A 144,179-nucleotide genomic window follows, 5' to 3' on the forward strand; every position below is an offset into this window, starting at 1 on the left:
CCTACATCTGCTAGTCTACCACTGTAAGAGGTCGCACAACTTTGTCAACTATGCTAGAGCCCATAGTAGCTTGTGGCTGCACACAGAAGTTTCTAGCATGAAAAATCTCATGATCCCTTTGAGCCTGGGTGGCGGTCCAAAAGAAAACAGGCAATCGTTGGAATACCCAGGTGCCTCAATCCACCTAGATGTGTATTTAAGTTGCCACCTTAGATAAACCATTAATTTAACAATCTCACATCTGTCATGGATTTCACTCACCCAATCCACGTCTACTAGCATAGCAGGGCATAATAAGCAAACGTAGAAGTAACTCCCAAAGGTTTGAAAATAACAGGTAATAGGTACTACCTCAACTACTTCCCAAACCCACAATTTAATTAGATCCTAATCATGCAATGTGTGAGGATTGATCTAATACAATAAAACTGGGTAGTTGGAAGTATGATCAAAGTGTTACTTGCCTTGCTCATGATCCGCGAAACCTAGCGATTCGAAGTAGCAAGCGGCGCACTCCGGGTACTCTATCGCAAACAAACAAGTATACAATAAGTACTCAACTAATGCACAGGTAAAACTCAAATAAGAGATCTAACCAGAAAGTTCAACTTAAGAACTCCAGCTGGCAAAAAGAATCAAATCGAACAAAGCAACGAAAGACAAACGGCAAAAGAAACAAGCTTCGTTTACTATTCTGGATCTAGGGCAATTTTTACAATGGCAAAAACTTGTTTGAGTTGGTTAAACGGAAAGAGGGTTTCGAGACGAAACTCCAGGCGCTTGAATCGCTTGATTCCAATAAACGAGCGAAAAGTTATACTAGAACGAAAAACGGATCAGGAATCGCGATCAGAAAAATCGCGGATTTAATCCGAGAAAAAGAAAACGACGAACATATTAACAAACGGACGTTCGTTAACTGGATCTAAACGATGAACGCGTTCGTTAAAACAAACGAACGAGCGAACGTTCGCTAATTAAATAAATCGGAAAAACTGATCTATTTAAAAAGAACGAAACTGAAAAAACCAAACAAAACCGACGGAAAACCGATCGGTCTTTCGAGAAAAACCGGTGGCGGCGAGGTCTACCTCCGGCGACTCTAGCGAACGGCGGCGGCGGCGGCGGGCGGCGGGGCGGCGGCGGCGCGACGGCGGGGCTAGGGTTAGGGTTTGGGGCGGGGCGCGGCTTGGGCTGTTCGGGCCTCGGGCGGTGCTACTTAAAGCCCCGGCTAGGCAGAGTCCTGGCCGGTTACGGCCCAGAGTCGGTTCGGACTTTTTTTAAATAATTATGCTCAGAAAAAAACACAAAAGGAATACTAAACGGACTCCAAAAATCCCGAAATAAATTTTCCCCGGCTTCTAAAATCAAGTCGCACAGTATGAACATTTACTTGGGGCCTAAATGCAATTTTGAAAAACGCGCATTTTTCCTAAATTCAAATAAAATAGCAAATAAAACCAAAATAAAATCTTATTTGATTTTATTATGAAATCCTCAATATTTCTGTATTTTGGGGAAGTCATTTTATTCCCTCTCTCATATTTTGATAATTGAAATAATTGAAGATAAAATAAATAAAACCAAATGATCCTATTTTCAAAATTTGAGAAACTCAAATATGAAAATAACGAAATCCCCCAACTCTCTCCGAGGGTCCTTGAGTTGCGTGAAATTTCTAGGATCAACCAAAATGCAATTAAAATATGATATGCAATGATGAATCTAATGTATAACATTCCAAATTGAAAATTTGGGATGTTACACAAAAAGGTTTGTCGTAAAAGGTTACGTCGATGAAATTTTTGACACTGATCGAGACGACTCTAAGTCTCAATCTGGATACATATTGAAAGTGGGAGCAATTAGCTAGAGTAGCTCCGTGCAGAGCATTGTTGACATAGAAATTTGCAAAATACATACGGATCTGAATGTTGCAGACCCGTTGACTAAACTTCTCTCACAAGCAAAGCATGATCACACCTTAGTACTCTTTGGGTGTTAATCACATAGCGATGTGAATTAGATTATTGACTCTAGTAAACCCTTTGGGTGTTGGTCACATGATGATGTGAACTATGGGTGTTAATCACATGGTGATGTGAACTATTGATGTTAAATCACATGGCGATGTGATCTAGATTATTGACTCTAGTGCAAGTGGGAGACTGAAGGAAATATGCCCTAGAGGCAATAATAAAGTTATTATTTATTTCCTTATTTCATGATAAATGTTTATTATTCATGCTAGAATTGTATTCACCGGAAACATAATACATGTGTGAATACATAAACAAACAGAGTGTCACTAGTATGCCTCTACTTGACTAGCTCGTTGATCAAAGATGGTTAAGTTTCCTAACCATAGACATGAGTTGTCTATTAACGGGATCACATCATTAGGAGAATGATGTGATTGACTTGACCCATTCCGTTAGCTTAACACTTTATCGTTTAGTTTGTTGCTTTTGCTTTCTTCATGACTTATACATGCTCCTATGACTATGAGATTTTGCAACTCCCGTTTACCGGAGGAACACTTTGTGTGCCACCAAACGTCACAACGTAACTAGCTAATTATAAAGGTGCTCTACAGGTGTCTCCGAAGGTACTTGTTGGGTTGGCGTATTTTGAGATTAGGATTTGTCACTCTGATTGTTGGAGAGGTATCTTTGGGCCCACTCGGTAATGCACATCACTATAAGCCTTGCAAGCATTGCAACTAATGAGTTAGTTGCGGGATGATGTATTACGGAACAAGTAAGGAGACTTGCCGGTAACGAGATTGAACTAGGTATTGAGATACCGACGATTGAATCTCAAGCAAGTAACATACCGATGACAAAGGGAATAACGTATGTTGTTATGCGGTCTGACTGATAAAGATCTTCATAGAATATGTAGGAGCCAATGTGGGCATCCAGGTCCCGCTATTGGTTATTGACCAGAGAGGTGTCTCGGTCATGTCTACATAGTTCTTGAACCCATAGGGTCCGCACGCTTAACGTTCATTGACGATATAGTACTATGAGTTATGTATGTTGGTGACCGAATGTCGTTCGGAGTTTCGGATGAGATCACGGATATGACAAGGAACTCCGGAATGGTCCGGAAGTAAAGATTGATATGTGGATAGTAGTGTTCGATCTCCGTAAAGGGTTCCGGAATTCAACGGAAGGGGTTCCGGATGTTTCCTGAAATGTTTGGGCATGAGAACACTTTATCTGGGCCAAAGGGGAAAGCCCACGAGGTTTTTGGAAAGCGCAAAAGGAAGTTTTGCGGAGTCCAGGGGCCAGACGCCAGGGTCCCTGGCGTCTGGGTCCAGACGCCGGGAACCCTGGCGTCTGGCCCTGGAGTCCGAGAAGGACTCTTGCCTTTCGGGTGAAACTGACTTTGTGGAGGCTTTTACTCCAAGTTTTGACCCCAAGGCTCAACATATAAATAGAGGGGCAGGGCTAGCACCCAAGACACATCAAGAAACACCAAGCCGTGTGTAGGCAACCCTGTCCCCTCTAGTTTATCCTCCGTCATAGTTTTCGTAGTGCTTAGGCGAAGCCCTGCGGAGATTGTTCTTCACCAACACTGTCACCACGCCGTCGTGCTGCTGGAACTCATCTACTACTTCGCCCCTCTTGCTGGACCGAGAAGGCGAGGACGTCACCGAGCCAAACGTGTGCAGAACTCGGAGGTGTCGTGCTTTCGTTACTTGGATCGGTCGGATCGTGAAGACGTACGACTACATCAACCGCGTTGATATAATGCTTCCGTTTTCGGTCTACGAGGGTACATAGACAATACTCTCCCCTCTCGTTGCTATGCATCACCATGATCCTGTGTGTGCGTTGGAAATTTTTGAAATTACTACGTTCCCCAACAATAACACCCAACCGCGTAAGGAACGCAAAATCAAAGGCGGCAAGAGTGGAACAAAACACCAGGCATAAGGCCGAGCCTTCCACCCTTTACCAAGTATATAGATGCATTAAAGTAAATAAGATATAATAATGATATCCAACAAATCCATATTCCAACATGGAACAAAACTTCATCTTCACCTGCAACTAGCAACGCTATAAGAGGGGATGAGCAAAAGGGGTAACATAGCCAAACAACGGTTTGCTAGGAAAGGTGGGTTAGAGGCTTGACATGGCAATATGGGAGGCATGATAAGCAAGTGGTAGGTAGCGCGACATAGCAATAGAGCGAACAACTAGCAAGCAAAGATAGAAGTGATTTCGAGGGTATGGTCATCTTTCCTGCAATGTTCTCAAAGTTGTCAAAAACTTGATCCTCGAAAGCGTACTCAATAGGTTCCTCGGTCATGTACTCGTCTCCCGACTCTACCCAAAGCAAGAACACAAGCAAAGGACCAACAATCAATCATGGTGCAATGCACAAGCAACATGCAAAACATGGCATGATATGCAAGATATGATATGCAATGCATATGCGTGCTCTGGAAGGGAAAGAAAGATCAATGCATCAACTTGGCAAACCAAGTGTGCCACTGGAAAGATGAGATGATTTCGGTCGAAAACGATATAGAGATCACCGAAAACTGATGCACGGTTTGCAAATGGCAAGCAAAACAGGAATGACACAAAACTGCGATTAACAGCACGATGCCACCTAGAATGCAACAAGAAACTAAGCTAGTACACTCCAACATAACAAAAAATCACAGGGAAGTGATTTACAAGAGATGCTTGACAAAACATGAACACTGAGCTACGGCTAAATCACACTAGAACAGGTTCAAACAAGCATGGCAAAAGTGCAAAAGATATCAGCTTCACAGACTTGGTGAAAATACTAACATGTCAAAAACAACACCAGGAAGCAATGTTTAGAGCAAGCGAACAACATGCTACAGGACCATATCATAGCAAACAAAGGCATGGTATGATTCTAATAGAAGCATAGATCAAAAGTCCCTTACTGATCATAAGCCAAAAAGGCACATAAGATATGATGGCACCCATGTAAACATAGAAAGTTTTATTAACAGATTCAGACTTAGCAGAAAAAGAGAGCATGGCATAAACAGATTTATGAAGGCAACTTTGTGACCTCAAACCACTCACCACAAGGCATTGCATGACAATATAAGCATACCAGTAGCAATATAACATGTTCATGAAGCTAACCATGGCAAGAGAAAGTTCATAGGATGTATAGATCACTAGCAACAACCATGGCAAAAATTGATTAACATGTTAACGTTCTGCCAGGAACATTTTATAGCAAAAGTAGAGCAAGAACAAGACATGCTAGAGCACTCCATAATTGCAAACAGGGGCATGGATGGATAGATCATAACCACATGTTCAAAACATCCTTACTAATGTATCTCAAAATAAGCATGTATCTCACTGTAGCATCAAGTTTACATGACATCAAAATAACAGCAGGAAAAGGACTTAGCAAAATCCTAAGTCCCTGAAAACAACAACATTGTGGAGGCTACTTTGCATGCTTGTGCTAGTCACCACATAGATCACAAAAATAGAATACAAGCACCCCTGTAAAGATGGCATGTCGTAGATCAAAACACATGTAGACCTCAAGCTCATACGATGCACACATCAAATGTGAGAAAAATGAAAAATCACCATGATATGTTAGGTAACAACAGTTAACATTTTATAGCACTCTTGCATCAATGAAGAAGGCATCATAAAGGGAAGTATCATGCATGGAAATGCTACTGGCATGAAGGGCTCGACGAGACGAACAATTTGACATATATAAGCATGATTTGGAGCACCGAGCACCAAGATGTGGCATGATGAAGTAGGCATGGAAGTTTACAGGGGAAAAGGACTTAGCCAAAATCAACCTCGTGGAAAAGCTGGACGGAGAGGTCCCGGGGACAAATCAATGCAGCGGGGTCATTTGGTTGGAGGACTCGGGCCGTCCGGGGATGGCAGCGTGCAGATCTAGGAAGATGGCAGGCGACGTGGCTCCGGCGAGGTCCGGTCACCGGAGAAGGCGAAGGAGGCCCGGGGCGGACGGATCTGGGCGAGGTGGGGTTGCCGGGGCCGGATCCCGACCGGATCGGGTGGAGACCCGAGCGCGGCGGGGAGCTGTCCACGGCGGCGGCGGCGAGGAAGTATGGCGGGGCAGCGCGCTAGGACGGCGGCGGTGGTGCGCGAGGCGGCGGCGATGGGGCGACACGCCAGAGCGGCGGCGAGGTCCGATGGCAGGATTACGGCGGCGGACGGCAGGGCCGAGGTTCTTCGGCGAGCTCCCGAGTGGCGGAGGAAGCGGCGAGTGGGCGCGGCCCGGCTCGGCCTGACGGCGGGCCGACGATGGGCCTCGGGCGGGCCCGGCAGGGATGTGGGCGTGGGGACACGTGTCAACGCACGGTTGGCTCGCGGCTGCGGGCGGACATGTCCGTCGGTGGGGAGAAGTGTCCGGCGGCGGGGAAGAATTCTAGGGTTTGGACTGCGAGATTTTTGGAGGGGTGCACATATTTATAGGTAGAGGGAGTTTGGAGTGTCCAAATGAGGTGTAGTTTTCGCCCACACGATCGTGATCCGATGATGGAGGACATGGAGATGGTTTAGATGGGTTATTGGGACGTTTTGGAGGGGTGTTGGGCCGCAACACACAAGGGGCTTTTGCGGTTACCCGATTAACCGTTGGGGTATCAAACGGGCCCCAAATGGAACAAAATTTTACAGGCGGTCTACCGGTGGTGTACCAAGGCCACTTGGCAAATCTTGGTCCATTCCGAGAATGTTTAACACCCGCTCACGAAAAGAGACAAGACGGGTGCGCCGGTGCATGTGGGAGTGCCGGATTGCGAAACGGACAACGGGGAAAAAGCTCGGGTGCATGAGACGAACACGAATGCAAAGCGATGCACATGATGACATGATATGAAATGCATGACATGAACAAAGTGCAAAACGAAGACAAAAACCCAACCATGAAGGGAATCTCATAACTTAAAGCTGAAAATGGCAAGAATCGGAGTTGCAAATATGGCAAGTTACATCCGGGGTGTTACATTTTATCCCGTCTACTTGCCAATTTCTGGCGCCGTTACCCGAAAGGGATTGACAACCCCTTTAATACGTTGGGTTGCGAGTATTTGTTATTTGTGTGTAGGTGTTGTTCACATAGTGTTGTGTGGTTCTCCTACTAGTTTGATAACCTTGGTCTCATCACTGAGGGAAATACCTACCGTCACTGTGCTGCATCATCCCTTCCTCTTTGGGGAAATACCGACATAGTTCAAGCCGACATGAAGGGGGTGAATGGGAGATTCAAATTTACTTTCGAAACTTTGAATCAAAATCAAACACAACAACAGAATAGACTAACCAAGCAAATTACTGGTGATAGATAGCCAGGGCACATACGAAGGATAAGCCATATCAAGATCTAAGCTAGACTTCCGATGAAAGAAACAATTATCTCCTTTGTATAGTAACACAAAGCTTTCGCAATGACTATGGTACCACAGAATGATGTCATGATAAATGACATGGCGATGCAACCATAAAATGAGAACGGGACGACATAAGCTAGCAATGATAGATAGTACATAGTGAAAGATAACACGCTAAACTTAGATGAACACAAGAAAAAGTACTACAGATACATGATCAAGGATAACATTCGAAGTATAGAGCACTAAAGTTAAACTACAAAATTAATTGTAGTAGAAATAGAATGAACCAGTGGTGCTCGATGGCGACAGATGATTTTGTAGACCACTTCACTCTTCTGCAAGAGAGCTACGTCTCCTTGGAGGGACTTGTGATTGAGCACAGAAGTAAACCTCTCTCCGTCATATTCTCCTTCAACCAAAATATGGTCATACTTTGGTTGAAATCACTCGTGATAGATACTTGTCGGCGATCTCCAAATCTTCGACGGACTTCTTCGCGAACCACAATTACTCTTGGTTGCTGAAGACTTTGCTTGGTGAACACAATTACTCTTCGACACTCAAGCCGGTGCAGCTCTCAAGAGTAATAGGTACAATAACTCAAACTCAGATCTGTTGTGATGCTCAACCACTATCTAAGTTTCGGCTCTTGATTTTCCCTAGTGGATTTTAAAATCAAATCTCTTGAGACGGTTGCTCAATCAATCTTCTCACAATTATTAAGCGGAGCAACCAACAGACAATGTTAGTGCGGGGTGGTTATTTATAGCCGTAGCCTTCCCAAAACGGAAATGACCAAACTAGACACAAAGCCCAACCAACAGCCAAACGACACGTTTCTTATGGTTGGATTTTTTAGCACAACGATAACTTTCCTGCAGAACAAGTAAAGCTAACTCCTCGGTCCTAAAGATATCTCTTGCAGCGAAGAAGAACTATGTCTCTTGCTAGCAAGTAATCATTTGAAAGATATTTCTCTCGGTCTTTCATAGGTTCTGGCTAAGCATCACAACGGACCTAAGCTTTGAGAACAATACCCTCTTAATAGTACGATGGTCCAATGACTCAAATAAGAGAAATAAGAATAACGAAACAAATGTTACATCTTCGCTTCGTTGTCATGCGTCTCAGTTGTAGTCATTCTTCTTTGAAAACACCGAATGAAAGTCACTTTGCATCATCAATATTTCAAGGGGTCGATATCATCACACATTCTTCTCGGTGTCTTTTCTTCTTGAGACAGGCCTTCTGCTTCTCTACAACGCAAATGGTCTTCAATGAAGTTGTGTGATACGTCCATTTTGCATCATGCTTTTATATTGATATTTATCGCATTATAGGCTGTTATTACACATTATATCACAATACTCATGCCTTTTCTCTCTTATTTTATAAGGTTTACATGAAGAGGGAGAATGTCGGCAGCTGGAATTCTGGACTGGAAAAGGAGCAAATGTTAGAGACCTATTCTGCACAACTCCAAAAGTCCTGAAACTTCCCAGATAATATTTGTTGAATATATAAAAAATATTGGGCGAAGAAAGCACCAGAGGGGGCACCGACTAGCCACAAAGGTGGAGGGCGCGCCCCCCGTCCTTGTGGGCCCCTTGGTAGGCCTCAGACGCCCATCTTCTGCTATATGGTGTGTTTTGACCTGGAATAAATCATAAGGGAGCTTTCGGGATGAAGCGCCGCCTTCTCGAGGTGGAACCTGGGCAAAACCAATCTAGGGCTCCGCAGAGCTGTTCTGCCGGGGAAACATCCCCCCGGGAGGGGGAAATCATCGCCATCGTCATCACCAACGATCCTCTCATCAAGAGTGTTGGGGAACGTAGTAATTTCAAAAAAATTCCTACGCACACACAAGATCATGGTGATGCATAGCAACGAGAGGGGAGAGTGTGTCCACGTACCCTTGTAGACCGAGAGCGGAAGCGTTAGCACAACGCGGTTGATGTAGTCGTACGTCTTCACGATCCGACCGATCAAGTACCGAACGCACGGCACCTCCGAGTTCTGCACACGTTCAACTCGATGACGTCCCTCGAACTCCGATCCAGCCGAGTGTTGAGGGTGAGTTTTGTTAGCACGATGGCGTGGTGACGATGATGATGTTCTACCAACGCAGGGCTTCGCCTAAGCACCGCTATGATATGATCGGGGTGGATTATGGTGGAGGGGGGCACCGCACATGGCTAAGAGATCAAGAGATCATTTGTTGTGTCTATGGGATGCTCCCCTCCTTCGTATATAAAGGGGGGGAGGAGGAGAGGGCCGGCCAAGGGGGTGGTGCGCCCTAGGAGGGGGAAACCTACTCCAAGTAGGTTTGCCCCTCCCTTTCCTAATCCAAGAAGGAGGGGGAAGGAAGGAGTGGGAGAGGGGAAAGGCAAGGGGGGCGCCGCCCCCCTTTCCTTGTCCTATTCGGACTCAAGGGGAGGGGCGCGCCTCTTGCCCTAGCCGGCCCCTCTCTCTCTCCACTAAGGCCCAACAAGGCCCATTAGTTCCCGGGGGAGGGGGGTTCCGGTAACCCCCGGTACTCCGATAAATGTCCGAAACCTTTCCGGTGTCCAAACATAGTCGTCCAATATATCGATCTTTACGTCTCGACCATTTTGAGACTCCTCGTCATGTCCGTGATCACATTCGGGACTCCGAACTACCTTCGGTACATCAAAACATATAAACTCATAGTATAACCGTCATCTAACTTTAAGCATGCGGACCCTACGGGTTCGAGAACTATGTAGACATGACCGAGACACATCTCCGGTCAATAACCAATAGCGGAACCTGGATGCTCATATTGGCTCCTACATATTCTATGAATATCTTTATCGGTCAAACCGCATAACAACATACGTTGTTCCCTTTGTCATCGGTATGTTACTTGCCCGAGATTTGATCGTCGGTATCTCAATACCTAGTTCAATCTCGTTACTGGCAAGTCTCTTTACTCGTTCCGTAATATATCATCCCGCAACTAACTCATTAGTTGCATTGCTTGCAAGGCTTATAGTGATGTGCATTACTGAGTGGTCCCAGAGATACCTCTCCGACGATCGGAGTGACAAATCCTAATCTCGAAATACGCCAACCCAACAAGTACCTTTGGAGACACCTGTAGAGCACCTATATAATCACCCAGTTTCATTGTGAAATTTGGTGGCACACAAAGTGTTCCTCCGGTAAACGGGAGTTGCATAATCTCATAGTCATAGGAACATGTATAAGTCATGAAGAAAGCAATAGCAACAAACTAAACGATCAAGTGCTAAGCTAATGGAATGTGTTGGGGATATTACTATTGGATGTAAACCGGCCTTGTGTAGCCGGGTTAACTCCTTGAAGCTTAGAAGCCCATGAAGATGCAAGGATGATGGCGCTTCATGAAGGACCAAGGCCCAAAGGCGGGTTAAAGCCTGTAAATGTAAACCGACCTAGTCATGTAACTTGTATTATAAGATATGAAGGATAGAGAACGAACCAGATACGTTTATGATCCGGCTTCGGGACTTTGTAGCCCGGCGGGCGTCAGCCTATCTATATAAAGGGACGACCCGGCCGCGGTTTAGGGACAGATAACAACTCGAGAGCCAGACAAAGCGGATTCGCTCCCTGGCCTTCGAAACCCTAGCAATACCAATCACAACTAGACGTAGGCTTTTACCTTCCTTGAAGGGGCCGAACTAGTATAAAATCCCCGTGTCCCCTTGTCCGGTTTAACCCCTTTGAGCTAAACCGTAGCGATGGCTCCACGACTAAGTCCTTTCACAAGGACATCTGCCGTGACAAACCCACGACAGTTGGCGCCCACCGTGGGGCTATCGCACGATGGTTTTGAGTTCTTGAAGGGCAGCTTTGATGGACTTAAGGGATACTCTATGGGCCGGATGACGAAGAGTCGTCGCGTCAAGCTCTACATCGACAATGCAGGATGGGGTCTCGAGGCTGATTCAATCGAGTACGGGTACCGGGTCCCCTTCGGTGGGATTCACGTCTTCATCGGCAAGATCGGCGAACCGGCCCCTGAGCCGGACATCTGCACCGACATCATCGAAACGGCTCGGCGTGCAAGTTCTTCGCCGGTTCAGCCTGAGGCAAGGCATGTTTTCGTAGGTGTCATCCATGGATCGAGATACGAGGACGGGCCGGTGTCCGATGGAGAGACCGTGGTCTGTTCTGACGACGAGTCTTCTGGAGATACCGAATCGCTTTATCAGTTGCAAGACGGTCGGATTGATGGAGGATCCGAGGGAAACAGTATTCTGGATACCCCTGATCTGCCAAACCGGGCCGCCATCTTCATGGCCGACACACAATCAGTGCCTCATTCATCGACCGCCGCAGCAATACTCTCCGGTTCAACAACGGCTACACCGACAGGGGCAGGAAGCTCTACGCCACCTCCAGCCCAAGTCATGTCTGATTTGTTCGACGCTTTGGCAACGTTGATGGCCGCAGAGGTGGATGCAGCAGCCATGGATCAGCACAATGCGGAGATTGCAAAAGTGAAAGATCAGATAGCTCAGGGTAAAGCGGACCTGGCGACAGAGAACGCTAGGATGGCTACAGAGCGGGCTGAATTGGAAGCACAGGCCTACCGGATTAGGCTGGATCAGAATGCTTCAGAGGAAGTCATGAGAAGAAGGTACCGATCGCATCTCCCATCGGTTTATGAGCCGCAGAATCTCTTCAGCACACCAGGAGCAGGAGCTGGTAACCAAGCCATACTAAACCGGGCGGAGGCACCAGGAACAGGAGCGCCGGTTCAACCGCGCACAAGGGACTCGCCTCTCCAGAACAATGTTGTGCCACAGTATGTACCAACACCTCCCGGGCATTATTCCAACCCGTTGGACAATATTGTGGCCGCCGCTTCACGCCTGGCAGCCCTCCCAACCGACGACGAATCACCAGTTATGGTGGAAGCAAGTCGGGCCATGGATCTCCTTCAAACATCGCTTAATCAATAGCAGGCATATTCACATAGTCGTGAGAGGATTCATTCCACTCCCCGTCCAAGCCGGAGCTATAGCAGACACGTGGAGGACGAGCCGGCTGTGTCCAGCAGTGCACGTCGCCGAAATTCACTACGAGGAAACAACCCGGCAGGGGGAGGCGCTAATGCGCAGGATGTTGTGGACCACGACCGCGCTCGTCGAGAGGCTGAGTTGGCAGATCGACACGGAGCACGACAACATACTCCGGTTCACCCTACGGCTTCAGTAGAGCCAGGGGTGGTGTTCAGTTCCTTAGGGGTGCCATGTCTCACCCCCGCTTTGCGTAATGTGAGACTGCCCAAGGACTTCAAGGGACCTCGTAAGGTACCAAATTACACCGCTGATTTGCAACCAGAGGCGTGGGTGGAGAGCTATGAGATGGCAATGGAGATGTTAGATGTGGATGAGGCAGTGTGTGCTAAATATTTCACCATGATGTTGGAAGGAACAACTTGTACTTGGTTGAAGAGCTTGCCAACTAACTCTGTCGAATCATGGGCCGAATTGAAGCACCGGTTTATCCAGAATTTCAAAGATACTTGTAAGCAACCAATGTCAATCATGGATCTGGCCGCTTGTGTCCAAGAGGAAGGGGAGTCCATGACCCATTGGGTTAAATGGGTCTCAGCGATTTTGCACTCATCAGATCGTATCAATGCAGACACCGCAGTGTTAACATTAGAGGGCAATTGCCGTTTCAAGCCGCTCAAACAGAAATTAGGAAGGCTCAAATCTCACTGCAACGATATGTCAACGCTCATGGCCGCTTTGGTTAAATACGCCGATTCAGATAATACCAAGGACCCGGATTCAGAGGAGGACAAACCGGAGAAAGGGAAAAAGAGCGGCAACGCCAAGGGTCAGCAGCCTAATCCGGCAGGCCATGGGAACAACGGTAAGCGCAAGGCCGACAGCAGCTTGGACTTTGTTGCTAACACCAATGCTCAGGAGAATGGCCAGCGTCGTAAGGGCAAGCAGCCCCAGAGGGGAGGAGGTTCAGGCCCCAATTTGGAGCGCCTGTTAAATCAGCCCTGTCCAAAGCATGGATCAAAGGAGAAGCCAACATCGCATCTTTGGAAGGACTGTTATATCATGCGGGATTTCAAGAATTCCAATATGTTCCAGTATGATAATGGCCCGCCCGACGGTTCAGGAGGTGGTTTCCACAGGCTGGGTTACGGAGGTGGTGGTTCCGGTTCAGGGTTTCAAGGCAACCAAACCGGACACATCAATCAAGGGCACCAAAGCAACCAGGGAGGCTACAACCATCAGGGGAATCAGCAGCAACAGCAGCAGTCGGGTTACCAGAGCAATCCCAAGCAGCTAAATAGCGGGCAATATCACGTTTTCACCACTAGTTTGTGTAAGCGTGATCAGAAACTTCACAAAATGGCAGTAAACTCTGTTGAACCGGCAGTGCCTCAGTACTTATGCTGGTCTGAGCAACCCATTTTGTGGAGTAGGGAGGATCACCCACCTCGGGTTGATAATCTGGGTCACTTGGCCCTGGTGGTAGCCCCGCAAGTCGGGGGATACAAGTTCACTAAAGTGCTCATGGATGGCGGAAGTAGTATCAACATTCTGTATTATGACACATTCCGTCGTATGGGGTTGACAGATAAGAATCTTAAACCGTCAAATACCATTTTTCATGGCGTGGTGCCTGGTAAGTCTGCATATCCTGTTGGCAAGATAGCCTTAGAGGTGGCTTTTGGAGATGATTATGATTCAAGGTCAGAAACATTGATGTTTGAGGTGGTAAAAATCAAAAGTCTGTACCACGCCTTGTTTGGGCGGCCGGCTTATGCTAAATTCATGGCAAGGCCATGTTATGTTTATTTACAGCTTAAAATGCCAGGTCATAAGGGGACTATCACAATACATGGAAGCAGAAAGATCGCTTTGGAATGTGAGGAAGGTGATGCGGCTTATGCTGAGTCGGTTTGTGCCACGAAGGAGCTGAAATTCTATAAGGAGCAAGTTGATCCGGCAGACATGACTTCTTTGAAAAAGCCAACTACGGAACACGATCCGGCATTGAAGTTTAAATCGGCCACAGATACTAAGATGGTGACTTCGTTCCTGGCAATTCATCCAAACAGTTCAGCATCAGCGCTAACCTGGAACCCAAATAGGAAGGCGCGCTCATCGAGTTCATCCGTGAGAATCGGGACATCTTTGCATGGAAACCTTCTGACATGCCAGGTGTACCGAGGGAACTCACTGAGCACACACTTAACATTGATCCTAAGTTTAGACTGGTCCGGCAGTTTCTCCGCCGCTTCAATGAAGAAAGGCGTAAGGCTATTGGTGAAGAGGTAGCCCGTCTGTTGGCCGCAGGGTTTATTGTAGAGGTCTTTCATCCAGAGTGGTTGGCTAATCCGGTGCTGGTTCTTAAGAAAATGACACTTGGCGTATGTGTGTGTGGATTACACAGATTTAAACAAAGCTTTCCCTGCAGACCCCTTTGCTCTCCCTCGCATTGATCAGATAATTGATGCAACGACAGGTTGTGACCGTTTGTGTTTTCTGGATGCATATTCTGGTTATCATCAGATCAAGATGGCAGTTAAGGACCAGGAGAAGACAACTTTCATAACTCCCTTTGGAGCCTTCTACTATGTTTCCATGCCTTTTGGACTCAAGAGTGCCCAGGCAACTTACCAGTGATGTGTTCAGAATTGCCTTCATAAGCAAATTGGGCGCAATGTTCATGCATATGTGGATGATATTGTGGTAAAGTCCAGAAAGGAGGAGACATTGATAGATGATTTGAGAGAAACATTTGACAATCCCCGGTTTTACAAGATGATGCTCAATCCGGAGAAGTGTGTCTTTGGTGTCCCGGCAGGCAAGCTCTTGGGTTTTCTGGTATCAAACAGAGGCATTGAGGCTAATCCGGAAAAGATTGCAGCAATTACATCCTTGGCTAAACCGGCGTGTATCAATGATGTTCAACGTCTGGCCGGCCGGATTACAGCCTTGAGCCGGTTTATCAGTCTCCTTGGAGATAAGGCCATCCCTTTATATCAGATGCTCAAGAAAATAGATAACTTTGTCTGGAGCGAGGCAGCTGATAAAGCATTCGAGGATCTGAAGAGGCAGCTAGCTGAACCGCCCGTGCTTGCAGCACCGATCGATAAAGAGCCGCTATTACTATATGTGGCTGCTAATTCCCGGGCTGTTAGCGTAGCCATTGTGGTAGAGCGCAAGAAGCTTGGCAAGGAATATCCGGTTCAACGGCCGGTTTATTATATCAGCGAGGTGCTCATTGAGTCAAAGCAGAGGTATCCGCATTGGCAGAAGCTAGTGTATGGAGTGTTTATGGCAGGCCGGAAGCTTAAACATTATTTTCAGGGCCATCCCATCACAGTGGTCAGTTCGGCTCCTCTGGGCGATATCATTCAAAACAGAGAAGCAACTAGTCGGATTGCCAAGTGGGCTATTGAGCTCGGACCTCATGGGCTCCAATATATACCCCGCACATCGATCAAATCCCAGGCACTCGTGGACTTCATCAATGATTGGACGGAGTTACAGGCACCTGAAGAGAAACCAGATAATACATATTGGACTATTCATTTTGATGGGTCCAGACAGTTGGAGGGATCGGGGGCTGGAGTCATACTAACTTCCCCACGAGGTGACAAGTTTTGTTATGTCCTCCGTTTATTGTTCCCTTATACTAACAATGCAGCTGAATATGAGGCTTTGCTCCACGGTCTTCGGATGGCTAAGGAGACGAATTTAAGCCGAGTTAAGTGCTTCGGCGATTCAGATCTAGTGGCTCAGCAGGTGTCTGGCACTTGGGATTCTAAGGACCCACTCATGGATGCATATCGGCGAGAGGTGGACACAGTGGCTGGTCACTTTAAGGGTTATCAGGTGGACCATATAGACCGGCGGAAGAATGAAGCGGCGGACGCTTTAAGTCGTCTTGGTTCCCAACGTAAACCGGTCCCGCCCAATGTCTTTCTTGATGTATTTCATAATCCGTCAGTCAAGGTGCCAACCGAAGAAGATTTGGCTATTCCTGATCCGGAGGCTCAGTTGGTGGCAGCTCTGCATGCCATACCGGATTGGACAATCCCCTATCTGGCTTACATGAACCAGGGCGAGTTACCAGACGATGAAACATTGGCCCGACAGATAATCTGGCGTTCTAAGTCCATGACCATACTCAAAGGGGAGTTACATCGCTATAGTGTTTCGGGAGCAATTTAGCGTTGTGTTTCTCCTCAAGAAGGTTGTGAGATTTTGAGAGAAATCCATGAAGGGGACTGCGGTCACCACGCCGGTTCAAAGTCTTTGGTTGCTAAAGCTTTTCGCCACGGTTTTTACTGGTTGACGGCACATGCTGATGCGAAAGATTTAGTCAAGAGATGTGACGGGTGTCAAAAATTTGCCCGCCGTGCACACATTCCGGCTCAAGAGTTGCGGATGATTCCAATTACATGGCCGTTTGCGACTTGGGGGCTTGATATGGTTGGACCCTTCAAGCGATCCAAGGACAAAAAGACCCATCTATTAGTAGCAGTTGATAAATTCACCAAATGGGTGGAGGCAGAGCCAGTCAGCAAGTGTGATGCAGCCACGGCGGTTCAATTCATCAAAAAGGTGATATTCCGATTTGGCTTTCCACACAGCATTATAACTGATAATGGTACTAACCTGTCAAAAGGGGAGATGGAGAATTTTGTCAATGTGAGCACATCCGGCTTGATCTAGCATCGGTGGCTCACCCCCAGTCTAATGGTCAAGCAGAGAGGGAAAATCAAGAAATTGTACGAGGTATCAAACCCAGGCTTATGGTTCCCTTAAAGCAGACGCCGGGTTGTTGGGTTGAGGAGCTACCTTCTGTGTTATGGAGCATCAACACCACACCCAATAGGTCTACGGGTTACACACCTTTCTTCATGGTCTATGGAGCGGAGGCAGTTCTTCCTAGTGACATCCGTCACGACTCGCCCCTTGTGACAGCTTATGTTGAAGCTGATAATGAGAAGGCACGTCAATATTCTCTGGACCTATTGGATGAAGATCGTGATTTAGCAGCAGCACGATCGGCGATTTATCAGCAAGATCTCTGACGTTATCACAGCCACCGGGTTAAAACCAGAACCTTTCAAGAAGGCGACTTGGTGCTCCGGCTCATCCAGGATCAGACTGATATGCACAAGTTATCCCCACCTTGGGAAGGACCCTTTGTGGTCAGCAAAAATCTGCACAACGGATCTTACTACCTTATTGATGTTCGAGAGCATCAAGACTCACGTCAATCGGAGGAGGAGACCAAGCGACCATGGAACATAGCTCTCCTTCGGCCTTACTATACTTGAAGCTATAGGCTCTTCATCTGTACATATTTATGACAGTGTATATATTATATAATAAACCGGAGCCTCCGATTAAGCAAGGTATCTGTTCTTTTTACATCCTGTGTATGTTATATGAGTTTACTGGCAAAGCAGAATTTTTTAATCCGGTCTTAGCAGTTGCACGGGTATACAGAAAATCATTAGGGGGCTTGGTCATATTTGAACTACAACTACACCTCTTGATACATCTTGAAACCACGAAGGGATATCACTAGGGGGCTTGGTTGTTATCACACCATAGCTACACCTCTTGATAGGCATTTAAGCCACAAAAGAAAAATATGTGGAGCCAAAGAGAGTGTTGCACAAAGCACAGACTCAAACATGGGCACACACTGAGCACAGCTCACAAAATTACTTGGGGGCTCTTTTTGCAAAGCAACAAAGAGTTTGAAAGGACCCTTGTAATTGGCTATCAAGCCACGGCTTGGAAGCCTGGTGTATTCACCTAAAACCCCGGGTTAACCTGCCTTCATCAAGTAAGCCACTCCTGTCCAGATAATCCTGGTATGACCCATCGAACGTTTTACATGTCAATCTTTTATAGACCCTGAACTTGTCAAAGTTAAAACGATGATTGGTTAATTGGAGGCCCATCTTAAAAGGCTTTGTTAAATGGTTTAACTCAGAGGCCTGGCAGCCCATGAAAAGCCTCGATTTGGAGCCTGGCAGCTCGTAAAAAGCCTTGCATATTTTCCTTTTTGAGTTTTATTTGTTGAAGTTCATAAGTATTTTTTGATAAACCGGTGTCTTTGACCCGGTTTGATTTTTAACTATAAGTTGTTGGCACATGATCAGTTATAAACCGGTGTTTATTGACCCAGTCTGGTTTGACTAAATCACCAGTATTATAAAGAAAACCCGGTAGTTATCCCAGTCCGGTTTAATATATAGACCGGCAGTACAGAGATGGGGTTCTCAACGTCCGGATTGGCATTAACGCCTTTGCCGTATACACTGTTGGTCAACCAATGAGGTATGTTCTGTACATTGCTTTTTGTACAAACACTTGATTATTCATCTAGGTATTATATACTTCTTGGACATCATGATCCGTCTAGCGGTAAGCCGCTAGATACTTTTAAGTTGTTGTACCCAGGAACACAATTCATCATGGGTTATGCATAAATATATCCCAAACAGTGGCACAAGATTGTCACGAAGTATTACGAAACATGCTCGATGGCATGGCAGATAACTGAGTTTTTGGCTATCATATTATAAGAAGCTTTCAAAGCGTCTCCAATGGTATCATTGTTTTTCACAATAGCCATGTAAACCGGCGATCGGATCAGGATTCTTCATTTGGACGGTTTGATGGTTGAGGGTCAGTTGGTGTGGGCACTTCTTCATCCCTCCCCAGACGCTGGAAATCCACAGTTGACCAATCGATTCCAGTTAAAGCTTGAAACACTGCTTCTTCATGAATAAGATTGGAGGGGTTAATATCGGGAGCATAAGTGTGCTTACGAATCGGAGGCACAAGTTCTTCAACTTCATGGATGTCGGCCGGCTGTCTTTTCCCCTCCGCATCATAAAACGGTTGAAAATGGGACAAATCGGTATCATCAGCCAACTTGCTGGCTGCTGGCCGCATCTGTTTGGTCAGCCGCCGGAGGTCATCATTGTCAAAGTTTGAACCGTCTTCTTTTACACCTGGGTATCCTTTAATAATATCCTCCACTTCAAGGTCTGGAATCCAGGCTTTGGCTCGAATAAGTGCACTTAAAGCTCCGGCTCTGGCAGCTGCTTTCTTCAACTCGGCGATACGGGCTGGTAACATGGCCAACTTCTCAAGAGTTTCTTTAATCAAAGTTGGGGCCGGTTTGTTATAAGCTGCCGTGCAAATAGCCCGCTGAGACCCAGAGTACAGCTGTTCAACCAATGTGTATGCCGCTTTGAGCTTCATTCGCATATCTGTACCAAGATGAGCGATCTGAGTGCCTGCCAAAGATTTTATCAACATTTTGGTCAGCTATAAGGTTCATCGACTTGCACAACACACATAAGCAGGCACTTATCAAAGATAGCAGAGGTCATATCATTGATTTGGTGTTTCAAACCGGCTAGTTCATCTACCACTGGCTTCCGGGCTGGCTCGGCGTCAACAACTCTTTTGGTTAAACCAGATTTCTCGGTTTCCCAATCAGCACGATCTTTGTTGAAAGATTCTTTCAGCTTTTCCATTACGGCCAGGGCCTGAATCAGCTCCTCTTTGGCTTTTTCAGCCTCAGCTTGTTGTGACTTCACATTCTCTTGCAAGTCAAAATTTCGGGCATCTTTGCTTCTCAGTTCAGCCTGCAACATTGAAGGTATATTAAACAAACAACATATATATGTGCTCAGTACAAAGCATATAACAAGTTATGCACTTCATACTTGGGGGCTAATGCCTATTTGCTCTAAAGTACTACATTTTATACAAGTCTCCAGAACAATGCAAGCATTGTCCTTGACACTTGGGGGCTAATGTGCATCTGTTCTAAAACGGACGTGTGGATTAAAACCCGGATTAACTTGGCAAGTTAAACCGGCCTTTGGGGGCTATTCTGCAGAAAGTTATCTAATTATTTCAAGATGAGTCTTATCTATTATTAGAGACCTTCCATTGCAAGGATCAATGATGAGAAATTTAAAGTGTTACAAAGACCCGATTTATGATTAATAATCATAAAACGGCCCTTGGGGGCTACTTGGGATAGTATTTCAGCTATACATCAATAAACAAAGGGAGAGGAATTTACCTCATATCGCTCTTTCATCAAGTTCACCAAACCGGCTTCATAACCCCGGTTTGAGTGCAAACGGTTCAAGAAGCCAGAGTGAAGCTCATCAGCGTTAAGATGAGCATAGCTTGATAAATCGCTGCTCCATTTGCCTTTTTCCCCGGCAGCTTGCTCTTCTTTGGCACTGTGTTGAGCCAAAATGATGGGATGGCCAGGAGAGCTATGGCCCATTCCAGTAATAATCACATCGTCTCCTTGGCCTTTAGTGTTTTTGGTTGGTGATATTGGAATTTCAGCATCTTGAACCGGACCAGCCCGGTTTGGTTCTGCCGGTTCAGCATCGGGCGCGGCAGGCTCAGCGTCTGTGGGCTCATCAGTATTTTGGCCTTCAAGGGGCGGGTTATTAGAAGTAGCTTCAGGATGAGGGTCTTCCGGTTCACCTCTTGGTTCTTCTTCTTCGGCGACCGGGTCTTCGGGCGGATTGGTGACCCGAGCTTTCTTGCTGGGTCTGGCTTTGGCCCTGCAAACAGAATAAAAGTGGATTAACATCTTATTCAAAGGATTTATGGCATTGAAAGGAAAGGTTTTTACAACTTACCCGACCACGGTTTTCAAAGGGGGGAGTTGAGTTGCTATCGATTCACCAGAAGATGAAGGAGGTGTCACCTGATAATTTGAATCAGACGGATTAAGAGGCTGTCTGAAATAACCTGCCTTGGGGTAAGAATGGTCAGAAGTAGGAGAGACCTCAGACCGGCGCTTCCGAACCGGGGTGTCAGGTAAACCGGCTGAAGTGACCTACTGGCCACTGTGCCGGGTTGTCCGGCGAGCTTCATGCTGTTGAGTCTTCAAAATAAATGTTGGATCCAAGTGAGCAAGAGGATGAGAAAAGCTTAGTTTCCGGACTGCTTGGCGAGTTTTTTGTGTTGGCATAGAGTCTGAACCGGAGGAAAGGGTAATTACCTCTACATCATCAGCTTGACTAGCTTCTGCGTCCTCCTGAGGAAGATCATTGTTAATGAGATGCATGAAAAGAGAGCCAAGTGAGTCAAGTTCTACCTCAACTTCTGGATCATCAATATCATCATCAAGCTCCATGTTGATCCGGTCAGCCGTTTTCCATTTTGACGTCCTTTTTACGGCTTTGGTTTTGGGGCGGGATGGCTTGACCACTTTATCCCCAGTCAGCTTTGCCGCTTTCTCTATGGTTTTCCGTTTCCAGAAGGGGTCATCACCCTACATACACAGAAGAAGGATTACATGTTGCATAAGCTGAAAATATTAGAGATGAAAAGGAAGTATAATGCTTACAATAGGCGTTTTCTTCTTGGCATAGAAGGGACTCAGACCGGTTTGACTACAGACCAGTTCCGATTCATTCAGAATCTTCTTTACACCTTCAGTAACTTCTTCCTCAGATAATTGAAGGTTGCAATGGCGTTGAGGGTCGTCAACCTCACCGTTATACTCACACATTAAACCGGAATGCCGGCTTAGTGGCAAGATACTCCAGGATATCCAACATCGCACAAAGTCCACACCTGTTAAACCATTCGCCATAAAGGCCCGGAGTTTGGCGAGTTGAGGGGCATATTTCGCTCTTTCTGAAGAGCTTAGGCGTTGTGGCATTGGATGGGTGTTGGATAGTCTGTGATCACGAAAGCCGGGGAGGGGATTTTCATCTTCAGGGGATGTATCTCTGCAGTAAAACCAAGTTTGGTTCCATTCTTTTGGATGACTATGCAATTTGGCATGAGGAAATTCAACCTCTTTCCACTTTTGAATTGAGACGCCCCCAAGTTCAGTGTTAGGTCCATTTACAGATTCTGTGCGCCGGTTTAAATGAAAGAAGTCCCGGAACAGCTCGGCGGTTGGTTCTTCTTGTAAATATACTTCAAAGAAGACCTAGAAGTTGCATAAATTGGAGATCGAGTTGGGACCAATATCTTGAGGATGAAGTTGGAAGCTGGCAAGCACATCTCGGTAAAACTTTGACCCTGGCGGTTTGAAGCCGCAGCCTATGTGGTCAACAAAGACAACTACCTCACCCTGCCTTGGGGTCGGAGGATTTTCTATTCCTGGAACTCGCCATTTGATTTCAGTTTTCTTAGCCAAAGTGCCAATGCTGACCATATCATTCAATTGTTCCTCTGTGACCCGGGAACGAGCCCAGTTGCAAGCGGTGAATTGCTTGGCCATCATGGAATAAACGAGATGGAAACAAAAGGCCAGTTTATAAATCATACAGGATAACATACAAGATGCAAGGGAGTAAAATATGCCCTGATAGGGGACATGGCATAAATCGGAGATCAATGCAATAATGCATAAAAGGTAGTACCATGACAGGGGTACTCATACACTGTTAAATCGGAGTATAACTATGAAGGTAAAAGGCTCCTCTGGTTTAGCAGAGGGCTAATGGTATAGATTGCTTATACAAGGTTAGACCGCCTATGTTGGCGTCAGGAGAAACAGATTTCACAAAGACATATGAAAATTTTGGATCTAAGGTAAGACAGAAAAGCAAAATATTTCGACCTAAAAAGGGTAAGACCCGAAACAGTTTATGAAGGACTACATCAGCTTTTGCGCATAAGGAGTTATGGTGGCAACAGAAGATTAGCCACGGCAAGGGATACGATAAGTGTGAAGCATTCATCTATGGGCCAAGGAAGAACATCAATAAAAGCTCTGATGAACCTCAAGAACAGCGAGGAAACCCTAATGGATCTAGGAAAAAAGGGGGAAAAGACTTACAGCGACCACGGAAGCAGCGGAAGGGCGTTGTGGAACTCTGGTGCGAACAGGTTGATGCAGCGGCCGACGGCGAAGCAGAGGCGAGGTTCGAAGATAACGGCGGCGCTCGAGTGCGGGGTCATCGAGAGGAAGAAGAAGAGATGAATGGGTAGCGGAAAGAAAAGAATGGGGTCCTCTGCCCCTATTTATAAGGCGAAGCGATAAAACAGCAAGTGCGGGAATTGAGGAGCCTAAAAAATGGATAAGTTAATAAAGGTGTCGCCTCGGTGACTGCATACACATTAAATGAAGATAATCTTCGACATCAACGGATGGATGACGTCAGGGCGGTTTATCATAATCTGGAAATATGACGTCACGACAGTTTACAAGATCAAAGTGAAGATGATGAAGGAAGAATTTTTCTAAGTGTAGAAGATTGACATGAACCAATATGGGGCCTAATGTTGGGGATATTACTACTGGATGTAAACCGGCCTTGTGTAGCCGGGTTAACTCCTTGAAGCTTAGAAGCCCATGAAGATGCAAGGATGATGGCGCTTCATGAAGGCCCAAGGCCCAAAGGCGGGTTAAAGCCTGTAAATGTAAGCCGACCTAGTCATGTAACTTGTATTATAAGATAGGAAGGATAGAGAACGAACCGGATACATTTATGATCCGGCTTCGGGACTCTGTAGCCTGGCGGGCGTCAACCTATGTATATAAAGGGATGACCCGGCCGCGGTTTAGGGACAAACAACAACTCGAGAGCCAGACAAAGCGGATTCGCTCCCTGGCCTTCAAAACCCTAGCAATACCTGTCACATCCCTAGTTCTGGTATGGTCCTAGGCTTGCTTTGTGCATCATGTTTAATTTTCAAATGAATTTGAAATGGGGAAAGTTGCAAACCCTAGCACCAAAGTTTTTCCAATAGGTTCAACTTTAAAATGGATTTTCAACGAACCCAAAATGCTATTAAAAAATGTTCATGCTCTTTGGATAATGTTGGGAACAACAACTAGAGGTGATGCACATTTTTGCTACACATTTTGGATTTTTGAACCAATGCATAAATATTTGATTTGGAGCTGTTTAAATTATATAAATATTTTAATGTCTCCAAAAATGTTGGGAATTGGTGAGGGCCTCTGGAATATTATATCTAGATGCCACAAATATTTGTAGCATTTATGGAAATGTTTTAACATTTCTTTTAGAGTCAAAACAAATGCCAGAAATAGAAAAAGAAAACAAAAAAAATAGAAAACACTTACCTGGCCTCCCTATAGCCTGGCCCAGCTTCTCTCGGCCCAGCCCACCAGCCCAACCGCCAGGAGCTTCTTCAAGCTCCTGCCAGTAGGAGCTGCTGCGTGCCCGCCTCATAGCCGACCGCGGCCACGTCTCCCCGCCACCTCCTGCTTCCTTCCCCGTCCCTGACCGGGCACCTGGAGACGCGCGAGCCCCCCTGGTCCTTCCCCTCTCTCGCAGCTCACTCTCCCTTTCCCCGCTCTCTCTCTGTAGCACGCCCGAACGGGTTCGTCACCGCCGTTCGCTGCCACCGTGAGCACCGTGGTCTTCTCGCCCCTTCCCCGTGTCCAAAAGCTCCGTGACGACGCACAGCTCCTCCACGCGGAAGATCCCAAACCCAGGAGCACCGTGGTGACGCCTTCGAGCTCGTCTTCCACCTCGGGTGCCGCCGATCACCGCCGACGATTTGCGGTGTCTGGCGCGCCCCCGAGCCCGCTGACCTTCTCTTCCGACCCCCAGTGAGCCCCGCCGTCTTTCCCCTCTCTTCTTGCTGCCGAACGCGTCCCCTAACCATGCTCTTCACCGGAGCCGAAAGCTTCCGCCTGTCGGCCATGTCACCGCCATCGCCGCAGCCGCCCAAGCTCAAAACCGAGCGCGTCACCGTGCTCAGCATAGTTCCACGGGCCCAGAGCAACCAACCGTTGCTCCTGCCGTGCACCATAGCAACGTTTGCATCATCGCCCGAACTCCGGCCACCGCCGCGAGCTTGCCTCCGGCGAGCTCGGGCCACCTCAGCCCCTGCCGTTTGCACAAATGGATGCGGGCGAGTCCCAGCTCCACGTAGATGCCCTCCGCCGGCCATTTGGTCACCGGAGGAGGAATCCCGAGCCCCTCCGCCGTCTCTGGCCTTGCCGCCGACGAGCGCCGGGTCAACTCTGGCGTGGGTTGACCCCCACAGCCCAGTTTGACCTCCCCCCTCTCTCTCACTGACTTGCGGGCCCCGCCCGACTAATTACTATAGTTAGCGCTAATTAACTAACTAGGTTAGCTACTACAGTCACTGACTAGTGGGCCCTGCCCAGTTAGTTAGGACTAACTAACTTAGTTAGTTGACTGGGTCACTGACCAGTGGGACCCACTGGTCAGGTTTGACCTGGTCAGCCCCGTTGACTCGTACGTCATGCTGATGTAGAGCTGACACAATAATTGATTTCTGGAATTATTTTAACTCAGGAAATTCCAGAATATTGCCTAAACTTCAAAAAAATCATAATAATTCAACCGTAGCTTAGAATGAAATAAATTATATATGAAAAATTATCAGAAAATGCAAGGAATCCATTTATGCCAGTTACATGCATGAAAAACCAACTTATACTTGTTGTATAAGTGAAAACGTAATAATGGCATGTTATATAATTAATTTGGGGTTAGCATATGAACCCTTGGTTCATATGGACTTCAACCAAATTGATGCTAGATGCATTAGGGAAAATCATAGCATCTTTGAAATGTCATCTTCATGCATCATATTGTTGCATATGGTTGTTTATTGATTGCCGGCACCGTCCCCTCTCTCGCTCCTGCTCCTTTTACTGCATTAGGACAACAACGATTCAAACTACTACTTTCTGCTGCGGTAGCTGAACCCATTCCTCTGCATGACCTGTCATCGCCACAGTAAATAGTTGAAACCCACTAGCATAAGTAGGAGTTGCTTGAGCCTTGATGTGCCTACTCATCCATGCTTGTTTTCTTTATGCTAGCTATGCTTAGAGTTGTGTCAGGTCTGATTCATCAGGAATGAATCGGAGTGGTGAACATGTCCTACCGATAAAGGCTAAGTGTGTGAACACGTTTTGGTAAAGGTAGCGATGAGAGGCCATGTAGGAGTACATGGTGGGTTGTCTCATTGGAACCGTCCTTAAGCACTGAGTTCTGTGTATGTTATCCAAGTCCAGTTACTACCACACATTGGGTTCCGGTTATCCGGCCCCTCTCGACTTATTAATCCGCTTGATCTCTGTCCAGGAGTTGCAACTAGTTTCTGGCGTTTGTAGGTAGTGCTACTTGTCGACCAGGTGGTGTCCGACGGGATGGGCTTGGGACAGACTAGGCAATGTGGCATGGTGTACCAAGTGGCACCCGGATGGTGGGCTTGGGAACCCTGCACACATCGTTTGGGGCCGTGAGCGACACCTCGGCCGGACCTCCTTGCGGATAGAATCCGAATAGGCGATAAACCTGGACGAGAGACTTGTGTGGTTAGTCAGGTCGTGGCCGACACCCTCGCCCGACTTTCGCTTGAAGGTTGCTGAGGTACATGATGTGTACAGGGCTATAAGTGGCGAGAGCGTGTGTGATGAAGTACACCCCTGCAGGGTCAACATTATCTATTCGAATAGCCGTTTTCCTCGGATATGGAAACTTGGAGGACTTATGTAGTACATAGACAACTTGAAGTGGATACTCTAAAATTCGCAAGATAAGCATGAGTGCTATGGATGGCCTTCTCGTAGGGAGGCGGGAACGGATCCATAGTGGAGTATTGATATGGTGAATATGTGACCTCGTGTGCGTCTTCTCACCTCAAAGAAGTTTCTGATACTCGTAGTATAGATTAGCCACTGAGTCAAAGCTGGCTTGCTGCTGTTAAAACTCCACCACACCCCTTTGTTGATAATGCTGCATATGTAGATAGTTCTGATGTAAGACTTGCCGAGTACCTTTGTACTCACGTTTGCCTATTTATGTTTTGCAGTTGGTTACACTAGTGGCTTCGACGAGTAGCTTCTATCCCAGCTACGATCTTGTACCCTTGGGAGGGTCGTGTTTAGTCAGGCTTCTTAGTCTTTTCCTTTGTAGTTGTCTGTACTCAGACATGTATTGCTTCCGTTGCTTGTATGCTCTGAATGATGGGTCATGAGACCCCTGTTTGTATTGAATGCTATGTGGCTCTTTTGGGCCTTTATCTATATGAGTTTCAGTTATGTTGTGATGCCATGTTGTACCGCACATACCTGCATGTCATGCGTACGTGTAACGTGTATTGCTATGTGTGGGATCCGACAACCTAGTTGTTTACCTCTGGTTGCCTCTCTTATGGGAAAATGTAGTCTTGTGCTTCCATGAGCCATAGTAGTCCGCTACAGCCCGGTTCACCGGAGTCCTGCTATCCCAGCACTACTGCTCCGGAACATTTGACTGGCCGGCATGTGATTCACTTCGTTCCTGTGTCTGTCCCTTCGGGGTAATGTCACGCGGTGACATCCAGAGTCCTGCCTAGCCTGCTACAGCCTGGGTTCCCGGAGTCCTGTTAGCCCAGTGCTACAGCCCGGATTCATACACTGTTGACCAACATGCTCGAGGTTGATTCATGTATGCCTGTCCCCATAAGTTAGTGCTACTTTGGGTTCACGGCTAGTCATGTCGGCCTGGGTTCTCTGTCATATGGATGCTAGCGACACTATCATATACGTGAGCCAAAAGGCGCAAACGGTCCCGGGCCAGGTAAGGTGGCACCCGTGGGAATACCGTGCGTGAGGCCGCAAAGTGATATGAAGTGTTACATGCTAGATTGGTGTGACTTGGGATCGGGGTCCCGACAGCGTTGGTATCAGAGCCTGACTGGCTGTAGGATTACTAAGCCAAACTGGTCAAAATTGGATCTAGTAATGCTTTAGTTAGATAAGGGAATTGATTGTGGAAGGGAACGTAAGGCTCTTTTTACTCCTTTACCTCATGTCATTCTTTCTGAGTCAGCCTCTTCTTTTCTACGAGGGTTAAGGCCTAGGTTTCTCCTCTATCTCTCAGGATGACGTGTTACTAAACCGTAAAGTCTTAGGATTGTTGGGTTGTGTCACCGTACAGTTCTACTACTTCCTTGTGTCCTCAGTTTGACCCAGAACCTTGATATTATGATGCTGATTGATTATGCTATCCCTTTGATGAATGTCTCAAAAATCCTTTTGAGCATTTACAGCTGTTATGCTGCCGAAATTGTCCTAGTATGTCAAGAATTTCCAATACTTTTGCATTACATTCCGCATCCCTATGTCGATGCTAATTCCATCCTTGTTTCCTTGGTTTCTGTGCCAGGATGTCGTCTGCTAACCGAGGTTCAGTTGCTCATAGCAAGAACCACGGAGATGGTAGGGATGAGGATCCTCCTGACCAGCCTTTGATGGCAGAGTTCTTGTTAGCATCCGAGAGGAACAAGTGTGAGACTAACCGCTTGCTGGCACAGATTGAGCAGAACACCGCACATCAGCGTAAGAAGTTGGTTTCCATCACCGACTTCATTGGTCTGAAACCACCCACCTTCCATCATTCCATTGAGCCACTCGATGCAGATGACTGGCTCCGAAGCATCACTCACAAGTTCCTTTCTGCGAACGTGGCTGAAGGTAACAAGGTCACCTATACTACCTATCACCTGGAAGGTCCTTCTAGTATTTGGTGGCAGAGCTATGAGGCTATGCTTCCAGCTGGTCAGATTCCTACCTGGAGGGATTTCACCGAGGCTTTTCGTGAGCACCACATTCCTCAGGCTCTCATTGACCGCAAGATGGAAAAGTTCTGTAGTTTTACCCAGGGTAAGTTGCCTGTTGATGCTTACAGTAGGAAGTTTGGAAACCTCGCCCGCTATGCTACAGAAGAAGTGTCCACGGACGCCAAGAAGCAGGCTAGGTTCCGGAAGGGTCTCAACCCTAAGTTGCGTCGTGATCTCCACCTGCATCATTGTGACACTTTCCAGGCTCTTGTGAACAAGGCCATTAATGCAGAGACAGCTCAACTCACTTACGAGGAGTCTCGTAAGCACAACCGTGATCTGGGTTCTTCCTCCCGCTCTGGCTCTCAGAAGCGAAGGATTTGGATTCCGAACTCGGCTCTTCCACCTGGATATGCACCAAGGCCATCTGATGTGGCGCCTCACCCAACTCAGCAACGTGCTCCACCCAGGCCTATTAGTGGACCACTTGCCAATGTAGGTCCACGTCCTACCTCAGGAACTTGCTTCACCTGCAGAGAACCAGGGCACTATGCACGCGACTGCCCTCAGTCCAGTTATACTCCACCCCAGTCTGAGAGGTCTGTTGGCCGTGAAAAGCCATCAGTCAAGATGATCAATACCAAGCCAGCCTCCATTGAACGAGCATATGTGCACCATGTCTCAGCTTCAGAAGTTCAAGATGATCCCGACGTCGTACTGGGTACGCTTCTTGTCAATGGTCACCCAGCTTCAGTTTTGTTCGATACTGGAGCATCCCACTCCTTCATATCCAAAGGTTATGCTTGGTTGCACGACATGTCATTTTGTGATATGCCAACTCCACTAATAATCCAGACTCCTGGTTCCAAATGGCAAACCTCCAAGGTAAGCCATGGTAATGAAATCCTTGTTGACAGACTGGTATTCCTTGCTTCTTTGATATCTTTCAAGTCCTCAGATATTAACATTATCTTGGGTATGGACTGGATGACAGCTCATCATGCCAAGATAGATTGTTACACCAGATCTGTTCAACTTACACATCCATCTGGCAAAATAGTCACTGTCTCCACTAGAGTTGCAAGGCGTCAACTCTATTCTCTTAATGCCAGCCCTCTTCCATACCTTGAAGATATTCCGGTAGTCCGTGACTTTTCCGGATGTCTTTCCAGAAGAACTGCCAGGTGTCCCACCTGACAGAGATGTAGAGTTTGTCATAGAACTTATCCCAGGAACTGTTCCAATCTCTAGGAGACCATACAAGATGGCACCTTTGGAGTTAGCCGAGCTTATACAACTTGATGAGTCCTTGCAAAAGGGTTTTATCCGTCCCAGTTCTTCTCCTTGGGCTTGTCCTGTCCTCTTCGTCAAGAAGAAGGATGGTATGGATCGGATGGTTGTAGATTATCGTCCCGTTAATTTGGTCACGATAAAGAACAAGTATCCGCTCCCCAGGATCAACGACCTGTATGATCAGCTCGCTGGATCCTCAGTCTTTTCCAAGATGGATTTGAGGTTAGGCTACCACCAAATCAAAATCAGAAATGGGGACATCCCCAAAACGGCCTTTGTTACTCGTTATGGTCAATACGAGTACACCGTGATGTCTTTCGGCCTAACCAATGCTCCAGCTACTTTCTCCCGCTTAATGAACTCGATCTTTATGGAGTACTTAGATAAGTTCGTCGTGGTTTACCTCGATGATATTCTTATTTACTCGAAGAACGAGGAAGAGCATGCCGAACATCTTAGGCTTGTGTTAGAAAAACTCAGAGAGCATCGTCTTTATGCCAAGTTCTCCAAGTGTGAATTTTGGTTGCCAGAAGTGACCTATCTGGGCCACGTGATCTCTGGTAAGGGCATTGCTGTCAATCCCGAGAGAGTCAAAGCCGTTCTCGATTGGACTCCACCCGAAACGGTCAAACAAGTTAGCAGTTTCCTTGGTCTATCCAGTTATTGTCGCCGCTTCGTTGAAAACTTCTCCAAAGTGGCCAAACCCCTCACGGAGCTTCTCAAGAAAGATAAAAGGTTTGAGTGGACCCCACAGTGTGAGCACAGTTTTCAGGAACTGAAAAGACGCCTGACTTCTGCGCCCATACTCATGCCACCGGATTTCACTAAAGACTTTGTTATCTATTGCGACGCTTCGCGTCAAGGACTAGGTTGCATTCTTATGCAGGATCATCATGTGATTGCCTATGCATCTCGATAGTTGCATCCACATGAGGAGAATTATCCTACACATGATCTAGAGCTTGCAGTCGTAGTCTATGCACTTAAGACTTGGCGACATTACCTTCTTGGTAACCGTTGCGAAATTTACACTGACCATCAGAGTCTCAAGTATATCTTCACCCAACCGGATCTGAATCTCAGACAGAGACGTTGGTTGGAGTTGATCTCGGATTATGACTTAGGAATCACCTACACCCCAGGCAAAGCCAATGTCATGGCTGATGCTTTAAGTCGTAAATACTATTGCAACAACCTCATGTTGCAACAATGTCAACCACCCCTCCATGAGGAATTCTGTAAGCTTAACCTTCACATAGCTCCTTGTGGTTCCCTTTCTACCTTGGTGGCGAAACCTACCCTTATGGATCAGATCATAGAGGCTCAGAAGCATGATACGGGAACCTCCCGGATCAAGAAGAATATTTCCAAGGGAGTTGCTGGCTGTTTCTCTATGGATGAATGAGGTGTTGTTTACTTTGGTAACCGTTTGGTGGCCCAAATGTCAACAGATGCAGCAACTGATCCTTAAGGAGACCCATGAATCCCCTCTCACCATTCATCCCGGTAGTACAAAGATGTATCAGGACCTACGCCAGAGGTTCTGGTGGAATAGGATGAAGAGAGAAATCGCTCAGTATATTGCCAACTGTGATGTTTGTCGTCGCGTTAAGGCAGATCATCAAAGACTTGCTGGCACCCTTCAACCTTTAGCTATTCCCGAGTGGAAATGGGACAAAGTTGGTATGGACTTCATCACCGGCTTTCCCAGGACCAAGAAAGGAAATAATGCTATCTTCGTAGTCATTGATCGTCTCTCCAAAGTGGCTCACTTCCTACCTGTTCGAGAGAGTATCACTGCTAGTCATCTCGCTGACTTATATATCTCCCGAATAGTGTCACTCCATGGTGTTCCACTAGAGATCAATTCAGACCGTGGCAGTCTTTTCACCTCTCATTTCTGGGAAAGCTTCCAGAATGCCATGGGCACCCATCTTTCTTTCAGTACCGCTTTCCACCCTCAGTCAAGTGGTCAGGTGGAAAGGGTCAACCAAATTCTCGAAGACATGCTTAGAGCTTGCGTTATCTCATTCGGTATGGATTGGGAGAAATGTCTTCCCTTTGCCGAGTTTGCTTATAACAATAGCTACCAATCCAGTCTTAAGAAAGCACCCTTCGAGGTTCTGTATGGACGAAGATGTCAAACACCTTTGAACTGGTCAGAAACCGGTGAAAGACAATTCTTTGGACCGAATATGATCCAGGAGGCAGAAGAGCAAGTTCGCATCATTCGTGAGAATTTGAAAACAGCCCAATCTCGTCAAAAGAGCCAGTATGACCGTCGTCATAAGGAAGTGGCTTATGAAGTTGGCGACAAGGCTTACCTTCGGGTTACTCCTTTGAAGGGTAACCATCGTTTCAGTATCAAGGGCAAGTTGGCTCCTCGTTACATCGGTCCTTTTCGCATTCTCGCTAAACGAGGAGAGGTTGCCTACCAGTTGGAACTACCCCCACATCTTTCACGAGTTCATGATGTCTTCCACGTCTCTCAACTCAGGCGTTGCTTCTCGGATCCCATCCGCAGAGTGGACCACGAAACGCTTGATCTCCAGGATAACCTCACTTATCGAGAGTACCCCGTTAGCATTCTGGATCAAGCAGAGCGTATCACTCGACATCATAACATCAAGTTTCTCAAGGTTCAGTGGTCTCATCATTCCGAGAGAGAAGCTACTTGGGAGCGAGAAGATCGTCTTCGACTTGAGTACCCCGCTTTCTTTCCGCCAACTCCTGAATCTCGGGACGAGATTTTTTCGAGTGGGGGCGAGTTGTCACATCCCTAGTTCTGGTATGGTCCTAGGCTTGCTTTGTGCATCATGTTTAATTTTCAAATGAATTTGAAATGGGGAAAGTTGCAAACCCTAGCACCAAAGTTTTTCCAATAGGTTCAACTTTAAAATGGATTTTCAACGAACCCAAAATGCTATTAAAAAATGTTCATGCTCTTTGGATAATGTTGGGAACAACAACTAGAGGTGATGCACATTTTTGCTACACATTTTGGATTTTTGAATCAATGCATAAATATTTGATTTGGAGCTGCTTAAATTATATAAATATTTTAATGGCTCCAAAAATGTTGGGAATTGGTGAGGGCCTCTGGAATATTATATCTAGATGCCACAAATATTTGCAGCATTTATGGAAATGTTTTAACATTTATTTTAGAGTCAAAACAAATGCCAGAAATAGAAAAAGAAAACAAAAAATAGAAAACACTTACCTGGCCTCCCTGTAGCCTGGCCCAGCTTCTCTCGGCCCAGCCCACCAGCCCAACCGCCAGGAGCTTCTTCAAGCTCCTGCCAGTAGGAGCTGCTGCGTGCCCGCCTCACAGCCGACCACGGCCACGTCTCCCCGCCACCTCCTGCTTCCTTCCTCGTCCCTGACCGGGCGCCTGGAGACGCCCGAGCCCCCTGGTCATTCCCCTCTCTCGCAGCCCACTCTCCCTTTCCCAGCTCTCTCTCTGTAGCATGCCCAAACGGGTCCGTTGCCGTCGTTGGCTGCCACCGTGAGCACCGTGGTCTTCTCGCCCCTTCCCCGTGTCCAAAAGCTCCGTGACGACGCACAGCTCCTCCACGTGGAAGATCCCGAACCCAGGAGCACCGTGGTGACGCCTTCGAGCTCGTCTTCCACCTCAGGTGCCGCCGATCACCGCCGGCGATTCACGGCGTCTGGCGCGCCCCCGAGCCCGCTGACCTTCTCTTCCGACCCCCAGTGAGCCCCGCCGTCTTTCCCCTCTCTTCTTGCTGCCGAACGCGTCCCCTAACCATGCTCTTCACCGGAGCCGAAAGCTTCCGCCCGCCGTCCATGTCACCGCCGTCGCCGTAGCCGCCCAAGCTCAAAACCGAGCGCGTCACCGTGCTCAGCATAGTTCCATGGGTCCAGAGCAACCAACCGTTGCTCCTGCCGTGCACCATAGCAACGTTTGCATCATCGCCCGAACTCTGGCCACCGCCGCGAGCTTGCCTCCGGCGAGCTCGGCCCACCTCAGCCCCTACCGTTTGCACAAATGGATGCGGGCGAGTCCCAGCTCCACGTAGATGCCCTCCGCCGGCCATTTGGTCATCGGAGGAGGAATCCCGAGCCCCTCCGCCGTCTTTGGCCTTGCCGGCGACGAGCGCCGGGTCAACTCCGGCGTGGGTTGACCCCCACAGCCCAGTTTGACCTCCCCCCTCTCTCTCACTGACTTGCGGGCCCCGCCCGACTAATTACTATAGTGAGCGCTAATTAACTAACTAGGTTAGCTACTACAGTCACTGACTAGTGGGCCCTGCCCAGTTAGTTAGGACTAACTAACTTAGTTAGTTGACTGGGTCACTGACCAGTGGGACCCACTGGTCAGGTTTGACCTGGTCAGCCCCGTTGACTCGCTTACATCATGCTGACGTAGAGCTGATGCAATAATTGATTTCTGGAATTATTTTAACTCAGGAAATTCTAGAATATTGCCTAAACTTCAAAAAAATCATAATAATTCAACCGTAGCTCAGAATGAAATAAATTATATCTGAAAAATTATCAGAAAAAAGCAAGGAATCCATTTATGCCAGTTACATGCATGAAAAACCAACTTATAATTGTTGTATAAGTGAAAACGTAATAATGGCATGTTATATAATTAATTTGGGGTTAGCATATGAACCCTTGGTTCATATGGACTTCAACCAAATTGATGCTAGATGCATTAGGGAAAATCATAGCATCTTTGAAATGTCATCTTCATGCATCATATTGTTGCATATGGTTGTTTATTGATTGCCGGCACCGTCCCCTCTTGATAGGTTCTACTCCGGAAGGTGTCCCGAGTACCTGTCTGAGGAGCAGTGCTTCTTCGTGGATCTATCAGGCAAGCAAACCCCCTTGAGCATCTCGATAAATCCCACTCTCTCGCTCCTGCTCCTTTTACTGCATTAGGACAACAACGATTCAAACTGCTACTTTCTGCTGCGGTAGCTGAACCCATTCCTCTGCATGACCTGTCATTGCCATAGTAAATAGTTGAAACCCACTAGCATAAGTAGGAGTTGCTGAGCCTTGATGTGCCTACTCATCCATGCTTGTTTTCTTTATGCCAGCTATGCTTAGAGTTGTGTCAGGTCTGATTCATCGGGAATGAATCGGAGTGGTGAACATGTCCTACCGATAAAGGCTAAGTGTGTGAACACGTTTTGGTAAAGGTAGCGATGAGAGGCCATGTAGGAGTACATGGTGGGTTGTCTCATTGGAACCGTCCTTAAGCACCGAGTTCTGTGTATGTTATCCAAGTCCAGTTACTACCACACATTGGGTTCCGGTTATCTGGCCCCTCTCGGCTTATTAATCCGCTTGATCTCTGTCCAGGAGTTGCAACTAGTTTCTGTCATTTGTAGGTAGTGCTACTTGTCTACCAGGTGGTGTCCGACGGGACGGGCTTTGGATAGACTAGGCACCGTGGCAGGGTGTACCAAGTGGCACCCGAATGGTGGGCTTGGGAACCCTGCACACATCATTTGGGGCCGTGAGCGACACCCCGGCCGGATCTCCTTGCGGATGGAACCCGAATAGGCGATAAACCTGGACGAGAGACTTGTGTGGTTAGTCAGGTCATGGCCGACACCCTCGCCCGGCTTCCTCTTGAAGGTTGCCGAGGTACATGACGTGTACAGGGCTATAAGTGGCGAGAGCGTGTGTGATGAAGTACACCCCTGCAGGGTCAACATTATCTATTCGAATAGCCATTTTCCTCGGATATGGAAACTTGGAGGACTTATGTAGTACATAGACAACTTGAAGTGGATACTCTAAAATCCGCAAGATAAGCGTGAGTGCTATGGATGGCCTTCTCATAGGGAGGCGGGAACGGATCCATAGTGGAGTATTTATATGGTGAATATGTGGAGTCGTGTGCGTCTTCTCACCTCAAAGAAGTTTCTGATACTCGTAGTATAGATTAGCCACCGAGTCAAAGCTGGCTTGCTACTGTTAAAACTCCACCACCCCCCTTTGTTGATAATGTTGCATATGTAGATAGTTCTGATGTAAGACTTGCTGAGTACCTTTGTACTCACGTTTGCCTATTTATGTTTTGCAGTTGGTTACACTAGTGGCTTCGACGAGTAGCTTGTATCCCAGCTACGATCTTGTACCCTTGGGAGGGTCGTGTTTAGTCAGGCTTCTTAGTCTTTTCCTTTGTAGTTGTCATGTATTGCTTCTGTTGCTTGTATGCTCTGAATGATGGGTCATGAGACCCCTGTTTGTATTGAATGCTATGAGGCTCTTCTGGGCCTTTATCTATATGAGTTTGAGTTATGTTGTGATGCCATGTTGTACCGCACATACCTGCATGTCATGCATGCGTGTAACGTGTATTTCTATGTGTGGGATCCGACAACCTAGTTGTTTACCTCTGGTAGCCTCTCTTATGGGGAAATGTAGTCTTGTGCTTCCATGAGCCATAGTAGTCCGCTACAGCCCGGTTCACCGGAGTCCTGCTATCCCAGCACTACTGCTCCGGAACATTTGACTGGCCGGCATGTGATTCACTTCGTTCCTGTGTCTGTCCCTTCGGGGTAATGTCACGCGGTGACATCCGGAGTCCTGTCTAGCCTGCTACAGCCCGGGTTCCCGGAGTCCTATTAGCCCAGTGCTACATCCCGGATTCATACGCTGTTGACCGACATGCTCGAGGTTGATTCATGTATGCCTGTCCCCGTAAGTTGGTGCTACTTTGGGTTCACGATTAGTCATGTGGGCCTGGGTTCTCTGTCATATGGATGCTAGCGACACTATCATATACGTGAGCCAAAAGGCGCAAACGGTCCCGGGCCAGGTAAGGTGGCACCCGTGGGAATACCGTGCGTGAGGCGGCAAAGTGATATGAAGTGTTACATGCTAGATCGGTGTGACTTAGGATCAGGGTCCCGACAATACCAATCACAACTAGACGTAGGCTTTTACCTTCCTTGAAGGGGCCGAACTAGTATAGAATCCCCGTGTCCCCTTGTCTGGTTTAACCCCTTTGAGCTAACCCGTAGCGATGGCTCCAGGACTAAGTCCTTTCACAAGGACATCTGCCGTGACAAACCCACGACAGAAGGGGTCAAGTCAATCACATCATTCTCCTAATGATGTGATCCCGTTAATCAAATGACAACTCTTTGTCTATGGATAGGAAACACAACCATCTTTGATTAACGAGCTAGTCAAGTAGAGGCATACTAGTGACACTCTACTTGTCTATGTATTCACACATGTATCATGTTTCCGGTTAATACAATTCTAGCATGAATAATAAACATTTATCATGATATAAGGAAATAAATAATAACTTTATTATTGCCTCTAGGGCATATTTCCTTCAGTCTCCCACTTGCACTAGAGTTAATATCTAGATTACACAGTAATGATTCTAACACCCATGGAGCCTTGGTGCTGATCATGTTTTGCTCGTGGAAGAGGCTTAGTCAACGGGTCTGCAACATTCAGATCCGTATGTATCTTGCAAATCTCTGTGTCTCCCACCTGGACTTGATCCCGGATGGAGTTGAAGCGTCTCTTGATGTGCTTGGTTCTCTTGTGAAATATGGATTCCTTTGCCAAAGCAATTGCACCAGTATTGTCACAAAAGATGTTCATTGGACCCGATGCACTAGGTATGACACCTAGATCGGATATGAACTCCTTCATCCAGACTCCTTCATTTGCTGCTTCCAAAGCAGCTATGTACTCCGTTTCACATGTAGATCCTGCTACGACGCTTTGTTTAGAACTGCACCAACTGACAGCCCCTTCGTTTAATAAAAGCACATATCCGGTTTGCGATTTAGAATCGTCCGGATCAGTGTCAAAGCTTGCATCGACGTAACCATTTACGACGAGTTATTTGTCACCTCCATAAATGAGAAACATATCCTTCATCCTTTTCAGGTATTTCAGGATGTTCTTGACAGCTGTCTAGTGAACCACTCCTGGATTACTTTGGTACCTCCCTGCTAAACTAATAGCAAGGCACACATCAGGTATGGTACACAACATTGCATACATGATAGAGCCTATGGCTGAAGCATAGGGCACATCTTTCATTTTATCTCTATCTTCTGTAGTTGTCGGGCATTGAGTCTTACTCAACTTCACACCTTGTAACACAGGCAAGAACCCTTTCTTTGATTGATCCATTTTGAACTTCTTCAAAACTTTGTCAAGGTATGTGCTTTGTGAAAGTCCAATTAAGCATCTCGATCTATCTCTATAGATCTTGATGCCCAATATATAAGCAGCTTCACCGAGGTCTTTCATTGAAAAACTCTTATTCTAATATCCTTTTATGCTATCCAGAAATTCTATATCATTTCCAATCAACAATATGTCATCCACATATAATATTAGAAATGCTACAGAGCTCCCACCCACTTTCTTGTAAATACAGGCTTCTCCAAAAGTCTGTATGAAACCATATGCCTTGATCACACTATCAAAACGTTTATTCCAACTCCGAGAGGCTTGCACTAGTCCATAAATGGATCGCTGGAGCTTGCACGCTTTGTTAGCTCCCTTTGGATCGAAAAAACCTTCTGGTTGCATCATATACAACTCTTCTTCTAGAAATCCATTGAGGAATGCAGTTTTGACATCCATTTGCCAAATTTCATAATCGTAAAATGCAGCAATTGCTAACATGATCCGGACGGACTTAAGCATCGCTACGGGTGAGAAAGTCTCATCGTAGTCAATCCCTTGAACTTGTCGAAAACCTTTTGCAACAAGTCGAGCTTTATAGACAGTAACATTACCGTCAGCGTCAGTCTTCTTCTTGAAGATCCATTTATTTTCAATGGCTTGCCGATCAACGGGCAAGTCAACCAAAGTCCACACTTTGTTCTCATACATGGATCATATCTCAGATTTCATGGCCTCAAGCCATTTTGCGGAATCTGGGCTCACCATCGTTTCTTCATAGTTCGTAGGTTCGTCATGGTCTAGCAACATAACCTCCAGAATAGGATTATCATACCACTCTGGTTTGGATCTTACTCTGGTTGACCTACGAGGTTCAGTAACAACTTGATCTAAAGTTTCATGATCATCATCATTAACTTCCTCACTAATTGGTGTAGGTGTCACAGGAACCGGTTTCTGTGATGAACTACTTTCCAATAAGGGAGCAGGTACAGTTACCTCATCAAGTTCTACTTTCCTCACACTCACTTCTTTCGAGAGAAACTCCTTCTCTCGAAAGATTCCAAATTTAGCAACAAAAGTCTTGCCTTCAGATCTGTGATAGAAGGTGTACCCAACAGTTTCTTTTGGGTATCCTATGAAGACACATTTCTCCGATTTGGGTTCGAGCTTATCAGGTTGAAGCTTTTTCACATAAGCATCGCAGCCCCAAACTTTAAGAAACGACAACTTTGGTTTCTTGCCAAACCACAGTTCATAAGGCGTCGTCTCAACGGATTTTGATGGTGCCCTATTTAACGTGAATGCAGCCGTCTCTAAAGCATAACCCCAAAGTGATAGCGGTAGATCAGTAAGAGACATCATAGATCGCACCATATCTAGTAAAGTACGATTACGACGTTCGGGCACACCATTACGCTGTGGTGTCCCGGGTGGCGTGAGTTGCGAAACTATTCCGCATTGTTTCAAATGAAGACCAAACTCATAACTCAAATATTCTCCTCCACGATCGGATCGTAGAAACTTTATTTTCTTGTTACGATGATTTTCAACTTCACTCTGAAATTCTTTGAACTTTTCAAATGTTTCAGACTTATGTTTCATTAAGTAGATATACCCATATCTGCTTAAATCATCTGTGAAGGTGAAAAAATAACGATACCCACCGCGAGCCTCAATATTCATCGGACCACACACATCTGTATGTATGATTTCCAACAAATCTGTTGCTCGCTCCATAGTTCCGGAGAACGGCGTTTTAGTCATCTTGCCCATGAGGCGCGGTTCGCAAGTACCAAGTGATTCATAATCAAGTGGTTCGAAAATTCCATCAGTATGGAGTTTCTTCATGCGCTTTACATCGATATGACCTAAACGGCAGTGCCACAAATAAGTTGCACTATCATTATCAACTCTGCATCTTTTGGCTTCAATATTATGAATATGTGTATCACTACTATCGAGATTTAACAAAAATAGACCACTCTTCAAGGGTGCATGACCATAAAAGATATTACTCATATAAATAGAACAACCATTATTCTCTAATTTAAATGAATAACCGTCTCACATCAAACAAGATCCAGATATAATGTTCATGCTCAGCGCTGGCACCAAATAACAATTATTCAGGTCTAAAACTAATCCCGAAGGTAGATGTAGAGGTAGCGTGCCGACCGCGATCACATCGACTTTGGAACCATTTCCCACGCGCATCGTCACCTCGTCCTTAGCCAATCTTCGCTTAATCCGTAGCCCCTGTTTCGAGTTGCAAATGTTAGCAATAGAACCAATATCAAATACCCAGGTGCTACTGCGAGCATTAGTAAGGTACACATCAATAACATGTATATCACATATACCTTTGTTCACCTTGCCATCCTTCTTATCCACCAAATACTTGGGGCAGTTCCGCTTCCAGTGACCAGTCTGCTTGCAGTAGAAGCACTCAGTCTTAGGCTTAGATCCAGACTTGGGTTTCTTCTCTTGGGCAGCAACTTGTTTGCCATTCTTCCTGAAGTTCCCCTTCTTCTTCCCTTTGCCCTTTTTCTTGAAACTGGTGGTCTTATTGACCATGAACACTTGATGCTCCTTCTTGATTTCTACCTCCACAGCCTTTAGCATCGCGAAGAGCTCGGGAATTGTCTTATTCATCCTTGCATATTATAGTTCATCATGAAGCTTTTGTAGCTTGGTGGCAGTGATTGAAGAACTCTGTCAATGACACTATAAACAGGAAGATTAACTCCCAGTTGAGTCAAGTGATTATGATACCCGGATATTTTGAGTGTATGTTCACTGACAGAACTATTCTCCTCCATCTTGTAGCTATAGAACTTATTGGAGACTTCATATCTCTCAATCCGGGCATTTTCTTGAAATATTAACTTCAATTCCTGGAACATCTCATATGCTCCATGACGTTCAAAATGTCGTTGAAGTCCCGGTTCTAAGCCGTAAAGCATGGCACACTGAACTATCGAGTAGTCATCAGCTTTACTGTGCCAAACGTTCTTAACGTTGTCAGTAGCATCTGCAGCAGGCCTGGCACCCAGCGGTGCTTCCAGGACGTAATTCTTGTGTGCAGCAATGAGGATAATCCTCAAGTTACGGACCCAGTCAGTGTAATTGCTACCATCATCTTTCAACTTTGCTTTCTCAAGGAACGCATTAAAATTCAACAAAACAACAGCACGAGCCATCTAAGGGAGTCCTGGATTAGGGGGTCTCCGGACAGCCGGACTATATCCTTTAGCCAGACTGTTGGACTATGAAGATGCAGGATTGAAGACTTCGTCCCGTGTCCGGATGGGACTCTCCTTGGCGTGGAAGGCAAGCTAGGCAATACAGATATGTAGATCTCCTCCCTTCTAACTAACCTTGTGTAACCCTAGCCCCCTCCGGTGTCTATATAAACCGGAGGGTTTAGTCCGTAGGACGAGATACAATCATACCATAGGCTAGCTTCTAGGGTTTAGCCTCTACGATCTCGTGGTAGATCAACTCTTGTAATACTCATATCATCAAGAACAATCAAGCAGGACGTAGGGTATTACCTCCATCATGGTCCTGAACCTGGGTAAACATCATGTCCCCTGCCTCCTGTTACCATCCGCCTTAGACACACAGTTTGGGACCCCCTACCCAAGATCCGCCGGTTTTGACACCGACATTGGTGCTTTCATTGAGAGTTCCACTGTGTCGTCATCATAAGGAGGGATGGCTCGTCTCATTGTCAAGGACAACATCACCTCTGGGGGAGCCCTGGTTGTAGTCCAAACTCTCCGACTAGGCGGCTTCTTCATGACCGCCCGCTCGGCCGCTGCGCCGATGATGACTTCTCGGGTCATCAAAAATAGCCTCCACATCGGCTCGTTATTCACCGAGCAAATGGATCCAATGGAGCTCTCCTCTTTGAACGAGCTCTTGGATCGCATCGCCGCTCTGGGAGTTGCTACGGACTACGATCGGATCGGGCTTAAACCCGACCAAAGGAAGATTAACTCTCCGCCGGTCACCCATCAGATAGCGGTGGTGGAGGAGCAATGCGGCGATTCTCCCTCTATCCTGAGGACGAACTATGTTCGGATTCCCGAGCTCTCTGAGCCGGATACCCGCTCACGGGAGGACATCACCCTAACCCTGAACCTAGAATCAGGCCGCATACCAAACCCGCGGGGCAACATCCCGGAGCCCGAACTCCTAAGATCGGAAACTCCCCTGCCCCGGGATCTCAGATTGGGTCAAGGTCTGGACTTAAATCCACCCACCCACCCAGATACAAACGATGTTTCCCACATTAGGCAAGCGCCCCAAGAGACAGTACATCACTATTGGGCTAGATTCCTCCTTGTGATGAACAAGGTCAAGGACTGTCGCGAGGAATACGCAATGTTGTTCTTTTGCAACAATTGCATAGACAAGGGAATCCTCAACACCATAAGTCGCCGTGACATAGCACACTTCGCCGACTTGGCGGCCATAGTACGAAAGTACTGTGCGATGGAAAGCGCCTGGAAAACCCAAACACAATTGAAAGGGTGCTGAACCCCCAGTCCGAACTAAAAGGGTGCACTCTCATAAGTCGCCCGACTCAATTACAAAGAAGCAAAAGCCCACTACAGGGCGTGGAACCGTATTGGAGGGATGGCTTAATGGGCCTTGCAAAATTCATAGTACAACGGATACCATACCAACAAATAGCCTTAGAGCATGTTGGGTACTCCGGCAGGTGGCCAAGAGCGGTGAGGATCTCCTCATCCAAAACACCCCAGAGCACCTTCTCGTGGATAACAATACAATATTGACAGTGTTTGAGACCTTCGCCTCAAATAATAGGCGTAAGCGAACACTCCGCAGCCTTGCCGAAGTCTGCCACGTGGCAGCAATAAATCCATGGAGCGACACGGCCATTACTTCCAATGCCACTGACGAACCTAAATTCCGAACAGCCCAAGCACCAGCCGCTTTGGTCCTCAGTCCAATTGTGGACGCTTTCGGCTCACTAAAGTGCTCATGGACAGCGGCAACGGATTAAACCTCATTTATGAGGAGACTCTTCAAAAAATGGAAATAGACAGCAACCGTATTGAGCAAAGCAACACGACCTTCCGAGGAATCATCCCCAGTAGGGAGGCACGTTGCACTGGGAAAATCACACTAGATGTGGTATTCGGCACTCAGGAGAATTACAGGTCCGAAGAAATCACATTCCAAGTGGCCCCGTTCAGTAGCGGATACCGCGCCCTTCTTGGGCGGGAGGCATTCACGATTTTTCAAGCCATACCCCATTACGGGTACATGAAGCTCAAAATGCCCGGACCCAATGGAATCATCACTCTAGCTAGTGATCCGGACATAGCACTCCGCGCCGAGAACAAAACAGCCGCACTAGCCCTCGAGGCATTATCCGAAGCTCTTGTGGCGGAGGAGTTAACCGCACTGCGCTCTAGAGTGGATAGGGAGGACGTGATACTAGACAAAAGATCCAAGTCCACCTCCTTTAAACCAGCGGATGAAATAGTCAAATTCCAAGTCCATCCAACAGACCCCACAAAAACAACATCCATTGGGGCACAGTTAAACCCCGCCGTAGACGCTGCACTACGGGAGTTCCTGCACGAGAATTGGGACATATTCGCCTGGCGTCCTTCAGACATGCCAGGAATCCCATGCAGGCTGGCCGAGCATAGCCTTAACATTCTAAAAGGATTCAAGCCGGTCAAGCAGACTCTTCGGCGTTTCTCCAAACCTAAGCGACAAGCCATGGGAGAAGAGCTAGCCAAATTACTGGAGGCCGGATTCATTAGAGAAATAAAGCATCTGGACTGGCTAGCAAACCTGGTGATGGTGCCAAAGAAGGACAAATCCTGGAGCCTATGTGTCGACTTCAAGGACCTTAATAAGGCTTGCCCAAAGGATCCCTTCCCCCTCCCTCGCATCGATCAAACTATCGACGCTACCGCAGGACACGACTCATTGTGCTTCCTCGACGCATACTCCGGTTACCACCAAATTAAGATGGTGGAGTCCGATCAAGCCGCAATGGCATTTATCACTCCATACGGCCCTTTCTGTTTTAACACAATACCCTTCGGGCTCAAAAACGCCGGCGCAACATATCAGCGCATGATTCAGACATGTCTGGAAAAGCAGATCGGCAAAACAGTGGAGGCATACGTCGACGATGTGGTCGTTAAAACCAGACACGCCGACTCCTTAATAGACGACTTGAGGCTCACGTTCGACAATCTCCGAACATACGACATTAAGCTCAATCCGGAAAAATGCGTTTTCGGCATACCCGCCGGAAAGCTCCTGGGCTTTATCGTCTCCAGCAGAGGAATTGAAGCAAATCCGGCTAAAATCCGGGCTCTGTCGCAGTTGGCTATCCCAACTGACCTCAAGCAAATCCAGAAATTAACTGGATGTGTGGCGGCCTTAAGCCGCTTTATCTCTTGATTAGGAGAAAAGGCACTCCCCCTTTATCGCCTTCTTCGTGGTCTAAGATGACCCCGCTCCGGTTGCCGTAGCGGCGTGAGAAGCGGCAGGAGCAGAAGCGGTGGTCCGGGAGGACCCCGCTCCAGTTGTCGCTGCAGCTTGAGGCGCTCCCGCGGCAACGGTGCTTTCCGCGGTGGAGCGTGTCACGCGGTGCGGCGACTGTTGGCTCGCCTGCCGCTCCGCTACGTCCCCAGCCTTGCGGAGACGCCTTCTTGGTGGAGATGGAGGCTCTGCTTGCGGCGTGCTGTCTGAGGAGGAAGAGGAGTTGATCTCCAACGAGCTGCTCGAATCCTCGGTGGGCTCGCTCGCCTCGGCGTCACGCCCGGCAGGCTCTCCCCTGCCGGCAAGCCCTTCCCGCTTGGTACGGCTTGCCGCCTCTGCTGCGTCTGCCTCCTCCACGGTGAACCCAAACTCGCCCGCGGCTGCGGCTGCCGCCGCCTCTTCCAGCCTGGTGGCGATGCGTTGTAGCTCTGCTTCGGTGGTGTCGCGGGTGAGGCTGTCCTTCTCATCGGCGCGGATCGCCACTTCTACCAGGCCGTCGAAGAACTCCTGCACGACGTCGTCTTCAGGCTCTTGCCAAGTTGCGTCAATTCCATGCGAATCGCACAGTGGCATCATTGCACGGATGTGGTCGAGCGAGGAATTGTTGCACAGTGGAACCACGCCCTGCGGCAACCTGAACACTTCAGGATGCTATGGGTCATACTTGAACAGCTCCTGGAGCATCGCGTTGAGCTCCAGAACAGTGAAGTTGAAGTTGAGGCCCGGGCGCAGCCTCATGATATCCGCCGCATTCTTGAAATCCCAGGCGGGTCTCCCCCGTTCCTGCAGGGGGGCGATGCGGCGGCGAAGGAAATCTGCGCCAACAGCGCCTACAGTGAGCCCGGCAAGCCTGAGGCGTTGGATCCTGGTGACGGCAATCTTCAGCCTAGCGTCTTCCGGGGCCACGTCACTCCAATCGCTGCCGCGTGCTACTGGGGCTTGGCGCCGGGCGGTAAACGGCTGCGAGTTCTCCTCGACAATCCAGCACCAGTCTGCTCTCCATTCCTCCCACTTGCCGCGGAACTCTCCCTCCAGATAAGTCTCCTTCTTGCTGACCCTCGAGATCCAGGCGATTTCGCCGGATAAAGGCTCTCCTCTCTCTACTCGGGGCATAAAGAAGTGGCGGAAAAGGGCTACATTTGGGTGGATTCTGACAAAGTTTTCGCAGAGATGTGCGAAAACTGCCATGGTCAGAACGGCATTGGGGTGAAATCAAGGAGGTGGAACCCGTAGGTGTTCATGATATCGCAGAAGAATTCAGAGAAAGGCGGGCAGAGCCCGTAGTAGAAGAACAAGGCGAAGAAGGGATATCCATTTGGAGCCGTTTTCCAGGCGGCGGCTGGAAGTACCTTTGTGCGCGGATGTGCATGCATCTCTGTCGACCAGAAGAGGTAGTAATCCTCCCTCAGCTCCCTCGCGCCGAGCCTGGGGGGGAAGATTGCCCGCTCCTTTCGCAGCGCCGCGAGCCGCTGCACCTCGGTCGTCTTCACAGCCTTCCCCTTGTCGGCTTTCGGAGCCATGGCGGAAGTGGTGGAGGAGGCCGGCGGTGTTGTTGGTGCTGGTGGCGATGGGGGGCGGAGCGCTGCTCTCTTTCGGCTTTGGGAAGGCAAGGGAGCGGCGGAGGTTTCCGAGATTGAAGCAGCAACCGGTGGATGGGCGAACTGCCCCTGTTTCCTCTGCTTATAAAGAGGGAGGGGGCGGACGTTCCGCATTTCTAAATAAAGAAACCACCCACGATCTCTCCCACGACGCCGCATTCGACGCGTGCCGTTCGGGGAGGGCGCGGTGGATACGGAGTGAGATACGGCGTAACCTAGGCTGCGCGTGCCCGTGCCCTGTTTTGGGCCTGGCCCAACAGCGCTCGGCACCGTGTATGGCCCAGGCCCGGGGGCTCCTGTCGGTGTACTAGAGTAGGGGTACCCTAGTATCCCGAACTTGTGCACGGGCAGTCGCAGCATCCCGCGGCAACGCTTGCCGGGCGACCGCCAAGGTCCTCCGTGGTTCCTTTGGAGCCATTCAAGAACAAAGTATTTAAGCTAAGGAGACAAGACCCCGGCAAGAGGAGCTTGCCGGGCAGGCCAACCAAGGCATCTCAAGACCCCGGCAAGAGGAGCTTGCCGGGAAGGCCAACCAAGGCACCTCAAGACCCCGGCAAGAGGAGCTTGCCGGGAAGGCCAACCAAGGCATCTCAAGACCCCGGCAAGAGGAGCTTGCCGGGAAGGCCAACCAAGGCATCTCAAGGAACTTGCCGCGACGCGCCACACATCCCGGCAAGGCCCGGTGAGCGACAAGCTCCCGGACGCGACAAGACAACGACCGCGGCAAGGTACTTGCCGCGGCAAGCCACCACTCTATACCCGCGCTCCAGCACATCCACCAACGTGTCGCTCTGGGACCCTTCCAGGCGTACGTGGCGGAAGGCTGTGCAGCCAGCGGTGAGCGGTGGCAAGCGGCGCTGACAAGATTGCCATCGTGGCAAGCGGTGGCATCCCTGGCGGTCCCTTTTACACTGTTTGGGCGACACAGACGGGCATTTAATGCCCTTGTCCCCTGCTGTCAGGGTTAGGTATGATACACTGTAATAGGTAGTTGTACCAACCGCAACACCTTTTACAGTTTTACCCTTGTCTATGTTGCCACCTGTCGGTGACCCCTTGAGCATATAAAAGGAGGCCCATGCGCAACGTAGAGGAGGAGGAGAACACTCACGCTCGGTCTCGCTAGCTGCTGGTGTGTACTGTAGCACTCAGCGCTCCCGAGCAAGAACTGAATACAATCCACAAAGCAGGAGTAGGGTTTTACACATCCGTGCGGCCCGAACCTGGGTAAACCTGCTCATGTGTTTCGCCTCGATCTGCTCTTCGTGCGACCTCCGCCCCCCGCCGAATCGAAAGGGGCTCGGTCCGCCGGCCCCATAGGTGTTCGTGGGTTAGTCCCCCGACAAGGACTGATATGGCAGAGATAGAATTGGCTAAGGATTTGACTTATGAGGAAAAGCCAATCAGTATATTGGATCATACAGAAAGGGTCACCCGCAGCAAAGAAAGAAGGTTTTACAAGGTTCAGTGGGAGCACCACACCGAAGAGGAAGCGACTTGGGAAAGAGAGGAATTTTTAAGGACTGCATACCCAGAATGGTTTTCCCAAGCAACCAAATCTCGAGGATGAGATTCATCTTAAGTGGGTGAGGTTTGTGACAGCCTGGATTTTGCCTTCTCTCTTTTTTCGGACTTGCTTTCTCTCTCTTTTCCGGACTTGTTTTTTATCATGGTTTTTGCCCTGATTTGATTTGGATTTTGGAATCATTTCAAATGGACTTGTCACTTGGGCATATCCTTGGCTTTCAACCAAGTGACCTATCTACTTTATTCCTCTGATAAATACTCAAAATAATCAAATGAATATTTTTCATAAAAGAAAAATATTCATTTTTCTTTCTGAAACTCACTTCAGCAACTTGTGCTCCAAAGCAAACCCAAATTTTCTTGCTCATAAAAATATGAGATAATTCCTAAATATTCTTAGAACCTTGGCATGCCTTCCCATGCAAAAATATTGCCCCACTTTTTGGAATATTTTTGCTGTAGAAAATCATTTCTAGTCAGGCCCAAAGATCCAGTTTGTAGAGCAAGTACATTTTTCCTTGAGCTTTTCGCCTTGATCTTTCTTGAGCTTAAACACCCTCCTAAGAAACCCAAAACCCCAGGAGATCAGCCCTAATGGCCTTCTAGAAGGTGGCAAAACTTGGTGACCAAGTTTTTGGATAGAAACTTGTCAGCTTAGTAGAGTCAAGTTTGGTGGGCCTAGGCATGAACCATCACCTCTCCTAGACTAAACACTGCACGGTCGAGCGCGTAGACAAGGTTTGGCCTCTCCTGGGCGTCGTTTTGACCATGCCAACTTGGTGACCGTGCGAGGACACGACGCCTAGCATCGTCTCGACGCGCTCTGGCTGGCGCTTTCCCCTCTGTTTCGCGTGTGCTCGTTATAGCGCTCGCCGCCGACTGCCGCACCACGCCACAAGCCCCGACCCATCACCCTTGACCGCCCCCTGGCGCTTGCCGATGCCGGAGCCACCGCAGTAAGCACAGGCGCATCACAGCCAAAACGCCATAGTGTGCGCGTGCACTTGTCCACTTCCCCAACCGCCTCCTGTGCTCGTCCGCGAGCGTGGGCAAGCTCCAGCGTTGACGCTGAGCCTTTGCCCCCTCGTCTTGGAGCTTCTCGTTGCCATTCGCCGCGTGTCCAGAGAGCTCCGGCGGTGACACGTGCCCCCTTGCTCTGGCTATACAAAGCGACCCCGCCTCGAATCCTGGCCAAGCACCACTCCACACCACCCACGAAGACGTAGAACGACTGCAGCTCGGTCGGGAAGGCCTCTGCCTGTCGCCCCGACCAGAGGACTCCGGCGATCCCGTAGGCCAGCCGCCGCTCTCTAGGGGCTCTCGAGCTCAAGCAGCTGCTTGGGCAGGGCCTTGGTGGTCCGTTGGTGCTGCCTGGATGCCGCCAAGCCCTCGGAGCCACCCCTAGCCATCGTCTTCAACCTCTCCGGTGAAACTCTTCCGCCACTGTAGCTTGCGAGCTCAACCCCGAGCAGCTCCGTCCACCTCTCGCCAAGCCACGGGTACGGGCAGGTGCGCCTCGAGCCCCTCTGCAATCCTATCCCTCTGGCCGAGCCTCAAACCCCCTCGTCGCCGGCTTAAGCTCCGGTGAAGCTCTGCCTCTCTCTGATCTGGCTCACCCCCTCTCTCTCCTGACGCGCGAGACCCACCTATCAGTCTCACCACTTGCGCCTGAAGCGGTATGAGTGGAGGCGTATTTCTGTTTTACGCCTTCGACGTCACCCCCAGGATTTCTGTTTAATTGAAATATTATTCAGAAATTTGACCAAACTTTGACCAGACACCATTTTCTAAACCATAAGTCCAAATGATTTGATTCTTTTTGCATTGTCTTTGTCTCAAAAAGCTCTAGCACCACACCAAAGGGTGGATTTTTCCTTGGTGTCTAGAATTTCAGGTGATTTTCAGAATGTGTTTTCACAATTATTTTTGTGGTTTTAAATTCTTTTTCAGAAGGAGAAGCTTGTCTTGAAGCAAACCAAGAGGGGTGTGATCCTCCTCTACACTAAGGCAAGCCACACCAGTATTTGGATTGTGTTATTTCAATATCTATGATTTTCTACTTGAATATGAGTGTTTATTTGCATTTAAAATTTGATAAATAAATTTAGTTAATTTCTAGTTACTTTACCATGCTTGATATGCTTGTTTTAGTTACTGGTTGAATGCATGAACTTGTTTGGCTAAGTAGAGTAAGATTTTGCACTATGCATATTGCTATGGAAATTAATGGTAGTTAATTTACTAAATGATATTTTCATTTAAATAAAGAACTAATAAAAAATCTTGCTTGGTAAATAAAATGAGTTATAACTAGAGAAGTTTTGGTTCTAAGTATTGCAAGATGCTTATGTTGTTAAGTTGGATCCATGACTTTAGTTGTTTGCATTGCATGACGAATAGTGCATGATTGTGGCCTTATATCATGTTGATCATAAAAAGTTTTTATCAAAGCTAAACTTGGTTAAGTTCAACTTGAATATGATGTTGATCACATCATGGTGCCACTGAATCGGGTTTTTAATTCGGTGCGACCACATTTACCTTGTAGGAAGGTCTTGATTCGGTCCTTTGTTGTGGCTCTCACCGGTGCCTCCCGCGAGGGAAGGTTATGGGCGTGCATACCCTGGCCCGGTAGGTAGACATAACCTTGTGTGCTCGTTTATGTTTTTATGGTACCTTGTCCCTGTTTGGGACCGTTTTGCCACGACGGTGGTCGTTGGTGTCTTTGGTAGACACGGGGCCACCCAAGACCTAGCCCTGAGAAGGAGTTGGTCGGAGTGGTCGGGGAGAGTGCATGACAAAGGGGGGGGGGTTCATCGGAATACTTTGGTCCACCCGAATGGGAATGCGAGGCCAGGTGTTCCGTAGTGTGGGTAAAGTGCGCTACCTCTGCAGAGTGTATTTAATCTATCGATAGCCGCGTCCTCGGTTATGGGCATAACTCGTGAGTAAGTCACACCATGGATCAACTTTTCTAATAAATCTTGCAAACTAATTGATTATTGTGTGATGCATTGGTTCGTGGTGGATCATGAACTCTTGAGGTGTTCATGAGTGATTGGTTTAAGGTGTGACCCCGGTATGGTCACCGTTTGGTTACGAGTTAACCGTCTAGTAAGCGAGTCCGTGAGACTCGGAGCACGTATGGTTTGCATTGCATCTGTAGTTTTTCTTCCATTGATTTAACCTGATTAATTGTCATGATATTGTTTGTCATCATGCTTATGTTTGTTGTGAGATTGCAAGTACATTCAATGTATTGACCTGTCGTGTTATGCCAGCTTTCAGGCAAGTTGGTTCGCATAGGAGCGCATCTCGCATCTAGGCCGAGTCCACGTCGGTGTCCCTGTGCTATGGAGTGCCACATCGTCGTTCTTCCGCTGCCGCATAGTTCGTGTGATCGAGGCCCCGTCATGTTCTTTAAATAATGTACATACTATCCAGCAGCACCGTGTGTGCCGCTTGGCCTTGTATCTGGATGTAATATCAGACCTATGTAGTCCACTAGCATCAATAAAGCGGTTGTTTCTGTACCATGTTGTTGTGTATTGCTAGAAGACTCGATCTCTGGCTGGCAATGTAGGGTAAACTGGTTGCTTTGAGCCGGGGTGCCACACCTCTCCTCATTGAACTGCCGAAGAAACTGTCTGACCGGCTTAAATTTTGGATCAATATTGAGAGTATGCTAAGTGAGTTCTCTCGGTACACCCGGCATGTCAGAAGGTTTCCATGCAAAGATGTCCCGGTTCTCATGGATGAACTCGATGAGCGTGCTTTCCTATTTGGGATCCAGATTTGCACTGATACTAAACTGCTTAGATGAGTCACGTGGAACAAAATCGACAATCTTGGTGTCATCAGCTGACTTAAACTTCAGCACCAGCTCATGCTCTATAGTTGGCTTTTTCAAAGATGTCATGTTCGCCGGGTCAACATTGTCCTTGTAGAACTTTAACTTCTCCGTTGCACAAACAGATTCAGCATAAGCAGCATCATCTTCTTCACATTGCAAGGCTATCTTCTGACTCCCATGAACTGTGATGGTTACCTTATGACCCGGCATTTTAAGCTGCAAATAAACATAACACGACCGTGCCATGAACTTGGCATAAGCCAGTCGTCCAAAGAGGGCGTGATACGGGATCTTGATTTTGACCACCTCAAAAGTTAACTTCTCGGCCCTAGAATCATGCTCATCCCCAAAGGCTACCTCCAGTTCAATCTTACCCACTGGGTACGCCGACTTACCAGGCACCACTCCATGGAAAATAGTGTTGGACGTCCTAAGACTTTTGTCAGTCAACCCCATGCAACAGAAAGTCTCATAATAGAGGATGTTGATGCTACTGCCTCCGTCCATGAGTACTTTAGTGAATTTATATCCACCAACCTGAGGTGCCACCACCAAGGCCAGGTGACCCAGATTGTCAACCCAGGGAGGGTGATCTTCCCTGAGCCATAAAATAGGCTGCTCAAACCACCTCAAATAACAACGGACTGCCGGCTCAACAACATTCGCAGCCCTCTTATGGAGTTTCTGGTCCCGTCTACACAAACTAGTGGTGAACACATGATACTGTCCACTATTCAACTACTTTGGATTGCTCCGGTATCCAGATTGTTGCTGCTGGTGCTGACCTCCCTGGCCAGATTGCTGATTATAGCCACCTTGATTTCCTTGAGAGCCTTGAAAATTAGAATTTGAACTGCCGCCCGGACCATGAAAACCGCCGCCACCTGAGCCGTTGCCCGGCCCATGATTGCTATTGAACATGTTAGAGTTCTTGAAAGCCTTCATGATCATACAGTCCTTCCATAGGTGAGTGGCAGGTTTTTGCTGAGTACCGTGCCTTAGACAGAGCTCATTTAACAGCTGCTCAAGAGTGGGACCTGACCCGCTGGACCGAGGAGGTGGCCTCCCCTTACGTCGCTGATTGTTGCCCTATGCATTAGTATTAGCCACAAACTCCGAGCTACCATCAGCCTTACGCTTATTATTGCCTCCTTGATTCACCAGGTTATGCTGATGACCCTTGGCATTGCCGTTCTTCTTCCCCTTTCTTGTCTTCTCATTGTCAGACTTGGGATCCTTGGTACTATCAGAGTCGGCGTACTTGACTAGAGCCGCCATCAGCTAGCCCATGTCATTACAATCGCGCTTGAGCCGCCCCAGCTTCTGTTTCAGAGGCGTAAAGCGGCAATTTTTCTCCAACATTAAGACTGTAGAGCCGGCATCCATCTTATCAGATGAGTGTATTATGGCTTTGACCTAGCGCACCCAATGGGTCGTGGCCTCACCTTCCTCTTGTTTACAATTAGTCAAATCCACAATTGACATGGGTTGCTTGCAGGTGTATTTGAAATTCTGAATAAACCGGGCTTTTAATTCTGCCCATGAACCGATGGAATTGGGTGGCAGCCCCTTCAACCAAGTGCGAGCCGTTCCATCTAACATCATGGTGAAGTACTTGGCCATTGCCACGTCACTGACCTCCAGCAGGTCCATGGCCATCTCATAGCTTTCAATCCATGCCCTTGGTTATAAATCAGCCGTGTAGTTAGGCACCTTTCAAGGCCCCTTGAAATCCTTGGGCAAATGCTCATTACGCAATGCCGGCCCCAAGCAAGGGACACCTCCAGTTCTTGTGGCCACGCCTGCCTCAATAGAGGTTGTCAGATGAACCGGAAAATACTGGTGAGCTGCCCGCTGAGCCGCCTGCTCAGCTGCCTGTTGAGCCGCCCGCTCAACCTCTTGGCGGATCCTGTCCTGGTCAACCAAGTTAAGAGCTCCATCACGTGCCGGGTCATGCCCGCACGGCTGGTCACGGCACCGGGCGTTGCTTGAAACGGCTGCTGAGTCTATGTGTCTGCTATAACTCGGGCTCCGGCTTGGGCGAGGAGTTGAACGAATCCTGTCTCGACTATAAGAATATGCCTCCTGCTGCGCCAGAGCCGTCTGAAGAAGTTCTCTGACCATTCGGGTTTTAATCGCCGTCAGAGAGTCACCCTCCGCTGCAGAAATCATGTTCTCCAAAGGGTTAGAATAGTGACTGCTACCTCTTGAGCACTGCGTTGGTTTTCCCTTGAAGAGGAAAGGGTGATGCAGCAAAGTACGTAAGTATTTCCCTCAGTTTTTGAGAACCAAGGTATCAATCCAGTAGGAGGCTATGAGCGAGTCCCTCACACCTACACAAAACTAATAAATCATCGCAACCAACGTGATAAGGGGTTGTCAATCCCTACACAGTCACTTATGAGAGTGAGATCTGATAGATATGATAGGATAATATTTTTGGTACTTTCATGATAAAGATGCAAAGTAAAATAAAAGCAAAGGAAATAACTAGGTGTTGGAAGATCAATATGATGAAGATAGACCCGGGGGCCATAGGTTTCACTAGTGGCTTCTCTCAAGAGCATAAGTATTTTACGGTGGGTGAACAAATTACTGTTGAGCAATTGACAGAATTGAGCATAGTTATGAGAATATCTAGGTATGATCATGTACATAGGCATCACGTCCGAGACAAGTAGACCGACTCCTGCCTGCATCTACTACTAGTACTCCACACATCGACCGCTATCCAGCATGCATCTAGAGTATTAAGTTCACAAGAACAGAGTAACGCCTTAAGCAAGATGACACGATGTAGAGGGATAAATTCATGCAATATGATAAAAAACCATCTTGTTATCCTCGATCACTACAAGAAATATGTCAACTTGTGACCACCACTATTGGTCACTGAATGGTCACAAATTTCCATTTGTGACCTTTTTGTGACCAAAAACATAAGGTCAAAAGATGGCCGTCGTAAACTAACTATAGCGACCTTTCTTCTGGAATGGTCGTAGACGTTTATGACCAAAATACGTCTACTGTGGCGTTTTGGTCACTAGCAACCTCCCCAGGCCACGTAGGCATCCAGCGTGGCAATCTGATGTGGCACAAGATTCAGCCCGGTCCAATTCGATTTTCTACATGGGCCTAGCCCAACAATTCAGCCTATTTGTGTTTTTTTTCATCAATTTTTTGTTGGGTTCATGGGCCAAGCCCAACATTGTAGCCTTTTTTATTTTCTAGGCCTTCGGCCTTTTGCTTCCATTTCTTATTTGGGCCTTTTTACAATCCATTTTGGACCAGGTGTGTTTTCTTTTGTTTTCTTCTGCTCATCCAATTAGGTCCCACTTGTCAGTTTTCTTTTGTTTCTTTCCACTAGTGAAATGGGACCAGGTATGTTGTTTAGGTGCCACATGTCAGAAATTTCAAAATTGCTCAGATTATATTCATAACTGGGTCCCACTGGTCAAGTTTCCATTTCACATCTTTTCAACAAACATAATCATTATTTCAAATAGGACAGAACAGATATAATTCATTAACACTACATTAGACTTCTACAATATTACAATTTACACTTGGCTTCACACTTCAGAACCAAAAACTCTTTGCTAAGTACTGCTTCACACTTGGCTTCACAGATTCACACTTGGCTTCACGGCTTCACACTCCAAAAAATAGGCCTGGAGCTCTTGTAAAAGAATGAACATAAAGGCCACCAAAATTAGAGTGTACTGCTGCTGAGGCCAGAACCAAACAACTTCAATATTACAATAAAAAGAAGTCTCGGGTTTATCAAGCACAACAAAACAACATCGTGGCCATCAGTCAGATCTGAATATAGAACAAAAGAGGTCTCAGGTTTAGACTGAGAAGGAAGAGCTAGTTATGCATGATGTCTCAGGTTTAAACAAAAGATCAAAAGACCACAATTTTAACAAGAGATATATAGTCAGTCCAATTGAATAAAACCTAGACAGTAGCATTATGAGTATTTAAGTGGAGATGTAGCAGGCATGCAAATGAATTTATTATGGAGACGATGAATAAAATTAGGCAATAAAAAACTTAAGCATCACAAGAATGAGCAGTACAAGAATGTGTTAGCAGCACAAGAATTAGCAGCACATACATGTCTGCATGATCCAACAAGAATGATTATATTCAATTTTCTTAGCAGCACAAGAATGAGCAGTAGCAGCACAAGAAGCACCACCACCAGCACAAGTGCACACCTATTCAAGCAAGCATCTAGCAGTAGAAGCATTGAAACAGCAGCAGCACTGTCACATGTCATATCTTATAAACATAGGCATGTGTTCTCAGGTTATCCATAACATCATGCACTATATTGGGTAATTAGCAGCAAACAATACATATCAGTACAAGGCTAGGCAAGATAATAAAGACTTGGGAAAATATAGCAGAGTTTAAAAATGATACATGCCCTTGAGGAGAGGGCAATGGCAAGCGCGACCATGAACATATCCATTCATGTAACGAATATAGCAATTATTTTAAAAAAGTGTTCATGTAAACAGGTGAACACTACAGTGATCTTATGAATGCAACGAATATAGCAATGCCATCATGGGGCATGGGTGATTCCATGCAACTAGTTTCATAGAACAATAGAGAATATTTTCATCATATAACAAAAAATATTTCATCCTCCAATTGCTCCCCAGATAATGAAACATGGAGAAGTGTTAAAAGGTAGGCTGAAATGATTCTAGGGCACTTCATTCATCTCCATGGTAGCAAAAGATGCCAAGGAGCCAAATTTCAGTCCCATTCTATAGTCAAATATTCTAACACAACAAAAAGTAAAAATCATTACAAAAGCACAAACCACTGGAATAAATTTGTAGAAATGAAAATTAGAGACAAACTATCTATAGATGCCCTAAATGGCAAGCAAAATCCATCTTACTACAATAGTTTTGAACTCCAGACTACCCAACAAAGATGCAATTGCCTCAGACAATGCATTCGCCTCTAAGGCACGGCAAAAGCAAGGCAATGAGGTAAACTTCAGTCCCAATTCTATGAACTAAAAGTTTCAGTGCTACAAACTTCAGCGGGTATCACTACACACGTGAAGCAAATATGTACACAGTTCAGCTTATCTCACAAATAAGTACAACAAGCAATTAACAACCACAAAACAGATATTAACCACCTCATTCTACAAAAGCTAATCACGAATCTCAGGAATTAACACGGTCCCGAGCGTATGTTATAGTACTACCCTTCGGATCCAGCAGACAAAAGAACTAGCAGATCAGCCACAACGATAAATCAATCAAAGTGACAAAAAGATCCATACCCTTGGAGCCGCGCAGCGTCTTGAGGACGGTCTTGTAGCCGAGCGTGTACTTGCCGCTCTTTATCACTAGCTGCATCTTGTTCTTGATGTTCTCCCTGCTCTTCTTCTGCAGAGGCTTCCAATATATGTTAGGTACATAACATAATGTATACGCATGAAGTAAGATAGGCCATGCATCAAACACAGAAATACTTTTCAGCCATTCACTGTCATGTACTACTACCTAACTGGCTAACTTAGTAGCTGTGACTGATGGTACACTGCACCAAATTCCATAATGAATTCCATAACGAGTAGCATCAGCAGTAGCAGTGCAAGAGTAGCAGCAGCAGTGAGTAGCTGCGGCATCTGGCGAGCAGCAACAGTGTGCGGCAGCAGGCAGTAGAAAATAGCAGAAGCAGCGGCAATAGTACGCGAGCGAGGGGGCACGCCGGCACGAGCGGGGCGCGGTCGGCGAGCAGGCGGCACGGCATACACAGGCTCAAGGTCACGGCTGCAGGCGGCAGGGGCATGCGGGCGCGCGTGGACGCGAAGCTTCGGCCATGGCGGCCTCAGCGGGCGTAGGAAACATACGACGACGGATCGAGGGGGCCAAACAGGGGGATCGGCTGAGGGGCTCACCACGGTGCGAATGATGAGCTCGGCGAGGCCGGAGACGTCGGAGCAGCAAGGGCGACGCGGATCGACGGGGGGAGGCGCGCGGCGGCCGACGGGGAAGAAGCTCGGATCCGGCGCAGCGTGGGCTTCTCGCCCAGCTGGTGTGTGAGCTTGGCGCAGATGAGCTTGGCGATCCCCAGCGCCTCGTCCTCGGATCCGACCTTGGTGACGAGGTTGCAGATGACGGTGAGGATGCACTCGAGATCTGCGGCTACACACAGCAACATGGGATAAGCAAGGAGTGATTCAGCAAGGAGTGGACGGAGAAGAGAGAGGGGAGGGGAGGCCTGACCTTTGTTGGGGGCGCTGGGGGAGAGGAGGAGGAGGTCGGCGGAGGCGAGCATGAGGGAGGCCATGTCGAGCCAGCGGCCGGCGAGGACATGCTGCTGCGCCTCGGCGCAGAGGCGGGCCACCTCCGGGTCGGCGACCTCGGCGCCCGCGTCGGCCCAGGCGAGTTGCGCGGTGGAGCGCACCACCGCCAGCATTGGCTCCTCCTCCATGGTGTTGACGATCGTCGCCATGGGCGGCTTGTGTTCGTTATGCGGCGGAAGAATGGGGTGGGTGGGCGGGCGGAGGAAGAGCGGCGTGGGGTCTGCATCCTACGGGAGGCGAGGACGAGCGGGTGGTGGCACGCGGGCGCGGGCGGCGGGATCTGGATCGGGGGCGGGAGGTAGGTGGCGGCTGCGAGGAGTGGATCTGGATCGGCGGAGAGATAGTAGAGGAGTGGAGTTAGGGTTTGGCTTGGCCTGCTGAGAGCGAGTGGGAGATGTTGGATCCGCCTCGTTTGGACGGTTCAGATCAGATAGAGTGGGGTGATCCATGAGAAGTGTTCTGATTGGTCTGAGAATCTGTGATCTAAAATAATTTGTGAAGCAGCTATCAAAAATATTTTGCAAAAGGGCATCACACAAATTTTCACTCAAGTTAGGTCACATTTTATGGATGAGCACCAATTTGTATGCATTTCTGATCTTTCTAACTATTTTAAATCATTTTTCTAGTGTCAAAAATGAGTTTTTTTGTGAAGGACCAATAACATATTTGTTGCAAAATTGGACCAAATCAATTTTATAAAATACTAGGCCATGTTTAATGCACAATTGGCCAAATGGTTGGGTGTCAAAAGTTTCGATCCACCTCTGGTGAAAAAGAAAATTTCCCATCGATTCAGTAGGAAGCAGGTCAAATTTGAACTGCAACTGCCTCATAGTTTGCTCTTTATTTTTTCCAAAAATCATTTCTAGGTATATAAGTATATATTTAATCAGAGAAACACCAAAAAATCCAAGATTCAACCACTAGCTAGGAACGGTCATGCCCGCCGTTTTGACCGCAATTTGGAAGGGGCATAAAAAATTCAAAAAATCAAAAAATTGGGAAACCTTCACATTGTGTCATTATATGTGGCCAAGTTCCTAGGAAAAATAACAAACTTGTAATACAACAATTATTTTAAAAAAGTGTTCTCAGAAACGAGCTATCACGTGTGGAGATCCATGGCTTTCAAGCTAAATGATCAATCTTATGGCCACATCCATGGAATAGTTTGTTCAAATGATCTCATATTGGGCACAAGTGTGCATATTGGAATGGCAAACAATGTTGCCTGAGGAAGTTGTCACTTTCTTTGGACGAAAAAACCATTTTCCATTTTTTGAGTGCCCAAAAGGAGGTTTTTTGTGAAGGACCTACCATATATTTGTAGCAAAATTGGACCAAATCATTTTTCTAAAATACTAGGACATATTTAATGCACAATTGACCAAATGGTTGGGTGTCAAAAGTTTTGATCCACCTCTCATGAAAAAGACAAATTTCCGCTGATTTAGTTGGAAGCGGGTCAAATTTGAACTGTAGCTACCTTGTAGTTTGCTCTTTAATTTTTTTCAAAAATCATTTCTAGGTACATAAGTATCTATCTAATCATAGAAACACCAAAAAAGTTCCAAGATTCAACCACTAGCTAGGAACGGTCATTCCCGCCGTTTTGACCGCATTTTGAAACGGGCATAAAAAATTCAAAAAAAATCAAAAAATTGGGAAACCTTCGCATTGTGTCATTGTATGTGGCCAAGTTCCTAGGAAAAATAACAAACTTGTAATACGGCAATTATTTTAAAAAGGTGTTCTCAGAAACGAGATATCACGTGTGGAGATCCATGGCTTTCAAGCTAAATGATCAATCTTATGGCCACATCCATGGCATAGTTTGTTCAAATGATCTCATATTGTGCACAAGTGTGCATATTGGAATGGCAAACAATGTTGCCTAAGGAAGTTGTCACTTTCTTTGGACGAAAAAACCATTTTCCATTTTTTGAGTGCCCAAAAGGAGGTTTTTTGTGAAGGACCTACCATATATTTGTTGCAAAATTGGACCAAATCATTTTTATAAAATACTAGGACATATTTAATGCACAATTGACCAAATGGTTGGGTGTCAAAAGTTTTGATCCACCTCTCATGAAAAAGACAAATTTCCGCCGATTTAGCTGGAAGCGGGTCAAATTTGAACTGTAGCTACCTTGTAGTTTGCTCTTTATTTTTTTCAAAAATCATTTCTAGATACATAAGTATCTATTTAATCATAGAAACACCAAAAAAGTTCCAAGATTCAACCACTAGCTAGGAACGGTCATTCCCGCCGTTTTGACCGCATTTTGAAACGGGCATAAAAAATTCAAAAAAAATCAAAAAATTGGGAAACCTTCGCATTGTGTCATTGTATGTGGCCAAGTTCCTAGGAAAAATAACAAACTTGTAATACGACAATTTTTTTTAAAAAGTGTTCTCAGAAACGAGCTATCACGTGTGGAGATCAATGGCTTTCAAGCCAAATGATCAATCTTATGGCCACATCCATGGCATAGTTTGTTCAAATGATCTCATATTGTGCACAAGGGTGCATATTGGAATGGCAAAAAATGTTTCCTAAGGAAGTTTTCATTTTCTTTGGACAAAAAAACCATTTTCCATTTTTGAGTGCCCAAAAGGTGGTTTTTTTTGTGAAGGACCTACCAAATAATTGTTGCAAAATTTGACCAAATCAATTTTCTAAAATACTAGGACATATTTAATGTACAATTGACAAGATGATTGGGTGTAAAATGTTTTTATCCACCTCTCGTGAAAAAGACAAATTTCCGCCGATTCAGCTGGAAGCGGGTCAAATTTGAACTACAACTGCCTCATAGTTTGCTATTTATTTTTTCCAAAAATCATTTCTAGTTACATAAGGACCTATTTAATCATAGAAACACCAAAAAAGTTCCAAGATTCAACCACTAGCTAGGAACGGTCATTCCCGCCGTTTTGACCGCATTTTGAAACGGGCATAAAAAATTCAAAAAAAATCAAAAAATTGGGAAACCTTCGCATTGTGTAATTGTATGTGGCCAAGTTCCTAGGAAAAATAACAAACTTGTAATACGGCAATTTTTTTAAAAAAAGTGTTCTCAGAAACGAGCTATCACATGTGGAGATCAATGGCTTTCAAGCCAAATGATCAATCTTATGGCCACATCCATGGCATAGTTTGTTCAAATGATCTCATATTGTGCACAAGGGTGCATATTGGAATGGCAAACAATGTTGCCTAAGGAAGTTTTCATTTTCTTTGGACAAAAAAACCATTTTCCATTTTTGAGTGCCCAAAAGGAGGTTTTTTTGTGAAGGACCTACCAAATAATTGTTGCAAAATTTGACCAAATCAATTTTCTAAAATACTAGGACATATTTAATGTACAATTGACAAGATGATTGGGTGTAAAATGTTTTTATCCATCTCTCGTGAAAAAGACAAATTTCCGCCGATTAAGTTGGAAGCGGGTCAAATTTGAACTGCAACTGCCTCATAGTTTGCTATTTATTTTTTCCAAAAATCGTTTCTAGTTACATAAGGACCTATTTAATCATAAATACATGGTTTGGTGGCGATACGTCGAGGTTTGGGTGGTGGCCAAGGGCCCCAACTCTAGAGCGCGTAAACTCGCATGCCCGCCGCGTGGTCACCGCGTGACCGTGGTGTTTCCATGTGTTCTGGGCGGCCTAGGCATGTCTAGTGGGTTGGGCACTCCTAGGTTGGTGCTAGGAAGAAAATTACAACATAATATTCTTACGAGGAGACCGATTGATACTCAAACATGAATTAGCAGCCAAGTGTTTGATTAGCGGTACGGGAAATGCACATGGCCAATGGGCATGAGTTTTGGCTGAGGGTGATCATCTACTAAGGAGAATGTCTTCACAAAGTTTTAGCTCAAAAGGAGGATCCTAGGTGGTACTTGCTTTGCAAAGTACCACGCTGGACAAAAATATGAATTTTGAAGGTGGGCTCAAAATAATGAATGGAGTGAGCTGAAATTTTGTGGAGGACGGTTATTTGGGCATAGGAAAGCATTGTAGAAAATTGATACCATTTGGACATGCCAAAGTAGTACTTCCTTCATAATGCTCTTCTATGGACAAAAACTTGGGAAAACTAGTGAGAGAGATTGGATGAATGAAATGAGCTCAAAATTGGTGTAGGTAAGTCACTTAGGTATGGTCATGCGCTGGTGAATTCAGATCATTTGGGTAAGCCTAGCTAGTACTTACTTCACAAAGCTTCTCTCGAGGTAGAAACTTTGGAAATTTCCCGAGAAAGATTTACTAGGAAAATTGAGCTGAATGTTATCATGTGGCAATGATTTGGGTATGGAAGAGTGCCCGAAAAATTTGAGGGTAATGGGAGGGGTCTATATAACACTTGCTTTGCAACGTGCCAATTTGGCCATAAAATATAAATTGAACCTGGGATCACATAGATGATTTGACTGAGCTGCAATTTGGAGGAGGGTGATAATTTGGGCATATGAAGGAATTGTATAAATTTCATGTCATTTAGAGATATAAAAAAGGTACTTCCTTCACAATGCTTCTAGGTGGACAAAAACTTTGGAAATTTGCCGAGGAAGATTTGCTAGGCAAATGGAGCTGAATTTTGTCATGCGGTAATGATTTGGATAGGAAAGAGTGCCCAAAAATTCCGAGGGCAATCAAGAATATATGAATAGCGCTTCCTTCATAAAGTGTTGTTGTGAACAGAATAGGAAAATGAATATTGTTGAATTAGTTTTGAACTAGGCAAGGAAGGATTTTTACATATTTGATGAAGATATGCCCCAAAGAATTTATGAGATTTTTTTGGGAATTTTTGGGAATGATAGAAATATAGGTTGCTTCACAACCTAGGGCAAAAACTGCCACATGGACAATGACACATAGGCAAAACTGATGAGATGGCGCCTAGTCATCACAACCCACCACAATCTACAAGGCTATGACCATCTATATTGGTCATTAACAACTAGAAATAAGGCAGCGGACTAGCACTGTTTGCTTTGTGACCATTTCGTGTAAGGAAATTACGACCTTTCTGACCAAAATGGTCGCAATGGTTTAGGGTTTGGAGCCCCTGAACAGCTTTTGACCAATTGGTCTAAAATGGTCATAAATTTATGACCAATTCTTCGAGGGTCACTGACAGAAGGTCATAAGTTGACATATTTCTTGTAGTGGATGGCAACAATACAATACATGCCTTGCTGCCCCTACTGTCACTTGGAAAGGACACCGCAAGATTGAACCCAAAGCTAAGCACCTCTCCCATTGCAAGAAAGATCAATCTAGTAGTCCAAACCAAACTGATAATTCGAAGAGTCTTGCAAAGATAACCAATCATACATAAAAGAACTCAGAAGATTCGAATATTGTTCATAGATAAACTTGATCATAAACCCACAATTCATCGGTCTCAACAAACACACCGCAAAAGAAGATTACATCGAATAGATCTCCACAAGAGAGGGGGAGAACATTGTATTGAGAACCAAAAAGAGAGAACAAGCCCTCTAGCTAATAACTATGGACTCGAAGGTCCGAGGTAAACTACTCACACTTCATCGGAGGGGCTATGGTGCTGATGTAGAAGCCCTCCGTGATCGATGCCCCTTCCGGCAGAGCTCCGGAACAGGCCCCAAGATGGGATCTTGTGGGTACAGAAGGTTGCGGCGGTGGAATTAGGTTTTTGGCTCCGTATCTGATCGTTTGGGGGTACGTAGGTATATATAGGAGGAAGAAGGACGTCAGTGGAGCAACAGGGGGCCCACGAGGGTGGAGGGCGCACCTAGGGGGGTAGGCGCGCCCCCCTACCTTATGGCTTCCCTGTTGGTTGCTTGACGTAGGGTCCAAGTCTCCTGGATCTTGTTCATTCTAAAAATCACGTTCCTGAAGGTTTCATTCCGTTTGGACTCCGTTTGATATTCTTTTTCTGTGAAACTCTGAAATAGGCAAAAACATCAATTCTGGGCTGGGCCTCCGGTTAATAGGTTAGTCCCAAAAATAATATAAAATTGAATAATATAGCCCAATAATGTCCAAAACATAAGATAATATAGCATGGAGCAATAAAAAATTATAGATACATTGGAGACGTATTGAGCATCCCCAAGCTTAATTCATGCTCGTCCTCGAGTAGGTAAATGATAAAAACAGAATTTTTGATGCGCAATGCTACTAGGCATAATTTCAATGTAATTCTTCTTAATTGTGGTATGAATATTCAGATCCGAAAGATTCAGGACAAAAGTTTAATATTTACATAAAAAATAATAATACTTCAAGCATACTAACTAAGCAATTATGTCTTCTCAAAATAACATGTCCAAAGAAAGTTACCCCTACAAAATCATATAGTCTGGCTATGCTCTTCACCACACAAAGTATTTAAATCATGCACAACCCCCATGACAAGCCAAGAAATTGTTTCATACTTTTGACGTTCTCAAACTTTTTCAATCTTCACGCAATACATGAGCGTGAGCCATGGACATAGCACTATATGTGGAATAAAATGGTGGTTGTGGAGAAGACAAAAAGGGAGAAGATAGTCTCACATCAACTAGGTGTATCAATGGGCTATGGAGATGCCCATCAATAGATATCAATGTGAGTGAGTTGGGACTGCCATGCAACGAATGCACTAGAGCTATAAGTATATGAAATCTCAACAAAAGAAACTAAGTGGGTGTGCATCCAACTCGCTTGCTCACGAAGACCTAGGGAATTTTGAGGAAGCCCATCATTGGAATATGCAAGCCAAGTTCTATAATGAAAAATTCCCACTAGTATATGAAAATGATATCAAAGGAGACTCTCTATCATGAAGATCATGGTGCTACTTTGAAGCGCAAGTGTGGTAAAAGGATAGTAGCATTGTCCCTGCTCTCTTTTTCTCTCATTTTTTTATTTTTTTATTTGGTCCTTTTCTCTTTTTTTATGGCCTCTTTTTTTTGTTTCGTTCGAAGTCTCATCCCGACTTGTGGGGGAATCATAGTCTCCATCATCCTTTCCTCACTTGGGACAATGCTCTAATAATGATGATCATCAAACTTTTAATTACTTACAACTCAACGATTACAACTCAATACTTAGAACAAAATATGACTCTATGTGAATGCTTCCGGCGGTGTACCGGGATATGCAATGAATCAAGAGTGACATGTATGAAAGAATTATGAACATGCAATGCAATATGACAATGATCATGCAATGCAATATGACAATGATGGAGCGTGTCATAATAATCGGAACGGTGGTAAGTTGCATGGCAATATATCTCGGAATGGCTATGGAAATGCCATGATAGGTAGGTATGGTGGCTGTTTTGAGGAAGGTATATGGTGGGTGTATGATACCGGCGAAAAGTGCGCGGTATTAGAGAGACTAGCAATGGTGGAAGGAAGAAAATTGCGTATAATCCATGGACTCAACATTAGTCATAAAGAACTCATATACTTATTGAAAAAATCTACAAGTTATCAAAGCAAAGTATTACACGCATGCTCCTAGGGGGATAGATTGGTAGGAAAAGACCATCGCTCGTCCCCGACCGCCACTCATAAGGAAGACAATCAATAAATAAATTATGCTCCGACTTCATCACATAACGGTTCACATACGTGAATGCTATGGGAATCACAAACTTTAACACAAGTATCTCTAAAATTCACAACTACTCAACTAGCATGACTCTAATATCACCATCTTTATATCTCAAAACAATTATCAAGTTTGAAACTTCTCATAGTATTCAACACACTCATAAGAAATTTTTTATTTATTTAATCTTAAATGCCTCAAATAATTAAAGCAAATTACCATGTTGTTTAAGACTCTCAAAATAATCTAAGTGAAGCATGAGAGATCAATAGTTTCTATAAAACAAATCCACCATCGTTCTCTAAAAGATATAAGTGAAGTACTAGAGCAAAACTATATAACTCAAAATATATAAGTGAAGCACATAGAGTATTCTAATAATTTCTGAATCATGTGTGTCTCTCTCAAAAGGTGTGTACAGCAAAGATGATTGTGGTAAACTAAAAAGCAAAGACTCAAATCATACAAGATGCTCCAAGCAAAACACATATCATGTGGTGAATAAAAATATAGCTCCAAGTAAAGTTACCGATGGAAGTAGATGAAAGAGGGGATGCCTTCCGGGGCATCCCCAAGCTTAGGCTTTTTGGTGTCCTTAGATTATCTTGGGGGTGCCATGGGCATCCCCAAGCTTAGGCTTTTTCCACTCCTTGTTCCATAATCCATCAAATCTTTAACCCAAAACTTGAAAACTTTACAACACAAAACACTACTAGGAAAAGGGCTATAGATAGGATTGATACTAATGGCGCACCATGGAAGCAATGCGCCACTACTATATACTAATGGCGCACCGGTTGGTGATGCGCCATTAGTGTGGAAGACACTAATGGCACACCGGAAACAGGGTGCGCCACTAGTATTAATTTTTTTTCCATTTTTCCATACAAACTAATGGCGCATCTGGTCGTAGTGCGCCATTACTAGTTCTAACTAGTAATGGCGCACCAGGCAGACAGTGTGCCATTACTGTAAAAAAAATTATTCTTTTTTTTGCCAAACTACTAATGGCGCACCGTTTCACAGTGCGCCATTACTAGTTTAAACTAGTAATGGCGCACTATTACCCGGTGCGCCATTAGTATATTTTTTTTAACCTTTTTGCAAAACTACTAATGGCGCACCACCTGCAGGTGCGCCATTAGTAACCAGGGTTACTAATGGCGCATTTGCTGGTGGTGCGCCATTAGTAACCTGGGACCCCAACAAGATATTTTGGACAGCCCCACACCTACCCACTCACTTTCCCCACTTCATTCCCTCCACCTCCTTCTCCAAGCTTTCAGCTGCCTCCTCCTCCTCACCTCATTTCCACCATAGATTCATCAAAATTAAGTGGTGAAATTACCTTTTTTTTGATAGGTAAGTAAGGGGAAAGCTATCTTCATGATGTAGATCTACTTTTTTTCTCCCTAGCTCGCTCCAACAACGTGCACATGCACTTTTTGTGGCCTAGCTAGATCTATGTATGTTTGTGGTGTTGCATATATGTTTGTGTTTGAAGGTACTGGTATTTGAAATGCGATAGTTGCCAATATTTTGCCGGAATGTTTTGATTCATTTCCATTTTGGCGAGAATTTTGGCACTATGCATTCTTATTGGTCCTATTTTTAGGGAAGGTCATGCCAAACTTTTTCTTGGTTCTAAAATATCGTTTTGCTCTACCCCGCAGGCGACCATGGTCCGCACGATGACTGAAGGCATCGTGAATAGGTTTTTGAGCTCCGCGAAGGCCGAGATGCTTCAAAAGAACGAGACGGAGATAAGATGTCCGTGTCGAAGATGCAAGCTGAAGAGCCTTATTGCGGACCCGGATTCCGGGCAGGTGCGGGACCACCTGCTCTTGCGTGGTTTCATGGATGGCTATCGCTGGCAAGGTGATGAAGATGACTATGAAGTCGTCCATGGGGGACGGGCAAGAAATGAGGAAGGGCAAGAAGACAAGTACCACCGCGGCGAGGGCGGGCGAGAAGACGAAGAATCTCCAGGACATGATCATGACGGTGATGCTGTACACAGTCATCATGTAGAAGATGTCGTACATGATGATGAGGAAGATCAAGACGAAGGGCATGATCATGAAGATGAAGATGCCGGAGCAGACGACGATGGAGGCTGGGTGCAGGACCCTCATATTCAAGAGCTGCTTCTCAAGCAGACGGATAACACAAGAGCTGCCGCCCAAGAGAAAGCCAAGCTGGATCAACTGGAGATAGACGCGGTTACTCCATTGTATGAAGGATGCAGGCCCGAGGATACCCGCCTGAAAGTAATGCTCATGGCTCTGGAGATGAAGGTAAAACACAAAATGACCGACGCATGCTTCGACGAGAACATGTCATTCTGGAACGAACGTCTTCCCAAGGGGAACAAGCGCTCGACCAGTTTTGAGGAGGCGAAGAAAATCGTGTGTCCTCTGGATTTATCGCACGTGAAATACCATGTGTGCATGAACAATTGTATCATTTATCGGGGCGAGCACGCGGAGTCTACCATATGTCCAGTGTGCGGCGTCACTTGATACAAGAAGAGGAAGAAAGCTCCTCGAAAATCGGTGTGGTACTTTCCGATCACTCCTCGTCTGCAGGGGTATTTCGCGGACCCTAAGGTAGCAAAGCTCCTGCGTTGGCACGCGGATAGGGAGGAGAAGAAGCGGGAAGATGATGAAAATGATCCAGAGTTAAATAAAAAAGACAAGATGCTGAGTCACCCTAAGGATGCGAGCCAGTGGCAAGCATTGAACTTCGAATACCCAAAATTTGGGAAGGATCCAAGGAACATCGTGCTGGGCGCGAGCACCGATGGAATCAATCCGTTTGGCAGCCAGAGAAGCACACATAGCACCTGGCCTGTGTTTGTGTGGATGTGCAACCTTCCCCCCTGGTTGTGCATGAAGAGGAAGTACATTCACATGAGTATGCTAATTGAAGGGCCGAAACAACCAGGGAACGACATCAATCTGTATCTGGGGCTGCTGAAGGAGGAGCTAGACACGCAGTGGCAAACGCCAGCCAATACGTGGGACACCGCAGAGAAAGAATATTTCCCTGTGAGAGCCGCACTGCTCACGACGGTGCACGACTATCTCAGTTACGGATATCTCGCAGGGCAGGTAGTCCACGGATTTTCTGGATGCGTAAGGTGCATGGATGACAGAGATCCTGGGTCTTCGAAAACCGTGTTCATGGGACATTGAAGGTGGCTTCACGATGATGACCTGTGGAGGAAACGCAAGGATCTGTTCGATGGTGAAACCGAACCCCGAAAACGCCCGTGTACGAGGAGCGGCGAGGAAATAGACGAGCTGTTGAAAAATTGGAAAGACTGCCCACTGCCGGGAAAGAAGCAAAAGGCGCCAGAGCCGGGAAAGAAGCGAAAGGCGCTAGAGCCGCTGCTGAAGGTATGGAAAACGAGGTATGTTTTATGGGACTTGCCGTACTGGAAGATCCACCATGTGCCTCACAGCCTTGATGTCATGCATATCATGAAGAACGTGTGCGAGAGTCTGCTTGGTACCCTGCTCAACATGCCAGAGAGGACCAAAGATGGGCCGAAAGCAAGGGCAGACTTGAAATCAATGGGCATCAGGAAGGAGCTTCAGGCTAATGATGATGATGATGATGATGAGGCGAAGCAGGACACAGAAAGTCGTCGCAAAGGCAAAAAGGCCAAGAAGACCGGAAATGACTACCCTCCCGCGTGCTTCACTCTAAGTCAGGAGGAGATCGAGCAGTTTTTCACCTGCCTCCTAGGAGTAAAACTTCCTTACGGTTACGCGGGGAAGATAAGCAGATACCTAGACCCAGCGAAGCAGAAGTTCAGTGGGATGAAGTCTCACGACTGTCACGTGCTGATGACGCAGATACTTCCAGTTGCAATCTGTGGGATCATGGATGCGCACGTCCGTGAAACGCTATTTGGCCTATGCAACTTTTTCGACGTCATCTCTCGGAAGTCGATTGGCGTGAGGCAACTTAGAAGGCTACAGGAAGAGATCGTGGTGATACTATGCGAGCTTGAGATGTTCTTCCCGCCTGCATTCTTCGACATTATGGTGCATCTGCTGGTCCATATCGTGGAGGATATCATCCAACTCGGGCCGACGTTCCTGCACAGCATGATGCCGTTCGAAAGGATGAATGGTGTCATCAAAGGATACGTTCGCAACATGTCACGTCCAGAGGGAAGTATAGCCAGGGGCTTTCTGACCGAAGAGTGCATCTCCTACTGCATGAATTATCTAGGCATCGAGAACCCCGTTGGTCTGCCCGTCAACAGGCACCTCGGTAGGCTCGCTGGATGGGGTCACCATGAGGGTCGCCGCGAAATGCATGTCGACTTCGAGGGTCGACTCGCCGACTTTCAAAGAGCAAACCTAGTCGTGCTACAACACATAGACGTGGTCGATCCTTGGGTGGTAGAGCACAAAACCTTTATTGAGAAGACGTACAATGACCGAGGCCAACAGAGGATGGACGAAGATATACTCAAAGAGCACAACTCATGTTTCACGCGTTGGTTCAAGCAGAAGCTTCTGTTGTACCCTTTACATGAGGATTCTTCCGCGGAAGAACAACTCATATTCGCCTTGTCACAGGGCGCCGAGCACAACCTGATGACCTATGAGGCGTACAATATCAACGGCTACACATTCTACACCGAGGATAAGGACATGAAGAGCAATGGTTATCAGAACTCCGGGGTAACAATGGAATCCTACACCGGTAACGACAAGGACAGATACTATGGAAGGATCGAGGAGATCTGGGAGCTGAGGTACGCTGGAGAGAAGGTCCCGATGTTCCCTGTCAGATGGGCCAAGAGCGTCCTAAAAGAAGACCGGTATTTCACCACCATGGTTATACCCGAAGCCAAATCCAAGACCGCGGGCGCAAACGTCACCGTGAAAAATGAGCCATGGGTACTGTCTTCCCAAGTGGACCAATGCTTCTTCATTACCGACCCGTCAAAGCCCAGTCGTGTTGTCGTGAGGAGAGGCAAAAGGAAGATCATCGGAATGGATGGAGTAGCCAATGAGCAAGACTTCGACAAGTATGGCGACCCGAAGATCGAACATGACGACGACGATGAAGTAGCAGCACACACCACAAGAAGAAGCAGGACCACCCTACCTAAAGGATGTCCGTTCCACAGAAGAACTCCATTTGCGAAAAAGAAGGGCAAGAAGATTGTGAACAGATAGCTAGCTAAGATCGATTGTATTTAAATCGTAGTCTTCATTTCTCGATTGTATTTCATGGGCACTTTTTGATATCATGAATATTTTTAAATTTCATGGGCACTTTTGAATTCATGAGGACACTTGATCTCAATCCCCCTCCATCTCGATCTCGATTCCCCCTCCATCTCGATCTCGATCCCCCTCCATCTCGATCCCACCCGCACCCTCCCCCGCTAGCTCCACCGCCGCCGACAACCCACCGCAACCCTCCCCCGCTCCACCGCCGCCGACGAGCACCCGGCCCCCCGCACCCTCCCCCGCTCCACCGCCGCCAACGGGCACCCCCCGCACCCTCCCCCGCTCCACCGCCGCCTCCGATGATATTTTCAAGTAACAAATTTGAACATATTTTCTAAAAAATTATTACTGTTTTTATAAAAAATATTACTGTTATGATTTAAACAAGTTTCAACATATTTAAACACAAATAAATATAAAAAACAGCATTTAAAATGCATAAAAAATATTGGGGAGCCTGGGAATCGAACCGAGGACCTCCTGGTGTGCGTGCTGCGTGCTGACCAATCGAGCTAGTGGGTGGGTTCTGTTGTAGATAGGGTTAGGTTGTAGATATGGCTAGTGGGCTAGATTAAAACAAAATTCTAATGGCGCACCGAGGGGTGGTGCGCCAGTAGAATAGTCGTACTTATGGCGCACGAGGGGGTGGTGCGCCATTAGAAAGCTTCCCCCCACACTAAATCCCCAATCTCTCTAATCTCTCCCCTGCCTCATCGATCTCACCCGCTGCCCCCCGTGTTCGCCGTCCCTCTCGCCGCCCCCCTCGCCTCCTTCGCCGTCCCCGAGCAGCATGGCCAGTCCAGACCAGGGAGGAGTGCCCCGATGGGCTGGGAAGCTGCTACTGCCAAGTGACTCTCGGGCCGGGAGGACCGCCGCCGTAGATCGAGGAGGACCGCCATCGTAGATCGAGGACCACCGCACCGACCAACCTCCTTGCTCATGCCACCCGAACCCGCCTCTCCCCGACGCCAGCGCGCTAGCCAGCAGGTGAGTGAGGCGACCCTACCCCAATCCCATCTCCTCCCATCGGCAATCCCCATATCCTCGGCACCAGCCGGCGGCATGGTTCTTAGTGGAGCGCCACCGATGGTTCTTTATACAGATAGTGGAACTGCATGACCCATATTTGGTTCCCTGAGATTGAACTGTACTAAGAATTTTTCCCATTGAAATTCAGTACTGTGAAATCTGAAGAAAATTTCAGTGACAAGTATCTTGTTGTCTCTTAATAAGAAATCTGAAGAGAATTGTATTGTGAAAGCATGGAACTGCATTTTCTTTGTTTAGCTATGTTGGATGGATGCCCAGGGCCTCTTTTGCTTCATCCAACAATATTCTAGTGAATTTGGATTCATGCAACAATATGAAACATGTAAGAAGTCCATAATGATAGATGTAACATGTAAGAAGTCCATAATTGATTAATGGATCTGTTAGTTTGATAGTTTTTTTAGTGTTGCACCTTTTCCTTCTACAACTTGCAGATGTGCACACAGTTTTTTGTGTTCAGTTTAGGAGTTGGTCCTTGGGAAGCATAAATAAAACATTATTGGCAAGTGCAGTCTTGTTACTCCTAGGTATCTACAAATGAGTAGATGAATATTTGTTACTCCAAGAATGTGAACACTTGGTCCATATTCATTTGCAGTGAACATACATTTTCACTGTTCTTATATTATTTGCTTGATGTCAGATTATGCTATGAGGATATTAGTCTAAGCCCAGTCTTGGATGCATTGTTTCATCCTACGGTGGTTAAACCGGTTCTGAAAATTATCTAGTTTGACCTGTACTTGTCGAGCTATCATAATCTATTCTTTGACCATGGCAGTAGCTGGCATTTTGTTATGATAATTTCAGTATATATCTTACTGTCCTTTGCTGATCTCGTTGTATTTTCAATTCACAGGCAACTCTCCGACGAAGTCTCCTCCGGGTAATATATGTCTCATGCTTTCTAAAGAGTACTAGTATACGGACTAAACTATCCACTTGCTATGCTTAGCTGCTCTGTTGTCTGAATCGTGACACTTTGCCAGCTGAAACTTGCCTATCACACTGTCGCTGCATTGCTCAACTAAAAACACAAATTTTGTAGTTTTTGCCTGTCATAATGCAACTAAGCATACTAGTCTCAACTAAGCATACTAGTTTTTTGTAGTGAGACAGTAAGATAGTGAGACAGTAAGAAGGAAACTTCCCAAATTATGTAGAAAGAAAATACTTGGTTTGACAGCAACTACCATGACATGAATCAAAAAACATATATGGTGGGAAAAATAAAATGGCAGAAACCTGGGAGGTTCTGGTTTGCTGTATCTCCACCAGTTTGGGTTGGTGAATGTGGATGATTTTTTTATCCTGTGAACTCATTGTACTGCTACAAGAATTTGGTATCATCATGGTGTAATTTTGTTAACATTCTGGTTTTGTTAGATAGTGGCTACACTAATCTAGAGTGATACAATTTTCCGTCCCATTTGGTATCATCATGTTCAGTGTATACAGTTATAACATCATGTGGGTTTTTTAAGTCTGTTTATAGCTCATGTGGGTTTTAACATCATGTGGGTTGGTGAATGTGGATGATTTTTGTATCCTGTGAACTTGAATGTTGCAATGCTGTTTTCTTCAGAGGCTACTGTCAAAAACTTGAGCTATTGTCTTGCAAAGATGATGATCATCTTGCTAGTTTGCTGGGTTTTGTCTCCGACCATTGTGTCGTGATGAATTTGCAGGTACCCCGAGTTGCCCTTGAGTTTGCCGGAATGTCGATTAACTTCCGTTCTGACAAATTCGGGTACTCCATATGTCCTATTTTCAGCAAAGGTCATGCTAAAATTTTCCGTGAATTTTAGCATGACTTTGCTAAAAATAGGACATATGGGGTACTTGCGACTAATGCATGGCCCGGGGTATCTTAGTACTTAGTTAATTAGGATCAACTGCCCTGCCATTCTTGCTGCATTAAACCATAGGTGGCAATAGAGCCAAGTTATTAGGCCCAACTTAGAATTCTCCTTAGCATCGATAAACCCTAGATGATAAACCCAACATAGGTGGCAATAGAGCCAAGTGATTAGTGCCAAGTGATTAGGCCCAACCTAGGGTGCCCCGGCATCGATAAACCCTAAATGATGTATGCTTAGGCTTTTAGGGTGCCTCGGCGTCGACAAACCCTAAATGATGAAAACTTAGCATTTAGGGTGCCTCGGCGTCGACAAACCCTAAATGATGAAACCTTGGCTTTTAGGGTGCCTCGGTGTTGATGAGAACCTAAATGATGTGCACTTAGGCTTTTAAGGTGCCTCGGCGTCGACAAACCCTAAATGATAAAAGCTTAGCTTTTAGGATGCCTCGGTGTCGACAAACCCTAAATGATGAGACCATGATCTTGTTCCTTGACAATAACCAACTTTTTGACCAAACTTTTTTCCTATTTAGAGCGAAACATGGCCCACAACGATGAGGCCGGTTGTTCGGGCGGCAAGCAATTCTGGGAGCTGTCCCAGGAGTTGGGGGAAGAACCTCACCGCTATGAGGACGCCGTGGAAGACACCGATCCTGACTACACAACCCCTAGTGGCGTCGGGGATGACACCACTGATGATGGCGCCGCGGATGCCACCACTGATGATGGCGGCGCACGCACAGATGGCAGCCAACCGAAGAGGCAACGGAAGGACCGGCGCCCGAACGTGCTCGGCACCGTCAGGGAGGAATTTACTGAAGTGAACTCCGATGGGCATCCGACGGCGCCCAAACACGTAGTCAAGGGGTACTCGATTCAGCTCGGGTGCATTCTCCGGAGCACTGCCTCGATCAACACCGAGAACCTAAGGCATAAGGACCGAGGGAATTTGTGTAGCCTCCTCTTCACGAAGCTGCACGAACGATACAAGTTCCCCGCTGAGTTCGCAAACACACGCCTCTCGGGTAATAAAGAGAACGGTGCCGCCCTCACGACGATGAGCACGGCCCTGTCTACTTGGAAAAGCACGGTGAAGGCAATGATTGACAAAGGTGATAGTTATGAGAAGATCAAGGCGAAATATCCTTTGATGAGCGAAGATGACTACAAGGATTTCAAGATCAAGTGCGAGAGCCCCGCAGCCTCCGAATCAAGTAAGTGGGGGAAAGAAATGCGGCAGTTGAACATAGGGGGTCCACCAACTCGGTCCCGGCGGTTACAGAGTGGCGGAGCCTGTATGGGACAAGGAGGACGCGGAGCGTGCCGAGCAAGGCCTACCGCCCCGCTTCGAGAAATACAGTGACAAGCAGACCAGGAACTTTCTCAGGGCCCGGTACAAGGAGGACCCGGTAAGAAAGGAGCTTACCATGGATCCGAAGACCAAGGAGCTTGAGCTTGTTCTAGTAAGGAATACACCCTCGCGTAATTAGCTCCATATGGTTGCATTCTAATTAATACCCAATATTTCTAAATGGTTCACGTTCCTTCCATAGGACAAAGAAAGCAGTAGCGCGGGGTCGTCTCAGAGCTCCCCTTTTGACACCCCTTTGAATAGGGCGTTGAACGTAATGAAAAACAAGGATAAGCTCAGTAAGCCAACGTCAGCTGGTCGTGTGGCCGACAAAGGCTTGTCCACAAAATGGTCGTCATACTATACCGCTGGTGGGCGAAAGGAGAAAAAGACCGGCTCGGAAAGCCAGTCATGCGAGGTTGAAGCACTCAAGGCGCAAGTGGCGCGGATTCTGGAGATGGTCCAAGAGCAAGTGCAACAACAACTGGGATCGACGCTCACCGGCATTATGCCTACCTTGATTCATGGGATAACGACGTGGATTGCCGGTGGCCAACAGGGGCCGCCCCCGATTCCCAGCTTCACGGCCAGCAACTCGCACAACGCGCAGGCAGCACCATTGGTGTCTCCGGCGGCGGTGGTATTGGTGTCTACGGCGGCGGTGCCATTGGTGTCTCCGGCGGCGGCGGTATTGGTGTCTCCGACGCCGGCATTGGAGCTTAATGAACCCGGGTGTACGCCGGCCGGCACCTCGCCAGCAAGCGGCCCCTCCGTCAGTTGCACGCCCGCCGTTGGCGGTGCCTCGACATTAGCCGAGCTCGACGGCATCACGGTAACTAAGCCTCTCGGCCGAGGACTTCATCTCCTTGCCTTTGACTGGGCATCCCTGAGTTGGTCGATGTCGCCAAGGGCAGAATCGTTCAACCGGGCAACCCCGTGTTCCACGGTAATCCGATGCCACCCACAATGTATAGGGTTGAAGTGGTTCGGGTGCTGCCAGGCTGCAACGAGCTGTTACCTCCGATTCGACCCGCTGGGGCCGACGAAGAAGATGAGATGACCCTCAGCGCCTCCGTAAGCTGGCCCCTGCTTTGGCCGAAGATCCAGATTCGTTTGGGGCGGGGGACACCACTCCACAGACAAGACCGCCAGTCATGCCGGCGCCAAGCCATGGCAAGAATGCTGCAACGCTACCGGACATGCCGGACATCCCTATGGCACAGGATCCGGACATGCATATGGCATAGGATCCAGACGACGACGACAACGACGATGGTACATTTACCAACGTCGATAAGTACTTTGCCGAACATGGGTACGGTGACGAGTTCTGCGGGCCTCCTTCTCAAGAACCCAAACAAGACGACCGCGATCTAGCTGGTATGGCGGAGAAACCCAATTGCAACAGGCGTCGTCTGGCGTTCAGTTCTCAGGAGACGCCTCCAGCTGCCGCCTTCACCGAGCCTCAGATAGCGGAGGTGCCAAATATTATCAGCCCCACCACGCTCAAGAAGGCGGTCTGTGAGCAGAACTCGGTCCCATTACAGCAGATCAAGAAGAAGGGCCAGAAACGGCCGAATAAAAAGGGCGCCGGTGCGAGCCAGCCGGCACCGAGTACGATCCGTGCTCAGGATGGGCCACCTTCACCTAAGGACATCTCGAGGAGGGTGCATGTGGTGGGTAGGGCGATGCTACCGACAAATATGCTCAATGCTGCAACCGGTGCTATGCGGAGTCTGCACGACAATGTTCTTTCTTTGGAGAAGCGGCGTCTCAGAGAGAATGATGTGGCGTACCCGGTTTTCGTGGCCAAGGTGCCAGAGGGTAAGGGCTTTGTGGATGGCGCCATCGGGGGTACGATCGTCCTGCGGTTTGATGACATCTTTGCTATGTTCAACCTTCATCCGCTGCACTACACCTTCGTTCGGCTGTTTTCGCTGAGTATGGAGATGCAGATCATTAGAGGCAAGACCCCGGACATCGTGATCATCGACCCCTTCTACATGTGTGCCAAGCTCTTGAGCAGCGCTGGGGACCGCCAAGTCATGAGTTCACACCTCAAAGACGTCATGCTGGTGAACCCAGATAAGGATAACTTCCTTGTGGCTTACTTTCCCGAGTAAGTCATCCCTTAACCGCCCCGTAACATATGATTTCTTAGGTTTTGATCGTTCTTTTTTTTCTAACATTCCGTGTTCTGTGCAGTGACACACATTGCACACTCATCCTCTTAAGCCCGAAATATTCCATGGCCACGTATTTCGACCCGAACCGTAACTCCAAGATAGACTACACAAATATCAAGAAAGTTCTTGATGATGTTCTCCCTGGCTACGCCAAATCTGGAGGCACCTTCATCAGGGCAGTTCGTAAGTACGGCAAGCACGTGTTCGCCCACAATACGACGTTCTGCTGCGTCAAGCAGCCGCCTGGCGGTCAGAAGGATGCCTACTACGCCCTCCATCACATGCGGGCGATCGTAAGGGACCATCATCACCTTCTGCTACCAAATAATCTCAAAGATTGGGCTGCGAGCTTGTCGGCAATCCAGGACACGGACATCAGACAAGAATTCTTTCGCATCCAGTCGGAGTTTGTGGACATCATCCATCAAGATGTCCTTCATACCTCGGGGCAGTTCTTCCTCAGATATCAACAGTCCAACATTGAGATAGACGGAATGCTACAAATGCAGGCTGACAACGCCCGCGATTTCATGACCATCACGACAGACGGCGGCTTCATCCACGCTCCCGTCCATGAGTCGAGTCGAAAGTAGTGATGTGTAGTTCTGAAACATTGATTGGCTCATGTTGTAATTAAACTTTAATGAATTGTATGTCTCTTTGGTTTGGACAGTCATTCAACTTAGATGTAATCGATGCTATTTATTAGTAGGACCATGAATCGTGCTATTAATGTCTTGCTTTTCTCTTCCGATCCTTTTGTTGCATACTTATATATTGCTTATGTATGTATTGTCTGTTGTTTGGCTTGTGCATAGAGATGCCGTCGTATGTCGTGTACAAGGGTAAGGTTCTCGGAGTCTACGACGACTGGGAGGAGTGTCGGAGACAGGTTCACCGTTTCAGCGGTAACAGTTACAAAGGGTACACCACTAGGGCGGAGGCCGAATCTAGATACGCCCGCTATCTAGCGGGAGAGAGGAGGGAGCGTTGGAGGAACCAGATGAAGACCAGTTTGATCGCGATGATGCTCATCGTGATGACCGCAGCTCTCTTCTATGTGATGGTAGTTTAGATGATTGATATCGACTTGTAATGTGAAGACAAACTCGATACTCGCGGTCTCGAGACTTGTAATGTTTTATCTTTGTTCGGTCTTTTGAATTCGGAGACTAATATGATGAATTGTATTCGGAGACTAATCTTCTATTGTATTTGATGAATCTGCTGTTGCTGTGTGCTACTGTCTATATTCTGTCAAATAATATATTTTGTAACCTGTGCAAAAATCAGAAAAGTAAAAAAAAACCAAATATTCATACTAATGGCGCATCACCACAAGGTGCGCCATTAGTATGCCAAAGGATACTAATGGCGCATCAAGACAGAGTGCGCCATTAGTATGCCAAAGGATACTAATGGCTCATCAAGAAAGAGTGCGCCATTAGTATGCCAAGTATACTAATGGCGCATCTATCCGCAGTGCGCCATTAGTGTGCCAAAGCACATGGTTAAATATGGCCCCTGGGAGGCACACTAATGGTGCATGGTTTTATATACTAATGGCGCACTTGGTGGTGCGCCATTAGTATACCAGATACTAATGGCGCACCAGTGGTGCGCCATTAGTAAAAGTTACTAGTGGCGTGCTAGTAATGGCGCACCAGTGATGCGCCATTAGTAGGCAAAACTGGTGCGCCATTAGTAGGTCTTTTCCTAGTACTGAAACTTAAAGTAGAAAATCTCGTGAGCTCCGTTAGCGAAAGAAAACAAAACACCACTTCATGGTACTGTACTGAACTCATTCTTTATTTATATTTGTGTTAAACCTACTGTATTCAAACTTTTCTATGGTTTATAAACTATTTTACTAGCGGTAGATTCATCAAAATAAGCAAACAACACACGAAAAACAGAATCTGTGAAAAACAGAACAGTCTGTAGTAATCTGTAGCTAACGCAAGATCTGGAACCCCAAAAATTCTAAAATAAATTTCTGGACGTGAGGAATTTATCTATTAATCATCTAAAAAAAGAATTAACTAAATATCACTTTCCAAATAAAAATGGAAGCAGTTCTCGTGAGCTTTAAAGTTTCTGTTTTTTACAGCAAGATTAACAAGACTTTCCCCAAGTCTTCCCAACGGTTCTACTTGGCACAAACACTAATTAAACACAAAAAGACACAACCAAAACATTGGCTAGATAAATTATTTATTACTAAACAGGAGAAAAAAGCAAGGAGTAAAAATAAAATTGGGTTGCCTCCCAACAAGCGCTATTGTTTAACGCCCCTAGCTAGGCATAAAAGCAAGGATAGATCTAGGTATTGCCATCTTTGGTAGGCAATCCATAAGTGGCTCTCATAATAGACTCATTCTCCCCGCTCGTTGCTATGCTTCTCCTAGATAGATCTTGCTTGATCGTAGGATATTTTTGAAATACTACGAGCCAGGTCTATGCGTAGATGTTATATGCACAAGTAGAACACAAAGAGTTGTGGGCAATAATAGTCATACTACTTACCGGCGACGTCTTACTTTGATTCGGCAGTATTTTTGGATGAAGCGGCCTGGACCAACATTACATGACCACAATCATGAGACTCGCGGGTGTCTATTTCTCCAACTTTAGTTGAATCGAGTTTGACTACGCCCAGTCCTTGTTGAAGGTTAAAACACCACACTTGACGAAAAATCTTTGTGGTTTTGATGCGTAGGTAAGAAGGGTTCTTGCTAGAAGCCCGTAGCAGCCACGTAAAACTTGCAACAATAAAGTAGAGGACGTCTAACTTGTTTTTTCAGGGCATGTTGTGATGTGATATGGTCCAGATGTGATGAGATATAAATTGTTGCATGGGATGATCATGTTTTGTTAAAGTTATCGACAACTGGCAGGAGCCTTATGGTTGTCTCTTTATTGCATAAGATGCAAGCGCCATATAATTGCTTTACTTTATCGCTATGCATAGCAATAGTTGCAAAAGCAATAGTTGGCGAGATGACCATGTGACGACATGTCGATAAAGATCAAGATGATGGAGATCATGGTGTCATGCCGGTGACGATGGAGATCATGACGGTACTTTGGAGATGGAGATCAAAGGCACAAGATGATGATGGCCATATCATGTCACATATTTTGATTGCATGTGATGTTTAACTTTTATGAATCTTATTTTGCTTAGTACGGCGGTATCATTATTAGATAATCTCTAACTAAATTTGAAGGTATAAGTGTTCCCCCTCAGTATGCACCGTTGCTACAGTTCGTCGTGCCGAGACACCACGTGATGATCGGGTGTGATAAGCTCTACGTTCACATACAACGGGTGCAAGCCAGTTTTGCACACGCAGAATACTCGGGTTAAACTTGACGAGACTAGCATATGCAGGTATGGCCTTGGAACACTAAGACCGAAAGGTCGAGCGTGAATCATATAGTAGATATGATCAACATAGTGATGTTCACCATTGAAATCTACTCCATCTCACGTGATGATTGGACATGGTTTAGTTGATTTGGATCACGTGATCACTTAGATGACTAGAGGGATGTCTATCTAAGTGGGAGTTCTTAAGTAATATGATTAACTAAGCTTTAATTTATCATTAACTTAGTCCTGATAGTATTTGCATATCTATGTTGTAGATCAATAGCTTGCGATGTAGCTCCTCGTTTATTTTGATATGTTCCTAGATAAAAATGAGTTGAAAGATGATAGTAGCAATGATGCGGACTAGGTCCGTGATCTAAGGATTGTCCTCATAGCCACATAGAAGAATTATGTCCTTGATGCACCGCTAGGTGACGGACCTATTGCAGGAGTAGATGCAGACGTTATGAACGTTTGGCAAGCTCAGTATGATGACTACTTGATAGTTTAGTGCACCATGCTTTACGGCTTAGAATCGGGACTTCAAAACCGTTTTGAACGCCACGGAACATATACGATGTTCCAAGAGCTGAAATTAGTATTTTAGACTCATGCCTGAGTCAAGAGGTATGAGACCTCTGACAAGTACTTTGCCTACAAGATGGAGGAGAATAGCTCAACCAGTGAGCATGTGCTCGGAATGTGGGAGTTAATCTTACAGATAAGATAGTGATTGATAGAGTTCTCTAGTCACTATCACCAAGTTACTAGAACTTCGTGATGAACTATAATATGCAAGGGATGACGAAAATGATTCCGAGATCTTCGCAATGATAAAATCAACAAAGGTAGAAATCAAGAAAGAGCATCAAGTGTTGATGGTTAACAAGACCACCAGTTTCAAGAAAAGGGGCAAAGGAAAAGAAAGGGAACTTAAAGAAAGAAATGCAAGCAAGTTGCCACTCCCGTGACGAAACCCAAAGCTAGACCTAAGCCTGAAACTGAGTGCTTCTACTACAAAGGGAATGGTCATTGGAAGCGGAACTATCCCAAATACTTGGTGGATAAGAATGATGGCAAAGTGAACAAAGGTATATTTGATATATATGGCATTGATGCGTATTTTACTAGTGTTTATAGCAACCCCTCGGTATTTGATATTGGTTCAGTTGCTAAGAGTAGTAACTGGAAACAAGAGTTGCAAAATAAACAGAGACTAGTTAAGGGCGAGGTGACGATGTGCGTTGGAAATGATTCCAAGAATGATAAGATCACCATCGCGCACTCCCTTTACCTTCAGGATTAGTGTTGAACCTAAAATAAATGTTATTTGGTGTTTGCGTTGAGCATGAATATGATTGGATCATGTTTATTGCAATATGGTTATTCATTTATGTCAAAGAATAATTGTTGTTCTATTTACATGAATAAAACCTTCTATGGTCATACACTCAAAATAAATGGTTTATTGAATCTCGATCCTAGTGATACACATATTCATAATATTGATGCCAAAGGATGCAAAGTTGATAATGATAGTGCAACATATTTGTGGCACTACCGTTTACGTCATATTGGTGTAAAGCGCATGAAGAAACTCCGTGGTGATGGGTTTTGGGAATCACTTGATGCTTGAGAACCATGCCGCATGGGCAAGATGACTAAAACTCCGTTCTCCGAAACAATGGAGCGAGCCACTAACTTATCAAAAATAATACATACCAATGTATGCGGTCTGATGAGTGTTAAGGCTCGCGTCGCGTATCATTATTTTCTGACCTTCACAGATGATTTGAGAAGATATGGGTATATCTACTTGATGAAACACAAGTCTGACACATTTGAAAAGTTCAAAGAATTTCAGAGTGAAGTAGAGAATCATCGTAACAAGAAAATAAAGTTTCTATGATCTGATCGCAAGAGGCGAATATTTGAGTTATGAGTTTGGCCTTCAATTAAAACAATGTGGAATAGTTTCACAAACTCATGCCACCTGGAACACCACATCATAATGGTGTATCCGAACGTCATAATCGTACTTTATTAGATATGGTGCGATCTATGATGTCTCTTACCGAATTACTTGGTTTTGGGATTATGCATTAGAGACAGCTGCATTCACGTTAAATAGGGCACCATCTAAATCCGTTGAGACGACACCATATGAATTGTGGTTTGGCAAGAAACCTAAGCTGTCGTTTCTTAAAGTTTGGGGTTGCGATGCTTATGTGAAAAAGTTTCAACCTGATAAGCTCGAACCCAAATCGAAGAAATGCGTCTTCATAGGATATCCAAAGGAAACTGTTGTGTACACCTTCTATCACAGATCCGAAGGCAAGTTATCTGTTGCTAAGAATAGATCCTTTCTAGAGAAGGAGTTTCTCTCGAAAGAAGTTAGTGGGAGGAAAGTAAACTTGATGAGGTAGTTGTACCTTCTCCCGAATTGGAAACTGGTTCATCACAGAAATCAGTTCCAGCGATGCCTACACCAATTAGTGAGGAAGTTAATGATGATGATCATGAAACTTCAGATCAAGTTACTACCGAACCTCGTAGGTCAACCAGAGTATGTTACACACCAGGGTGGTACAGTAATCCTGTTCTGGAAGCCATGTTACTAGACCATGACGAACCTACGAACTATGAGGAAGCGATGATGACCCAGATTCCGCGAAATGGCTTGAGGCCATGAAATTTGAGATGGGATCTGGGGGAGTCCTAGATTAGGGAGTGTCCGGATGGCCGGACTATACCTTCAGCCGGACTCCTGGACTATGAAGATACAAGATTGAAGACTTCGTCCCGTGTCCGGAAGGGACTTTCCTTGGCGTAGAAGGCAAGCTTGGCGATATGGATATGTAGATCTCCTACCATTGTAACCGACTTTGTGTAACCCTAACCCTCTCCGGTGTCTATATAAACCAGAGGGTTTTAGTCCATAGGACAACATACAGAACAACAATCATACCATAGGCTAGCTTCTAGGGTTTAGCCTCTCCGATCTCGTGGTAGATCTACTCTTGTACTACCCATATCATCAATATTAATCAAGAAGGACGTAGGGTTTTACCTCCATCAAGAGGGCCCGAACCTGGGTAAAACTTCGTGTCCCTTGCCTCCAGTTACCATCCGGCCTAGACGCACAGTTCGGGACCCCCTACCCGAGATCCGCCGGTTTTGACACCGACATTGGTGCTTTCATTGAGAGTTCCTCTGTGTCGTCGCCATCAGGAAGGATGCCTCGCCCCGTCTTTAAAGATGGCACCGTTGCTAAGGGAGCTTTGGCTGTTGGCCAAACCCTCCGGCTAGGTGGTTTTCTTATGACCGCCTGTTCGGCTTCTGCGCCAACGATGACCTCTCGAGCCATCGAAAACAATCTTCATGTCAGCTCGGAACTCGCCGAGCAGTTAGACCCAATGGAGCTCTCCTCCATAAACGAGCTCTTGGATCGCATCGCCGCCCTAGGTGTCCCTACGGATTATGACCAGATTGGGCCTAAACCCGATCTGAGAGAGATTAACTCTCCCCAAGTCACCCATCACGTTGCCGTGGTAGAGGGACAGTGCGGCGACCCTTCATCTATCTTATGGACTAGCTAAATCCGGATTACCGATTCCTCCAAGCCAGATGTCGGAGTAAATAGGCATGGGTAGCCTAGCTGGCTTCCCCTGGCCCTTCTGAAAAAATTACGAGCCCGTTCGGCTCTCGAGAAACCCAAGATGTGGGGCCGCCTTCCCCTAGCCGGCCGTCGCCTTGGCCGGCTTTCGGAAGGGGCCCCGACTTTAGCCCTTGTGAAGAAGACCATGGGAGGGCCGACTTCACGAAGCCGGCCATGAGAAGGCCGACTCCAGGAAGCCGACTCCCATAAAGAGATCGAGACCGTACCCTCGAAACTCGCATCTACCTAGTGGCAGAGATACGGGGCGTGGCTACAGTGAAGCTAGCCGCCCCCGAATCCTGGAGCACGACTGGCACAGTGCGCCGTACGAGTGGCTATGACCCGTCCGGCACGGCACTATTGCCATGTCGACCCTGACGCCATCCACGACGGGCCACCAGCGTGGCCCCCAAGGCGGTGGGCCCATTCGGGCAGAGAGACACCCGAAGGCGGCCACACCACTGCAAGTCGGCCCGAGAGAAAGCTGGCTCCCCACAGCCGGCTTGCCACATGCCTCGGAGGAGACGCCCCATTAAGGAGACAAGACAAGGTGAGGCTACAGTGATCGCCCGCCAGGCGGCGGCACTGTAGCCACGCTTACCCCGACCAAACCCATGTCATCAAGATGAAGCAACAGTAACCAGCCGCCGACCTGGCCCTGACCAATGGGGCCAGCCTGTCGGCCAGGGGCCAGCAGCCGGCGGGACCCACCAGCCGGCGGGCCCCAGATACCGGTGCAGAAGCCGGCGAACACAGTCACAGACGGCTGGGCCCCGTGCCCAGTCGGATTACCATTGTACCCCCGGGGGGTAGGCCTATATAAACCCCCCGGTGCACCCATGCAAAGGGTTCAGACCCCAAGCTAGTTTTAGACACCATACGAGGAGGGGAAGTGAGCTAGCCGTGCCCTTCTTCCTCCTCCCACCCGAACAGCTCAAGGAGCATCGTGTAGCTACTCGTTTCGTTTAGTGATCATGCGGAGACCCCGCAGAGCAGCAGTAGGGGTGTTATCTCCACGGAGAGCCCCGAAGCTGGGTAAGATTCGCCGGCGTGCATGTCTTCGCCTCATCCTGTTTCCAGGCACCGGCGATGTTTTATTGGCTCCCACAATGATAAGCCACCCGTTGGCATATATCGCACCTACCACCCGACATTTGGCGCCCACCGTGGGGCCAGGTGCACCATCGTCCGGAGACCTGTTCTGGACGGGAACCCTTTTCCTCCCTCGCGAGCGTAGCCAGCCCGGCACGCCCGATGGCACTTGCCACGACGCGCTGCAAGGCGTCACCAGCATCTGCGCGGCGAGCAGCCTTGCCGACCTCCTCGACGAAACCCGCATCTCCGACGAGCTCGCCTCCGATGCGGGCACCGATAACCTCGCCAACCTCCTCGGCCAACTCCACCTCTCCAGCGAACCGGCTGCGGACCTGGAGTCGGTTGGCTCCACTGACCCGATGCCTGTCGACTCCGACACGGTTTCCTACGACACCTTCCCCACCAACGTCGCGATCTACAATGACCCGCTTCCTCGGACCGACGGCCACGATACTGTCACCACCGAGGTGATGGTCATCAGCCATGACGGCCTGGCTGACGAGAACACCGACGATGCCCCGCACGCGGCGGCCCACGACTTGTCCGTCCCCCTCCCGGCCGACGCCGACGACAAAGCACTGGAGGCTCGCCACCTCGCCCTCCTCGCGGAGGGCCGGAGGCTGGCTTCCATGAGACGCCTCTCTGAGGCTTACCAGCGCGAAGCTGACCGCGCCGCCTTCGGCATGGCGGCTCCGGCTGGACCCAGCCGGGCCGGTGTCGTCAAGCAACGCGGCGCCGTCATCGCCGACACGCTGGGAGTTGACCGCCCAGTCTATGCCAGTCCGCTCGAGAACCTGCGCGCCGCCCAGGCGGCCGTAGATGAGTTGGATGGCTTGGAGGCCGAAGAACTCCCCCACATGACCCAGCGCATCCAGCAGCTGATCGACGTGGCCGTGCAACGGCACGAGGCCGATGCTCGCGCGGGAAGCCCTCCCCCACGCCGAGATCACGGCGCGACGTCCCGGACGCCGACTACAAGCAACACCCGTGCACGGCGCGAGAGAGAACCGGCGGCCAGCCGGAGCCGGACTCGCATCACCATCGAGCGAGACGCAGACGGCCACCCCCGAGCCACGGAGTGGCGAGGCAACCCACCTCCACCTCGACCGTGCGGGGAGAGATATCCCACCCCGCCGCCAGTGGCGCACCCGACTCTCAGCGGCCGACTAGGTCGCCGCGAGGGAGTCGGCGAAAACGACGCACGCCATCGGATCGACCGCCTAGCGTGATCCCTGGCACTAGAAGAGGAAGACGATGTCGGCCCGCCTTGTTTTGGCCCCCGCATCCGCGACGAGCCTTTCCCCAGAGGGTTCTCGCTCCCAAGAGACACGCCCAAGTACAACGGCTCCGTGAAGCCGGAAGATTGGCTGATCGACTACTCTACGGCAGTCAGCATAGCCAACGGCAACCGGCGCGTTGCCGTGAAGTACGTGCCCCTCATGCTGCAGGGCACGGCGCGGACCTGGCTCAACAGCCTCAAGCCTCTCAGCATCAACAGCTGGCTAGATTTCACTGAAGCTTTCGTTCACAACTTCACCAGCACTTACAAGCGGGCTCCCAAGCCCAGGCAGCTCTCCCTATGCGTACACGGCCCAACCGAGTCCACTCGCGACTACCTCACCCGCTGGGCCGAGCTTCGCAATTCTTGTGAAGGGGTGCACGAGGTGCAAGCCATCGAATACTTCACTGCCGGGTGCCGAGAAGGTACCCTCCTCAAGCACAAGCTCCTCTGCGACAAGCCGACTACCCTCGACGAGCTTCTGGACATAGCCGACAAGTAAGCCACCGCCGACTCTTCGATGAAGACCGAGCTCCGGGTAGACGCATCCAGGAAAGTACTTAACCCGGCGCCCAAGACGCCGGCTGGGGACTCCGGCCGACGCCCACACCCGAACGATCACAAGCACAAGGGCCTTGCGCCGCCTCCCGACAGTCGGCAGGTGGCCACGGTCGAAGACACGCCGCCTGAAGGGCGGCCCGCACCTAAGAAGCCCAAGGGCGGCCGGCCAGCCGGCCTTCTCCTACGAGCAAACCCTTGACGCCCCATGCAAGTTCCATAGCGGCGCGAAGCCGTCCAACCACACAACCCGGAAGTGCAATTGGCTCAACCGAATCGCCAAGGGCAAAGGGCTCGCGCCGCCTCCTCCTGGCGGCCCGCCGCCTCCGGCTCCGCCGCCCCCGGCCGCTCGGCCCACAGTCGGAGCCGTGCATGACAAATTCCCCGACGAGCAAGCAACCTACATCGTCTTTACAAGCCAGCCCGAAGACCGGCGCGGCAAGCGCCGAGAACATCAAGAAGTCAGCGTAGTCGCCGCTAATCCAGCCGGACACATGCATTGGTCGGAGAAACCCATCAGCTGGAGCTGGGCCGACCACCCAGAGGTGATGCCGTCTCCCGGCTCTTATGCTTTGGTCCTGGAGGCCACTCTCGCGACGGATAGACGCGCCGCGCGCTTCTCCCGCGTTCTGATAGATGGCGGAAGCAGCATCAACATCTTGTACCGCGATACCCTGGAGAAGCTAAATGTCAAGCCGAAGCAGCTCGCGCCGACTCGGACGGTGTTCCATGGCATCGTCCCCGGCCTGTCCTGTGCCCCCATTGGCAAGATCAAGATTGACGTACTCTTTGGAGACAAGGAGCACTTCCGCCGGGAGGCAGTCTGGTTTGAAGTGGTGGACCTGGAGAGCCCCTACCACGCATTGCTTGGCCGACCCGCCTTGGCCAAGTTCATGGCGGTCCCCCACTATGCGTACCTCAAGATGAAGATACCGAGTTCCAAGGGCGTCATCACCATAGCCGGCGATTACAAGAAGTCGTCTGAGTGCGCCGCCGCCAGCAGCCGGCTGGCCGAGTCCCTTGTGATCGCCGAAGAGAAGAAGGTGCTGAACCGGGTCGTGGCCTTGGCCGGCACGCAGCCGACCCTGCCCCCCGACTCCAAGGAGCATGATGCCCAAGGATCTTTCCAGCCGGCCAAGGAAACCAAGAAGATACCCCTTGACTCCGAGCACCCTGAGAGGTTTGCCGTCATCAGGGCAAGCCTAAACAGCAAATAGGAAAGCGAGCTCGCCGATTTCCTCAGTGAGAATCGGGACATCTTTGCGTGGTCCCCCAAAGACATGCCGGGTGTTCCGAAGGATTTCGCCGAGCACAAACTACATGTCCGAGAAGACGCCAAGCCGGTCAAGCAGCCGCTCCGCCGACTATCAGAAGAAAAAAGAAGGATTGTGGGGGAAGAGATAGCCCGGCTTCTGGCAGCCGGCTTCATCATGGAAGTTTTCTTTCAGGAGTGGCTCGCTAACCCGGTCCTCGTGCTGAAGAAGAATAACAAGTGGCGCATGTGTATAGACTACACCAGCCTCAACAAAGCTTGCCCCAAAGATCCCTTTGCTCTGCCAAGGATTGACCAAGTGATAGACTCCACGACCGGATGCGAGCTGTTGAGTTTTTTGGATGCTTATTCGGGATATCACCAGATAAAACTAGACCCGGCCGACCGCCTAAAGACCACCTTCATCACGCCATTCGGAGCCTTCTGCTACCTGACTATGACATTCGGCTTGAGAAATGCCGGTGCCACTTTCCAGCGTTGCATGCAGAAGTGCCTCCTCAAGCAACTCAGCAGAAATGCCCACGTCTATGTGGATGATATTGTGGTGAAGACGGAGAGGCGCGGCGCCTTGCTGGAAGATCTCAAAGAAACATTTGAGAACCTGCGCCGCTTCCGAATCAAGCTCAACCCCGAGAAAAGCGTGTTCGGAGTGCCAGCCGGCCAGCTCCTAGGCTTCCTGGTCTCCGAACGCGGCATCGAATGCAACCCAGTAAAGATCAAGGCCATTGAGAGAATGGCGATCCCCACCAAACTGCGAGAAATCCAGAAGTTCACCGGATGCTTGGCGTCCTTGAACCGCTTCATCAGCCGGCTCGGAGAGAAAGCTCTCCCCCTCTACCGTCTCATGAAGAAGAGCACTCACTTCGAGTGGAATGACCAGGCCGACCATGCTTTTCACGAGCTGAAGAAGATGCTGGCCATGCCGCCTGTCCTGGCGGCGCTGACTGAGAAAGAGCCCATGCTCCTTTACATTGCCGCAACCAGCCGGGTGGTCAGCACCGTCATCGTAGTCCAATGCCCGGAAGACGGTCGGGCCTAGCCGGTCCAGAGGCCGGTGTATTATTTGAGCGAGGTGTTGTCCGCCTCAAAATAGAACTACCCGCACTACCAGAAGATGTGCTATGGCATGTACTTCACCGCCAAGAAGCTGAAGCCCTACTTTCAAGAGCATCCCATCACGGTCGTATGCACCGCCCCGCTAGCTGAGATCATAGGCAGCCGGGATGCATCCGGCCGGGTGGCGAAATGGGCCATCGAGCTGGCCCCTTACATGATCTTCTACCAGCCCCGCACCGCCATCAAGTCCCAAGCACTGGCCGACTTCCTCGTCGACTGGGCCGAGACCCAGTACCTGCCGCCGGCTCCCGACTCCACCCATTGGCGCATGCACTTCGACGGGTCCAAGATGCGCACCGGCTTGGGAGCCGGCGTCGTCCTTACCTCGCCAAAGGGTGAAAAGCTCAGATACACGCTGCAGATCCACTTCGCCGCCTCCAACAACGTAGCCGAGTACGAGGCGCTCATACACAGGCTCCGCCTTGCCAAAGAGCTCGGCATCCGCCGGATCCTGTGTTACGGCGACTCGGACTTGGTGGTTCAGCAATCATCTGGTGACTGGGACGCCAAGGACGCAAACATGGCAAGCTACCGCTTCCTGGTTCAGCAACTCAGTGGATACTTTGAAGGATGCGAGTTCCTCCACGTACCACGGGCCGACAACGAGCCAGCCGATGCCCAGGCTCGAATAGGCTCCACTCGGCAAGCAATACCAACCAGCGTCGCTCTACAACGCATCCTCAAGCCGTCTCCAGAATCCGACTCCATCTTCGTGCCGGCTGACCCCGATGCGGCCGGACCCGGCTCGAAGAACCAAGCAGGCAACCCCGGGACTTCAGTAGTCGGCCCGGGGACTTCAGCAGTCGGCTCGGGGACTGCCGCACCCGGCTCGGGGACTGCGGTAGTCGGCCCGGGGACTGCACCAACACACCAGCCGGCGTCCGACTCCGGCACTTCATCACCTAGCCCGCCCACCCTGGTGGCACTAGCCACATTGGCAGTAGGAGAAGTTGCGGCTCCATCATGGGCTCAGACCATCCTCAATTTCCTAGTAAATCAAGATTTGCCGGCTGATGAAACAGAGGCAAGACAAGTCCAACGTCGAGCCGGAGCATACACAATCATCAACAGAGAGCTCGTCAAGCGCAGTGTCACCGGAGTCCTCCAGCGGTGCGTCGAGCAAGAGAAAGGCATTGCAATCCTCAGAGATATTCACCAAGGAGAATGCGGCCACCACGCGGCTTCAAGATCACTCGTCGCCAAAGCTTTCCGCCATGGCTTTTCCTGGCCGACTGCTTTGGACGACGCCAAAGAGTTAGTCAAACATTGCAAAGGCTGCCAACTTTTCGGCTCCAAGCAACACATGCCGGCTTCGGCACTCAAGACCATTCCCCTCACCTGTCCCTTCGCCGTGTGGGGAATGGATATGGTGGGCCCATTCAAGACGGCGCGCGGCGGCATGACACATTTGCTTGTCGCCGTGGACAAATTCACCAAGTGGATCGAGGCAAAGCCGATCAAGAAGCTGAATGGGCCGACTGCGGTGACTTTCATCGCAGACATAACAATTCGGTACGGCGTGCCACACAGCATCATCACCGACAATGGCACAAATTTTGCCAAGGGAGCCTTGGCACGATTCTGCGCGGCACAAGGCATCCGGCTGGACCTTGCGTCCGTCGCCCACCCGCAGTCAAACGGCCAGGTCGAGTGAGCTAACGGCCTCATCCTCTCCAGCATCAAACCCTGCCTGGTCGTACCACTGGAGCGTTCAGCCGGCTGTTGGCTCGACGAGCTGCCGGCTGTCCTCTAGAGTCTACGCACCACCCCAAACAAGTCAACCGGCTTCACCCCCTTCTTCCTCGTATACAGCGCTGAAGCGATCATCCCAACAGACATCAAGTTCGACTCGCCCCGGGTAACTATGTATACGGAGGCAGAAGCCAAGGAAGCACGCGAAGACGGCGTCGACCTGCTGGAAGAGGGCCGGCTGTTAGCCCTCAGCCGGTCTGCCATCTACCAGCAGGGCTTGCGCTGCTACCACAGTCGGAAGGTCAGGCCAAGATCTTTCCAAGAGGGCGACCTTGTGCTTCGACTGATCCAGCGAACAGCTGGCCAGCACAAGCTCTCGGCCCCTTGGGAGCGCCCCTTCGTCATCAGCCTAGCTCTAGGCAACGACTCCTACTACCTCATCGACACACAGAAACCCAAGGCATGCAAGAGAGACGACTCCGGCAAAGAGTCGGAACGGTGATGGAACGCCAACCTCCTCCGAAGATTTTACAGTTGAAATGCAGTATGTATCGCGCTAACTTTTGTACTAAGTACGAGACAACAGGCCCCCCGAGGGCGGCTCGGGGACTGCCATCTTTTACCTATGAATGAAAACTATCATGCGTATGATCTTGTCTTTTCATTCATTTATTTCGTCCAGCACCGGGTCCGACGAGTCGGCCCGGGGACTGGCCGACTGGAGTTATATTAGGAGTCCTACCCGCGGTCAGACAAGTAGTGTGCCGACACCCAGGCTTAGCTCTTGCCAAAGTCGCAGTTTGAAGAACCGACTGTCCGGCTGGCAAGAGTCATAAGCCGGAAAGGATGCGCACATGAAAAATGGCTAGGGATCAACAGACTTATATAACAAAAGCCGGTTTGCTGTCTACCCGCCGACCGACTACCAGAGTAGCCGGCCGGCCGGTTTTCATTCACTTCACTTCAATCCAAGAAAGCTCGAGTACTTGCCTCCCCAGCAAGGGAAGGTGGCAAAGGAAAAAAGCCTAAGGATAAAGAGTGCACCCGAATGAAAACCAAACATGCACATAATAATATTTACATAAAGACCTCCAGAGAGGCCAGCATCCAACATAGTTTGATACACCCCCAGTGGGTGGAATTGCGAAAAGTTAAAGTTGTTTGAAAGACAAGAGCAGGAACAATGAGGACGGCAGATCAAGCTGGCGGGGCGGCCGACGAGCTGGGCTGGTCGGTGGAGACGGTTGTGCCGGCTGAAGGAGCGGCCGGCTGACGAACTTCGGCTTGATCACTGCCTCCTGCAGAGGGTGCGCTTCCGCGCGGCTCGTTGCTGGAGGCACGGTCAGCTTGAGGTCGGCCGGTTGTTCCACTAGCCGGCTCGACGTCTACACCGTCCACTTCCTCGTCATCCTCGCCCTTGTCGCTGGAGGCGATCTCCTCGGCCGAGTCCTCGCCCACTGCCGGGTTCAGCCCAAACCACTCCTCCGGCTGGGCGACGCCATCATCGTTGATTTCGGGTGCGAAGACACTGGTGTCGGTGCACTCGGCGATGGTCGAGGCACGTTGGGCGATGGCTAGCCGCACTTCTTCCAGCTCCGCGTCGGCCTCCAGCCGCCAAGTGCGCAGTTAGTCCAGGCTCAGCCCTGGGTACCAAGCGCGAACAAACTCCAGCGCCCTCCCAGCTCCAAGACGGGCCGCCGACGCCTTCCAAGCTTCAAAGCGGCCGACTGCGACCTCCAACCAGTCGGCGGTCTGGCTTGGGGTGCGGGGGATCGCTTCGCCAGGCCAGAGGGCGGCCAGCACCTGTGCCCCGGCACGTTGAAGCCGGCGGAGCATCCGGTGGGCTGGCTGCAGTCGCGCTTGGACATCAATGAGCTGCTCCTCCAACGTCCGGTTTGCATCCGGCGCGATCCTAACTCCCGCCTGACGACGCACCTCGCGATGAGCCTCGATGGCTTGGGCGGCGAGGACGGAGTAGCCGGGAAAGTAGTCTGCACAAGAAAAACGGGCAGCAACACAAGTCAGAACAGAACTCCAGGCGGCCAGCAGGCGGATGAAGGGCGAGAAAGGCAGCTTACCATCGATCAAATCTTCGATGCGGCCGTAGCCGTCTTCCAGCGCCTGACGCGTCTCGGCCCAGCTCGCCATCTCGACATCAAGCTCCGCCTTCATGGCGGCCTCGGCGTCCTGCGCCTTCTGCAGGGCCGCCTTATGGCTCTCCTCCTGGTCGGCCAATTTCTTGGCCAGGCGGTCACGCTCTTGGACTAAAGCGGCATACTCTGCGTCCTTGGTGCGGAGGGCGGCCTGCGCCTCGCCGAGCTCCTTCCTCAGGTCAGCGTTGGCCCCTGCAGGAGCAAAGGACAAAGAGAAAAAACCAATAAGGGAAAGGTCGTCAAGGAAGATCTGACCCGACTGCTCAGCAGTCGGCCCGAATCTCGGGGACTACACCCAGTGGGTGCGCTGACGCGCCCCCACAGGAAACGGATAAGAGCAAGTACTTACTTCGGCTGTTGGCTAGGTCATCGGTCCTCCGGCCCAGCTCCTGATCCTGGGAGTTGAAGGCGGCAGCACGAGAGTTATGATAATCCTGAAGATCGGACAAAAAACAGGGTTAGAGTGGTCGCCAAGAAAGATCCGACCCGACTGCTCTACAGTCGGCCCGGATCTCGGGGACTACACCCAGTGGGTGCGCTGACGCGCCCCCACGGAAGAAATCAGAGGACCGGAGCGGTCAGAGAGTGAAAAACTTACCCGGATGGCGGCCCGCGTCAATAAGAACTCCTGAGTGTATTGCTGCAGGAGGGTGGCCTGAGCCTGCAGCCGGCTCCGAACCCCTTGGGCCGCCACATTCAGCTCGCCAGTCCCTCCGCTGGGAGTCCACCTGGACGTGGCAGAGCTGGCCCCCTCCAAGGCTTCCGCCGACTGGCCGGCGCCCGCAGCTTGGCGCGTTTCCGGTGGGGCGGCGTCTCCTCCTGCGCGTTGGCGCATCGCCGGCTGAATCTCAAGACCGGCTCCGGCCTCGGGTGCGCCCCGGCCGGCTCCTCTGGCGCCGCCGACGACTGGCCGCCTTGGCCCGCTCCGGCTGGCGCTACCGGCGGCGTCCTCCCGGCGAAGACCTCGAAGGGCCCCTCCCCTTGCATCGGCGGCTGATCTTGGGTGATCTCCTCCGCCAAGGGCAGCGGGGTGTCCAGGGCCATAGTGCGGAGGGGAATGGCGAGCAGCGGAGGCTGGCTGCGCGTGCCCTCCGCCTCCGTTTCCACGGTCGCCCGATCCGCCTGGGCCTTGGCTGCCGCGTCCGCTCGCTCCTTCGCCGCCCGAGCGGCCTCCCGCTCTGCCACCTCCCTCTCCTCCTGCGCCTCGCGAGCATTTCACTCCGTGGCGTCCATGAGGTCGGTGCGGGGGTCCACGCGGCGGGAGCCTGAAGATCCGACACCCGGCCCGACCACAGAGCCGCCTGGGCCCCGCTCAAGGGAAAGCGGCGCCCTGCTCGGAGAGTGGAGAAGGGTTAGAACAAAAGAAGACAACAAAGAAAAAACAGGCACACAAGCAACCAAATACTTACGATGAGACCGCCTGGGGCTGCTTCACCGCCCTCCGGAAGCGGGCCGCCTTCGCGGCCGCCTTGTCTCGCTTCGTCGCCGTGGCGGAGGCCTTCGACTTCTTCAGCCGGCTGCCGGATAGGGGTAACGCGGCCCGGCGTTTTGGTGCACCGCCACCAGCAGCCGGCGCGGCGAACGAGCCCGCGCTGTGACGGTCGGCTGCCGGCTGGCGGCGCGGGACTTCTTCGACCTCGGCGTCATCCGGCCAGTCGGCGAAACTGGCGGAGAGCCCTGTGCCTCTGGGCTCGGCGACGTCCCCTGTGGCGGCGTCTTCCATGGCGGCCGCCCCCAGGTTCGGGTCATTGATGTCATCCACCGCGCGGTCGGGGGCGTACTGGCGTTCGACCCCTGCCGCCCCAGCTGGCGGCGCAAGAAGGGGGTTCTGCTAAGAAAGATTCAATTGGTCAGAAGCCAGCCGTCCTAAAGCCGGCCGATGACAGAAAGAAGATAGAGAGAAAGACTTACCACGGGCGGAGGATTGGCGCGAGAGTACGGCGCCTTGCCGTATTGCTAGTCGTCGGCGAGCTTGAGGTTGGCGATGTAGTTGACCATGAGCGCCACCTCAGCTTGGGGCATTTCCCATGTGCTCAGCCGGCATGGGTCGAAGCGGCCGCTCATCTGGCACATCATGTGGGGCCGGCTTTGGAGAGGGAGAATCTGGCGCTCCACGAAGGCGGCCACCAGGTCGGCTCCGCGCAGACCTTCCGACTGGATCATTACCCGAAGCCGGGCGATGGCGGCGTTTCCAGCCGGAGACAAGGACCTGGATCGGTAGCCCCAAGACGGCTGCCTCCCAGCCGGCGGGCCGGCTACGTAAGCCGGTAGATTGACATGGTCTCCTTGCGGGGCGATGTTCTTCACGTAGAAGTACGATTTTTGCCACAGCTTCACCGACTGAATGAGAGGGATGTGCGGGAAAGGGTTGCTGTCACCTGACCTCTTCATGGCGATGAAGGCCCCGCAAGGGGCGGGCACGCCGGCGGTGACGGTGCCGAGCTTGTTCTGGAAGAGCTCCGCCCAGAGCTCCAGCGTGGGCAGCACTCCCAAGAAACCCTCGCAGAGGGAGACGAAGGTCGACAGCAGCATCACCGCGTTGGGCGTGAGGTGATGCGGCTGGAGGTGGTAGAACTCGAGGAATGAGCGCATAAAGCCGCTCGCCGGAAGGCGGAAGCCGCGCAGATAATGTGTGCGGAAGACGACCCACTCGCCTTCTTCCGGCGCTGGCGAGATTTCCTTCTCCGGCGCCAGACGGACCTGCACGAGGCGGGCGTCGGGCAGGCGCCGGGTCCGGCGGAGGAATTCTATATGATCGTCGTGGACGTTGGAGCCGTCCCATGAGCTTGATAGCGCCATGGACATGGTGGTATAGGGGCGCTGCGACGGGAGACTGCGTGGGGTGCGAGAGGAAGAAGAAGGAGAAAGAAGACGAAGAGGGACGGGGAGCGGGGGAGCGTGCGAACCCCTGCCTCTCCCCCTCCTCCCCCTACTTGTAGGCTCGTGCGCCGGAGCTGAGGAGGCGTGGCGTGGGGGATCGTGGGGATTGATTGTGCCCATTCCCCCCACGCCCCGCGATTATTACGTACTAAAGACAAGCTGAAACGGCAACAGGAAGGCGAGCAGTCTCCTTGGGCCGCAGAAGATCGGCGTTCGGGCCGAGGCCAGGGAGTGGTGGGCCCGGGCCTACGGCGGCGTCCCGTCGCGCGCGTGCGCAGGCAGGCCTTCGTCGCCACGTGGCCACTGGGGGGCCCGCGGTCAGCGCGCGGGTCAACCAAGAGAGCTCTATGAAAATCGGCCTACGACAGCAAAAGCCGGCTCCTTAGGGTAAGAAGCTGACCAAGCTTCTCGTCCCCTTGACCGCCTCGAAGCTCGCTCAGCTTCGGGGACTACTGTCGGAGTAAATAGCCATGGGTAGCCTAGCCGGCTTCCCCTGGCCCTTCTGAAAAAATTACGAGCCCGTCCGGCTCTCGAGAAACCCAAGATGTGGGGCCGCCTTCCCCTAGCCGGCCGTCGCCTTGGCCGGCTTTCGGAAGGGGCCCCGACTTTAGCCCTTGTGAAGAAGACCATGGGAGGGCCGACTTCACGAAGCCGGCCATGAGAAGGCCGACTCTAGGAAGCCGGCTCCCATAAAGAGATCGAGACCGTACCCTCGAAACACGCATCTGCCTAGTGGCAGAGATACGGGGCGTGGCTACAGTGAAGCTAGCCGCCCCCGAATCCTGGAGCACGACTGGCACAGTGCGCCGTACGAGTGGCTATGACCCGTCCGGCGCGGCACTGTTGCCATGTCGACCCTGACGCCATCCACGACGGGCCACCAGCGTGGCCCCCAAGGCGGTGGGCCCATTCGGGCAGAGAGACACCCGAAGGCGGCCACACCACTGCAAGTCGGCCCGAGAGAAAGCCGGCTCCCCACAGCCGGCTTGCCACATGCCTCGGAGGAGACGCCCCATTAAGGAGACAAGACGAGGTGAGGCTACAGTGATCGCACGCCAGGCGGCGGCACTGTAGCGACGCTTACCCCGACCAAGCCCATGTCATCAAGATGAAGCAACAGTAACCAGCCGCCGACCCGGCCCTGACCAATGGGGCCAGCCTGTCGGCCAGGGGCCGGCAGCCGGCGGGACCCACCAGCCGGCGGGCCCCAGATACCGGCGAACACAGTCACAGACGGCTGGGCCCCGCGCCCAGTCGGATTACCATTGTACCCCCGGGGGGTAGGCCTATATAAACCCCCCGGTGCACCCATGCAAAGGGTTCAGACCCCAAGCTAGTTTTAGACACCATACGAGGAGGGGAAGTGAGCTAGCCGTGCCCTTCTTCCTCCTCCCACCCGAACAGCTCAAGGAGCATCGTGTAGCTACTCATTTCGTTTATGATCATGCGGAGACCCAGCAGAGCAGCAGTAGGGGTGTTATCTCCACGGAGAGCCCCGAAGCTGGGTAAGATTCGCCGGCGTGCATGTCTTCACCTCATCCCGTTTCCAGGCACCGGTGATGTTTTATTGGCTCCCACAATGATAAGCCACCCGTTGGCATATGTCGCACCTACCACCCGACACCGGATACCCGTGGAGGGGAGGATATCACTCAAGACCTGAACTTAGAGTCAGGCGACGGGCTGGATTCATTGGACAACATCCAGGAATCCAAATTTTCGAGTTCGGAAATTCCTCGGCCTTTGAGCCTCAGATTGGGTGAGGCTTCGGATTTAATTCCACCCACCCACTCGAACATAAGGGATCTATGCCAAATCAGGCAAGAGCCCGATGAAACAGTACATCATTACTGGGCCAGATTCCTCCTGGTTAGGAATAGGATAAGGGACTACCGCGAGGAAGACACAATCTCAATCTTTTGCAATAATTGCACGGACAAGGGAATCCTCAACGCCATAAGTCGCCGTGATATTACACGCTTCGCTGACTTAGCGTCCATTGTACGAAAGTACTGTGCGATGGAAAGCGCCTGGAAAACCGAAATAAAATTTTGGGATGATCCGGCCCTGAATACAAACCCAGTCCGAAATAAAAGGGTGCATCATCGCCAGACACCCGGGTCAAACACCAAAAAGCAAAAACCCTCTACAGGGCATGGAACCGTACTGGAAGGATGGCTTAATGGACCCTGTAAAATTCACAGTATAGAGGACGCCACACCAACTCACAGTCTTAGAGCATGTTGGATACTCCAGCAGGTGGCCAAAATTGGCGAAGTTCTCCTAATTCTGGAGGCCACAGAAAGCCACCCCAGAGACACCAATACGGTATTAACAGTCTTTGAGACTTTCGCATCAAATAATATGTGAAAAGGACACTCCGTAGCCTTGCCGAAGTCTACCAAGTAGCAACAATAAACCCATGGAGTGACACGGCTATTACCTTTAACGCCAGTGATGAACCTAAATTCTGAACAACCCGAGCACCAGCCGCATTGGTCCTCAGTCCAATAGTGGACGGATTTCATCTTACCAAGGTACTCATGGACGGCGGCAGCGGATTGAACCTCATTTATGAGGAAACCCTTCAAAAAATGGAAATAGACTGGAACTGCATTGAGCGAAGCAGCACAACTTTTAGAGGAATAATCCCTAGTCGGGAAGCGCGCTATACACGAAAAATCACACTAGATGTGGTGTTCGGCACGCCGGATAATTATAGGTCCGAAGAGGTGACGTTCCATGTGGCTCCGTTCAGCAGCGGTTATCACGCTCTGCTAGGGCGGGAAGCGTTGACAATCTTCCAAGCAATACCCCATTACGGGTACATGAAGCTCAAGATGCTCAGGCCTAACGGGATCATCACTCTCGCTAGTGATCCGGACATAGCACTCCGCGCCGAAAACAAGACAGCCGCACTGGCCCTCGAGGCACTATCCGAAGCCCTAGCGGCTGAGGAACTGACTGCGCTGCTCTCCACGGTGAATAGGGACGATGTGGTACTCGACAAAACATCCAAGTCCACCTCCTTTCAACCGGCGGACGAAATAGTCAAATTCCAGGTCCATCCAACGGACCCCAATAAAACAGCTTCCATCGGGGCACAGTTAAACCCTGATGTAGACGCCGCACTATGAGAGTTCCTATGAGAGAACTGGGACATTTTTGCCTGGCACCCTTCAGACATGCCAGGAATCCCACGCAGGTTGGCCGAGCACAGCTTAAATATCCTAAAAGGATTCAAACCTGTCAAACAAGCTCTTCGGTGTTTTTCCAAACCTAAGAGACAGGCCATGGGAGAGGAGCTAACAAAGCTATTGGAGGCCGGATTCATCAGAGATATAAAACATCCGGACTGGCTAGCAAACCTGGTGATGGTACGAAAGAAGGACAAATCATGGCGTCTGTGCGTTGATTTTAAAGACCTTAACAAGGCTTGCCCAAAGGATCCCTTCCCCCTCCCCCGCATCGATCAAATTATTGATGCTACTGCAGGACACGATTTGTTGTGTTTCCTCGACGCATATTCCGGCTACCATCAAATCAAGATGGCAGAATCAGACCAAGCCGCAACGGCATTCATCACACCATACGGCCCATTCTGCTTCAACACAATGCCCTTCGGGCTCAAAAACGCCGGCGCAACATATCAGCGCATGATTCAGACATGTCTAGCAAACCAGATCGACAAAACAGTAGAGGCATATGTAGATGATGTGGTCGTCAAAACAAGACATGTCGAATCTCTAGTAGACGACTTGAGGCTCACATTTGATAACCTCCGAACATACGATATCAAGCTCAACCCGGAAAAATGCGTTTTTGGCGTCCCAGCCGGAAAGCTCTTGGGCTTCATTGTATCCGGTAGAGGAATTGAAGCAAATCCAGCCAAGATCCGAGCTCTGTCACAATTGGATATCCCAAAGGACCTCAAACAAATACAAAAGTTAACCGGATGCGTGGCGGCTCTAAGCCGCTTTATCTCCCGCTTGGTAGAAAAGGCCCTACCCCTTTACCGCCTCCTTCGGCGCACCAAACACTTCGAATGGACGGATGCAGCCACGGCCGGACTCGCCAAAATAAAAGCCATATTGGCAACAAACCCATTCCTGGCCGCGCCAAACATTGGCGAACCAATGCTATTGTACATTGCAGCAACACATCAGGTTGTAAGCGTAGTGCTCGTCGTCGAACGAGAAACGGACGGACACAAATTCCCCCTTCAAAAGCCGGTCTATTATGTGTCCACTGTCCTCACTCCATGCAAATCACGGTACCCGCATTATCAAAAGCTTGCTTACGCGATATTCATGGCATCCCGGAAGCTACGACACTACTTTCAAGAGTGTTCAATAACAGTAGCCTCGGAAGTACCACTTAACGACATTATAAACAACCATGATGCAACGGGCCAGATTGCAAAATGGGCCATTGAGCTCCTCCCGTTCGACATAACTTATAAGCCACGGCGAGCCATCAAGTCGCAAGTTTTGGCCGACTTCGTCGCAGAATGGACGGAGGCCGAACTCCCTAAAGAGTACGGCACATATTAAAATTGGATCATGCATTTCGACGGCTCCAAGATGTTAGCCGGACTAGGGGCTGGCATCAATTTGACGTCCCCCACAGGAGACACAGTTCAATACATACTCCAGATTATGTACACAGACTCCAACAATGCACCCGAATATGAGGCCCTTTTACATGGTCTCCGGATGGCAGTATCCATGGGTATTCAACGCCTAGAGGTGCGCGGGGACTCGAACCTCACAATATCCCAAATAAATGGAGACTTCGATGCCAAGGATCCAAAAATGGCAGCTTACCGCAACGCCGTCCTAAAAATGTCAGCTCAGTTCGAAGGGCTTGAATTTCACCATATAGCCCGAGAAAATAATCAGGCGGCAGATGTCCTGGCACGCATCGGCGCAAAACATGATGTAGTCCCCCCCAACATCTTCTTGGAAAGGCTGTTCAAGCCATCCGTAGTATGGGAAGGGGAGCCGAACAATAACAGCCCGGACCCAACCGCACTGCCCGACACCGAACATTCTGACACAATCGGAGGCTCTGCCAATGAAGTAACACCTTCAGCCCACATAATAATGTCCGTCATCGCCCCGTGGACAGAACCATTCCTCGCCTACCTTACTAGGCAGGAACTCCCCGAGGACCAAAATGAGGCACGCTGCATAGTGCGGCGATCCAAAGCCTACAAAGTCCACGAGGGAGAGCTTTATAAGAAAAGCACTACCGGAGTCCTCCAAAGGTGCATTTCCGAAGAGGAAGGGCGGAACCTCCTGGCAGAAATTCATGCCGGACTCGGCGGTCATCACGCTGCAGCTCGGTCCCTTGTAAGCAAGGCCTTCCGTACAGGCCTTTATTGGCCGACGGCCCGGGCAGATGCCCATGATTTAGTCCAACAATGCGTCGGTTGCGAGCTCTTTGCAAACCAAAGCCGTATGCCACCCACCGCCCTCCAAACTATCCCCATCACTTGGCCCTTCGTGGTCTGGGGGCTTGACATGGTTGGACCCCTTAAAGGCGGAACCCATAAGCAAAAATACTTACTGGTCATGGTGGATAAGTTCACCAAATGGATAGAAGCCAATCCTGTTAAGACGGCCGAATCCGGACCGGTGATAGACTTTATATCCGGGGTTGTACACCGTTACGGCGTCCCCCACAGCATCATCACTGATAACGGCACGAACTTTACGACCGACGAGGTAAAACTCTGGTGCAAAAACATGGGCATCAAGCTCGATTATGCTTCCGTCTATCACCCACAAACTAACGGCCAGGTCGAATGTGCAAATGGTCTTATCATGAGCGGCATCAAACCCAGGTTAGTACGGTCCCTCAAGGAATCTAACACGCACTGGGTAGAGGAGCTCGACTCCGTACTCTGGGGGCTGCGGACCACACCGAGTCGCACCACCGGATACACACCATTCTTTATGGTGTACGGCGCAGAGGCAGTTTTGCCTTATGACATAATTCATGACTCACCTCGAGTGCACATGTACGAAGAAAGAGAAGCCGAGCTCGATCGGCAGGACAGTTTGGACGCATTGGAGGAGGAGCATGACGCGGCAAAAGCCCGTTCCGCATTCTATCAACAGCAGGCTCGAAGATACCAAAGCAGAGAAGGACGGGCCAAAAATTACAACGTTGGCGAATTAGTTCTACGCCTGCCGGACAAGAAAAAGGACAAACTCAAGCCCAAGTGGGAAGGTCCCTTCATAATTGACCAAGTCCTGACTGGTGGAGCGTACCGCCTGCGAGATGCATCGGATAACCGACTCGAGCCGAACCCATGGAACGCAGCCCGTCTCCGAAGATTCTATGCCTAGCGCCGGACTCTGTGTTCGTCTCCTTCCTCTGTCCATTTTTATATACTGTCTGTCTTACATTTCTCTCCTTCTCCCCTTCCTTTCTCTTATGGCCTTTAAAGGCTCATCAAATGACGTGCTATTCGCACTCATTAAACCTGGGGGCTTCTTTTAAACAGAAGCTTATCTATACGGGCTTCATGCCCAACACATGTGTTACACTTCCGCATGTACCTTTTATTTCACCATTATATGCATCAATATGACTTAAGTTTTGGCCAAGCTAGGTTGCATGGCTCCTGTGCTTACCCCTATGTTCCCGATTATTCGGCTAGGAGGTAAAGGGAGCACCTCTGCGATTGTTACTGCCAGATCAGCCGGATGTGTACCTCAGACTGGGTGAAGCCGAAAGCTAGCGTTCTTAAGGGAATATTCGGTCGGTGACCTAAAAGATGATCTTTTCACTTATTTATTTATGCGCCCCCAGATGCTTTTTCCCGCGTCTTTTTCGCAGAATGGGCATGCACTTTAGGGCATGCCTCCCAGGGAAAGGAACCCCTAATGGAATTATTCTCCCTGGAAGATGTTTCTTACTAACCATGTAATATAACATAATTGGTCGGGCACTTGTCTGTTCACGTACTAATGACCCCTACGCCTGGTCTCCATGCATTCCCCGGTTCTTATATAACCGCATGGGAATTCGGACACACTCCGGACTGTCAGGTCCCGAGGCTGAAGCGAAAAGGTCGGCCATGACAAACAATCTACAATCCGGCTAGAAGGCATTATAAATGTCAATTCAATTACATAGTCATTTTGACTGATTGTATTCCTCTTCAATACCATCTAACAGGCTGTCTAATTTACAGTCCTGCTGGGAATACTTTGCGGCCAATTCTACTTGGCCATATACTAAGCTTATAGGGATCTCCTTCCCATCGGGCCCCACAGGACCGACCTCGGCCATGTGGGTGGGGTCAGCCTTTGTGTACCGCGTCTTCACCATGGCCCAGGCCTCCCTAGCGCCTTGACGGCAGGCCGATATCTTCCACAATCAGAAGCGCCGCCGTGCTCCCTTTAGCTTCTCCGCAAGCTCTCCAAGACCTTCAGGCATGGAGATGGATGGCCACAAGGCCTGGGCGACGCCTTGCATCGCCTGCCGAACTCGCTCGAAAAGTTTCGAGAGCTCGGGAAGAAGGTCACCCGTAGAACCGGGCATCTCCTCTGCAGGACGACCTGTTAGCACACCTACAGACATTACTTTGTTAGTCGTCTTCCCCGCCGAACTTTTTTTCAAAGGTTCGTTCAAGCACTTACTAAATATGCCGCGCCGAAGCCGCTGATTCTCCTTAACGGAGTCTGACAGCTGGGCACGAACATCTTTCAGGTCGATGCCCAACTTGGTGTTGGCATCTTGGATATCGTTCTTCTCCCGCCTCACCTTTGTCAGCACCTTCTCACCAGCCTTCAGCTGGCGTAGGAGTTGTTGCCTTTCCGGACTCAATCCGGCGCCATCTGCAATTTCATTTGTTAGATTTGCACCCATGCCATGCTTCGCAAAATACTTATCTTTCGAAGTGTATATTACCAGAGGGGGTCTCCTTGGGCTCCCCTGCCGCAGCTAGTGCATCCTCAAGTTGGGCTTTGCACTCTTCCAGCTCCTGGGACAATAGGGAATTCTTTTCTGTAAGAACCTGCATAACAAATGATCCTTAAATCAGTTATTCTAACTGTTTCAAGTCTCGGGGGCTACTGGTATATATATATAATTACCAAAATTTTCTTACCCGTATGTCTTTTACATATTGCTCCGTGGCTCTGGCTAGACCATTTTGAGCGGCACGGAGGTACGCATCTCCCGAATTGAAGGCATCTAATGCCTCTTGGGAGAAACAAGCGTCGCGAAGAATTGTCTGGCGACGCCTGTGGTTCATGGCACTCTCCACCTCAGAGTTGGTGGCAGACAACCTGTCCACATCCTCCGTCGGAGGAGCGTCCAGTGCGTGCCTTGTGTTCGCCTCCGCCTCCAGACCAGGCTTTGGAGCCTGGCTGGTGGAGGCGCGATTAGCAGCCTCTCCGGATATAGTCCGGCGAGGTCTCTTTGTCCTAAAGAGAGCATGAGTGTTAATATGCCTTGAAGGTATAACACCTGGGATAAGGGGGCGCGCCATACGATTGCACTGATGCCTCGGTCCGGACTGCACCTCTTTTCTGCCCACGGGGCCCTGCGGCCCCTCGTTGTCTTGTCACCGCAGGTCGGCCTCCCGTCTCAAAAACCTCCCCTGCAAAGCTCGGTTGTAATCAGAAAACTAAAAACACGAGAGGGCGGACCCCTATTTGGGGTACTGGGATTTCGATCTCAGATACCTGGGAGGCCGGGATTAGCCCTGGGTAATCGGTCATAATGGCCTCCAAGGCGTTGTCCTTGCTCAATTGATGGAACACTCCATCAATCAGCTCCACAGATAAGTCCGGATCCTCTTGAGAGGCCGGGTCGAGGGACCGTCCTGGGTCCTCGGGTTGTGGAGGAGGCCTGTTTATTTCTTTAACAGCCTGGCGCAGTTCCTGCGTTGAAGTCGTTAGACTGAATATTTAACAATGGGAATATAAAACGGATGGGCAAGTAAACCACTTACGCAGCTTGGGGGATTGTACATAGAAAATCCACCCTGTGGGTTGACGCGGAGAAATTCCTCCTCTTCTCCCTTGTACAAAGTGGACAAGGTCTTTGTTAGGGCCGCAGCCGAATCCGGTCCCTTACGGCCGTAGCGGGTGGCGTCGTCCTCCCCGTTGAAATCCCACATGGGGTGGCCTCTGTACTGTAGCGGCTGCACCCCTCGCATGATGCATGCGGCCATGACCCCGATCATGGTCAGTCCGGAATGAGCTAACAATCTTATCCGGCCCATCAGGTAACGGACGTCCTTGTCACTTTCCCTCAGAGGGCTCCGTGGAGGCCAACTTAGGCGCTTCTTCAGTGGAGCACTGTCGAACTCAGGGAGGCCGATCCGGACAGGATCCGGCAGTGGGACGTCCTCTATGTAAAACCATTCCGAAGGCCAGTCCTCGGACGCCTTCTTTGGGGTTCCGGATAGATATCCGGTCCCGGCGATGCACCACACTTCGGCTTCGCCCACTTGATATATTGACCCCTTCTGAGAACGGGGCACCAGGCAGAATAGCACTTTCCACAGCCCGAAATGAGCCTCAACACCCAAAAACAGCTCGCAGAGGGCTACGAAGCCCGCGATATGCAATACGGAGGCAGGCATAAGATTGTGTAGCTGGAGGCCATAGAACTCCAGGAGCCCCCAGAGAAATAGATGGATTGGAAATCTGAGCCATCTTATTAAATAAGGTATGAGGCATACCCGCTCTCCTTTGGAGGGATTAGGGGCACTCTTCGCTTGCTCTCCGCCATTATAGATGGCAAGACCGGCTCGAACCGGGACCATATAGGCCGGGGGGAGAAATCCCTTGGTCTGGAGCGTCACTAGCTCACTATGCGGGATGGAGCATCTCTCCCAATATCCAGGCTGAGGGCTGGAAGGGCGAAAGGAGGAGTTGTGACGGCTGGCCATGGTGGTACGGACCTTTGTCAGATGCGCTCTGATGAACACTCGGGAAGAGGAGAAGGTGTGGTTTGGATCTAAATCCTCGTCCCCTTAAATGGGCGGCTCATTTACGTGGCTAGGGGTGTGGATGTAAAAACACTCAGACTTTTCATATTCGTTTGACACGTGGGAGATGGCCATTATTTTGCGTAGAAGCCAAGGAGCGCAACATTTACAAGAAACCGGACTTTATTCAACAGGTACACGGAATTTGGAGGGGAACCCGCCTTGCAATGCCAAAGACAATCTGCGCGCCGGACTCATCGTCATTGAAGCCTGGTTCGGGGGCTACTGAGGGAGTCCTGGATTATGGGGTGTCCGGATGGCCGGACTATACCTTCAGCCGAACTCCTGGACTATGAAGATACAAGATTGAAGACTTCGTCCCGTGTCCGGAAGGGACTTTCCTTGGCGTAGAAGGCAAGCTTGGCGATACGGATATGTAGATCTCCTACCATTGTAACCGACTTTGTGTAACCCTAACCCTCTCCGGTGTCTATATAAACCGGAGGGTTTTAGTCCGTAGGACAACATACAGAACAACAATCATACCATAGGTTAGCTTCTAGGGTTTAGCCTCTCCGATCTCATGGTAGATCTACTCTTGTACTACCCATATCATCAATATTAATCAAGCAGGACATAGGGCTTTACCTCCATCAAGAGGGCCCGAACCTGGGTAAAACTTCGTGTCCCTTGCCTCCTGTTACCATCCGGCCTAGACGCACAGTTCGGGACCCCCTACCCGAGATCCGCCGATTTTGACACCGACAGGATCCATGTATGAGAAGAAAGTATGGACTTGGATTGACTTGCCCGATGATCCACGAGCCATTGAGAATAAATGGATCTTCAAGAGGAAGACGGATGCTGATAGTAGTGTTACTATCTACAAAGATCGACTTGTCGAAAAGGGTTTTTACAAGTTCGAGATGTTGATTATGATGATATTTTCTCACTCGTATCGATGCTTAAAGTCCGTCTAAATGATGTTTGCGATTGCCACATTTCATGAAATTTGGCAAATGGATGTCAAAACTGCATTCCTTAATGGATATCTTAAAGAAGAATTATATATGATGCAACCAGAAGGTTTTGTCAATCCTAAAGGTGCTAACAAAATGTACAAGCTCCAGCGATCCATCTATGGACTGGTGCAAGCATCTCGGAGTTGGAATTTACGCTTTGATAAGTTGATCAAAGCATATAGTTTTATATATACTTGCGGTGAAGCCTGTATTTACAAGAAAGTGAGTGGGAGCACTACAGCCTTCCTGATAAGTATATGTGAAGGACATATTGTTGATCGGAAATAATGTAGAATTTTCTGGAAAGCATAAAGGAGTATTTGAAAGGAGTTTTTCAAAGAAAGACCTCGGTGAAGCTGCTTACATATTGAGCATCAAGATATATAGAGATAGATCAAGACGCTTGCTAAAAAATTTCAATGAGTACATACCTTGACAAGTTTTTGAAGTAGTTCAAAATGAAACAGTCAAAGAAGGAGTTCTTGCCTATGTTGCAAGGTATGAAGTTGAGTAAAGACTCAAAACCCAACCACGGCAGTAAAAAGAAAGAGAATGAAAAGTCATTCCCTATGCCTCAGTCATAGGTCCTATAAATTATGTTATGCTGTGTACCAGACCTATTATGTACCTCACCATGAGTTTGGCGAGAGGGTACAATAGTGATCCAGGAGTGGATCACTAGACACCGGCCAAAATTATCCTTAGTGGAATAAGGAAATGTTTCTCGGTTACGGAGGTGACAAAGAGTTCGTCGTAAAGAGTTACGTCGATGCAAGCTTTAACACTGATCTGGATGACTCTAAGTCTCGGTCTAGATACATATTGAAAGTGGGAGCAATTAGTTAGAGTAGCTCCATGCAGAGCATTGTAGACATAGAAATTTGCAAAATACATACGGATCTGAATGTGGCAGACCCTTTCACTAAACTTCTCTCACAAGCAGAACATCATCACACCTTAGTACTCTTTGGGTGTTAATCACATGGCGATGTGAACTAGATTATTGACTCTAGTAAACCCTTTGGGTATTGGTCACATAGCGATGTGAACTATAGAGTGTTAAATCACATGATGATATGAACTATTGGTGTTAAATCACATGGCGATGTGAACTATATTATTGACTCTAGTGCAAGTGGGAGACTGAAGGAAATATGCCCTAGAGGCAATAATAAAGTTGTTATTTATATTTCCTTATATCATGATAAATTTTTATTATTCATGCTAGAATTGTATTAACCGAAAACTTAGTACATGTGTGAATACATAGACAAACAGAGTGTCCCTAGTATGCCTCTACTTGACTAGCTCTTTAATGAAATATGGTTAAGTTTCCTAGCCATGGACAAGAGTTGTCAATTGATGAATGGGATCACATCATTAGAGAATGATGTGATTGACTTGACCCATTCATTAGCTTAGCACTTTTGATCGTTTAGTATACTGCAATTGCTTTCTCCATAACTTATACATGTTCCAATGACTATCAGATTATGCAACTCCCGAATACCGGAGGAACACCTTGTGTGCAATCAAACGTCACAACGTAACTGAGTGATTATAAAGATGCTCTACAGATGTCTCTGATGGTGTTTGTTGAGTTGGCATAGATCGAGATTAAGATTTGTCACTCCGTGTATCAGGACCTCTCGGTAATGCTCATCACTATAAGCCTTGCAAGCAATGTGACTAATGAGTTAGTTGCAGGATGATGCATTACGGAATGAGTATAGAGACTTGCCGGTAATGATATTGAACTAGGTATGATGATACTGACGACCGAATCTCGGGTAAGTAACATACCGATGACAAAGGGAACAACGTATGTTGTTGTGTGGTTTGACCGATAAAGATCTTTGTAGAATATGTAGGAGCCTATATGAGCACCCAGGTTCCGCTATTGGTTATTCATCGGAGATGTGTCTCAGTCATGTCTATATAGTTCTCGAACCCGTAGGGTCCGCACGCTCAACGTTCGATGACGAGTATTATGAGTTATGTGATTTGATGTACCAAAGTTTGTTCGGGATCCCGAATGAGATCATGGACATGACGAGGAGTCTCGAAATGGTCGAGAGGTAAAGATTCATATAGTGGAAGGCTATATTCGGACACCGGAAGTGTTCCGGGTGATATCAGGTCACCGGAAGGGGTTCCGGGCATACCCTGGCAAAGATATGGGCTTAATGGGCCAAGTAAGGAACACACCAGTCCACAAGGGGCTGGTGCACCCCCGATAGAGCCAGCCACGTGGGGAGAAAGGAAAAGGAGAGGAGGAAAAGGAAAGTATGAAGTAGGACTCCTACTTCCTTCCCCTCCCCCCTCCTTCCTTCCCCCTTGTCCAAATATGGTAAGGGGGGCGAATTGGACTAGTGGCCCAAGTAGGATTCCTCCTACTTGGGCGCGCCCTAGGATGCCTCCCTCCCTCTCCCTCCTTTATATATGTGAGGATGGCACCCCTAGAACACACATCAATTGTTCCTAGCCATGTGCGGTGCCCCCTCCACAGTTAACACCTCGTTCATATCGTCGTAGTGCTTAGGCGAAGCCCTGCGCCGGTAACATCATCATCACCGTCACCATGCCGTCGTGCTGACGAAACTCTCCCTCGGCCTCAACTAGATCACGAGTTCGAGGAACGTCACTGAGCTGAACGTGTGCAGATCGCGAAGGTGCCGTGCTTTCTGTACTTGGATCGGTTGGATCGCGAAGACATTCGACTACATCAACCGCGTTACGAGGGTACGTGGACTCACTCTCCCCGCTCGTTGCTATGCTTCTCCTAGATAGATCTTGCTTGATAGTAGGAATTTTTTTGAAATACTACATTCCCCAACATTTAGCTATAGCGCTTTCCCTATCCCCGCGCTGCTACTGTATCTTTCAACAATTTTTCTGCTTTTTTATAATGTAGAACAATACCTGTTTCAATAAAGTGCAATTTCACAATACTAGGTACTCGTAGGTTAACCGATGAAAACACATTGGCAATTATATAAAACAATACCAGATTTAATAGAACCGCAATCTCACAAATATTATAGGTGCTCATATATAGTCAACATGCATGGATAGATCTCATGGCGAACTAATAGTTGATAAGCAATCTACTAGCTAGTCATTGGCATATGGCTCAGTAGCCACACACATAGTTCTTAGATGATGTCGATAGCGATCATCATCCTCAAGCCTTGGCGATGGGTGTTCCTGATAGTAATTAGGATGGCCTGTCCAACATGAGGATTCTTGCCAACAAGGAAGCTCTTCCACCGAACCGAGCTTAAGTGTGTGTGATCGTCCGTGTCCACACCGTCCACACAGGTGGTGATGGAGCCCCTTGCAGTAAGGCGTATTCCAGTATGGCCTTCTTCATCGAGCTCGATACCACAACTCATAGATAGGCTCTTTGGCAATTTCTAAATAAGAAAAATATATCAATTAAGTAGCCTCGCATATACTCTTGCAAATATATTTCTACTAATATAGATTTCTACACTATCAAAAGAATAGTACTACATTTCTACTAAGCATAAATTCTACTAATAAGTATGGATTCTACACTATTTAGAATTCCTTGGATTGTACACTAAGCATATCATTGGACTCTACACTAAGCATATAATCGGATTCTACACTAAGCATATCATTGGATTCTACACTATGCATATCATCGGATTCTACACAATGCACACTGGTGCGCGTCGGTCCTAAACACTATTCAATAAATCTTCCGATAAGATTATGCCTTATCTTCACCATTTATCTTTTGGACCGATAAGATTATGCCTTATCTTCACCATTTATCTTTTGGACCGATTTATCGCTCGAACAAGCAATTTACTGAGAATCTACCGATAAATCAGACCTATTCATAGCACTATGTTTGCAAAAACTATGTTTATTTATGTTTTGTGGACCTTGTTACACAATATGTATTGGTGTCCTATTTGTTGTCATTATACTCCCTCTGGTCCTTTTTACTCTGCACATTGGTTTTGCCGAAAGTCAAACTTTGCTAAGTTTGACCAAATTTATATTAAAAATTATTAACATCTATAATATCTAATAAATATAAATATGAAAATATATTACAAGATGAATCTAAAGATATTGGTGTTGTTATGTGAATGTTTATAATTTTTTATATAAACTTGGTCAAAGTTGAATGAGATTGACTTCGGACAAACCTAATATGCAGAGTAAAAAGGACCGGAGGGAGTACAAGGATTCAAAGGCTAGTAATCAAGGTAACACTTCTATCAAATATTGTTTTGGTGTTGGATATAGCATATAGTGTTGGGAACCTGAGATTTGCAAAAAAAATATCCGATTAATAGTCGACCGATAAAATCGATTAATCGGTCGATTTCTGATTAATCTATAATCCCTAGATGACCGAGATGATAACGATAAGCGTTATCCTCAACATTGGTCCTAAACAAACGGTATTTAACCCCTTTCCGCGACGGCTTTTGGAACCGTCGCCAAGTGAGTGTGGGCAATATGGGGGTCCTTCCCACACGACCCAGAAACCGTCAGGGATATGCCCTCCTGGCACACACGTTCGGCAAAATGAGGTCGTGTGCGACTGGCGAGCACTCAAATACGGAAATACATATAGTAGAGCTAAAAAATACAATTATACGGAGAAATTTTTTCCGGTCGAAAGTACATCCCACATAGTCAGTCCCCGCTAAACGTTTCTGTTCATATGCACATCCCACACAGTCGCTCCAAGGAAAACGTTTCCGTTCACAGGTACATCACACACAATTTTTCCCGTTAAATCATTTGCGTTATTGAATGTGTCACACACGGTCCGTAGAACAAACTGTTTGGCGAAGGTTGTCCATCACACATAGTTTTTATGTGGTAAACATTTGCGCAAGGTGGCCTAACGCAAAGAGTTTTCAAGAGAAAGTCATGTGTGATTGTTCATTGATCCAACACGGTTTATTCCTAGAAACTGTGTGCGTTGCTTGAGGTCATCGCCCATGGTATTTTTTCAACAATCGTTTGCAATAGCAAAACACAATTAGCAGGCTAATTCGCCATTGGTAGGCTAATTATCCGATTATCCATAATCCATTTATTAATCTAATTGACATTTCATATTAAGCACACAATATATTTCATTTCCATATTAAGGAAGCAAAATTTCATAATTGAAATACATTAGAGTACAATATGATATAGCTTCAGCACTCAGCTACGCCATTACACAACTGCACCAGCAGCAAGTTCCACATGCAACATGTAGAACCTTTAGAAATTAGCATCATAGACGGTATATAGACAGATGATTCTCATCTGGAAAACTGCTGAAGCGGAAGGCGAATATTGAGCCTTCATTAATGTTGAAGGTCTTTGCAACTTAAAGCTAGTGCCTGTGGATGATTGACCATTCATCCTTCGTCCTCTTCAGGAACACTTCAATATTGAACCGTGGGTATTGTATGAAAACCTTCCTCGCCTCCTGACCATAGAGGTGGTTTGAGAGGTAATCATCAGTGAACTGCTTTGGAAAGGCCTGAAAACAAGGATGTGCATAAATATCTTCTCTATATTGGAAATGGGGCAAAGGAATAAAAAAAGGCAAGGTATAATAGTTAGTACAATCTTGTAGTGAAATGATGTCTTCTTCATTGTGCAGATAAAGATCTTGTTGTTTTTTGTCGCTAATTTCTTTATCCTAACAATCTTTCTGAGTTTCTTGATTTGATTGATATTCATGGACAACTCATTTCCCCATATGCAAAAAGGGTCGAACAGTGGGTCAAAACCTCTGACAGCAAGACCTACATGTGCAAGACCAAATTGTTAAAACCCAAAATATTAGAATGGTTCCTGCAATTGCACAATAATGTGCTATTAGACAACGGACCATGCATGTGCCAACCTCGATTGTAAACCTCAGTGCTTCCCATTGTTTCCCTGCAACACATATAAGGTAGTTAGTCATCAGGTTAAGTAAGGGTTCGCATGCTATTAGTAAAAATATGTCGATGAAAAATAAGCACATTGCAGATTCATCAGATTAATTGAAGCCACACGAAAAACCCATTTACCCAAACCAAGCATGATTAAGAACTAGGAAATATAGCACTTGTATATGTTTCTCATGTATTAAGTGATGCCAAATTTGATTTATTCCTCACATGCACAACAATACAAAATTCTACCCACGATAATTGGACATCGCACTGCAGAATTGAACCAAGACGTTAACTAAACACCACAACAAATGAACTAAACATTAACTGAGCACCACATTGCACAATATAACATACTCCTAATAGAAGATCAGAGAGTTAACCAAACAGTTAACTACATCCAATTGTAGCAATTGTATTTGTTTCTCATGTATTTACTACAGCCAAATTCAATTTATTCCTCACATGGTATACAATAATAGAATGCACCCACAATTTTGTAAAGATAAATTCGATTTATTTCTCACATGGAAGGCAATACAAAATTGCAGCCTGAAGAATTGAACATCACATTTGCAGAATTGAACCAAACAGTTAGCTGAAGACGGCAACTAATTAACAAAACAGTTAATAAGTGAGAACCACACTGCACGACATATAGAACATATACACTAGAGCAACAGATTGCATGGTGAAAATAGATAGCACAATTCACTAGAATTTGTGAAGGAAAGGCAGGAGCAGCACACGCAACGGGTAAACCGAGCATGCTTAACTGGCGTAGCTATAAATTGGCAAGGTGCTCCTTCAAGATCTGGGGGTCGACATGAATGGCAGCCATCGCAACCTCATCTGCGCGTGCGGCCATGATTTGCTTCTCTGCTGCCAAATGCTGCTGGCGATACTGCGTGCACCATGGCTTAGGCCGGCGCTTTTTTGGTGGAGGGGTCGGTGATTTGGGTGGAAGGTGTCGCGCTCGCGCCAGCGGTCGGGGCATGTGGGATGTGGAAGGAGGAGGAGGATGGGGGTCAGGTGTGGATTACCTGCTTGGATAGAGGAGGCCAAGCAGCGTGAAGGAGGGTCGCCGGTGAGGAGGCGGCAGCGCTGCAAGCAAGGAGTGAAGGTTTCAACTTGGAAAGGAAGGCGAAAAGAAGGGAAATGTGGCTTTTGGTAAGGGGGAGGGGGCGGGGAGGTAGATATTTCCGCGGAAGCCGAAAATTTGGAATCGCTTTAGCCAAAAAACTGGAGCGCAAAGTGTCATCAGACACGGTCCCTTATTCAGAACTCTGTACGATATGTAGACATCACAAGCGATTCAGATAGCTTAACCCGTGTGTGATGACTTTGAACGTCAAAAGTTTTGGTTCGAATTTCCATGATTAAAGTGGTCATCCACGTCATTGCATAATTTGGGTACACAAAGGAGACTACAACACACCCACACTTCTTAATCGAACAAGTTCATCAATTAAACAGAGCTAGCTGACCTAAACATTACTCTAACAAATTAAAGATCAGCGCTCTTAATTGAACAAAACAAAGAGTACTACTAAGGCTGGTGCTCGTCGATCTCCGCTGCCGCCTCCATGTCCAGCTCGCGCCCGACGGTCTCCTAGGGAAGGGGCTCCATGGCATCCATCGCACCGTACTTGGCAAGCATCTCGCCATCCGCGTCCGCCATCTCCTTGGAAAAGGCCCCAACGAGCTGGGCATGGGCGGACGTGATCTGGGCTTGGACGGGCTCCCTCATTGCAAGGTATGCGGCGGAGGAACGAACGACTGCTCGAACGCTCTCGGCGGTTGCCAGCTCTTCGGCCGTGGGTTGTCGACCGTTGTCGAAGAAGCTTCATTCGATTTGTGCAGTGACTGCCAGGAGCTGGGCGTGGGCGGCCTCGACATGGTCGTGGGCGGCCTCCATCAGGGCTAAGGCCGCCGCTGCAGAACGGACAGCTGCTGTGCCGCTCTCGTGATTTGTTATCCCCAAGGCAGATGTTGTTGCCGCCACCTGAGAAGCAACAACGGCTGTTTGGGCTGCCTTTGCCGCCCGGTCGCAAATTGCAGCCGCTCTCATGCACCTTGTTAGCACGTGCATGGCAGCTGCGGCCGTGCTCTCATCAGAGTGGGCCACCTTGCCCTCACGACGCGTGTCCACATGCCCATCTTTCACCGGCGACGATTGAACAGTGAAATGATATTTGGGAAGAGAGCTAGTGTGCATGTAGCGACCTGACCCGAATGGATCAAGTCTCTGTGCTCCGGTGTCATCCCTGGATCAGTAATGCTGACACCACACAGTACTTCGAAGGATTTATAGCAGAGTGGCAATCACACACTTATTACATCGATGTCTCATAGAGAACTTATTACAATAAATATGGCTTAAGGCCATCTAATAATGATAACAGCGGAAGACTCGGAAGATAAATGGGTCCATCAACTCCAACGGCATCACTGAGTATAGAAACACGACCTAAAAGCACCTTACTCGTCGTCTGAAAAGTCTGCAACATGAACGTTGCAGCCCGAAAACGGGTCAGCACATGGAATATGCTGGCAATGTAACACATAGAGAGTAATGAACGGTAATGAGCTATACTATATGCATGTATGGCTGGTGGAAAGCTCTATGGTTACAGTTTTGCGTAAAGCCAGTTTTCCCTACTGCAAAGGAATAAATTTATTTAACTATCATGGTAGTTGAACATCGAGAATGGTTGACAGCATTCCGATCCCAATTAAGTGAACAATTAAAACCCAACAACATTAATTAGAAGTAGCATGATGAGATTCACATGATATTCAAGTACTAGATACTCAAGTTGTCCATAACCGGGGACACGGCTAATCATGATTAGTTTGTTACACTCTGCAGAGGTTTGCGCACTTTTCCCCACAAGACTCGATCGCCTCCGTTGGATTTCTCGCACTACATGGTGTTTGAGAAACGGATGACCGAGACACAGTCTTTCAAAAGCGCTAGCACCTTACGTCCGGGTAGACCATACCACCTATATCCCCTACATCTGCTAGTCTACCACTGTAAGAGTTCGCACGACTTAGTCAACTATGCCAGAGCCCATAATGGCTTGTGGCTGCACACGGAAGTTTCTAGCATGAAAGATCTTATGATCCCTTTGAGCCTAGGTGGCGGTCCAAAGAAAAACAGGCAAGTCCTAATAGACATCAGGTGCCTCAATCCACCCAGATGTGTGTTTAAGTTGCCACCTTAGGTAAACCATTAAAATTAACAAACTCACATCTGTCATGGATATCACTCACCCAATCCACGTCTACTAGCATAGCATGGCATAAAAAGCAAACGTAGAAGTAACTTCCAAAGGTTTCATAATAATACAGGTAATAGGTACTACCTCATCTACTTCCCATCCCACAATTTAATTAGATCCTAATCATGCACCGTGTGAGGATTGATCTAATGCAATAAAACTGGGTTGTAGAAAAGGTATGATTAAAGTGTTACTTGCCTTGCTGAGGATCCGCGAGACCTAGGGATTCGAAGTAACAAGCGGCGCACTCCGGGTGATCTATCGCAGACAAACAACAAGCATACAATAAGTACTCATCTAATGCACAGGTAAAACTCGAACAAGAGAACGAACCAGAAAGTTCAACTTAAGAACTCCGGTTGCAAAGAAAGAACGAACCGAACAAAGAAACGGAAAACAAACGGCGGAAGAAAACAACTCGGTTCTAGCAAGTTGAAACTAGGTCAAATTTTACCGTAGCAAAAACTTGTTTAAGTTGATTAGACGGAACGGCGGTTTCGAAACGAAACTCCAGGCGCTTGAATCACCTGATTCCGATAAACGAGCGAGAAGATAAACTAGAATGAAAATCGGATCTGAAATCGCGATCAGAAAAGACGCGGAATAAAACCGACGAGAAAGAAAACGAAGAACGGTTAAACGAACGGACGTTCGTTAACCGGGAATAACCGGTGATCACGTTCGTTAAGACAAACGGTCCGGCGAACGCTCGCTAAACAACGAAACCGAAGAAAAACGAAGAAAACCGATCTCGGGTTTCGGAAAAAAAACCGAAACGAAGAACCAGAAAAGAAACCGGAACGGTTTTCTTAAAAAAAACCGAACCGAGGGAAAAGGAGGCACGGCGCGGCTACCTCGACGAGGCTCCGGCGAGGGGCTTCGGCGGCGGCGGGGTGCAAGGGCGGCGGCGGCGCTAGGGCGGCGGCAGCGGCTAGGTGGCGGCGGCTAGGCGGCGCGGCGGCTAGGAGGCGGCGGCGGCAGCTTGGGGCGCGGGGTGGGAGGCGGCGGCTGGTGTGGGGAGAGGGGGGGTCTTGGGGTTTATATATAGGAGGGGGGTGTAGCTTGGGGGAGGGGGCAAGAAAAAGGGGGAGGGCCGGCGGCCTAGAGTCCTACTAGGACTCGGCCTAGCGGCGGCTGGGCTGCTGGCGCGCGAGGGTGGCTGGCGGCTGGCGCGCGCAGGCGCGCGAGGGAGGCGGGCGGCTGGGCCTTGGCCCAGGCGGCTGGGCCTGCGGACCTCTTTTTTTTAAAAAAAATAGTTTTGCGCGCAGAAAAACAAAGAAAAGAAAACTAAACGAACTCCAAAATTTCTAAAGTAAATTTTCCCCGACTCCTAAAAATGAGCCGAACAAAATGAACTTTTCTCCGGGCCTAGATGCAATTTTCGAACCGCGCATTTTTCCCTATCCAAATAAAATGCAAATAAAACTCCGGAAAATCCAAAATTTGATTTACTTATTAAATCTTCATTTTTCCTAAATTTGGGAAAGTCATATTAGTCCCTCTCTCATATTTTTTATATTGGAAAAATAATTGAAGATGAAATAAATAAATCAAATGATCCTCTTTTCAAATTTGAGAAAACTCTCAAATATGAAAATAACGAAATCTCCAACTCTCTCCGAAGGTCCTTGAGTTGCGTGAAATTTCTAGGATCGAACAAAATGCAAGAAAATATGATATGCATGATGATCCAATGTATAACATTCCAAATTGCAAATTTGGGATGTTACAAACCTACCCCCCTTAAGATGAATCTCGCCCTCGAGATTCGGGTTGGCTAGAAAATAGGTGAGGGTGGTCCTTGAGCAAATCTTCTTCTCTCTCCCAGGTGGCTTCATCCTCGGAATGGTGGTTCCACTGAACTTTGCAAAACTTGATAACCTTGCTGCGAGTAACTCTGCTGGCATAATCGAGAATCTTAACTGGTTTCTCCTCATACGTTAAGTCATCCTTCAACTGAATCGCTTCAAGTGGCACTGTATCTCTTAGCGGTACCTCCGCCATCTCGGCGTGACATTTCTGAGAAACATGGAATACATCATGAACTCCTGACAGTCCCTCTGGTAATTCCAACTTATAAGCGACTTCTCTCATTCGCTGCAAAATCTTATACGGTCCAACGAAATGCGGTGCTAATTTTCCCTTAACTCCAAAGCGCTTAACTCCTCGAAGTGGGGATACTCGAAGATAAACTCTGTCTCCCATTTCATAAACTGTCTCCTTGCGTTTAGAATCTGCGTAGCTCTTCTACCTGGACTGGGCTACCTTGAGCCTATCGCGAATCAACTTAACTTTCCGTTCAGACTCCTTAATCAAATCTGGTCCAAAGAATTGACGGTCTCCAACTTCGTCCCATGACAACGGTGTCCTGCACCTCCTTCCATATAAAGCTTCGAAAGGTGCCATCTTCAAACTGGTTTGGTAACTGTTGTTATAAGAAAACTCTACATACAGCAAGTTATCGTCCCAACTAGATCCATAATCTAGTGCACAAGCTCTCACCATATCCTCCAAAATCTGATTGACTCTCTCAGTCTGTCCATCCGTCTGTGGATGAAAAGCTGTGCTGAACTCTTGTCTGGTTCCCAAAGTTTCATGCAACTGATTCCAAAACTTTGAGGTAAATTGGGTTCCTCTATCTGATACGATACTCCTCGGAACTCCATGCAAACAAATGATCCTAGTCATGTATATCTTTGCCAACTTAGCACTGGTGTAAGTGGTCTTAACTGGAATGAAATGTGCTACCTTCGTCAAACGATCAACTACTACCCATATCGAGTCATAGCCTGCTTTCGTCCTGGGTAGTCCTGTGATAAAATCCATGCCTATCTTATCCCACTTCCATTCGGGTATCGGCAATGGCTGTAACAATCCCACTGGCTTCTGATGCTCTGTCTTTACTCTCTGACACACATCACATACTGCTACATATGCTGCAATATCCTTCTTCATTCCGGTCCACCAGAATGTTTCCTTCAAATCCAAATACATCTTGGTATTTCCTGGGTGAATCGAATACGGTGAATCATGTGCCTCTTGCAAAATCAACTTCCTGATCTCCGGGTCATTTGGCACATAAACACGGTCCTCAAACCATAAGGTATCGTGCTCATCCTCACGAAATCCCTTTGCTTTTCCTTCGCTCATTTTCTCTTTTATAGAAGCAATCTCCTTGTTAGATTTCTGAGCTTCTCTGATTTTATCCATCAATGTTGACTGAATCTCCAATGCTGCTACATAGCCTCTCGGAACTATTTCCAAACATAGCTCACGAAGGTTTTCTGCCAACTCCTTGGGTATTTCTTCTGTCATTAGTGTATTGACATGGCTCTTACGGCTCAATGCGTCAGCTACTACATTAGCTTTTCCGGGATGGTAATGCAATCTCATGTCATAATCCTTGATGAGCTCCAACCATCTCCTTTGTCGGAGGTTCAACTCCTTCTGCGTGAAAATGTACTTCAAACTCTTGTGATCCGTATACACCTCACAATGATTTCCAATGAGGAAATGTCTCCATGTCTTCAATGCATGCACTACGGCTGCTAACTCCAAATCATGCGTGGCATAATTCAATTCATGAGGCTTCAGTTGCCGTGAAGCATACGAAACAACTCTCCCTTCCTGCATAAGCACTGCTCCAAGTCCTCGACGTGAAGCGTCGCAATACACCTCATAATCCTTGGTTTGATCTGGCAATATCAATACTGGTGAGGTAACCAAACGTTTCTTCAACTCCTGGAAACTAGCCTCACACTCCTCAGTCCATTTGAACTTAGTATCCTTCTTCAACAATTCAGTCATAGGCTTTGCAATCTTTGAAAAGTTCTCAATAAATCTCCGGTAGTATCCTGTGAGTCCAAGAAAACTCCGGATCTCTCCAACGGTTGTTGGTGCTTCCCATTTGGTTACGGTCTCAACCTTTGTGGGGTCAACTGCTATACCTTCTCCGGATATAATGTGTCCAAGGAATCCCACTTCCTTCAACCAAAACTCACATTTGCTGAATTTGGCGTATAACTGATGTTCCCTTAGTTTCTCCAAAACCAAACGCAAATGTTCCTTATGCTCCTCTTCATTCTTTGAATAAACTAGGATGTCATCAATGAACACTACGACGAACTTATCCAAAAACTCCATAAACACTTTGTTCATTAGGTTCATAAAATAGGCAGGTGCGTTAGTCAATCCAAATGACATAACGGTATACTCCTACAGTCCATATATTGTGGTGAATGCTGTCTTAGGTATGTCTTGCTCTCGAATCTTCAAATGATGGTACCCTGATCGCAAATCGATCTTGGAAAACACCTTAGCTCCTTGCAAATGATCAAACAGATCATTAATCATTGGCAGTGGGTACTTGTTCTTGATGGTTACTTCATTCAATCCACGGTAATCAACAACCATCCTTAATGATCCATCCTTCTTCTCCACTAGAAGTACGGGTGATCCCCAAGGCGAAGAACTTGGGCGAATGTAACCTTTCTCCAATAACTCCTTAATCTGATTCTTAATTTCTACCAAATCCTTTGCTGGCATCCGGTATGGTCGCTTCGATATTGGGCCTGTACCTGGCAATAACTCAATCAAAAATTCAATGTCTCTATCCGGTGGCATGCCTGGCAATTCCTCAGGAAATACATCAGGGTAATCCTTCACCACTGGTACTTCTTCCTGCACAACTCCTGTTAGGCAATTTACTTGGGTCCTCTTTGGCACATGCCGGGATACATACTTGATCCTTCTTCCTTCTGGTGTGGTAAGCAAAATTGACTTACTAGCGCATTCAATGTTCCCTTCATACATTGATAACCAATCCATGCCTAATATCACATCCAATCCTTGAGATTCCAATACTATTAGGTCTGAGGGAAACACATAGTTACCAATCCTTAATGGTAACCGATCGCACCATCGTCTAGCCATAAACTCCGCTCCTGGTGAGCTTACTAACATGGGTGACCTAAGGGCTTGGGTTGGCAGGTTATATTTATCCACAAATCCCCTTGATATGTATGAATGCGATGCACCAGTATCAAAAAGAACAAGTGCAGTAAATGACTTAACCAGAAACTTACCGATTACTGCATCAGGCTGATCTTCAACCTCCTCCACATTAACGTGGTTCACCTGTCCCCTATTGAAAGAGTTCGGCTTCTTCCCAGAGCTTCCATTGCCATTTCCATTCTGGCCTTCAGGACATTCATTGGCATAATGTCCGGTCTTGGAACACTTGAAACAGGTGACTTGACTCAGATCTCCCTTGGTTGGGGTTGATGGGGTGGTCCGGTTCTGGCCGTTGCTTCCTCCATTCCCATTACCATTCTTGTGGCCATTATGGTTATGCGAGCTACCTCCTCCATGGGTATGCTGAAACTGAACTCCCGGTTTAGAGGCAAAACGGGGCTTCTGCTGGGCTCCAGAGTTATACTTCCCCTGTCCATACTTCCTCTTGCGGTTCTCAATCTGCTGTTGCTTCCCTTCAATCATGATGGCACGATCTACCAACTCCTGGTAGTTCTTAAAACTTGCTACCATCAACTGCATGCTTAGCTCATCATTCAGTCCTTCCAGAAAATTCTCCTGCTTAGCTGCATCCGTAGCAACGTCATCTGGGGCATAACGTGCTAACTTGCTGAAGTCGTCAACGTACTGGCCAACTGTCCTTCCTCCCTGGCGCAAGTTGCGAAACTCGCGCTTCTTCATGGCCATAGCTCCTGCTGAAACATGGGCAGTGCGGAAAGCTTGTTGAAACTGATCCCATGTGACAGTGTCAACTGGGTAAGTGGCTGTGAAATTCTCCCACCATGCTGCCGCGGGTCCGTCTAGCTGATGTGCGGCAAACTTCACTTTCTCACCATCTGTGCATCCTGCAGTGGTCAACTCCCTTCCTATCTTGCGGAGCCAATCGTCTGCTACTATTGGCTCGGTGCTACTGGAAAACACCGGCGGATTCAGCCTAAGGAAACGGGCTAAGTGGTCAACAGGTGGTGGTGGTGGTGGGTTGTTGTTGTTGTTCTGCTGGTTCTGAACTAACATCTGCATCAATTGATTCTGCTGCTGGATCAACTGAGTGAGTTCCGGTGGAAATCCATTGTCACGTCTCGGAGGCATCTGAGGGTTTAGAAAAGACGAGAATTAAGAATAGAGTGAGGTCTAAAGAGAAAACACTACCCCAATGCACATGAGCAAATGCACACAAAATCACTTCATTCAATTCAAACAAGGGCTTACAAACGGTCTAGAACTATCGCAAAAGTGCTCGAACTAATGTTTACATGGGGGAATACTACTACTATTTGGTGGTCATCTAGAAATTTGAACCGGTGGAAGACTCCATGATATCTGCTCCAGCTTCGTCTTCAAAGTCGGGTTCACTTGGATCCGAATCGGTGTCGTCAATGATGATGTAGTTGTCCGGACATGCGACGTACATGTCTTCCTCCCTGGATGCTAACTTCACCTTGAGTTCTTCAATCTCCTTCTTAAGATCGCCATTGTGCCTTGCTAGAGCTACGATCTCGTCCATGTAGTCCTTGCGTGTAGACTTCAGTTCCCCTTCTAACTCGATGATCCTTGCCTTCGCATTCTTCAACTCTATCATATCATTGCACATCTGGTTCTCGTGGCGTCGAATGTGCTGGTTTAACTCCTGGATGAAAGATGCAATGGATCTATCCTTCTTGGTGCTGACTAACTCCCATTGTTCATCTCGGCGTCCGCAAATCTGGTAGATAGTGTCCTTGAGGTCTTCTTGATAAACTTCTCCAATGCGTCGCATGGTGATATGAGCTGCCATGCTCCTTCCCAGACTCCAGGTTGGTGCACTGAAAACACTATCTATGGGCTTCGTGATTGGTGCGAATGTCCTTCCCGGAACGTGAGCTTGAATCTTCCAGGGCTCCTCTTCAGGCAGAGTGGCGTTGAAGGTTCCCGTGAAGCTTGGTAGTCCAATGTTCAGGTACTTGGTGACTTCCTTCAAGTGAAATCGAAAAGGTGTGCCTTCATCCGGTTGGGCGTACTTGATCTTCGCATTCGTCATCCTAAAAGGGTAGAAAAGATGAGGAGTTAGAAAATGAGAAGAGAGTAGTGATCTATGGCTTTAACTTAGTGGTCGTGTCCTACAGTCAGCGTGTGCTCTGATACCATCTCTGTAGCGACCTGACCCGAATGGATCAAGTCTCTGTGCTCCGGTGTCATCCCTGGATCAATAATGCTGACACCACACAGTACTTCAAAGGATTTATAGCAGAGTGGCAATCACACACTTATTACATCGATGTCTCATAGAGAACTTATTACAATAAATATGGCTTAAGGCCATCTAATAATGATAACAGCGGAAGACTCGGAAGATAAATGGGTCCATCAACTCCAACGGCATCACTGAGTATAGAACCACGACCTAAAAGCACCTTACTCGTCGTCTGAAAAGTCTGCAACATGAACGTTGCAGCCCGAAAACGGGTCAACACATGGAATATGCTGGCAATGTAACACATAGAGAGTAATGAACGGTAATGAGCTATACTATATGCATGTATGGCTGGTGGAAAGCTCTATGGTTACAGTTTTGCGTAAAGCCAGTTTTCCCTACTGCAAAGGAATAAATTTATTTAACTATCATGGTAGTTGAACATCGAGAATGGTTGACAGCATTCCGATCCCAATTAAGTGAACAATTAAAACCCAACAACATTAATTAGAAGTAGCATGATGAGATTCACATGATATTCAAGTACTAGATACTCAAGTTGTCCATAACCGGGGACACGGCTAATCATGATTAGTTTGTTACACTCTGCAGAGGTTTGCGCACTTTTCCCCACAAGACTCGATCGCCTCCGTTGGATTTCTCGCACTACATGGTGTTTGAGAAACGGATGACCGAGACACAGTCTTTCAAAAGCGCTAGCACCTTACGTCCGGGTAGACCATACCACCTATATCCCCTACATCTGCTAGTCTACCACTGTAAGAGTTCGCACGACTTAGTCAACTATGCCAGAGCCCATAATGGCTTGTGGCTGCACACGGAAGTTTCTAGCATGAAAGATCTTATGATCCCTTTGAGCCTAGGTGGCGGTCCAAAGAAAAACAGGCAAGTCCTGATAGACATCAGGTGCCTCAATCCACCCAGATGTGTGTTTAAGTTGCCACCTTAGGTAAACCATTAAAATTAACAAACTCACATCTGTCATGGATATCACTCACCCAATCCACGTCTACTAGCATAGCATGGCATAAAAAGCAAACGTAGAAGTAACTTCCAAAGGTTTCATAATAATACAGGTAATAGGTACAACCTCATCTACTTCCCATCCCACAATTTAATTAGATCCTAATCATGCACTGTGTGAGGATTGATCTAATGCAATAAAACTGGGTTGTAGAAAATGTATGATCAAAGTGTTACTTGCCTTGCTGAGGATCCGCGAGACCTAGGGATCCGAGTAACAAGCGGCGCACTCCGGGTGATCTATCGCAGACAAACAACAATCATACAATAAGTACTCATCTAATGCACAGGTAAAACTCGAACAAGAGAACGAACTAGAAAGTTCAACTTAAGAACTCCGGTTGCAAAGAAAGAACGAACCGAACAAAGAAACGGAAAACAAACGGCGGAAGAAAACAACTCGGTTCTAGCAAGTTGAAACTAGGTCAAATTTTACCATAGCAAAAACTTGTTTAAGTTGATTAGACAGAACAACGGTTTCGAAACGAAACTCCAGGCGCTTGAATCACCTGATTCCGATAAATGAGCGAGAAGATAAACTAGAACGAAGATTGGATCTGAAATCGCGATCAGAAAAGACGCGGAATAAAACCGACGAGAAAGAAAACAAAGAACGGTTAAACGAATGGACGTTCATTAACCGGGAATAACCGGTGATCACGTTCGTTAAGACGAACGGTCCGGCGAACGCTCACTAAACAACTAAACCGAAGAAAAACGAAGAAAACCGATCTAGGGTTTCAGAAAAAAAAACTGAAACGAAGAACCGGAAAAGAAACCGGAATGGTTTTCTTAAAAAAAACCGAACCGAGGGAAAAGGAGGCGCGGCGCGGCTACCTCGACGAGGCTCCGGCGGCGGCGGGGTGCAAGGGCGGGGGCAGGCGCAAGGGCGGCGGCGGCGGCTAGGCGGCGCGGTGGCTAGGAGGCCGCGGCGGCAGCTTGGGCGCGGGGTGGGAGGCGGCGGCTGGTGTGGGGAGAGGGGGGGTCTTGGGGTTTATATATAGGAGGGGGGGTGTAGCTTGGGGGGGGGCAAAAAAAAGGGGGGGGGCGGCGGCCTAGAGTCCTACTAGGACTTGGCCTAGCGGCGGCTGGCGGCTGGCGCGCGCAGGCGCACGAGGGAGGCGAGCGGCTGGGCCTTGGCCCAGGCGGCTGGGCCTGCGGACCTCTTTTTTTTAAAATAGTTTCACGCGCAGAAAAACAAAGAAAAGAAAACTAAACGAACTCCAAAATTTCTAAAGTAAATTTTCCCCGACTCCTAAAAATGAGCCGAACAAAATGAACTTTTCTCCGGGCCTAGATGCAATTTTTGAAAACGCGCATTTTTCCCTATCCAAATAAAATGCAAATAAAACTCCGGAAAATCCAAAATTTGATTTACTTATTAAATCTTCATTTTTCGTAAATTTGGGAAAGTCGTATTAGTCCCTCTCTCATATTTTTGATATTGGAAAAATAATTGAAGATGAAATAAATAAATCAAATGATCCTCTTTTCAAATTTGAGAAAACTCTCAAATATGAAAATAATGAAATCTCCAACTCTCTCCAAAGGTCCTTGAGTTGCGTGAAATTTCTAGGATCGACCAAAATGCAAGAAAATATGATATGCATGATGATCTAATGTATAACATTCCAAATTGCAAATTTGGGATGTTACAGTGCATGAGACGCCGGATGTCGACTGTAGGTGATGCACCTTCTCGCGTAAGCCATAGGCATACTATACACCGACAGTGCTCCAAGATATTTTGTACTACATCTCACACGGTTGCTGATAATAAACTGTGTGTGATCTACATCTCACACGGTTACAAAACGGGGTCACTGCGGCAATGGACGGTGTTTGAATTTCTAGATCTTTTATCTGGACTACCAAAGATGCAAATACCTAGATCTATCATCGTTTTTTATGCTAGCTAGGGGCGTTAAAACGATAGCGCTTTTGGGAGGCAACCCAATTTTATTTTATTCCTGCTTTTGATCCTATTTAGTAATAATTAAATTATCTAGCCTCTGTTTTGGTTGTGTTTTTTGTGTTAATTAGTATTTGTTCCAAGTAGAACCGTTGGGAAGACTTGGGGAAAGTCTTGTTGAACTTGCTGTAAAAAACAGAAACTTTAGCGCTCACGAGAACTGCTGTCATTTTTATTTGAGAGTACTATTTAGTTAATTTTTTTTGCAGATGGATTAATAGATAAATTCCTCACTTCCAGCAATTTATTTTAGAATTTTTGGGGTTCCAGATCTTGCGATAGCTACAGATTACTACAGACTGTTCTGTTTTTGACAGATTCTGTTTTCGTGTGTTGTTTGCTATTTTGATGATCTATGGTAGGAAAATAGTTTAATAATCCATAGAGAAGTGGATACAGTTAGGTTTAAACACCAATATAAATAAAGAATGAGTTCATTACAGTACCTTGAAGTGGTCTTTTGTTTCTTTCGCTAACGGAGCTCACGAGTTTTCTACTTTAAGTTTTGTGTTGTAAAGTTTTCAAGTTTTTGGGTGAATTCTTGTGATGGATTATGGGAACAAGGAGTGCAAGAGCCTAAGCTTGGGGATGCCCATGGCCCATAGCACCCCCAAGATAATCTAAGGACACCTAAAAGCCAAATCTTGGGGATGCCCCTGAAGGCATCCCCTCTTCCGTCTACTTCTATCGGTTACTTTACTTGGAGCTATATTTTTATTCGCCACATGATATGTGTTTTGCTTGGAGCGTCTTGTATAATTTGAGTCTTTATTTTTTAGTTTACCACAATCATCCTTGCTGTACACACCATTGGAGAGAGCTATACATGATTTAGAATTTGTTAGAATACTCTATGTGCTTCGCTTATATCTTTTGAGTTATATAATTTTGCTCTAGTACTTCACTTATATCTTTTAGAGCACGGTGGTGGATTTGTTTTATAGAAACTATTGATATCTCATGCTTCACTTAGATTATTTTGAGAGTCTTAATAGCATGGTAATTTGATTTAAATCCTAATATGCTTGGTATTCAAGAATAAAAATTTCTCTTATGAGTGTGTTGAATACTATGATAAGTTTGATACTTGATAATTGTTTTGAGATATGAAGATGGTGATATTAAATTCATGATAGTTGAGTAGTTGTGAATTTGAGAAATACTTGTGTTGAAGCTTGTGATTCCCGTAGCATGCACATATGGTGAACCGTTATGTGATGAAGTCGGAGCATGATTTATTTTTTGATTGTCTTCCTTATGAGTGGCGGTCGGGGACGAGCGATGGTCTTTTCCTACCAATCTATCCCCCTAGGAGCATGCACGTAATACTTTGCTTTGATAACTTGTAGATTTTTGCAATAAGTATATGAGTTCTTTATGACTAATGTTGAGTCCATGGATTATACGCACTCTCACCCTTCCACCTTTGCTAGCCTCTCTAATACCGCGCACCTTTCGCCGGTGTCACACACCTACCATATACCTTCCTCAAAACAGCCACCATACCTACCTATTATGGCATTTCCATAGCCATTCCGAGATATATTGCCATGCAACTTTCCACCATTCCGTTTATTATGACACACTCCATCATTGTCATATTGCTTAGCATGATCATGTAGTTGACATCGTATTTGTGGCAAAGCCACCATTCATAATTCTTTCATACATGTCACTCATGAGTCATTGCATATCCCGGTACACCGCCGGAGGCATTCATATAGAGTCATATTTTGTTCTAAGTATCGAGTTGTAATTGTTGAGTTGTAAGAAAAATAAAAGTGTGATGATCATCATTATTAGAGCATTGTCCCAGTGAGGAAAGGATGATGGAGACTATGATTCCCCCACAAGTCGGGATGAGACTCCATACGAGAAAAAAGAGACAAAGAAAAGAGGCCAGAAAAAAAAATAAAAAAAAATAGAAAAGGCCCAAATAAAAAAAGTGAGATAAAAAGAGAGAAGGGACAATGTTACTATCCTTTTACCACACTTGTGCTTCAAAGTAGCACCATGATCTTCATAGTAGAGAGTCTCTCATGTTATCACTTTCATTTACTAGTGGGAATTTTTCATTGTAGAACTTGGCTTGTATATTCCAATGATGGGCTTCCTCAAAATGCCCTAGGTCTTCATGAGCAAGCAAGTTGGATGCACACCCACTTAGTTTCTTTTTGAGCTTTCATATACTTATAGCTCTAGTGCATCCGTTGCATGGCAATCCCTACTCACTCACATTGATATCTATTGATGGGCATCTTCATAGCCCGTTGATACGCCTAGTTGATGTGAGACTATCTTCTCCCTTTTTGTCTTCTCCACAACCACCACTCTATTCCACCTATAGTGCTATATCCATGGCTCATGCTCATGTATTGCGTAAAGATTGAAAAAGTTTTGAGAATGTCAAAAGTATTAAACTATTGCTTGGCTTGTCATCGGGGTTGTGCATGATTTAAATATTTTGTGTGGTGAAGATAGAGCATAGCCAAACTATATGATCTTGTAGGGATAACTTTCTTTAGCCATGTTATTTTGAGAAGACATAATTGTTTTGTTAGCATGCTTGAAGTATTATTATTTTTATGTCAATATGAACTTTTGTCTTGAATCTTTCGAATCTGAATATTCATACCACAATTAAGAAGAATTACATTAAAATTATGCCAAGTAGCACTCCGCATCAAAAATTCTGTTTTTATCATTTACCTACTCGAGGATGAGCAGAAATTAAGCTAGGGGATGCTTGATACGTCTCCAATGTATCTATAAATTTTGATTGCTCCATGCTATATTATCTACTATTTTGGACATTATTGGGCTTTATTATCCACATTTATATTATTTTTGGGACTAACCTATTAACCGGAGGCCCAGTCCAGAATTGATGTTTTTTGCCTGTTTTAGGGTTTCGAAGAAAAGGAATATCAAATGGAGTCCAAACGGAATGAAACCTTCGAGAACGTGATTTTCTCAACGAACAAGACCCGGGAGACTTGGACCCTATGTCAAGAAAGAAAAAAGGAGGCCACGAGGTAGGGGGCGCGCCTGCCTACCCCAGGCGCGCCCTCCACACCAGTGGGCCCCCTGTTGCTCCACCGACGTACTCCTTCCTCCTATATATACCTACGTACCCCCAAATGATCAAATACGGAGCCAAAACCCTAATTCCACCACCGTAACTTTCTGTATCCACGAGATCCCAACTTGGGGCCTGTTCCGGAGCTTCGCCGGAGGGGGCATCGATCACGGAGGGCTTCTACATCAACACCATAGCCTCTCCGATGAAGTGTGAGTAGTTTACCTCAGACCTACGGGTCCATAGTTAGTAGCTTGATGGCTTATTCTCTCTTTTTGGATCTCAATACAATGTTCTCCCCCTCTCTTGTGGAGAACTATTCGATGTAATCTTCTTTTTGCGGTGTGTTTGTTGAGACCGATGAATTGTGGGTTTATGATCAAGTCTATCTATGAATAATATTTGAATCTTCTCTGAATTATTTTATGTATGATTGGTTATCTTTGCGAGTCTCTTCGAATTATCAGCTTGGTTTGGCCTACTAGATTGATCTTTCTTGCAATGGGATAAGTGCTTAGCTTTGGGTTCAATCTTGCGGTGTCCTTTCCCAGTGACAGTAGGGGCAGCAAGGCACGTATTGTATTGTTGCCATCGAGGATAACAAGATGGGCTTTTCTTCATATTGCGTGAGTCTATCCCTCTACATCATGTCATCTTGCTTAAGGCATTACTCTGTTTTTAACTTAATACTCTAGATGCATGCTGTATAGCGGTCGATGAGTGGAGTAATAGTAGTAGATGCAGGCAGGAGTTCGTCTACTTGTCTCGGACGTGATGCCTATATACATGATCATACCTAGATATTCTCATAACTATGCTCAATTCTATCAATTGCTCAAACAGTAATTTGTTCACCCACCGTAGAATACTTATGCTCTTGAGAGAAGCCACTAGTGAAGCCTATGGCCCCCGGGTCTATATTTATCATATTAATCTCATATTACTTAGTTATTTCCTTTGCTATTTACTTTGCCTTTATTTTACTTTGCATCTTTATCATAAAAATACCAAAAATATTATCTTATCATGGCTATCAGATCTCACTCTCGTAAGTGGCTTTATAGGCATTGACAACCCCTATTTGCGTTGGTTTCGAGGATTTATTTGTTTTGTGCAGGTACTTGGGACTCGCGCGTAGCTTCCTACTGGATTGATACCTTGGTTCTCAAAAACTGAGGGAAATACTTACGCTACTTTGCTACATCATCCCTTCCTCTTCGGGGAAAACCAACGCAGTGCTCAAGAGGTTCACCCAAGGACAAATATTTGATTTTTCAACCAATTTATATACACTGGAGCTTGTGCATGTAGTTCAAATTTGGATTATGCACACAAATGCATTGAAAACTCATTTAATGCATAAAAATGTCCAAACGAACCCCAAAATATCACAAAAATTCAAACAACACTCCTGCTGTTTTATGTTGACACGAGAAAATTTGAAATAAATAAGAGGAAATGGATATCGTTTTGTTCCCAAAGGTGGGACGTTCCCTACCGAAAACCATCATGCTTGTTGTGAGAAGCATATATCCAAACCTGTCCCAAATGGGACAAAATTTGTACCACAGCATGTTGATGCCTCTCCATGATAGCATGCCAAGTTTCATGAATTTCAGAGGAGTTTTGGATTTACTAGAATGTAAAAACCGGGCATCTCAATGTTTTGCTAGCATTCAACGGCGCCCTAGTGTTTGAAATTCATTCCCATTTCTTGCATGGGACCTAAGCATGCACCCGAGGACACATATTTGTTTTTTCAACCAATTTATATGCACTAGAGCATGTGCATGTGGTTGAAATTTGAATTATGCACATAAATGCATTGAAAACTCATTTAATGCATAAAATTGTCCAAATGAACCCGGAAAAATCACAATAATTCACACAACACTCCTATTGTTCTACGTTGACACGAGCAAAAATTGGAAAGAAATAAGAGACAATGGATATCGTTTCGTCCCCAATGGTGGGACGTTCCCTATCGAAAACCATCATGCTTGTTGTGAGAAGCTCCGGTTTGTGAGAAGCATATACCGAAACCTGCCCCAAATGGGACAAAATTTGTACCACAACATGTTGATGCCGCTCCATGATAGCATGCCAAGTTTCATGAATTTTAGACGAGTTTTGGATTTACTAGAATTTAAAAACCAGACATCTCAATGTTTTGTCGGCAATCAACGGTGACCTGGTGTTTGAAATTCATTCCCATTTCTTGCATGGGACCTAAGCATGCACCCAAGGACACATATTTGATTTTTCAACCAATTTATATGCACCGGAGCATGTGCATGTAGCGGTGCCCTGTTTGAAATTCATTCCCATTTCTTGCATGGGACCTAAGCATGCACCCAAGGACACATATTTGATTTTTCAACCAATTTATATGCACCGGAGCATGTGCATGTAGTTCAAATTTAATTATGCACATAAATGCATTGAAAACTTAGTTAATGCATAAAAATGTCCAAACGAACCCAGAAAAATCACAAAAATTCACACAACACTCCTATGTTCTATGTTGACACGTGAAAAACATTTGAAAGCAATAAAGGCAATGGATATCGTTTCATCCCCAAAGGTGGGACGTTCCCTACCGAAAACCATCATGCTTGTTGTGAGAAGCTCCGGTTTGTGAGAAGCATATACCCAAACCTGCCCCAAATGGGAAAAAAATTGTGAACGACATGTTGATTGCCGCTCCATGATAGCATGCCAAGTTTCATGAATTTCAGACGAGTTTTGATTTACTAGAATTTAAAAATAGGCATCTCAATGTTTTGACGGCAATCAACGGTGCCCCGGTGTTTGAAATTCATTCCCATTTCTTGTATGGGACCTAAGCATGCACCAAGGACACATATTTGATTTTCAACATTTATATGCACTGGAGCATGTGCATGTAGTTCAAATTTGAATTATGCACATAAATGCATTGAAAACTCATTTAATGCATAAAATGGACAAAATTTGTACCACGACATGTTGATGCTGCTCTATGATAGCATGCCAAGTTTCATGAATTTAGACGAGTTTTGGATATCGTTTACTGGGAATTTAAAAACCAGGCATCTCAATGTTTTGTCGGCAATCAACGGTGCCTGTGTTTGAAATTCATTCCTTCTCATGACCTAAGATGCACCCAAGGACACATATTTGATTTTTCAACCAATTTATATGCACCAGAGAATGTGCATGTAGTTCAAATTTGAATTATGCACATAAATGCATTGAAAAACTTTTAATGCATTAAAATGTCCAAACGAACCCAGAAAAATCAAAAATTCACACAACACTATGTCGTTCTATGTTGACACGTGGAAAAACATTTGAAAGCAATAAGAGGCAATGGATATCGTTTCATCCCCAAAGGTGGGACGTTCCCTACCGAAAACCATATGCTTTGTGAGAAGCTCCGGTTTGTGAGAAGCATATACCCAAACCTGCCCCAAATGGGACAAAATTTGTACATGACATGTTGATGCCGCTCATGATAGCATGCCAAGTTTCATGAATTTCAGACGAGTTTTGGATTTACTGGAATCTGAAAACCAGGCATCTCAATGTTTTGCCGGCAATCAACGGTGCCCTGTGTTTGAAATTCATTCCATTTCTTGCATGGGACCTAAGCATGCACCCAAGGACACATATTTGATTTTTCAACCAATTTATATGCACCGAGCATGTGCATGTAGTTGAAATTTGAATTATGCACATAAATGCATTGAAAATTAGTTAATGCATAAAAATGTCCAAATGAACCCAAAAAATGACAAAAATTCACACAACACTCCCTGTTTCTATGTTGACACGGAAAAACATTTGAAAGCAATAAAGGCATGGATATCGTTTCATTCCAAAGGTGGGACGTTCCCTACCGAAAACCATCATGCTTGTTGTGAGAAGCTCCGTTTGTGAAGCATATACAAACCTGCCCCAAATGGGACAAAATTTGTACCACGACATGTTGATGCCGCTCTATGATAGCATGCCAAGTTTCATGAATTTCAGACAGTTTTGGATTTACTGGAATTTAAAAACCAGGCATCTCAATGTTTTGCCGGCAATCAACGGTGCCCTGTGTTTGAAATTCATTCCCATTTCTTGCATGGGACCTAAGCATGCACCCAAGGACAAATATTTGATTTTTCAACCAATTTATATACACTGGAGCATGTGCGTGTAGTTCAAATTTGAATTATGCACATAAATGCATTGAAAACTCATTTAATGCATAAAAATGTCCAAACGAACCCGAAAAATCAAAAAAATTCACACAACACTCCTGCTATTTTATGTTGACACGAGGAAAAAATTTGAAAGAAATAAGAGGAAATGGATATCGTTTTTTCCCAAAGGTGGACGTTCCCTACTGAAAACCATCATGCTTGTTGTGAGAAGCACCGGTTTGTGAGAAGCATATACCCAAACCTGCCCCAAATGGAAAAAAAATTTGTACCACGCATGTTGATGCCGCTCCATGATAGCATGCCAAGTTTCATGAATTTCAGACGAGTTTTATTTACTAGATTTTAAAAACCTGGCATCTCAATGTTTTACCGCAATCAACGGTGCCCTAGTGTTTGAAATTCATTCCCATTTCTTGCATGGGACCTAAGCATGCACCCAAGGACACATATTTGTTTTTTCAACCAATTTATATGCACTAGAGCAATGTGTGGTTCGAATTTGAATTATGCACATAAATGCATTGAAAACTCATTTAATGCATAAAATTGTCCAATGAACCCCGAAAAAATCACAATAATTGACACAACACTCCTATTGTTCTATGTTGACACGAGAAAAAAATTGAAAGAAATGAGAGGCAATGGATATCGTTTCGTCCCCAAAGGTGGGACGTTCCCTATCGAAAACCATCATGCTTGTTGTGAGAAGCTCCAGTTTGTGAAAGCATATACCAAACCTGCCCCAAATGGGACAAAATTTGTACCATCGACATGTGATGCCGCTCCAAGATAGCATGCCAAGTTTCATGAATTTTAGACAAGTTTTGGATTTACTAGAATTTAAAAACCAGGCATCTCAATTTTTCGGCAATCAACGGTGTCCTGGTGTTTGAAATTCATTCCCATTTCTTGCATGGGACCTAAGCATGCACCCAAGGACACATATTTGATTTTTCCACCAATTTATATGCACCGGAGCATGTGCATGTAGTTCAAATTAATTATGCACATAAATGCATTGAAAACTTAGTTAATGCATAAAAATGTCCAAACGAACCCAGAAAAATCACAAAAATTCACACAACACTCATGTCGTTCTATGTTGACACGTGAAAAACATTTCAAAGCAATAAAGGCAATGGATATCGTTTCATCCCCAAAGGTGGGACGTTCCCTACCGAAAACCATCATGCTTGTTGTGAGAAGCTCCGGTTTGTGAGAAGCATATACCCAAACCTGCCCCAAATGGGACAAAATTTGTAGAACGGCATGTTGTTGCCGCTCCATGATAGCATGCCAAGTTTCATGAATTTCAGACGAGTTTTGGATTTACTAGAATCTAAAACCATGCATCTCAATGTTTTGCCGGCAATCAACGATGCCCCGGTGTTTGAAATTCATTCCATTTCTTGTATGGGACCTAAGGATGCACCCAAGGACACATATTTGTTTTTTCAACCAATTTATATGAACTGGAGCATGTGCATGTAGTTCAAATTTGAATTATGCACATAAATGCATTGAAACTCATTTAATGCATAAAATGGGACAAAATTTGTACCACGACATGTTGATGCCGCTCTATGATAGCATGCCAAGTTTCAAGAATTTCAGACGAGTTTTAGATTTATTGGAATTTAAAAACCAGGCATCTCAATGTTTTACCGGCAATCAATGGTGCCCTTGTGTTTGAAATTCATTCCCATTTCTTCATGGGACCTAAGCATGCACCCAAGGACAAATATTTGATTTTTCAACCAATTTATATGCACTGGAGCATGTGCATGTAGTTCAAATTTGAATTATGCACATAAATGCATTGAAAACTCATTTAATGAATAAAAATGTCCAAACGAACCCTGAAAAAATCACAAAAATTCACACAACACTCCTGCTGTTTTATGTTGACACGAGGAAAAAATTTGAAAGAAATAAGAGGAAATGGATATTGTTTCATTCCCAAAGGTGGGACGTTCCCTACTGAAAACCATTATGCTTATTGTGAGAAGCTTCCAGTTTGTGAGAAGCATATACCCAAACCTGCCCCAAATGGCACAACATTTGTACCATGGCATGTTGATGCCGCTCCATGATAGCATGCCAAGTTTCATGAATTTTAGACGAGTTTTGTATTTTCTAGAATTTAAAACCTGACATCTCAATGTTTTGCCTGCAATCAACGGTGCCCTAGTATTTGATATCCATTCCCATTTTTGCATGGGACCTAAGCATGCACCCAAGGACACATATTTGATTTTTCAACCAATTTATATGCACCGGCGCATGTGCGTGTAGTTGAAATTTGAATTATCACATAAATGCATTGGAAACTTAGTTAATGCATAAAAATGTCCAAACAACCCCGAAAAATCACAAAAATTCACACGACACTCCTGTTCTTTATGTTGACACGTGAAAAAAATTTGAAAGCAATAAGAGGCAATGGATATCGTTTCGTCCCCAAAGGTGGGAGTTCCCTACCAAAAACCATCATGCTTGTTGTGAGAAGCTCCGGTTTGTGAGAAGCATATACCCAAACCTGCCCCAAATGGGACAAAATTTGTACCACGACATGTTGATGCCGCTCCATGATAGCATGCCAAGTTTCATGAATTTCATACAAGTTTTGGATTTACTAGAATTTAAAAACCAGGCATCTCAATGTTTTGCGGCAATCAACGGTGCCCTAGTGTTTGAAATTCATTCCCGTTTCTTGCAAGGGACCTAAGCATGCACCAAGGACACATATTTGATTTTTCAACCAATTTATATGCACTGGAGCATGTGCATGTGGTTCAATTTGAATTATGCACATAAATGCATTGAAAACTCATTTCAATGCATAAAAATGTCCAAAGAACCCGAAAAATCACAAAAATTCACACAACACTCCTTGTTTCTATGTTGACACGAGAAAAAATTTGAAAGCAATAAGAGGAAATGGATATGTTTCATCGTCCCAAAAGGTGGGACGTTCCCTACTGAAAAACCATCATGCTTGTTGTGAGAAGCTCCGGTTTGTGAGAAGCATATACCCAAACCTGCCCCAAATGACACATATTTGATTTTTCCACCAATTTATATGCACCGGAGCATGTGCATGTAGTTCAAATTTTAATTATGCACATAAATGCATTGAAAACTTAGTTAGTGCATAAAAATGTCCAAACGAACCCAGAAAAATCACAAAAATTCACACAACACTCATGTCGTTCTATGTTGACACGTGAAAAACATTTCAAAGCAATAAAGGCAATGGATATCGTTTCATCAGGACGTTCCTACCGAAAACCATCATGCTTGTTGTGAGAAGCTCCGGTTTGTGAAGCATATACCCAAACCTGCCCAAATGGAAAATTTGTAGAACGCATGTTGTTGCCGCTCCATGATAGCATTCCAAGTTTATGAATTTCACACGAGTTTTGGATTTACTAGAATCTGAAAACAATGCAATCTCAATGTTTTCGGCAATCAACGATGCCCCGGTGTTTGAAATTCATTCACATTTCTTGTATGGGACTAAGATGCACTCCTAGGACACATATTTGATTTTTCACCAATTTATATGCACTGGAGCATGTGCATGTAGTTCAAATTTGAATTATGCACATAAATGCATTGAAACTCATTTAATGCATAAAATGGGACAAAATTTGTACCACGACATGTTGATGCCGCTCTATGATAGCATGCCAAGTTTCAAGAATTTCAGACGAGTTTTAGATTTATTGGAATTTAAAAACCAGGCATCTCAATGTTTTACCGGCAATCAATGGTGCCCTTGTGTTTGAAATTCATTCCCATTTCTTCCATGGGACCTAAGCATGCACCCAAGGACAATATTTGATTTTTCAACCAATTTATATGCACCAGAGCATGTGCATGTAGTTCAAATTTGAATTATGCACATAAATGCATTACTTAGTTAATGCATAAAAATGTCCAAAACGAACCCGAAAAATCACAAAATTCACACAACACTCTGCTGTTTCTATGTTGACACGAGGAAAAAATTTGAAAGCAATAAGAGGCAATGGATATGTTTCATCCCCAAAGGTGGGACGTTCCCTACTGAAAACCATTATGCTTATTGTGAGAAGCTCCGGTTTGTGAGAAGCATATACCCAAACCTGCCCAAATGGGACAAAATTTGTACATGCATGTTGATGCCGCTCCATGATAGCATGCCAAGTTTCATGAATTTCAGACGAGTTTTGGATTTACTAGAATTTAAAACCACATCTCAATGTTTTGTCGGCAATCAACGGTGCCCTAGTGTTTGATTCATTCCCATTTCTTGCATGGGACCTAAGCATGCACCCAAGGACACATATTTGATTTTTCAACCAATTTATATGCAACGGAGCATGTGCATGTGGTTCAAATTTGAATTATGCACATAAATGCATTGAAAACTCAGTTAATGCATAAAAATGTCCAAAAGAACCCGAAAAATCACAAAATCACACAACACTCCTGTTGCTTCTATGTTGACACGAGAAAAAAATTGGAAAGCAATAAGAGGCAATGGATATCGTTTCGTCCCCAAAGGTGGGGCGTTCCCTACCGAAAACCATCATGCTTATTGTGAGAAGCTCCGGTTTGTGAGAAGCATATACCCAAACCTGCCCCAAATGGGACAAAATTTGTACCAACATGTTGATGCCACTCCATGATAGCATGCCAAGTTTCTTGAATTTCAGACGAGTTTTGGATTTACTAGAATTTAAAAACCAGGCATCTCAATGTTTTGTTGGCAATCAACGGTGCCCCAGTGTTTGAAATTCATTCCCATTTCTTGCATGGGACCTAAGCATGCACCCAAGGACACATATTTGATTTTTCAACCAATTTATATGCACTGGAGCATGTGCATGTGGTTCAATTTGAATTATGCACATAAATGCATTGAAAACTCATTTATGCATAAAAATGTCCAAACGAACCCGAAAAATCACAAAAATTCACACAACACTTGCTTTTTTTATGTTGACACGAAAAAAATTTGAAAGCAATAAGAGGCAATGGATATCGTTGTATCGTCCCAAAGTGGGACGTTCCCTACTGAAAACCATCATGCTTGTTGTGAGAAGCTCCGGTTTGTGAGAAGCATATACCCAAACCTGCCCAAATGGGAAAACAAAATTGTACACGGCATGTTGATGCCGCTCCATGATAGCATGCCAAGTTTCATGAATTTCAGACGAGTTTCCTATTTACTAGATTTTAAAAACCAGGCATCTCAATCTTTTGCCGGCAATCAACGGTGCCCCGGTGTTTGAAATTCATTCCCATTTGTTGCATGGACCTAAGCATGCACCCAAGGACACATATTTGATTTTTCAACAAATTTATATGCACTGGAGCATGTGCATATAGTTCAAATTTGAATTATGACATAAATGCATTGAAAACTCAGTTAATGCATAAAAATGTCCAAACGAACCCCAAAAATCACAAAAATTCACACAACACTCCTGTTGTTCTATGTTGACACGAGAAAAAAATTGGAAAGCAATAAGAGGCAATGGATATCGTTTCGTCCCCAAAGGTGGGATGTTCCATACCGAAAACCATCATGCTTGTTGTGAGAAGCTCCGGTTTGTGAGAAGCATATACCCAAACCTGCCCAAATGGGTCAAAATTTGTACCATGGCATGTCGATGCCGTTCCATGATAGCATGCCAAGTTTCATGAATTTCAGACGAGTTTTGGATTTACTAGAATAAAAACCAGGCATCTCAATGTTTTGTTGGCAATCAACGGTGCCGTGTTTGAAATTCATTCCCTTTTCTTGCATGGGACCTAAGCATGCACCCAAGGTCGCAGGTTTGATTTTTCAACCAATGTATATGCATTGGAGCATGTGCATGTAGTTCAAATTTGAATTATGCACATAAAATACATTGAAAACTCAGGTAATGCATAAAAATGTCCAAAAGAACACCGAAAAATCACAAAAACTCACACAACACTCCTGTTGCTCTATGTTGACACGAGAAAAAAATTGGAAAGCAATAAGAGGCAATGGATATTGTTTCGTCCCCAAAGGTGGGATGTTCCCTACCGAAAACCATCATGCTTATTGTGAGAAGCTCTGGTTTGTGAGAAGCATATACCCAAGCAATAAGAGGCAATGGATATTGTTTCGTCCCCAAAGGTGGGATGTTCCCTACCGAAAACCATCATGCTTATTGTGAGAAGCTCTGGTTTGTGAGAAGCATATACCCAAACCTTCCCCAAATGGGACCAAAATTTTACCATGGCATGTTGATGCCACTCCATGATAGCATGCCAAGTTTCTTGAATTTCAGACGAGTTTTGGATTTACTAGAATTTAAAAACCAGGCATCTCAATGTTTTGTTGGCAATCAACGGTGCCCCAGTGTTTGAAATTCATTCCCATTTCTTGCATGGGACCTAAGCATGCACCCAAGGACACATATTTGATTTTTCAACCAATTTATATGCACCGGAGCATGTGCGTGTAGTAGAAATTTGAATTATTCACATAAATGCATTGGAAACTTAGTTAATACATAAAAATGTCCAAACGAACGCCGAAAAATCACAAAACTCACACAACACTGCTGTTGTTTTATGTTGACACGTGAAAAACATTTGAAAGCAATAAGATGCAATGGATATCGTTTCATCCCCAAAGGTGGGACGTTCCCTACCGAAAAACATCATGCTTGTTATGAGAAGCTCCGGTTTGTGAGAAGCATATACCCAAACCTGCCCCAAATGGGACAAAATTTGTACCATGGCACGTCGATGCCGCTCCATGATAGCTTGCCAAGTTTCATGAATTTCAGACGAGTTTTGGATTTACTAGAATTTAAAAACCAGGCATCTCAATGTTTTGCCGGCAATCAACGGTGCCCCGGTGTTTGAAATTCATTCCCATTTCTTGCATAGGACCTAAGCATGCACCCAAGGACACATATTTGATTTTTCAACCAATTTATATGCACTGGAGCATGTGCATATAGTTCAAATTTGAATTATGACATAAATGCATTGAAAACTCAGTTAATGCATAAAAATGTCCAAACGAACCCTGAAAAATCACAAAAATTCACACAACACTCCTGTTGTTCTATGTTGACACGAGAAAAAATTTTGAAAGCAATAAGAGGCAATGGATATCGTTTCATCCCCAAAGGTGGGACGTTCCCTACCGAAAAACATCATGCTTGTTATGAGAAGCTCCGGTTTGTGAGAAGCATATACCCAAACCTGCCCCAAATGGGACAAAATTTGTACCATGGCACGTCGATGCCGCTCCATGATAGCTTGCCAAGTTTCATGAATTTCAGACGAGTTTTGGATTTACTAGAATTTAAAAACCAGGCATCTCAATGTTTTGCCGGCAATCAACGGTGCCCCGGTGTTTGAAATTCATTCCCTTTTCTTGCATGGGACCTAAGTATGCACCCAAGGTCGCAGGTTTGATTTTTCAACCAATGTATATGCATTGGAGCATGTGCATGTAGTTCAAATTTGAATTATGCACATAAAATACATTGAAAACTCAGGTAATGCATAAAAATGTCCAAAAGAACCCCGAAAAATCACAAAAACTCACACAACACTCCTGTTGCTCTATGTTGACATGAGAAAAAAATTGGAAAGCAATAAAAGGCAATGGATATCGTTTCGTCCCCAAAGGTGGGATGTTCCCTACCGAAAACCATCATGCTTATTGTGAGAAGCTCTGGTTTGTGAGAAGCATATACCCAAACCTTCCCCAAATGGGACAAAAATTTTACCATGGCATGTTGATGCCACTCCATGATAGCATGCCAAGTTTCTTGAATTTCAAACGAGTTTTGGATTTACTAGAATTTAAAAACCAGGCATCTCAATGTTTTGTTGGCAATCGACGGTGCCCCAGTGTTTGAAATTCATTCCCATTTCTTGCATGGGACCTAAGCATGCACCCAAGGACATGTATTTGATTTTTCAACCAATTTATATGCACCGGAGCATGTGCGTGTAGTAGAAATTTGAATTATTCACATAAATGCATTGGAAACTTAGTTAATGCATAAAAATGTCCAAACGAACGCCGAAAAATCACAAAAATTCACACAACACTCCTGTTGTTTTATGTTGACACGTGAAAAACATTTGAAAGCAATAAGATGCAATGGATATCGTTTCATCCCCAAAGGTGGGACGTTCCCTACCGAAAACCATCATGCTTGTTATGAGAAGCTCCGGTTTGTGAGAAGCATATACCCAAACCTGCCGCAAATGGGACAAAATTTGTACCACGACATGTTGATGCCGCTCCATGATAGCATGCCAAGTTTCATGAATTTCGGATGATTTTTGGATTTACTAGAATTTAAAAACTAGGCATCTCAATGTTTTGCCGGCAATCAACGGTGCCCTGGTGTTTGAAATGCATTCCCATTTCTTGCATGGGACCTAAGCATGCACCCAAGGACAAATATTTTCAAAATTTATATACACTGGAGCATGTGCATGTATTTCAAATTTGAATTATGCACATAAATGCATTAAAAACTCATTTAGTGCATAAAAATGTCCAAACAAACCCCGAAAAATCACAAAAAGTCACACAACACTCCTGTTGTTCTATGTTGACACGAGAAAAAAATTTGAAAGCAATAAGAGGCAATGGATATCGTTTTGTCCCCAAAGGTGGGGCGCTCCCTACCAAAAACCATCATGCTTGTTGTGAGAAGCTCCGGTTTGTGAGAAGCATATACCCAAACCTACCCCAAATGGGACAAAATTTGCACCTTGGCAGGTTGATGCCGCTCCATGATAGCATGCCAAGTTTCATGAATTTCAGACGAGTATCGGATTGACTAGACTTTAAAAACGAGGCATCAAAACGTTTTGCCGGCAATCAACGGTGTTGTGGTGTTTGAAATTAATTACCATTTCTTGCATGGGACCTAAGCATGCACCCAAGGACACATATTTGATTTTTCAACCAATTTATATGCACTGGAGGATGTGCATGTGGTTCAATTTGAATTATGCACATAAATGCATTGAAAACTCATTTAATGCATAAAAATGTCCCGACAAACCCCGAAAAATCACAAAAATTCACACAACACTCCTGTTGTTCTATGTTGACACGACAAAAAAATTTGAAAGCAATAAGAGGCAATGGATTTTGTTTCATCCCCAAAGATGGGACGTTCCCTACCGAAAACCATCATGCTTGTTGTGAGAAGCTCCGGTTTGTGAAAAGCATATACCCAACGCTACCCCCAAATGGGACAAAATTTGTACCATGGCATGTCGATGCCGCTCCATGATAGCATGCCAAGTTTCATGAATTTCAGACGAGTTTTGGATTTACTAGAATTTAAAAACCAGGCATCTCAATGTATTGCCGGTAATCAACGGTGCCCCGGTGTTTGAAATTCATTCCCATTTCTTGCATGGGACCTAAGCATGCACACAAGGACAAATATTTTCAACCAATTTATATACACTGGAGCATGTGCATGTATTTCAAATTTGAATTATGCATATAAATGCATTAAAAACTCATTTAGTGCATAAAAATGTCCAAACAAACCCCGAAAAATCACAAATAGTCACACAACACTCCTGTTGTTCTATGTTGACACGAGGAAAAAATTTGAAAGCAATAAGAGGCAATGGATATCGTTTCATCCCCAAAGGTGTGGCGCTCCCTACCAAAATCCATCATGCTTGTTGTGAGAAGCTCCGGTTTGTGAGAAGCATATACCCAAACCTACCCCAAATGGGACAAAATTTTCACCTTGGCATGTTG

Source organism: Triticum urartu, chromosome 5 (genome assembly GCF_003073215.2).
Source record: "Triticum urartu cultivar G1812 chromosome 5, Tu2.1, whole genome shotgun sequence".
In the NCBI taxonomy this organism is placed as follows: domain Eukaryota; kingdom Viridiplantae; phylum Streptophyta; class Magnoliopsida; order Poales; family Poaceae; genus Triticum; species Triticum urartu.